Raw genomic sequence first — 144,179 nt, 5'->3', positions numbered from 1 at the left:
AGAGTTCTATAGGATTTTTTGTCAAATGATAGAGTGTAGAGTGGAATACCATTCACTTTACACACAAGGCTAGATAGACCGAAGAAATTAAAATCATGGGAGGATGCAGTCCAGGACCAAACGACACTGCCACTCTTCACAAAGGCCAAAGCAAGTTTTGACGGGATTTCCCCATTGATAAATGATGAATCGGTACAACTACGAGAGCCGGTTTCAATGTGACGTTGATTGGTGATCGTATGGGGGATAAGAAATTTAATGTTGTTGCCATTGGCTCTTAGCTTTTCCACTGCCAATGCAACAGAGATCATAACCTGTTGTTTTCGGACGTGGAGAATTGCCGATGTCATAATGATATTTTCATCGGGTGCTGCAGGAAGTGTTTTTCTCAAAATGAAATTCGATGGGGCCATTTGTAACTTTATGTCAATTTTTACATTGGGGGGTAACCATTGGGATATATTGAATATCTCGTGATTTAATTTTCCAACTAGATGATACTCCTGGGTCACTGCAGCAGTCAACTCACCCTCAGTATCAATCCCTGATCGATATTCATAGCCCAATGATTTTCTTCTCAATTCCTTATATGCCATTGGTGTCATCATCATAAGTTGTATATAGCTTGCATAGTTCGACAAGTTATTGCCATTACTCGCCAATGTCACATTAGTAAATATATTAATTTGTTTGAACATGTTGTGCAGAATACAGTTTTCATAAAGCAGGCCATCGGCAGCAGTTGGGGTTGTATTATCTGACTTTTTCTTCACCGCAACATTTAAATCAATAAATGTTGATGATAAATCAATGACATAGTCTTCATTGGAATATATTTGAAAGTGTATATTTTCCGAGAGGGGTTGCTGGGGATGAAATTGTTCATAGTAGCCATACTTGACACTGGCATCAACATTTTCAGCATTGAACAGATTCAATAAGGAACTGATTGATGGGTGTGATTCTTTGTGGGGGAGATAAGTCATCTTAAGAAAAGAAATCTTTCTTTGATCTAACAATCTTTTCTTTTTCTTTTCTTGGTCTTCGTCGTTTTATTCCTCATAGTCCTTGTTGATGTCCTTCGCTTCCCGCCTGGGTAGAGACTGATGAGTGAATGACGCGAACGCACCCTTTTCAATCCCTTCCCATTTTGCTGAGATTTTAATTGCTCACCAATGGCTCTTGCTGAGGATCTAATATTTTCCTTAAAACTCTCCTTGAAGTTCTTACCCGACCCCCAGTCCTGTAGTGTTGAGGCAGCAAAATTTGATGCAGCAGGTACAATATATTTTCTGGCAAGAGGTAGTGTAGAGCGAAATAGCCTAGGAAACCAGCTACCAAGACCATAGCCAGACATTGTAATATGCCCCTTGTAGTAGTCCAATCCATTGCCTATTTGACGTGGACTCAGAGCACCAACATAGCAATTGGTATCAGGACAGACAAATTGAATTCTTCTATTGTTCATTTTAGGAGGTGGTGTCGCCGACAATGGGTCGAAAATGACATGTAATCACGGCTAAACCTTTTATTATTGCTAAAGGATCACCCAATTCAATTCTTAGTGTTAACTGACAGAGTTCCAAATACGAAGTGTTTACAGGAACATCCTGAAGATACTTTATATTATAGTGGTGAACAAGTTCATGGGTTGTTTTTCATTCAAAAACACGGAGGAGGGGGACATTTGAATTACCAACTCTTGACGTTTCCAACAGAGATGCATAGAGAAATATGCAAGAGTCCGAGGCGAAACCAGGTGGATAATCAGCAAAAATAACTTGATTCATCCCGTAAACAGTGCCAGCGTTTTCCCATTGATCATATTCTGTTTAAAGCCTAGAACGTCTCTCAGATTATCATTGAGAATAATCATTTCAGTGTCAACAGGTGACGTAATGTAAATCCTATCAAGTTCCATTGAATAATTCAAATAGAATGTACCATTTCTACGATATGAGATTTTTCTATTGATTGTACAACGCAATTCTGCCATACCGTCATATTCTATATATTTCAATTTGACGTTTGGATATTCACTAGATTTAAGTGCTTCTACTCATTGAAACTCGACAAAGAGTGACCAATCGAATGGTATAACTTTTATACCACGCACTCGACCCTTTCTCAGGATATCAGGTATTTTCGAGAATAAACTCGACAAGAGCAACTTCATACTTTCCGTCATCGAATTTGATGGCGGGGGAGAGTTTTGTCCAAAAATCACTTGTTTTATTCTAATTATTGTAGAGAGGATCAGAAACGTTGAACATAAATGTTACATAAAAATCATTGGGCATTGTCAATATCTTCAACACCGATCCAAGAATTAAAATCAGAGTTGTATCCTAGCCACAGAACAAGTAACTGTTTCTTACCCCTGCGAGTACGAGTCTTTAATATCTTTTCAATTTGATAGATTCACTATTTTTTTTTAACTTTTTGTAGTTCATAGTCATAAAATCCGCCGAGAATTTCTTCATCTTTTGTATCTCGCAGACGATAAGTTATGGGTTTAGTGTCTAGGATTTTTGAGACTTTAAAAAGTTCTGTGGGCCACAAGTAATTATCCTTTTCAAAAACATTGATTGTTCTATTAATTCGAACAGTATCACCAACATTGAATTTTTTCTTCTCGACAATCATTTCATTGGAATATTGTTTAAGAAAGGTATCAATTGTATCTAGATCAGAAAAATGAACTTCCATTGGGGTTGAGTTGGACAATGATCGATGAGGTCGTTGATTATAAATCGACATGATTTTATCTAAATCCTGAATAAAAGCAGATGTATTTTTCAATGTACAATATCTTGAAATTAAAAGTCGAATAGTTCTTATCAATCGTTCGGCCAACGCAGCCTTTATAGGACTATGACTATGATAGAGTAGTGTATTACATTTTGCTAGTACTTTTGCAACATGGGGGTAAACAAATTCACTGCCGAGATCCGTTTGAATTTTTTTATACTAATCCTGTTCGAGAGTGCTTTCTATAAACTGAGCAACTTCAACACATCTCTTCGAGCGCAATGGAATGGCATATGAATAACGACTATAAACACTTATTGCAAGTAGAATGTACTTGTACGGTGTATTGTAACGTCTTTGAATCCCATCTAGAGTTAAGAGATCTGCTTGCATTATATGCAGGGGGAAAAGGCTCTAGTTTTTCGATAATGATTAGCACGAAGCCTATGATTTCTATGCAGAGTGTAACTTGATTCATTTTGTAGATAGTCTTGTACACTTTTAGTGAGAACACCAATGATTTTTGAAAGAGTGGTGGGGGAATTTAAACTTCCCACTTCACCAATATTTTCATAAACACGTTTCAGAACTTCAACCATTTTGAGCGTAAACACGTAGTGTAATGTCCGCTACCCTTTTGTATACTAGTGCTTGGTGGTGGTGGATATGGTGACGTTGACTTGATACGTCTTCGCTTTTGTCTAGCTATCAGTGATGTGCTGCTCCTCCTTATTGTCAAGTTTCCACTAGGTTTGCTAGTATTTTTCAGGATTGATTTAAAATCTTCTTCTTCTTCTTCGTGTTCATATTTTAATGACGATGACGAGGGGGCATGTTCATTTAATTTTTTTAGAATTTGTCTATGGCTAATAAGGCTTTTGGGGAGGTTTAATGTATTTAGAAAGTTGTATAGATGAGCGTCAAATAATAATAGTCCTTTACGATTTGTAACCATATCATAGATTAAATCAAGAAGATTATAGCTCTTGTCCTGAATTATAATCCCTTTCTCATTGCTATCAACTTGAATATGATCTTAACCACATTCCATGATATATGTTATGAGTCGTTTACTTTGTTCACGATATGAGTGCTGAATTAGATTTCCAATGCTTGACACTATTGAATCCCATTCCTCCTTCTTTAATTGTGTTTCAGCAGCAGCGATAGCAGAAGAATCCTGAGGAGATGGTTCTTTTTTGTGATCAATACCACTGGCCTTCGCACGATAGGGCTTATGTTTGTCCACTCGGCGAAGTGCATCTTTAAGTAAAAGCAGTTTTTTATCATCCTCAATATTCTCGTTGTCAATGAATTTACTCAGATTGTTCTCAAATTTTTCCGCGGGTGAGAGAGCGAGTTCTATTGGTGTCAATTTATAGGGTTTTGCCATTCTCTAGAGAAAACTGTTTACAGGTCCTGAAGTTACTAGCAGTAAAAGTGAGAAAAAGCTACAGCCCGCCTGAAGAAGACGTTTCCTTTTAAAATTCTTTCCTTTCTTTTTAGAGGCCAATGCACGTACAATGGAACAATGTTGCTTTGGCTGTTCCTTAACTACTTCTGGCAGTTGAACATTGCACTCGATCAAATTTAAACAAAGTTCAGATATTAGATTAATGAGATCATTGTCAAAACCATGCTTGAGTATGGCTTTTCTAAGTGGGGGTTTTGAAGTGCTTAGAGCTGAAAATAGATGTCTATTTTCGGGTAATTTCTTCAGTGTCATGATGGCAACTAATAGCCTTTTTTACTGTTCACGGGGAGGTATATTGTAATTTCATTGTCAAAAATATCTGTGACTACACGCGGATCTTCGGGTGTGTTTTGATTAAGATCCAATAGGATATAGCTGTAGGGTTTATTAGTTGCCTGATTGTATGCTGTAAGTAAGAATTTGGAAGTGCCGAAGTATATTAGCTTATTGAGAGTTGTGAGTGAGCTACAATCACTAATAACCGTATGGATGATATAGCAGATGAAGATTAAAGCAATCATTTGCAAACATTAGCTTTGGTGAAAAATGTCGTGTAAAACTAGAGTAACGAAAATCTGTTCATGATGAGAGCGAACTGTGAACAGCTGTAGCATTTCCTGGGACCATTGTTCAATAGATTCAGCCAGATCATCAATAATCAGCCAAGAGTTTGGTTCAATAATGCTGAAAACATCAAGTCCCTGTATGAATTGTATCTGCATCAGCCCCAATATGCCAATTGCTTTTATTTTATCGTATGACTCCTGCCAAATACTGTAACAATAGTAGATTTTTTTCGGCTTTCCCACAAACGTCTTATGACAATTTTTAATTATTTTAGTTAAGAGTGTTGTTTTGCCTGACATTGATCGCCCACACGGAAACGATCTGAATGGTGTTTTAAATTGATACATGTTTCCTTCAACAGTTCACCTACAACTAACTCTAGGCTATAGTTGTCTTATGAATAAATAATTTTCCTACTAGTCCGTTCAAGAATAATGAGAAAAAGAATAAAATCAATAAAGAATCATATTTCTTGTATTATTAACATAAAAAAACAGCACTTTACAAATAATACATTACAGAAAAAAAACAAGAAAAATACACTTAAGATTTTTTTTTGATTTATTTATAATAAAAAAATAAACATTTATTTTTTTAAAATTCACTAGAAAAATCACTTTAATAAATATACTTTATTTATTTATAAACAATACAACATTTATTAAAATATACACACTTAAAATAAGATCACACTTTTATTTACAACATTTTAAATTTGAAACAGGGTCCCCCCCCCCGCGGGCGGTTGCTAGGGCGGCCGAAGGCCGAGGGTGGCCGCTGCGGTGGCCGGGAAGCTTCACGTGCCGGGAAGCGCCGCGGGGGCCCGCTGCGACGGGCCGGAGGGGTACATTAAATAGTGGAATTCATAATGAAATTGCTCTGCCTTGCACACACACATTACAAATTGTTTGTGATAAAAAAAGAGAAAAAAGAATTTAAAAACACCCATCACCACCCTCCCATCCAATTTGTACTTTTAAAGAATTTAAGTTAATTTTTGTAGACCGAGTTGTTTTCTGTACTCTACACATTCAACTTGGTCTGAGATTAGATAGTGACCGTATGGTAGTAACTTCACACCAACCTCAAGTACATAGACTTTGTCCGATATGGCCGACATGGCGTTTTTCTCAACTCTAACTATGTAGTTTTTAAATTGTAAAGAGCGAATCGCCATGACTTTCGCTCTTGAAACTAAACTACGTTCCACACAGTTTCTATACACACTCATGTCGAAATTATTTTTTACAAAGTGTGTAGGTACCCCCTTGAAAACTTGTTAGATATCCCTGTTGTGCGTTTCCACACAGTATACCTTCGGCCCAGGAAACACACCACTGGATATCGGATCGTTACCCGTTTCAGATTTTAAAATTAACAATTGATTTGGGGCTTGGTGTTTCTCTAGCTCCTGGTAGCGGGATTCATCCCAGTTTCTGTAGTCCATTCGCGAGTTAATGTACATGCCATTTTCCGAAGCCTTCAATGGATCTTCTATTATAACTTTTAACGAAAGTGAATCAGTGTTTCAATACTACAATTGAACTTACCCCTCAATCGGTCATTGCAGCTTGGATGCAATATGATAAAATGACAACACGAATTTTTTGGATATTTCAGTTATTTCATTCGCGCCTGCAATATTTTTATTTAAAATAATGTTTCTTTTCTTACGGTGTAGGAGCACAATATCAGAGTCTATGATTGTGAACGATGTGAAGTTTGGATCCACAATTATTTGAGCACACTCTTTGGGATTGGTTATAATGTCACATGGACTTCTGTTTCGTACGCTTTTGCACATTTTACCGAAAGCTGAGTTCAAAATGAGTTTATAGACTTCTTTTTCAACTTTCGTTTTCGCTTGTGAACGCTTACTGACAAAGGTGTCAATAAACGTTTTCATGTAAGGCTTTTGATCAAATTGGAGGGCTCTATGAATCTTTGTGACCTTGAAACCATTGAACACCATCTATTTCAATAGCACGTGATGAACGACGATATTCTGTTTCGGGTTGAGATCGGCAATTAGTTTTTGCTTTGAAGGTACCCAGTGCATACTCCCATCCACTACTAAAGATAAATTGTAGGGGCTCAGAGAGTTCCTACCCACCGGTCTATTTATGCACGGAAAAAAGTCTTTTACCGAGTCATGAATTTCCATGGGTATTTCACCGTCAATTTCACAAAACTATCCCTGTGCCCCATTCTCCTCAACGCTAGCAATGTCGGGGAAATTCGAAGCACATGGATTGTTAAGCCATTTATAATTGCCACACGGCCAACAGTAGTGAGACATTGCCGATGGGTAAAGGGAATTCATATAAAAAAAACTGCGTCTGACTTTTATCGGTGTGCTGTCCGGGCGGATCAGTTTTCATGATACGGTTCCCATGAAAAACATACCCACCCCTCATTTATCTCTCTAAAAACAGATGCTGATCCACATCGGTGATCAGACCATATATGCCCCCAGAACAATATTTACAACGCCTTCCCGGGCCCAGGGGGGGGTGTTGACAAAGGGTTTTTCTTATCTGATCTCTGAACTATTTTAACGAAATGACCATACGTAAAGGTGTTTTTGTCATATGATCTTTCAATTTCCTATTTCCTCATTGCTGATTTTAAGTATCAAGTCCATCACCACATGAGGAGTGGAAAAATAATAACCTAAATCCAAACCAAATTCCCCATAGATTTTATCCGTTTTCTTGGACACAATGTCTAGAAGAGTGAGTACGTCACTAGCAAAGAATAGTTTACAATAATGTTACCCATTTTTACACCTCACCTTTGCCCTAACTCAAATAGGAAATTCGCAGGCACTTGTGGGGCACTCAATCTCAATAAGAAAATTGTAAAAACCTTCAATGGGCGGTAGTGACTCCTCCTCTAGCCTCGATGCAGAGTTGTAATAATCATATGCATATATACCCTTACACATTAATAAATCATACATTTCATCATCGGGGAAGCGCTGTTTAAGGAGGGGAAAGCTCTCAAAATTGTCTCTTTTCTGTACCTGAATCAATAGACTTAAGGATTTGGGGAAGAAGCTGAAAGAGTCTAAAAATAGATTTTATTCAGGCACGTGTTACCCTTGCCAACTGTTTTCCACATGAATTCTAGCAGCAGTAGCTTCTCCGATGATTTGGGTATGATATTATATGAAAAAGAACCATCTATCCTTGCGTTATCTACAACTCCACCCTTGGCAATGCGGGCCAACGCCGGTAAAACAAACTTTAAGTCGTAATTGGAATTGTTTATAAAAAACGGTACGAAATATTGCTGTTTAACGTTTAATTTGCACGACTGTTGTGCTAACCCGCTAAATTTACTACCCCCCCCCCCCCCCGATGTAATTTCCTGCCATAAATGATCATGATCGATCACCTTCCCCTTCCTTCCATTACGTACACCATCATCAAATTCCCCCTTGCAAACCCAACATATTTTACGATTTTTAATGGGCAATTTGTCATTTGGTGATAGGAGCATAGGATAGTTTGTGTAACGAAGGCGCAAAATTGCACTGTTTGCTGTTTTTATGTTTTGAATGTTATTAACCCAATCTAAAAACCCTCCTCATAATTTTATAAATGCGGGCGAATTGTTAACATCTCTGTGTGCAAGTATTATGAATACAGCTCACTCGCATTTTCATTTTTTTTTTAATATTGTTAGTGCTATTGATGCTTTTAAACTGATCCCCAGCCCCCACACCCCCATCTGTTGTTCAAGAAGGTCTCGAATCTTGTTAATATATAAATGGGTAATGTCCAGGGGATCTGTTAATATATCCCCTGACACTAGAGAGTTAAATGGGTCACCGAATTTGGCGCTGTAGACTTCTGTATGGTGCAAGCCAAAGTTGGAAAGAAAAAAATCTGGAAGTGGGGATACTTGTGATGATTTTATATCATTATTAGTACTAGTACTAGTATTATCCTTAACCAAAATGGTGGGGGGTGGCATAGAATCGTTAATAGCACCACCCCCAGTCTGTTCAATTGCATTGGTTGGACGTGGCATGAAATCCCCTAGGCTACTTAGTATATCTTCCGGGGTGTTTGGGGATAGCTGATCAAGCCAGCCTGTATTGTCTTTTGACCGAATTTCTTTATGAGGACCCGGTTTAGATGCACTAGCACTAGTACTACTAACATCACTTAAATATTCTTTCATCAATCTATCTTTCCGTTATGGGTCCTCCACAATGTCTATATCACAAGTTAAATAAAATAGGCTGGCCATATCCCCAAAACAATCATTCAGAAAACCTCTGTGCCACTCCCTTTTATCAAGAACAAGTTTAAAATCATTCCTAAACTCCATTGGTGGTGCGGCGATAGGTTCAGATCCACTAAAAATGGATGCTTCATGACCTGATGGTAGATGGCGCTGCTACTTCATTAATCTATAGAAAAAAAGGGTATAATTTCTATTTGAAATATCCATTATTTTATAAAGTTAAAAAACTATGTCAATTTTTTTTACCCCCTCAAATATTAATTTCCCCCTCCTAGCTTTATATTCACTAAATACTTGCCCCCACCCCCTCACTTCATATAAAGTAGCCAAAATAGAGATTAGTTAATTCTAAATTTAAACATTTTTTTTATGTTATTAATTACACTGTAAAAAAAATAAATGAACATCTAAAAAGCCCCGATAAATATTCACTAGGTTGGTGTGGCATACACAATGCAATGTTTTGACTAATAGCAATAAAGTAAAATAAAAAAAATATTTGTCAAGGAACTGCGATTAGTTAAGAAAGAAGCAATATCCTTATTTCTCCTGAAGCATTTTAAGTCAAATGTTTACCGGGGTATTAAATAAGTATCGTTTTTACACCCCCCTCAAAACTTACTTTCCCCCTCCTACCATTATATTAACTAAGTACTTGCCTCTATTGGGACTTGTTCATTGGCTTGGGTATTTTACGATTTCTCATAGGCTACTGGCCTAGTTTGGCTTTTGTGTGTGCCCCATTGTTTTTGTGCGGGTTCCATTGTAACTGAATCCCCGTGTAACTGAACCCCAAGCAACTGAACCCCCTTGCAACTTAACCCCCGTGTATCTGAACCCTCATGCAACTGAGCCCTCTTTAACTGAACCCTCATGCAACTCAATCCCCGTGCAACTCCAACCCATTTAACTAAACCCCGTGTAACTGAACCACCGTGCAAGTGAATCTACGTGCAACTGAACCCCCGTATAATCGAACCCCCTTATAACCAAACCCCCGTACAACTGAACCCTCTGTGCAACTGAACACTCGTGCTACTGAATCCCCTTTAACTGAACCCCCTTGCAACTGAACCCCCGTGTATCTGAACCCTCGTACAACTGAGCCCTCTTTAACTGAACCCTCATGCAACTCAACCCCCGTACAACTCCACCCCATGTAACTAAACCCCGTGTAACTGAACCATCAAGCAAGTGAACCTCCGTGAAACTGAACCCCCGTATAATCGAACCCCCGTATAACCAAACCCCCGTACAACTGAACCCCCTGTGCAACTGAACCCCCATATAATCGAACCCCCGTATAACCGAACCCCCGTACAACTGAACCCCCTGTGCAACTGAACCCTCGTGCAACTCACCCCCCCCCCCTCCAAGCTATCTGATAAATGGTGCTTACAATAGAAGTTACAGCTAGCTCGCTACATAGTGTTCGTGGGGCATAGTGAATCACGATTTCTCTCCTCAAATTCATGTCAGTGCTGCCAGTCTCATGATTGAGTATTGGTCGTTTTTGACTTGACGCTTGAATGTCAGAGTCCTGGAAATAAAAATCAATTTTTAGTTATTCACTAGGTAACTTGTAGCCTTATAGGCTTAAATCATCCTAAAACAAATAGAAAAAAAAAACATTTAGACTCAAATAGTCTATAACTGTATTGGAATGTCATAAAACACATTTTTAAATACGATACATGAAAAAAACAATTTCAACTATTATTTTATACAGAATATTAATAGGGGGCGCCCCTTCCCACCACCCCAAAGTCCACTCCAAATACATTAACCATATTGTTTGTATTTAAAGGAGTGATATTGTCCAATTATACTCTTAAAAACGTGATATTTCTGTAAGGTGCCTAAGAAACATTTAGAGCCGAATAGCCTATAAGTGTATTGGAATGCCATAAAACACATTTTTAAATACGATACATGAAATAAAAACAATTTCAACTATTATTTTATTCAGAATATTAATAGGGGGTGCCGCTTCCCACCACCCGAAATCCCACTCCAAATACATTAACCATATTGTTTGTATTTAAAGGAGTGATATTGTTCAATTATACTCTTAAAAACGTGATATTTCTGAAAGGTGCCTAAGAAACATTTAGAGCCGAATAGCCTATAATTGTATTAGAATGCCATAAAACACATTTTAAATACGATAACATGAAAAAAAATACAATTTAACTATTATTTTATTCAGAATATTAATAGGGGGCACCCCTTCCTCAAACTCCTCCTCTTTTTTTCCCTACAATAATTACCCTTGATTATTGGCTGAGTTCAACAATGATCCTCTCATTAAGTTTGCTTAATTGAGAGCGCAGTGAAATATAATCTCACGAGAAAGCACGTAGCCTTTCTAATCAAAACAGCTGTTATGAAAATGCAAATTTTATCATAGATGTATACTTTGAAAGCTTGCATAGTTACAGAAGTTCCCTTTCTGTATGAAACTCAAATAATAGATAGGAATAAAAAAAGGTTATGTTAGTCCACGAATAATGTATATTTACTTACCATTATAATTCTTTTATTGTCCATTAGAACGAGCCGATTGATTCTTATAGGTTTATTAGAACTTCTAGTAACCAACTGATCCAGAATGACCGATTTGCTCGATATATATAGCAAAAAAAACATGATTACAACTAGCTGTAAACCGGTATTTCTAGAATGAGACCAATCTTTCATTACACACTTTAACAATTTTTAGTTTTTAGTATAAATAAAGCACATTATGATGAGAGTGCCTCAAAAACCAGTCTGGTTGCGTTATACAATCTCAATTATACTTTCAAAAAGTGTTTGATCACTTTATAGGTATATAATATAAAAGGATTGGTTGCATTTTGCAATGTGCTCGTCAAACTACACTATATATTCATGCCTAGGGCGTAGGATTCCTTGTAGGGATGAAACTGTGTATACTATCACTACTTCTGTTATGATTACTTTGCAAATTCGGACTATTCTCAGTTAGGATTCCCAGTAGTAGAAGCAGTAGTACTATTACTAGTACTTTTAGCTGGTGTAGTAGTAGTAGCAGTGGGTTTCTTAGACCTTCATTGGTGTGTTAGCATACATTTATTGTTTGCTATGATTCATGCTTTGACCTATTAATGCTGTTTTAGGTTTGTGGTTTGACTTGTGTTAAATTTATGATTTTAGATGTTTAGAGTGACCCATTCTGAGCTAATTTCTTTAGCTTGTGTAGTTTTGTGGTGTCTGAACACTATGATTGGAATATTTATTCTGGTATTTTGTGGTTTGACTTGTATGAAGCTTGTTATTGGTATGTTAAGATTGCTAATTTTGATTTCTCGGAGGTGGATTTCTTAGAATTCTCTAGATGTGTTGAAAGAAAAATATAGTTTATTATGTTTCAGGCTTTGACTTGTTGATACTTTCTTAGGCGTCAGTGGTTGGGCTTATGTTGAATTTAGATTTGACATGTTTAGTTTACTATTTTGGCCTAATCTGAGCGAAGTTCGCTAGCCTTTATCGGTTTGGGACGTAAGAAACCTATTAATTGATATGTTTACTTTGGTTGTTCGTGGTTTGACTTGTGTTAATTTAGGATTTGAGATGTTCAGTTTTCTTTTTCGGTGTCCTAAAAATGAAGAAACATAACAACATAATGGAAAAGAAAATTTTAATAAAACAATGCCACATTCAGTATTAAATATTATTATTATTACTGAACAATTTTGGATGTTTAGAAGCTATTTCGTACAAAACACACCTATAAAGTCTAGGAAACCTAGCTCAGAATAAGCCAAAATAGCAAACAAAACATGTCAAATCCTAGATTTAACCCGAGTCAAACCACGAACGCCTAATAATGTATCAACAAGTCAAAGAATTAAACGCATTAAAATATAAATTTTTGTCAACACATCTACGAAAGTCCAAGAAACCAACCTCAGAAAAGTCAAAATTAGAAATTATAACATTCTGATAATAAGCTTCATACAAGTCAAACCACGAAATACCAGACTAAAATTCCAATCATAGACTTCAGACATTACACAACTACAAAGCCTAAGGAGCCTAGCACAGAATAGCTCAAAGAAGCAACCTAAATATCTAAAATTCTAAATTTAACACGAGTCAAACCACGGTTGCCTAAAAAAGCATCAACTTGTCAAAGCATGAAACATAGTAAACCATACATTTCTGTCAACAAACCTACGAAAGTCTAAGAAACCAACTACTTCTGCTACTACTCCTACTATAAGTACTACTGCTGCTACTGAAACCACTGCTAGTAGGCTACTACTAGTAGTACAACTGCTACCACTACACCATCAAATGAGACAAGGGCAAGAGGACGATCTGAGAAATGTAAATTCACAATGGGTGGAAATTTGGGGTGAGAATACTTTCGAAAACTTCACTTAAGAGTCGAAAACGAAGGTGAAGAAAATGGAAATATTCGGTTAATATATAAGCGGCAGCGAAAATTACAACGAGTATTAACGGGTTTTCTCAAACTTCTGACCTATCTAGATCGTTTTTGTAAGCCAAAATATCCAGGACACCAATTTTCCCGATTTGAATTTATTATAGGTATATATATATATATATATATATATATATATATATATATATATATATATATATATATATATATACAATTAACTAACAGTTAAAACAAAATGGTAAGCCCTAATATAAAATGAAACCAATAATGAACTTATAATTAACCTAAAATAAAACTGATGTTCAACTCAAACTAAAAACGAACAAAAATTACTCGATTTGTTGACAGGGGATATATATATATATATATATATATATATATATATATATATATATATATATATATATATATATCGAGTTGAATATCAACTCGAGGATATATACTCGAGTTGAATATCAACTAGGGATATATATATATATATATATATCCCTGTCAACATATCGAGTAATTTCTGTTCGTTTTGAGTTTGAGTTGAATATCAGTTTTAGTTTTGGTAAATTATAAGTTCATTATTGGTTTCATTTTATATTAGGGCTTACCATTTTCTTTTAACTGTTAGTTTATTGTTCATTATAATTTCTGTTTGTTTTTGTTTTTTGTTTTTTTTTGCTCTGCTAAAGACATAGTTTTGCTGTTTACTTTTATTAAAATAAAACTTGTCTTTCTTTTTTAATTCCTTAACAAAGCGAAAAAGATTGCCCCATTTCTCCATATACCTGAGCCATATAATGTTCAAATCAATCGATTAAAACCCAAATTTTATGAAAAACAAGCAGTTTTCTTCATTTTAACGTCAAAATGTATTCCAGTAGCAGAAAACTAAAATGGCTTGTATAAGCTTGTATAAGCACTGATTTTACCTTAAATATCTTAAACTAATATACAGTTTTCTCATACTCTGCCAGAATTCTATTACAGATAAAAATAAATAATGTCTTGAGGGCCCAATGATCCAATCTCTTCCAGTTTAATAAATTACGCTTAAACTTTCGGCTCTTATAGGTCAATAAAAAATTTTATAATTAAAAGCTGGACAATGTTCAACTTGAAAATTTATGAACGTCGTGCATAATTAGAACTGCAGTCAATCCTAATTTCGGTTTATCGATGAGTGAGACAACAATATCAGCCTAGTGTTAGTCACCCTAGGTTTCCACTGATGTGATTTAAAGGCAAAAATGGCCGTTTTACGTGATCGGTCATTGTTTCCTCTGAGTTTGCTCTAATAGTTAGTTCACACGAATGGGAAAACGATTAGGGAAAACTATCAAGGATCAACGGGAAAGTGTTCACACGCATGAGAATGTGTTTGAACGCAATAATCGTCATAAAGGGAAGCAAAAATTTTAAATCAATAGAGCATGAATGATTCAGACTCAGAATCCTTAGCCTTGGTAGCGTTTTCAGTAGCTTTAGCTAGCTCCAGTTTGCTAGAATCTGAGGAGTTAGTTAATTCAGAAAAAAACAAGAGGAGATGGCATGTCCGCCCAGCATGGCAGGTTGGTATTTGGCCCAAAATGAAATGTTTACATTTTGGTTAGGCCTACCATCAATTTGAAGCTTTCAAGGTAAAATTCTGCTTTAGCTATCTTGAAAAGAGGTGAGGCTAGGAAAATGAAACTTTCAGGGATGTGTCAACAGGCTAAAATATATCAGGGGAAAGTATTTTGAAGTACCTAGGCTACCTCCACTCTTCTACCTCTAGAGGGTCCTGAAATTTGCCTACATGACAGGTCCATACCTATTGATATTTTGGCAAAACAACATTTTACCTTAATTTTCAGTTATAAGTTTCTTTTTCTCTGGCTTTAGTTCTGAAAACCCAATCCCTGTTGTCTGAGTAGGATTTTAAGACATGTCAATGTTGTTTTTTTTTCAAAATTTAGGGGTAAAATTCTAGTTTTGTACCTAATTCCAGTGGAAGTACCTACTTCCACTCCTCCCTCTACAGGACAGTGACCTTTAAAAATTTTTGTCTTATGAAACTACAGAAAGACAAAATGATAACTGAAAATTAAGGTAATATATTGTTTTTCAAAATTTCAATACGTGTTGTGTCAAGTAGGAAATTTCTAAGACTTAGAAATCAGAAGAGGGTTAAGATGGAAGCTTAACAATACCTTCCCAGAGTATGTTTTTGGCCCTGGAATCATTACTGAATGTTTCCCTTTCCTAACCCCTTTCCAAGATAACAATAAGTAGCTAAACTAGGATTTTACTAACAAAAATAACCATTTGTAGTTGATTGAGGAATAGTAATTATTATTTTCTTTGGCTTTAATAGTAAAATGTGATTTTGAAGACAAATTTGCAGGGATTTTAAAAAGAGCCTAAAACCTTGAATATGACATCATGGAAAAACAGATGACTTTTTTGAGAGGTTTAAAAGATAAAATATTTATTTCAAAAAAAGTCTATCACAAACCCCAAAGGACCAAGTTTGCATTTTGGAGTCATAAAACCAAAAAATAAAGTATAAAAAATAGCACTACAACTAAAAAAAACTGGCAAACCAATGCCAAGCTGTTTTTCAAGAGGGTTTCAAGTTGTTTTTAGAAATACCTACAAAATTGTTTTCAAAATAACATTTTATTATTAAGACAAAGGAAAAAGAAGTCCTTAAAATAATCCTTAGAAGTAATTATTGGGTTACAAAAGAGCATGAAAAAAGGCATCAAGTCGTTGTAAATAAATTATGTTGTCAACTACAAATTTATCTATAACAACCCTGCTTGCATCATGCTTATCCTGTTTCCCAATTAAAATAAAGTTTCTTGCATCAATTCATGGCTAATTAGAGAAAAAGCCGAGACGTATAGTCTGAGTGGAGAGACACAGCTGGCATAAGCCTTTGTCAGGAATGTTTAAAAAATGATTTCACTTTCACTTTTTGATAGATAGTCTATCATCCATCCATCCAACTTGGGGCAGACAGAACCTTTCTGGGCTTCCAAACTTTAGGGATGATCAGCATTTCTGGGCTGACTCATGATAGACAAGGTTGACTGGACTTGTATGCAAAAGGGGGGAGGACTGAATTTGATTGGATTCACAGGTAAACAAGCATCCTAAGCCTAATAGGCTTGCCTGCCTAGAGTCTCAGGCATACTACCATGTGAGCAATTTTAGAACTGGACTGGGTTCCTAAGTTGAAGTTTTGAAGAAATCCCTGTTCCCAAAATGGTGACTTTCTTTCTTCAATAGATGAAAATCTTGAAAACCATTTCTGTAATTTCCTTCATAAAGTTTGTCAAGTTTATAATTAAAATGAGCCTCATTTAGTTTTTTTAAGAAGAATTAAAGCTAATTGTCATATTAGATTGATACTTCTCATGTTTTTTTTTTGGTGATCTGTATAAACTTTTTGTGATTAATGTCACTTGACTCTCAATCAATGCAGACATAATTGTGCTAGTTCTAATTTAATTCAGTAAAAGCTAACAAGAGCATACTAGACCACAGCTAAGCCAACCAATCCTTCTGATCAAAATAGTGAAATATCAGCTCAAATTAAAGTCAAGAAGGTTGCTATAGAATTATTTAAACATGGTTCTTGTACAAAAAACAGGTTATTTTTTGTGAACTTTATTCAACAGCTTTTATTCTTTCAAAAGTGATTATTTGTTTTAAGTTTTTAAGGCATATCTGCTAATTGATGGTTCTTTTATCTAGTAAAATAAGAACAAGACTGGTTTTCTCATAACCACTTACTTTTTTGATGCAACTAATATCACAGATTGGACATTTTTTGTGGTCTTTTATTGTTAATTCATTTTTGGAAGCATTAACCAGGCTAGATCTGAACTAACAAATTGTTACATTTCAGCTTAGGGATGTGCATGGTTTTTATGCAGCTTTGACCCAGGAAATGGAAAAAATAGATCCAGACCTCTTCTTTGACACTTACAGTATGACCTCAGAGCAAATTAACTTTGTGGCTTCCTCTATTGAAAAAAAAATAACTAAATAGGATACTGTGATGCGTCCAGCCATTCAGGTTAAAGCATGCCTGGCATTAACTCTAAGGCATACTTTTTATTTTTTGCATGTTTTTAACTCGAGCATTGATATTAGGTCATGTATCAACTTTCATGCTAGGATAAATTGAACACTGATCAATTGAATGTTGTTGAAGAAAAATACAAAACACACTAAAAAAAATAATAGGGGAATCTGGGTATATTCCCCCCTTCACCTTGTTTGAGACCTAGAATTTTATTCAATATCTTAGGTGCAACTAAAGAATCACAACTTTAGGTTTTAGACCAACCCCTAATGAGGGAACAAGAAGTCATGCCAGTTTAGAACTTGCATTGCTATATTTTGCAGACTAAGTAGATAATGTTCCTATTTTCCTCATTGCATTGTAAGTAAGGATTCAAATAAATAAAATTTTCATTGTTGGTGTTTAGGTTTCCTTAGTGGAAGAAACAGTGGTACTTAATAAGCCTATTAGAAAGTTGATATTTATAAGCCATGATGTAGCCATAGGAGGGGGAGGGCTACCAAACAGATGTAAAGAAATAACTTCCAGGAAATTTTATGCTGTATGCATTTGCATATATATGTTTGTGGAAAATTCCAAAAAAAAAATCACAAGTCTTTTTTAGAAATTTTCCAATGCATTATTGTTTTGTGAACTTTATTCAACACCTTTTATTCTTTCAAGAGTGATTATTTGTTTTAAGTTGTCAAACCATATCTGCCAATTGATTATTTTTTTATCTAGTATTTTTTTTAACAAGACTGGCATTCTCATAACCGCTTCCTTTGTTGATGCAAGTAACATCAGAAATGGCACATGTTTTGTGGTCTTTTATTGTGAATTCATTTTTGTAGGCATTGATCAGGCCAGCTCTGTTGAGATAAATTTGACCTGCTGTAAGACCTGCTATATACATTTGACAAGGGTAAGGACAACAATATCTGTTCTCCGAAACACTTGCTAGTTTGTAGTATGTATCAAACAATTTATGGCAATGAACTTTAAGTAAGAAGCAACTCTTGCTAATAGTAGCCAAATTTCTATTAAGGAGTTTTGATAACTGTTTGTACATTGAAAAGAATTGGCTTTTTATGGTAATAAACACATAAGATTTTTAAGTTTAAAGACAACCATCAGAAGTTTAAAGCCTGATAATTTCTTTCTTAAAGCTATGTAAAGTTTAATGAAAGCTTTGCAGAAGAAACAATTAAATATATGAATCTTTGATTACAATATGAGCAAGTGCAGAATCTTTTATTTATGCTTATTCAAAATATTAATTTTTTTTTCATTTTAAAGTTGATTATCAAAAGCCATTACAAATAAGTTTTGTAACTTTAGAAAACTGGATTAAACTTTCCCTAAAGGAGTGCCAAAGGGTTGGAAACATTTTTCACAGTCCCTTAATAATAAAAGAGCTTGCTGAATACACATTTGCTTTGAACAACATTATAAAAAAAAAAACATGGAAAGATTACGTTATTTACGATTAGAAATGCATAAAAAAGAGCACAACTTTTTATTTCTTGACCTAGCCTTCTCTCTGTCCTTATATACCTTTTCAACTTTTCTCAATACTTTGAAAACTTTTATTAAAAGTGGACTTTTACTCCCCTACTTTCCAAAATGCAATTCTAGTTATTCAGTAGCTTTTAGGCGGCTCTTTTAACATAAACTTTTATTTTTTTTTAGGTATCTTGCAAGTGGTGACAGTATAGCAAGCATTTCTTTGGCTTACAGAGTTGAATGATCAACAGTTTCTGGAATAATCAGAGAAACCTGCAAGGCAATTTGGAATCAGCTTCAGCCTTTGTACATGAAACCACCTGAGCTTGATGATTTTCAGGTCATAGCCAAAGAGTTTCAGGATCTGTGGCAGTTTCCTAATTGCATAGGGGCAGTAGATGGGAAGCATTGTGAAATCCAGTCTCCACCTAATAGTGGGTCGGACGTTTTCAATTTTCACAAGTTTTTCAGTATAGTTTTGCTAGCTGTTGCTGATGCCCGCTATCGGTTTATCTATATTGATGTTGGAGCAAAGGGCAAAGAAAATGACAGCACAGTTTTTTCTCGATCTGGATTTGGCAAGGCTCTAAATCATGGTAGATTGCCTATCCCACTTCCCAAAGCATGACCTTATTCTGACACCGAAGGTCCTCATGTGTTTGTTGGAGATGAAGCATTTCCGCTGAAGGAAAATTTTATGAGGCCTTTTCCACGCTATGGGGGCCTTTCATATGAACAAAAACTTTTCAATTATAGATTATCCAGAGCCAGACGCATTGTGGAGAATGCTTTTGGCATTTTAACAGCCAGATTCCGAATTTTAAGCCTCACTTAAAACTGTTGCCTCACGTATACAAGCCTCACTAACAACTGTTGATGAAATTGTGAAAGTTGTTTGTGTTTTGAACAATTACTTAATTACTTCAGACCTTAGCAGAAGATATGTCTGTCAAAGAACTATTGATCATGAGGTTAATGGCTGCATAATTCAGGAAACATGGCGGAACACTCCAACGCTTCCTAGTGTTGGAAGGCTTTCGAGTAACAATGCAACAGCAAGTGCAATAAGCATAAGAGACAAATTTAAAGACTACTTTGTTGGAAATGGCGAGTTGTCATGGCAAAGGACTTCTGTTGAAAATTGGCTTTTCTAGACTTGTTTTTTCTGGTGTTTTAATCTTATGAAAAATTAAAGGTATCTTTACAGTTCCAAAATTAAATATATGTAGAGAGATTCAAGGAAGAAGGAGAGACAGAAACAGCAATTTAAGAGGAAAATTTTAAGGAGCCTGTATAAGACAAATATATTCTTGTTTTTATGTAAACCAAAAAATTAAGTTAAAACATTCACAAGTAATTTTTACGTTCTAACATATTAGTTGTAGTTGCTTTAGAAGTTTCAATTACTACAGATTTTTTCAAAACAAATAACTTCCTTTAATATTGGATAAGATTAATAATATTATTTGGAGGCAATTGTGCTTTGTGGCTTAAGCCTTGACTCAGTTTGGTAAGTCTTGTGTCCCCACACGAAACTAAAAATACTATTAAGCAAGAAATAAAGCAGTGCTTTATGTACATATTTTTTAGGTATGTAAAAACAATTGCTGGATCTACTTTTCTTATAAGAAAGGTGTTGGCATATATATAGAGCGTGTTAATGACATCTCATCTTGAAAAAAAATAGTGATAGAGTTTCTGTAACACCTAAAAACTATCAATCAGTTTGGCATTTTAAGATTACCCTAAATACATGTTTTTTTTTTATGGTTACAATATAACTAGTTGATGGAGTAACAAATTTAAATTACCAAATAAAGACTACAAGAGAGGTATTTAAACAAGTCTGACAAGTGAAAAAAATAACGATTCAAAGAATTTTTGCAAATTTAAGACTGTTGTATGTAAAGTTTTACCCTTTCACTGGACCATCCTGATTAGGGATTATTCATATTGGTTTAACAAGACACATGACAAATATAGATATAATTTAACCTACACATGACTCATCAGAATGCTTATTTGGATTTTCAGTAGGTCAACAACAAAAATGATAATACAAACAAATGAAATATTACCTTTCTATCACTGTTTTAGTATATCAACAAATTTTAATAGGTAGGGTAAGACACCCAGTAGTCGGACACTTTAATCACTTTGAAAACTTTTTGACATTTAAACTACTCTAATTACTGTATTATACCACCTAGAAACTTAATTTTTTTATCAAAAAATTTCTGAAGAATTTCTGAACAAGTATGTTACTAATTCAAATAGTTTCACTTGTACAGAGCCTCCTAATTTTTGAATTTACTAACAAGTGACAATTCTGCCTAAACTCGGACATACAAACAGCTCATTGTAAATAGTGATTAAAATAGTATAAAAGATTATGTCCAAGAATAGGCAGGTGGCCGACTACTGGGTGTCTTACCCTATGTATAAAATTTTTATACCAAAAATAAGTCACATAAAAAATTAAATCATCACACTGCAAGACGTCAGAGGTCAATGGTAAAGAATCAAGGTCTTTGCACAAGGTCTCACAAAAACCGGCATTGTGGGAATCCCTACCTTTGGTGTTCTTTCCCTCTAGGATTTTATTCAGAGTACTGTTGGCTGTTTCCATCAGCTTAATTGCATTTTCTCTGGGCAATTGATCAGTAGTTCCCTTTCTTTTAAAACCTGAATTATTGGTTGACCTTGTAGGTGTAGGTGTCCTAATTATTGTAGATTCAATTGGGAAAACACTGTCAATCTGTCCTGTATGAAAATTTGGAGACAGACAAGTTGGCTGCACAGTAGCAGCTGTAGAAGTGCATGGTCCTTGAGCAAAGGTGGTGAAGTCAGGGTGAGTATTGCTGTCTTCAGCTATTAAATCTTTTTCCACTTCTATGTCAATCACATGTTCTTCTTCTAAATTTTCAGAAGTCCTATAAAAGAAATTTTATTGAAGAAAAGAAATGACCAATCAGTCAGATGGGTTTTCCAGACATAACTATTGACCACATCACTATCATGCATGAATTGGAAGAAATAGTAAGAGATTCTTGGACCATACGAAGGAGAAGAAAATACCTTCACATACGAAGGAGAAGAAAAGAAAATATAGATAAAATGAAAACTATAGAAAAAATAGAATAAATAAACTAATTTAATTAATTAGATTAAATAGACTAAAAACAATAAAAATAAACAAAAAAATCAAATAAAAGTATAAATAAAAATAACTTCTATGAAGCCAAAGAATTTTTAACAATGTTTTTAAACAAACCGAATGAGTGACACCCTCGAGCTGATTCAGGCAACTTATTCCAAACAATATGACACGCCATTAGAGGATTAAAATCTGACCTTATGCAAGAGTTAATGGAACTGGAACATGATTTGTCATATTACGAAGATTATAATTATTTTGATCAGAGGTAAAAGATAGCCGAACACTTAGGGGCCGGGGGAGGTCACCATGAAGCTGAGCAAAAGTAAAACTTGCACATTAAGGAATGTATAGTGACTCAAGATCAAGTAATGGTATAACTAATGAACGATTAGTCTCCTGAATGAGGTTTCTAGCTTTATTGTAAACCTTAGAAAGTGGTTATAACAGTGAAGTTGACATCCACACTATTGGACAGTACGAAACGTAAGATTGGATCAAGCAGTGAAAAAGGATTTTCAAAATTGATCCTGGAAAAGTATGTCTAAGTTTCCTTAAAATACCGAGACTCCTGCATATCTTCATTTTATTAAAATCAATGTGACGTTTGAAAGAACTGATGAGCTTTCAGCAATTAATATCATTATACATAAAATATTCAGTTTAATTTATTAGCTCTTTTTAAAGTTGTTAAAGACGAATATAGTTTCCCTACAGACAAGTGTTTGGATACTGCCTCCTTTCCTAACTGTAAATAAAAACCAAAAGCCTACTGCGTCATTGGCGCTTAACTGAAAACGGATTATATTACAAATATTTTCTTTTCCAGTTCTTACACTATTGAAAATAAAAATACAATTACAGTGAAATAAATTCTTTAATTGATGGATGTTTCAACAAATAATATCATTATTCATCAAATTTTCAATTTGATGTTGTTTATACTTTCCAATACTGTTCAAGACGCATATAGTTTTCAGTAAAGCGCCAATGACGCAGTAGGTTTCAGACTTTTACAGTGAGAGAAGGAAGTCATACCCAAACTCTTGTTTGTGGTGATTTTTGTTCATTTCAAGCTTGATTTGAATTTTTAATTTAAGTTTCACTCGTTTTAAGATTTATTTATTAATTTACATTAATATCTATTGTATATTTGTTTGCATTGATTATTTATCTAATTTCTGTTTGTTTTAAGTTTCGTTTATACTACAATAGGAAAATATTTTTTTTCATTTTAAGCTTGATATTCGTATTCAATCTAAGCATTACTCACTTTAAGATCTATTTATTCATTTATATATTGCTTGTTGTATGTTTTTGCTATGATTGTTTATTTAATTTCTGTTCGTTTTGGGTTTCATTTACTCTTGAATAGTAATTTCTGGTCATTTTGAGTTTGAATTTTAAAAGGTATTTGTATCTGCTGAGCTTCAGTTTAAAATGCTCTTTACTTTTCTTTGAAAAACTTATTTTTCGGAAAGTTTTTTTTAATCAGTTTTTGTTCATTTTTGATTTCACAAAAATTTAAAGTTTATACTTATTCTTTATTTTAAAGTCAAGCTATAAAAAAAAAATCAAATTTTCAGCAAAGTATCAGAACTTATTTCAAAGTAGCAATACCGAAATGAAATAATGGGTTTGTGTAAACCTCTAAATTCTTATTATCTGATGTTTGAACTCATTGTAACAAAATTACTATCTCACATTTTTTTATCGGATGGGTTTGGGAAAAAAGGGCTTCTGGGGGACTAGATTAAGCTTCGGCCTCTTTTGACTCTTTAAAATTGAAGTAGAACTTTCTATTTTCAATCAAATGAGCCCTCTCTGAAGTTTGTACGAGTATTCCTTATATAAGAACCATATATATCCCCAGAGTGTAACTTACAACGCCTATCCCTGGACCCTGGGGGTTGTATCGACCCTGGAGTTTTAATATCTGATGGTTTAACTAATTTTAACAAAATGGCCACCTGAAATTTTTATCGGATGGGTTTATACGCCCAAATGTGTTGAGGACAGGAGGGGATATTTGTCCTCTGATCTTTTTCACTGTGAAAAAATGAACTACAACTTTTAACTCCCATTCAAAACAACCTTCTCTGAATTTTATGAAGTTATTACAAGCCTACCTTCCATAAGTACTATATATACCCCCTGAGCAATCCTTACGATACCTTCCCCGGCCCTTGGGGGGGGTGTTGACAAAGGGTTTTTCTTATCTGATCTCTGAACTATTTTAACGAAATGATCATACGTAAAGGTGTTTTTGTCATATGATCTTTCAACTATTTTTAACAAAATGGCTACCTCAAATTTTTTATCAGACGTATATGGGGAAAATAGGCTTGGGGGCTAGTTGCCCTCTTATCACTTTTGACTCTTTAATAGGGCACTAGAACTCTGGATTTCCAACCGAATGAGCCCCCTTTGAAGTTTAAACAGCGACCCCTTCTATATGAAGTGCCCTGGGAAAAAAATAAATGGAGTGTGGGGGGGGGCGGCTAGCTGCCCTACAATCCCTTTTGACTCTCAAAAAGGGAATTACAACTTTCAATTTCCAATCAAATGAGCCCTCTAGGAATTTTATACGAGCATCCTTTCCATAACAACCATATGTGTCCCCAGGGCATAACTTAAAACGCCTACCCCCTGGCCCTGGGGGGCTGTGTCGACACCGGAGTTTTTGTTATTAGAATTTTGAACTATTTTTAACAAAATGTCTATATTAAAATTTTTATCTGATGCATTTAGGGTGTGGAGGAGGGGGGCTAGTCGCCCTCCGATCTATTTTGACTCTTAAAAAGGGAACAAGAACTTTCAAGTTCAAATCAAATGAGCCCTCTACAAAATTTATACGAGCATCCCTTCCATAAGAACTATATATACCCCTAGAGCATTACTCATAACGCCTGCCTCCGGGCCCTGGCGGGTTCCGTCGGCACAGGAATTTTTCTTATCTGACCTTTGAACTATTTTTTATGAAATGGCTATTATAAAAATTTTATCTGATGGGCTTAGGGAAAAAAGGGTGTATGGGGGGGGGGGTAGTTGCCCTCGGAAATCTTTTGACTATTAAAAATCGAACTATAACTTTCGATTTCCAATCAAATGAGCCCCCTCTGAAGTTTATACGAGCATCCCTTTCATAAGAACCATATAAACCCCCAGGACAACACTTACAACGCCTATCCCGCGGACTCTGGGGGGGGGGGAGTTTTTGTTATATAATTTTTGAACAATTTCCAAAACACTGGCTATCTCAAAATTTTTAGGGGATTGGTTTAGGGAAGAAAGAGCGTGGGGGGGGGCTAGTTCAACTCTCTTGATTCTTAAAAAGTAAACTAGAACTTTCAATTTCCAATCAAATGAGCCCTCTATGAAGTTTATACAAGCATCCCTTTCATAAAAATCATACATGCCCTTAGGGCATAACTTAGAACGCCTTCCCCTGTGCCCTGGGGGTTCTATTGACACCGGATTTTTTCTTACCCGACATTTGAACTATTTTTAACAAGATGTCTATCTCAAAATTTTCATCAGTTGGGTAAGGGGGATAGCTGCCCTTGGATCTCTTTTGACTATTAAAAAGTGAGCTCGAATTTTCAATATCCAATCAAATGAGCCCTCTCTGAAGTTTATACAAGCATCCCTTGCATACGAACAAAATATGGCCCAGGGCATAACTTACTACGCCTGCCCCGGACCCTGGGAGGCTGTGACGACACCTGAGTTTTGTTTCCTGACTTTTGAGAAATTTTAACTTAATACCTATCTCAAATTTTTATTGGATGCATTTGGGGAAAAGGGGCGGGGGGGGGGGGCTAGTTGCCCTCTAATATCTTTTGACTCAAAAAACCTTAACTAGTACTTTCAATTTCCAACAAAATGAGCCATCTTTGAAATTTTTGCGAGTATCCCTACCAAAAAAACCTTATATTCGCCCAGCCTAAACTTAGCCACACCTTTCATTAGATCTTAAGAGGTTGTGCTGACCCCTGAGCTGTCGTTAGAGGATCTGTAAACTATTTAAAAAAAAACTATCGCACAGTTCTTATTGGTTGATCTTGAGGAAAAAGGGCGTGGAGGAGGGGGGGGGCTAGGAGACCTCCAACCTCTTTTTACTCTTAAAAAGTGAACTAGAACTTTCAATTTCCAATCAAATGATCCCTCTCTGAAGTTTATACGAGCATCCCTTCCATTAGACCCATATATTCCTCCAGGGCATAACTTACAACGCCTGCCCCCAGGCCCTGGTGGGTTGTGTCGACACCGGAATTTTTGTTATATGATCTTTGAACTATTTTTAACAAAATAGCTATCTTAAAATTTCTATTGGATGCATCTGGGAAAATAGGGTTTAAGGGGGGAGAGCTGGTTACCCTCCAATATCTTTTTACGCTTAAAAAGCGAACTAGAACTTTCAATTTCCAATCAAATGCGCCCTCTCTGAAGTTTATACGACAATGTTGTCTATACAAAACCTTATATGCCCCCCTGTCATAACTTACAACCCTCGCCCTGAGGGGTGTGGGTGAGTTGTAATCCTCAAATACCTAATTTTAATAACTTAAAACGACGTTGAACAAAATGTCTGTATTAAAATTTTGATTAGATGTGGTTGGGGAAAAGGTGGGCATGAGAGGGAGGTTATTTGCCCTCCAACAACTTTTGACTGTTACATATAGCACTAGCCCTTTCATTTTTCTATCGAATAAGCCTTTTTTTGGAGATTCTACTACACAAATTTCTACAAAACCGTATAAGACCTCAGGGCATAACCTTCAATCCTCGCCCTGAGGGTTGTGGGGGAGTTTCCTCCTCAAAAATATATTTTCTATCTGATAATCAACTACGCTGAACAAAATGGGTATCTTAAAATTTTGATTGGGTGTGTTTGGGGGAATGCTGGGCGTGGGGAGGGGGCTAGTTGCCCTCCAATCGCTTTCGACTACTAAAAAGGGCACTAGCCCTTTGAATTTCCAATCGAATGAGCCTTTTCGTAGTTTCTACGACAACCTCTTATATAAAAACCTTATATGGCCCCAGGGCATAACTTAAAACCCTTGCCCTAAGGGTTATGGGGGAGTGTCCTCCCAAAAAACATATTTTCTATCTAGAAATCAACTACACTGAACAAAATGGCTATCTCAAAATTTTGATTGGATGTGTTTGGGGGAATGATGGGCGTGGGGGGGGCTAGTTGCCCTCCAATCACTTTCGACAATTAAAAGGGCACTAGCCCTTTGAATTTCCAATCGAATGAGCTTTTTTTTAAGTTTCTATGACACCGTCTTCTATAAAAAACTTATATGCCCCCAGGGCATAACTTACAAACCTTGCCCTGAGGGTTGTGGGGGAGTGTCCTCCTCAAAAAACATATTTTCTATCTGGAAATCAACTACGCTGTACAAAATGGCTATCTCAAAATTTCTACAGGCTGTGTTTATGGGAATTATGGGCGTGAGGGAGGGGGGGCTAGTTACCCTCCAATAACTTTTAACTATTAAAATGAGTAGTAGCTCTTTTAATTCCCAATCAACTGAGCCTTTTTTAAGGTTTATTCAGCAACGTCTTCTACAAAAACCTGGAATTACCACCAGGTAAAACTTAAAACACTTGCCCGGATGTTTGGGGGGGAGTCTCCTTCTCAAAAACATATTTTCTATCTGGAAATCAACTACGCTGAACAAAATGGCTATCTCAAACTTTTGATTGGATGTGTTTGGGGGACAGATGGGTGTGGGGGGGGGCTAGTTGCCCTCCAATCATTTTCATCTATTAAGGGCACTAGAACTCTCGATTTTCAATCGAATGAGCCACCTTTGAAGTATCTATGAAGACTCCATCCATATGAGTGCCTCTGGGAAAAGAAAATAATAATAATAAATAAATAATAAAACATTGGAGCCGTATGGCCTTTACTATAGGCAACGCTACAGCGTTGCCTCTGATTTCCCTGCATCTTCTATTTGCGAGTCACTTTGCTTTAAAAAAAAATTATGTCAGAGGGAACCAAGGAACCTTCTTAATAATGTAGTAAAGTGGTTGTTAATCTGGCCCTTGGAGGGGGTGTGTGGTACGTTATTAAGGGTGACTAATACTAGAGTAGTGTTTCCTTAGGGTTGGCCTGACTAATTGCACGAGGTGTGCCTACTGGGTATAGATGAGAAGCTTAAATAACGTTACTGAGAGGTTGAAAATAGAAATGATTACTTTTATTGGACTCAACAACGATGATACAAGGGTCTGGCTAGATATATATGCCACAGGGATCATTTGTCCCACAGAATATAAAAAACAACAAAGATGAAATTATAAGCAATAGAAAATTAAGACACTTACAATCATCCAAAGTCCTCCTTAGCAAAAGCTTAAAGACCAGAGGTCAAACAAGTATCCAGATATAATAAGTTGCTAATTACAACAAAGTGTAACTTTTATAGGCTAGTCTCAACCACCCTTTTCCGGGCCACAAACTTACATGAGCAAGGAAGTGGTTGCATCTCAAAATCCTTGAATGCCGACATTCAAGGATAGTTTTCTAAGATCTGTGGTACTTTTAATGGTTAATTTTTAAACTCTTATTTTATTAAAGTGGTACTTCAAAAACCCCATAATTTTATTTTTTGTCATAAATATTTTATTTCATATTAAATCAGTTTCTAACTTATCTAAAAAAACAAAGTTTTTCCAAGGGAAGTAAAGAGCGAAGTTAAAACTTAAAACGGACAAAAATTATTGCTTCACAGCCTATCTAATATATATCAATCAAACTAGTACAAATAAACCAATTAATTATGTTTCCCTGTGTTTCTAGGATTATAGAGAACTAGTGCTTTACTGAAAACACAAAAATCAAGTATTAAAAACAGGAACATTGATTTGGGAGTGAAAAGCGAGTATGAAGCCTGACAACAATAAACTAATCTATAAAGCTTTTCATAGTCTTACCCCAGTTGTGACATCAATAATTTTCCATATACAATGAAAATTATCTGAAAAACATAAGTGTAAAATTAAATACTTTTTTAATAACCGCAGTCATAGAACAGCATACAGATTATTGGATTGATTTATCAGGTAGAATTTTGGAATAATATTCAATAGTGCTTCAAGTTATAATATCAATAGTAATTAATAAACAATCTTCAAATGTAAGAAATATGCTTTAGTATTACTTAAAATAAAGATCAAATAAGATATAATATGAACTCTGAAAATATGGTTATTTGTCTCTATACAACAGCGAATTTCAAGCTATGATACAAATTCTAAAGCTAGTATATAGTCCTAATGCTATCAAGATGGCTTTACTTCGAACTTGTCTAAAAAGTAATCATGACATGTACTTTTTAAAACCAAAACGACAGCAAGGCCTTGAAATGAGCCATCGTGCAATGAAGTGATACCAAATTAAACGAGAAAAAAAAATAAAGCAACAATCCTAAAATGAATTGTTATTTATCTTAAAAGGGATTGATCCTAAAATGGATTGATAATAGTTTTATTCTGTAAAAAATGTGCTTAATTGGTTTGCTTTTACTGTACCAAAACTTCAATATTATTTTGTGTTTTCAGTAAGCGCTAGTTTTCTATAATCCTAGAAATACAGGGAAACATAATTAGTTGGGTTATTTGTACTAGTTTGATTGATATATATTAGATAGGCTGTGAAGCAATAATTTTTGTCCGTTTTTAGTTTCAACTTCGCTCTTTACTTCCCTTGGAAAAACTTTGTTTTTTTAGATTAATCTTTGCTCGTTTTTTATTCACATTTAATGTAGAAACAACCCTGCCATGATCTTTTTTATTTATACGGAATAATTTCTGTTCGTTTTAAGTTTTAATGTCATTCCTTAGTTTCAGTTGAAAACTTATGAAGCTGTTTAAGGGCGCATTTAGAATGTTGTATTTATACCTAGTCACTTTGTATAAATTTGACTTGATAGCACATTCCCAGAAAGTTTACTTTCCGTTTTTCCACCCATTTTTTTTTTCAAATGAAATAAGTGCCTTTTTCAATGAATAATCAAAAAAGGGTGTTTTTCAAAACCTAGGCAGGAACAAAAAATAAGGGGGCAAGGACGTCCCTCCCCCTCAACTACCACCTTTAGAACTAGCACACAGGCTTCATCGCAGAGTGAAGTTTGAAGGTTTAATTCAAAAGTGTTGATTGTTGTTGAAAGTGTTGAGTGTTGAAAAGTGAAGGCTAATTTTTGGTAGATTTCTAGTAATAAGTTTTTAGTTTTACTTAATTTGTTTTCTCAATAATCTTTCAATTTTAAGATGAGTACAAGATTTCTGAAACTTACACAGAGGGTTTGGAGGGGGGAGTATATGTGAGGGGTTCTTATAAGCGTGCAGTTAAGGGCTTTGGACCATAATTGTTGCAATTGTACCTTCTTATGCTTCCGAACTTCCACTTAAGAAGTGGCACCGAAAGTGCCGGTTTTAGTGCTATATGGCACCTATAGGTGGTAAAATTGATAAAAATCACGTAGATATTAGTAATAGCTTTAAAATGAGTCTTCTCGGGATATGCTTGAGAAAATGAGAGCATCACATTTGCAAAAATAGTGGATAAGTAATGATAAGAAGTAACAAACCATAATTGAAAAAAAAAAAATCCAAGGAGGAATCAAACGCATGATAATTGAATTTGAAGTCCAGCACTATACTAAGAGAACCACGCCTCTAATAATTTAATTTAATATATTTGTGTTTGTAGGACTTCAATTGCGTAGCTTTTTAAGGGGGCCTAGAGGAGGAACCTGCGGGAGATGTTCTTGCAAACCTCGAGTTAAGGGTTTAGGATCATAATTATTACAATTATACCGGTATATACTTTCAAGATTTTCCACTTAAGAAGTGGCACCAAAAGTGTTGTTTTCAGCGCTATATCTTACTTACGAATTGTAGAATTGATAAAATCCCGTAGATATGAGCAAAAGTTTTCAAATGAGCCATTAAACATCACTCTAAGAAGTTCTGGTAGCCACTAGCCCCAGCTTTTCCACTTCAGAAATGGCAAAAAAGTGCCATTTCTAGTACCATTTGAAACTTGCAAATGGCGGAATTTATAGGCAGAACGTAAATATGAGCAATATTTTTTATATGAGCTATCAAAAACCTATCTACGATGTTCTGGTTGCCCGATAGCCCCACCCCTTGAGAAATGGCATAAATTGCCCTCTTTTGTGCCACATGGCACTTGCGGATCTTGGAATTTATATAAGCAATGTACGTATGAGAAATAGCTTTTGAATGCGCTCTTAAGAATCTCTCGTATGATGTTCTAGTAATGCGTTAGGCCTGGAAAAAAAAGAAGAAAAAATACCTTTTTAAAGTTTTTTAGCTATTAGTTACTATGGGCTGTGGTTCGCTCTTTACTAGGTTGCAGCTACCGCTGCAACAATGATACCAAACAGTGGAGAAGTTTGCTGAATATACGTTCTGAGCAAACCGATTTCATAGCCACAAGGATAAATGACGAGCGACAGAATGCATTGGACTTGTATAATTTAGGTTATATATTTGTACATTAGGGGGGTGGGGTAAGGTTAGGTTGAATTAGGTTTTTAAACCCTTTCTGAGATTTATCCCCCCCCCGCTTAATGTGCAAATATTTACCCCAAATTATATTATTATATAAACTGAAGTATTATATTTTCATCATGTTATGGCATCTTTCATTATGATTAACCTAATAGCTCTTCTTGAGTGTATTTCTATAATACATAAGTACCAGTAATTTTTCTTTCAAGAGGGCATAGAATAATGCTACCAATTTTCTGTGTGTTTTTAAGTTAATCGCTGATGGTGGAATTTATAGGAAGGGCGTAGAAAGCAGTAGAGGTGACCCTAAAGCCCCCAATGCTCACCCCTGCTGCCACCTACAACTTTTTTAACACCATATATTGACACGAGAACCACGTGGTTTATGTTTTTTTTGTCAATGAGAATTTGAAAAACAGGAATTTTGTCAATTTTATGTATGTTTTCATGGATGGTTATGTGTGTGTTGGTCGATTTATTTTATGTTTTTAATGGATGTTTAATGGTTTTTGTCAGTGAGAATTTGAAAAACATGAATTTTGTCACATTTATGTATGTCAACAGCAATTCATGTCTGTTTTATGGTTTTCTCAGTGAGAATGAAAAAACAGGAACATTGTCACATTTATGGATGTCAACAGCAATTCATGTCTGTTTTATGGTTTTCTCACTGAGAATGGAAAAACAGGAATTTTGACACATTTATGGATGTCAACAGCAATTCATGTCTGTTTTATGGTTTTCTCACTGAGAATGAAAAAACAGGAATTTTCTCACTTGAAAAACCAGGAATTTTGATGTTTTTATGGTTTTTGTCAGTGAGACTGGAAAAACAGAAACTTTCTCTCTATCATGGATGTCAACAGAACTTTATTGATGTTTAATGGTTTTTGTCAGTGAGAATTGAAAAACAGAAAATTTGTAACATTTATGGATGTCAAAAGCACTTTATGTCTGTTTTATGGATTTTATCAGTGAGAATTTGAAAAACATGAACTTTGTCACATTTATGAATGTCAACAGCAATTCATGTCTGTTTTATGGTTTTCTCACTGAGAATGAAAAAACAGGAATTTTCTCACTTGGAAAAACAGGAATTTTGATGTTTTTATGGTTTTTGTCAGTGAGAATGGAAAAACAGAAACTTTCTCACTTTCATGGATGTCAACAGCAATTTATGTATGTTTTATGGTTTTTGTCAGTGAGAATGGAAAAACAGAAACTTTGTCACATTTATGGATGTCAACAGCAATTTATGTATGTTTTATGGATTTTGTCAGTGAGAATTTGAAAAACAGGAATTTTCTCACATTTTTTTATGGTTTTTGTCTGTGAGAATTTGAAAAAACAGGAACTTTCTCACTGAGAAAACCATAAACCAAGTGATGCTGTCACGAGTCAGAATACCTGTGCTGTCGACCTCAATTCACCTATCGTGAATCAATAATTCCACTTAGAAACAACAAATTAATTTTCCCTTTCTTGACAGATCAATCAATCAATGACATCATCTGTCAGACTTTAAAAATTTTCGCCTAGAAACATTTCTCCAGGAATAGATCCAAAATCATTAATGTCTTTGCCTCGGAAACAGTTCTACTGGTCGAACTCCAAAGGATATTAATAACCCAAGGCCATGGAAACAATTAGGCAAGAAACATCTTAGCGATGAATTGTTTTAGCGCGCGAAAAGGTTTCATATTAATTTGAAATGCATTAGTACAGAGATGCCAATAACAAAGGAACACGCTGAATTTGCGTTTAGTGATTATTTGGGCGAAACCGTTTTAGACAGGTTATGGAACTATTTCAGCGAAACAGATAGAGACATTTTAAAAGAAGATTTTGGAAGAGGTTTTGAGTGTGGTCGTTATAATACACAAGTTTCATTTGAACAGTGTTGTGAGGTCCTCTAACCCAACCCCAAAGGGTTCCAATCCTCCTACCCCAACCCCGAAGGAAGCCCCCGGTCCTCAAAAGCCCCCCCCACAAGCTCCCAAAGGCCCTCCACCGGTCCCCAAATGTCCCCCAGGTCCCCAACTGTCCCCCCGGACCCTCAAAGACCCACCAAGCTCGCAAAGGGCCACCGGCGCCCCAAAGGCCCACCCAGACCCCCAAAGACCAACTCCAGGCCCCCCAAAGGCCCATCGAGCTCCCAAAGGACCAACGGGGTCCCAAAGGCCCTCTACCGGCCCCCAGGCACTGCCCCAAAGGGCCTCCACCGGTCCTCCAAGGCCCATCGTGCGCCCAACGGCCCAACGGGGACCCAAAGGCCCTCCACCGGTCCCCACAGGCCCATCGAGCTCCCAAAGGACCAACGGGGTCCCCAAGACCCTCCCGCGGTCCACAAAAGTCCCCCCGGCCCCCCACGGCCCTCCCCTGGCCTCCACCTGCCCCCCACGCTTCCACCGGCTCACCCACGCCCCCCCACGCCCCCCCACACCCCCCAAGGCCCTCCCCCGGCCCCCCCAAGGAAATAATTACTGACCATAAGTTTTTGTTATTTTAAAAGTTATGCTTTTTTTTTCTAAAATCATAGCCTAAAATTTCTCAAACTGTTTCACCCAAAGAGACACATACACAGAAACACACACACAGAGACACAAACAGAGACAAACACACAGAGACACACACACAGAGACAAACACACAGAGACACACACACAGAGACACACACACAGAGACACACACACAGAGACACACACACAGAGACACACACACAGAGACACACACAGGTTGTGGTTTTACTTGTCACAGTTACATATTCATGATATTTCAAAGCTCATTTTGAATTTATTTCGTTGAAATGCAAGAGTTGGAATATTTCAGTAGTGTTTGGTTGTGGTTTAACTGTTCAAAGTTAAATTTTCTTGATATTTCAATGTTCATTTGAAATTATTAAGTTGAAATGAAAGGGCTGAAATATTTAAGTCTTGTTCGGTCTTTGTTTACATTGTAACAGTTACATTTTCTTGATTTTTCAAAGTTCATTTTGAATTTCTTTCGTTGAAATGCAATAGTTGGACTATTTCAGTGATGCTTGGTTATAGTTTACCTTGCCAAAGTTACATTTTATTGATTTTTCAAAGCTAATTTTGAATTTCTTTCGTTGAATTTCAAGAGTTGGAATATTTCATTAGTGTTTGGTTGTGGTTTACCTTGTCACAGTTACATTTTCTTGATTTTTCAAAGTTAGATATGAATTTCTTTGGTTGAAATGAAAGAGTTGGAATATTTCAGTAGTGTTTGGTTCTGGTTTACCTTGTCACAGTTACATTTTCTTGATTTTTCAAAGGTCATTTAGAATTTATGTCGTTGAAATGCAAGAGTTGGAATATTTCAGTGGTGTTTGGATTTGGTTTAGCTTGGCACAATTACATATTCATGATTTTTCAAAGTTCATTTTGAATTTTTTTCGTTGCATTGTAAGAGTTGGAATATTTCAGTAGTGTTTGGTTGTGGTTTACCTTGTGACAGTTACATTTTCTTAATTTTTCAAAGTTCATTTTGAATTTCTTTCGTTTAAATTCAAGAGTTGTAATATTTCATTAGTGTTTCGTTGTGGTTTACATTGTCAAAGTTAAATTTTCTTGATTTTTCAAAGTTCATTTTGAATTTCTTTCATTGAAATGCAAGAGTTGGAATATTTCAGTAGTGTTTGGTTCTGGTTTACCATTTCAAAGTTACATTTTCATTATTATTCAAATTTCATAATGAATTTATTTCTTTGAAATGAAATATTTTTACTATTTCAGTAGCGTTCGGTTTTTGTTTAACTTGTCAAATTTAAATTTTATTGATTTTTTCAAAGTTAATTTTGAGTTTCTAAAGTTGAAAAGCAAGAGTTTGAATATGTCAGTAGTGTTTGGTTGTTGTTTACCTTGTCACAGTTACATTTTCTTGATTTTTCAAAGTTAATTTTGAATTTATTTAGTTGAAATGAAAGAGTTGGAATATTTCAGTAGTTTTTGGTCGTGGATTACCTTGTCACAGTTACACTTTTTTGATTATTAAAAGTTCAATTTGAATTACCATTGTTTAAATTCAAGAGTTGAAATATTTCAGTAGAGTTCGGGTGTGATTTTAATTGTCAAAGATAAATTTTCAAATTTAATTTTGAATTTTTATTGATGAAATGCAAGAGTTGGAATATTTAAGTAGGATTTGGTTGTGGTTTAACTTGTCACAGTTAAATTTTCTTGATTTTTCAAAGTTCATTTTGATTTTCTTTCGTTGAAATGCAAGAGTTTGAATGTTTCCGTAGGTTTTTGATGTGTATTACCTTTTAAAAGTTAAATTTAATTTATTTTTCAATTTAAATTTGAATTTCTTTAATTTAAATGCAAGAGTTGTACTATTTAAGAAGTGTTTGTTTGTGGATTACCTTTTCACAGTTACATTTTCTTGATTATTAACAGTTCTTTTTTAATATCTTTTGTTGACATTAATTATTTGGAATATTTCGGTTGTGTTTGCTTTTGGTTTACCGTGTCACAATTAAATTTTATCTATTTTTAAAAGTTAATTTCTAATTTCTATCTTTGAAATGCAAGAGTTTGACTATTTCAGTAGTGTTTGGTTGTGGTTTACCTTGTCACAGTTATATGTTCATGATTTTTCAAATCTCATTTTGAATTTCTTTCGTTGAAAAGCAACAGTTGGAATATTTCAGTAGCGTTTGCTTATGGTTTACCTTGTCACAGTTAAATTTACTTTATTATTCAAAGTTTTGTTTGAATTTCTTACCTTGAAAAGCAAGAGTTGCACTATTTCAGTAGAGGTTGGTTGTGGTTTACCTTGTCACAGCTACATTTTCTTGATTTTTTAAAGTTCATTTTGAATTTCTTTCATTGAAATGCAAGAGTTGGAATATTTCAGTGGTGTTTGGTTATGGTTTAAATTGTCACAGTTAAATTTTCCTTATTTGTAAAAGTTCATTTTGAATTTCTTTCGTTGAAGGGCAATAGTTTGACTATTTCAGTAGTGTATGGTCGTTGTTTAACATGTAACAGTTAAATTTTCAAGATTGTTCAAAGTTAATTTTTAATTTATTTAATTTAAATTCAATAGTTGGAATATGTCAGTAGTGTTTGGTAGTCGTTTACCATGTCACAGTTAAATTTTCTTGATTTTTCAAAGTTCATTTTGAATTGCTTTTTTTGAAATGCAAGAGTTGGAATATTTCAGTAGTGTTTGGTTTTAGTTTACCTTGTCACAGTTACAGTTCCATGATTTATAAAAGTTCATTTTGAATTTCTTTATTTGAATTTAAAGAGCTGGAATATTTCAGTAGTGTATTGTAATGGTTTACCGTCTCACAGTTACATTTTCCTGATTTTTAAATGTTAACTTTGAATTTCTTTCATTGAAATGCAAGAGTTGGAATATTTCAGGAGAGTTTGGTTTTGGTTTACCTTGTCACACTTACATTCTCTTGATTTTTCAAAGGTCATTTTGAATTTAGTTTATTGAAATTCCAGAGTTGGTATATTTCACTAGCGTTCGTTTGTGGTTTACATTGTCACAGTAACATTGTCTTGATTTTTCAAAGTTTATTTTGAATTTATTTCTTTGAAATGCAACAGTTGGAATATTTAAGGAGTGTTTGGTGTTGGTTTACCTTGTCACAGTTACATTTTCTTGATTTTTCAATGTTCATTTTGAATTTATTTATTTGAAATTCAATAGTTGGAATATTTTACTAGTGTTTTGTTGTGGTTTACAGTGTTAAAATTAAATTTTATATAATTTTATATTTTAATTTATGATTATATTTATTTTAAATTAACTAGTTGTAATATTTAAGTAGTTTTTGCTTGTGGTTTACCTTGTCAAAGTTACATTTATTTATTTTTCAAAGTTAATTTGAGTTTATTTCGTTGAAATGTAAGAGTTGGAATATTTTAGCAGTGTTTTGTTGTGGTTTACCTTGTCACAGTTAAATTTTCTTGATTTTTCAAATTTCATTTTGAATTTCTTTCGTTTAAATGCATGAGTTGGAATATTTCAGTAGTTTTTGGTTATGGTTTTCCTTGTCAAAGTTACATTTTCTTGATTTTTCAAAGTTCATTTTGAATTTCCGTGGTTGAAATTAAAGAGTTGGAATATTTCAGTAGAGTTAGGTTGTGGTTTAACTTGTCACAGTTAAATTTTCATGATTTTTCAATGCTAATTTTGAATTTCTTTCGTTGAAAAGCAAGAGTTGGAATATTTCAGTACTGTTTGGTTGTGGTTTACCTTGTCAAAGTTAAATTTTCATTATTTTTAAAAGTTCATATTGAATTTATGTCGTTTAAAATAAAGATTAGGAATATTTCAGTATTGTTTGCGTGTGGTTTACCTTTTCAAAGTTAAATTTTCTTTATTTTTCAAATTTAATTTTGATTTATTTAATTTGAAAAGAAAGATTTTTAATATTTATGTAGAGTTTGTTTGTGTTTTACAATGTCAAATTTACAGTTAACTGATTTTAAAATTTTTATTTTAATTTATTTCTTTGTAATTCAAGAGTTGGTCTATTTAAGTAGTGTTTGTTCGTGGTTTAAATTCAATTGTACAATTTATTGATTTTTCAAATTTAATTTTTAATTTTTTAAATTTAAATGCCAGAGTTGGAATCTGTCAGTAGTGTTTGGGTTTGGTTTACCTTTTCAAAGTTAAATTTTAATTATTTTTCAAAGAACATTTTTAAGTTATTTAGTTGAAAATAAATAGTTGTACTATTTATGTAGTGTTTGCTTTTTTTTTACAGTGTAAAATTTAAATTTTAATGATTTTTAAATGTTCATTTTGTATTTATTTCGATGAAATTACATAGTTTGACTATATCAGGAGTGTTTTGTTTTGTTTTACATTGTCACAGTGACTTTTTCTTTATTTTTAATTTTTCAAATCAAATTTATTTCGTTGAAATGCAATAGTTGGAATATTTCAGTGGTGTTTGGTTATGGTTTAAATTTTCACAGTTAAATTTTATTGATTTTTAAATGTACAGTTTTATTTATTTCGTTTAAGTTCAAGAGTTGGAATATTTCTATAGTGTTTTGTTATTGTTTACAGTGTCAAAGTTAAATTTTACTTATTTTTCTAATTTAATTTAAAATGTCTTTCTATGTAATGCAATACTTGGAATGTTTAACTTGTGTTTTCTTATTGTGTAACTCATCACAGTGAAAGTTTATTGATTTTTAAATTCTCATGTGGAATTTCATTCATTTAAATGAACGAGTTGAAATATTTCAGTAGTGTTTGGTTTTGGTTTACCTTGTCAAGGTTGCATTTTCTTTATTTTTAAATGTTCATTTGAATTTATTTAGTTGAAATGCAAGAGTTGGACTATTTCACTAGTGTTTGGTTATGGTTTACCTTCCCACACTTACATTTTCTTGATTTTTCAAAGTTCATTTCGAATTTCTTTCGTTGAAATGCAAGAGTTGTAATATTTCAGTGGTGTTTGTTTATGTTTTACCTTATCACAGTTACATTTTATTGATTTTCAAATTCATTTTGAATTTCTTTCATTGAAATGCAAGAGTTGGAATATTTAACTAGTGTTTGGTTCTGGTTTACCTTGACACATTTACACACATGTATACACATATGTACACACATACACACACACACACAACACATACACACACACATACACACACACACACACACACACACACATACACACACTTTCGGTTAAGTGAGGTGAGGTTAGCCAATGTACGCTACACTTAGGTTAGCGTAGGTTTGGTGAGAGACAGGCAAAAAGTTAGGTGTATGATTAGGTTAGGTTATATTAGATTAAGTTAGGTTAGGTTAAGTTAGTTTAGGATAGGTTAGACTACGTACGTGAAGATATATGTGAGGTTAGGTTTGTTTATTTTAGGTTAAGTTAAGTTAGGTTAGATTAAGTTATGTTATTCTAAATTAGAAGAGGTTAGATTAAGTTAGGTTAGGCTAAGTTACGTTAGGCTATGTTAGCCGAAGTACTCCCGCGTTCTTCGGCTAACCACCCCTAACCTAACTAAGCCTAACCTAACTGAATCTAACCTATTCTAACTTAACCTCAACTAACTTAATCTAACCTAACCTAACTTAACATAACCTAACTTAATCCAACCTAACCTATCCCTTCACGTACGTAGTCTAACCTCTCCTAACCTAACATATCAAATAATATCCTCACCTAACCTAAACTAACCTAATCATACACCTAACTTTTTGCCTGTCTCTCACCTAACCAAAGCTCACCTAAGTGAAGCGTACAGTGGCTAACCTAACCTAACTTACCCTAACGTGTGTGTATGTGTGTGTGTGTGTGTGTGTGTGTGTATGTGGGTGTGTATGTGTGTGTGTGTGTGTATGTGTGTACATATGTGTATACATGTGTGTAAATGTGTAAAGTTAAAACATAACCAAACACTAGATAAATATTACAACTCTTGCATTTCAACGAGATAAATTCAAATGAATTTGAAAATAAAGAAAATGTAAAAGTGAGAAGGTAAATCATAACCAAAAACAACTGAAATATTCCAACTCTTGAATTTCAACGAAAGAAATTCTAAATGAACTTTTAAAAATCAAGAAAATGTAACTGTGGTAAGGTAAACCATATCCAAACACAACTGAAATATTCCAACTCTTGCATTTCAACGAAAGAAATTCAAATTAATTTTGAAAAATCAAGAAAATGTAACTGTGCCAATGTAAACCATAATTGAAAACACCACTTAAATATTCAAACTCTTTCATTTCAACGAATTAAAGTAAAAATGAGAATTTGAAAATCAGGCAAATGTAACTTTGATGATGTAAACCATAAGCACACACCACTGAAACAGGAAAAGTCTTGCATTTCAAATAAAGAAATTTGAAATGAAATTTGAAAAATAAAGAAAATGTAACTGTGAATATTTAAACCAAAACCAAACACTACTTAAAAATACAAACTATTTAACTTCAAAGAAATAAATTCAAATGAACTTTTTAAAATAAATAAAATTTAACTGTTAAAATGTAAACCATAACCAAACACCACTTAAAGAGTCCAACTCTTGCATTTCAAAGAAAGAAATTAGAATTGAACATTGAAAAATCAAGAAAATTTAACTTTGACACTGTAAACCAAACACAAACACTACTGAAATATTCAAACTCTTGCATTTCAACGAAATAAATACAAAATGAGCATTGAAAAATCATTAAAATGTAACTTTGACACGGTAAACCATGAGCAAACACTACAGAAATAGTAAAACTATTTCATTTAAACGAAAGACATTAAAAATTGTCTTTGAAAAATCATTAATATTTAATTTTGACAAGTTAAACCAAAATCAAACACTCCTGAAATATTACAAATCTTTTATTTCAATTAATTAAATACAAAATGAACTTTGAAATAACAAAAAAATGTACATTTTAATTTAAACAACGACAAAAAAAAGATTAAATATTCAAAATCTTTAATTTAAACGAAATAAATAAAAAAGAACATTGAAAAATAAGTAAACTGTAACATCTGTATGCTAAAACAAAACCAAACGAGACTGAAATATTAAAACTCTTTCATTTCAAAGGAAATAAATACAAATTAACTTTGAAAAATCAGGAAAATGTAACTGTGACAAGTTCAACCACATCCAAACACTACTGAAATATTCCAAATCTTGAATTTCAACTACATAAATTAAAAATTAACTTTGGAAAATCAATAAAATGTAACTTTTACAATGTAAACCACAACAAAACATTACTGAAATATTCCAACTCATGATTTTCAACGAAATAAATTCAAAATGAGCATTGGAAAATCAAGAAAATGTAACTGTGACAATTTAAACCACAACCCACCTCTACTAAAATATTCCAACTCTTGAATTTAAACAAAATAAATTCAAAATTAACTTTTAAAAATCAAGAAATGTAACTTTGACACGGAAAACCATAACCAAAAACTACTTAAACATTCCAAAACATGAATTTAAACTAAAGAAATTCAAAATAAAATTTGATAAATAGAGAAAATGTAATTGTGACAATTCAAACCACGACCAAACATAGCTGAAATATTCCAACTCTTACATTTCAACGAAAGAAACTCAAATTAACTTTTAAAAATAATTAAATGTAACTGTGACAAGGTAAACCACAAGCAAACACTAATGAAATAGTCAAACACTTAATTTAAAAATAAAGAAATTCAAAAATGAAATTATAAAAATATATAAATTGTAATTGTAACTAGGTAAACAATACAAAAACACTACCTAAAAATTAAAAATCGTGAATTTCAACGAAATAAATTCAAAATGAAATTTTAAAAATCTAGAAAATGTAACTGTGACAAGGTAAATCACAACCAAAAACTACTTAAATATTCCACCTCTTAAATTTCAACGAAAGAACTTTAAAATAAACTTTTAAAAATCAAGAAAATGTAAATGTAATAGGGTAAACCAAAAACGAACGCTAGTGAAATATACCAACTCCTGAATTCCAATTAACTAAATTCAAATAAACTTTGAAAAATAAAGAAAATATAACTGTGACACTGTAAACCACAACCAACCTCTATTGAAATATTCCAACTCTTGCATTTCAAAGAAATAAATTCAAAATGAACTTTGAAAAATCAAGAAAATTTAAATGTGACAAGGTAAACCAATATCATACACTACTTAAATATTCCATCTCTTGCATTTCAACTAAAGAAATTCAAATGAACTTTGAAAAATCAAGAAAATATAACTTTGACAAGGTAAACCAAAACCAAACACTACTGAAATATTCTAAATCTTGCATTTCAACGAAAGCAATTCAAAATGAACTTTGAAAAATCAATAAAATGTAACTGTGAAATGGTAAACCACAACCAAACACTACTTAAATATTCCAACTCTTGCATTTAAAAGAAGTACATTCAAAATGAACTTTTAAAAATCAAGAAAATGTCACTCTGACAAGGTAAACCCCTACCATACACTACAGAAATAGTCCAACTCTTGCCCTTCAACGACAGAAATTCAAATTTAACTTTGAAAAATAAGTAAAATGTAAATGTGACAAGCTAAATGATAACCAAACACCACTGAAATATTCCAACTCTTGCATTTCAATGAAAGAAATTCAAAATGAACTTTGAAAAATCAGTAAAATGTAACTGTGACAAGGTAAACCACAACCAAACACTACTGAAATAGTGCAACTATTGCTTTTCAAGGAAAGAAATTCAAAATGATCTTTGAAAAATCAAGAAAATGTAACTGTGACAAGGTAAACCATAAGCAAACGCTACTGAAATATTCAAACTCTTGCTTTTCAACGAAAGAAAATCAAAATGAGCTTTGAAAAATCATGAAAATGTAACTGTGACAAGTTAAAAAAAAATCAAACACTACTTAAATAGTCCAACTCTTGCATTTCAACGAAATAAATTCAAAATGAGCTATGAAAAATCGATAAAATTAAACTGTGACTAGGTAATCCATGACCAAACTATAATTAAATATTCCACCTATTGCATTTCAACTAAATAAATTCAAAATTAAATTTGGATAATCAATAAATTTAAACTGTGAAAATTTAAACCACAACAAAACCCTTCTGAAATATTACAACTGTTGAATTTCAATTAAATAAAATAAAATTAAAATTTAAAAATCAATAAAATTTAACATTTTCAAGGTAATCCACAACCAAACACTAAGGAAATAGTCCAACTCTTTCATTTAAAAGAAATAAATTCAAAATAAAATTTGAAAAATCAAGAAAATGTAACAGTGCCAGGTTAAACAACAACCAAATACTACTGAAATAGATTAACTCATTCATTTCAACTAATTAAATTCAAAATGAACTTTGAAAAATCAAGAAAATTTAACTGTGACAATATAAACAAAAACATAACTTTACTAAAATATTTCAACTCATGCATTATAATAAATGGAATTCAAAATAAACTTTTAATAATCAAAAAAATGTAACTGTGACAAGTTAATCCACGACCAAACACGACAGAAATATTCCAACTCTTGCATTTCAACTAAATAAATTCAAAAAGAAATTTTAAAAATCAAAGAAAATGTAACTGTGACAATTTAAACAACAACCAAACACTACTGACATAGTCCAACACTTTCTTTTAAAAGTTAGAAATTCAAAATGAACTTTTAAAAAAAAAAGAAATTGTAAAATTGAAACTTAAAAAAACAACCAAACTCTAATTAAAAATTAAATATAGTTAATTACAAAGAAATAAATTAAAACTTAACTTTTAATAATAAATAAAATTTATCTGTGACAAGGTAAACCACAACCAAACACTACTTAAATATTCAAACTCTTGCATTTCAACGAAATAAATTCATAATAAACTTTGAAAAATCAAGAAAATGTAACTGTGACAAGGTAAACCACAACCAAACACTACTGAAATATTCCAACTCTTGCATTTCAAAGAAATAAATTCAAAATGAACTTTGAAAAATTAAGATAATGTAACTGTCACATGGTAAACCACAACCAAACACTACTTAAATATTCCAACTCTTACAATTAAACGAATGAAATTAAAAATGAACTTTGAAAATTCAGGTATATTTAATTGTGACAAGGTAAACCCAAAACAAACACCACTGAAATATTCCAACTCTTGAATTACAACGAAATAAATTCTAAATGAACTTTGAAAAATCAAGAAAATGGAACTGTGACAAGGTAAACCAAAACCAAACACTACTGAAATATTCAAACTCTTTCACTTCAAGGAAATAAATCCTAAATGAACTTTGAAAAATCAAGAAAATTTAACTGTGACAATGTAAACCACAACCAAACACTATTGAAATATTCCAACTCTTGAAATTCAACTAAAGAAATTCAAAATGAGCTTTGAAATACCATGAAAATGTACCTTTGGCAATGTAAACTATAACCAAACACAACTGAAATATTCCAACTATTGCATTTCAAATAAATAAATTCAAAATGATATTTTAAAAATAATGAAAATTTAACTTTGAAAAGTTAAACAACGACCAAACACTACTTAAATATTTCAGCTCTTGAATTTCAACTTACTAAATTCAAATGAAATTTTAAAAATCAAGAAAATTGAACTGTTACCTGTTAAACCACCAACAAACACTACTGAAATATTCCAACTCTTGCATTTCAACGAAATAAATTCAGAATGAACTTTGAAAAATCAAGAAAATGTAACTGTGACAAGTAAAACCATAAACTGTGTGTGTCTCTGTGTGTGTGTCTCTGTGTGTGTGTGTCTCTGTGTGTGTGTCTCTGTGTGTGTGTCTCTGTGTGTGTGTCTCTGTGTGTTTGTCTCTGTGTGTGTGTCTCTGTGTGTTTGTCTCTGTGTGTGTCTCTGTGTGTGTGTTTCTGTGTATGTGTCTCTTTGGGTGAAACAGTTTGATGAATTTTAGGCGATGATTTTAGAAAACAAAAGCAGAACTTTTAAAATCACAACAACTTAAGGTCAGTAAATAATTCCTTTGTGGGGCCGGGGGAGGGTCTTTGGGGGGCTGGGTGGGCCGTTGGGGGCGCAGGTGATCCGGGGTGCGCTGGGGGGGCAGTGGAGGGCCGGGGGCGGGCCGGGGGGGCACGAGGGGCCTGTTGGGGACCGGTGGAGGGACTTTGGGTCCCCGTTGGTCCTGTGGGAGCTCACTGGACCTGTGGGGACCGGTGGAGGGCCTTTGGGACCCCGGTGGTCCTGTGGGAGCACGATGGGCCGGTGAGGACCAGGGGAGGCCAGTGGGGGCAGTTGGGGGCCGGTGGAGGGCCTTTGGGACCCCGTTGGGCCTGGGGGCGCTCGAGGGGCCTTGGGGGGGCCTGGAGCTGGTCTTTGGGGGTCGGGGTGGGCCTTTGGGGCGCCGGTGGCCCTTTGCGAGCTGGGTGGGTCTTTGAGGGTCCGGGGGGACAGTTGGGGACCTGGGGGACATTTGGGGATCGGTGGAGGGCCTTTGGGAGCTTGTGGGGGGGGCTTTTGAGGACCGGGGGCTTCCTTCGGGGTTGGGGTAGGAGGATTGGAACCCTTTGGGGTTGGGTTAGAGGACCTCACAACATTGTTCAAAAGAAACTTGTGTATTATAACGACCACACTCAAAACCTCTTCCAAAATATTCTTTTAAAATGTCTCTATCTGTTTCGCTGAAATAGTTCCATAGCCTGTCTAAAACGGTTTCGCCCAAATAATCCCTAAACGCAAATTCAGCGTGTTCCTTTGTTATTGGCATCTCTGTACTAATGCATTTCAAATTAATATGAAAACCTCTCGCACACTAGCACAAGTCATCGCTAAGATGTTTCTTGACTAAGTGTTTCCCGGTCCTTGGGTTATTAATATCATTTGGAATTCGACCAGTAGAACTGTTACCGAGGCAAAGACATTAATGATTTTGGATCTATTCCTGGAGAAATGTTTCTAGGCGAAAATTTTTAAAGTCTGACAGATGATGTCATTGATTGATTGATCTGTCAAGAAAGGGAAAATTAATTTGTTGTTTCTAAGGGGAATTATTGATTCACGATAGGTGAATTGAGGTCGACAGCACAGGTGTTCTGACTCGTGACAGCATCACTTGATTTATGGTTTTCTCAGTGAGAAAGTTCCTGTTTTTTCAAATTCTCACTGACAAAAACCATAAAAAAATGTGAGAAAATTACTGTTTTTCAAATTCTCACTGACAAAATCCATAAAACATACATAAATTGCTGTTGACATCCATAAATGTGACAAAAGTTTCTGTTTTTCCATTCTCACTGAGAAAAACCATAAAACATACATAAATTGCTGTTGACATCCATGAAAGTGAGAAAGTTTCTGTTTTTCCATTCTCACTGACAAAAACCATAAAAACATCAAAATTCCTGTTTTTCCAAGTGAGAAAGATCCTGTTTTTTCATTCTCAGTGAGAAAACCATAAAACAGACATGAATTGCTGTTGACATTCATAAATTTGACAAAGTTCATGTTTTTCAAATTCTCACTGACAAAATCCATAAAACATACATAAATTGCTGTTGACATACATAAATGTGACAAAGTTTCTGTTTTTCCATTCTCACTGACAAAAACCATTAAACATACATAAATTGCTGTTGACATCCATGAAAGTGAGAAAGTTTCTGTTTTTCCATTCTCACTGACAAAAACCATAAAAACATCAAAATTCCTGTTTTTCCAAGTGAGAAAAATTCTGTTTTTTCATTCTCAGTGAGAAAACCATAAAACAGACATGAATTGCTGTTGACATTCATAAATGTGACAAAGTTCATGTTTTTCAATTCTCAGTGAGAAAACCATAAAACAGACATGAATTGCTGTTGACATCCATAAATGTGACAATGTTCCTGTTTTTTCATTCTCACTGAGAAAACCATAAAACAGACATGAATTGCTGTTGACATACATAAATGTGACAAAATTCATGTTTTTCAAATTCTCACTGACAAAAACCATTAAACATCCATGAAAAACATCAAATAAATCGACCAACACACACATAACCATCCATGAAAACATACATAAAATTGACAAAATTCCTGTTTTTCAAATTCTCATTGACAAAAAAAACATAAACCACGTGGTTCTCGTGTCAATATATGGTGTTAAAAAAGTTGTAGGTGGCAGCAGGGGTGAGCATTGGGGGCTTTAGGGTCACCTCTACTGAAAGCGCGTAATTTGAAATGGGGCAGGGGGAGGCAACTGCCCCCCTTCAGACCCAAGTTTGCCCCCCAGACCTCATTCCCCCCCCCTTGCTAAAATTTCGTTTCTGAAAAAAAAAACTAAGATAAGCCTTCATAATTCAAGCATCCAGAGAAACAGGTCAGTTTTCTTTAGTATATCTTTGCCTCTATGGTCATATACGGCACATTTTTCTCTTTTCACTATCATTTTCATTTGATTTGGAAAAATTGGATCCAACTTTGCCCCCCCACCTCAGGATTTTGACGAAATTACGCCACTCACGTAGATATGAGCAATATCTATTATATGAGCTATTCAACATTTGTCTAGACACATGCGATACCAATAAGCCCAACAACAATACGCTCACGCCGATACGCGTGATATAAATGCGCCCGATACCGATAGAGTGTGTAGCTCTTTCTCCAGGGAGTATGGAGGGTCGTATCATCACCAAAACCAAAGATATTTGACCTTTGAACCATGTTGAACAAAATGGTTATTTCAAATTATGATCGGATGACTTTGGAGGAGGGGATCTTCAGGGAGGGGGGGATAGTTGCCCTCCAATATTTTTGGTCACTTGAAAAAGACACTAGAAAAATTAATTTCCGTTCGAATGAGCGATTATACATCTCTCTGTGATGTTCTGGTCACCCCCTAGCCCTGCTAGAAAAAAAGAAAAAAAAACGGGAGACGCGTCAGTGCTACGACAAGGAAAAGGTCATTTTCTTTGTTGTTCAAGGAGGGGGACTGTAATTTCTCTGTATAAAGGTTTCGACCATGGTGATTCCAATGGTACACTTTTCATTTGATCTGACGCCATTTTCGAGGGGTTTCAGGTTTTTTTTCGAAATTATCATAAATTTCTTTTCGCAATAAACTTTTACTTTTAAGACGAACCAAAATAATAGTCACCATTCATCAATGAGTGTCAGATGGCAATTTGTTTCCACCAGGCAGTTTTTTCCTAAACATGATTTTTGACTTTTGATTCTGACCGTGTTAAAGAGTATACAGTAATTTCTCCCAACAGAATAATGAGACTTACTACGGGGGCTAGTAGGGCGAGTATACGAGAAGGGTCCCTTTCAAGTCTCCAGCTAAAGGTGTTGGAACATAATTATTACAGAGGTACTGTTTTATACTTCAAAGCTTTTCAACTTAAGAAATGGCACAAAAGGTGCCGTTTTTTGGGCTATTTGGAAAGTACGAATGGCAAAACTGATTTAAATCACGTGGATATGAGCAATAGCTTTCAAATCATCCATTAAACTTCTCTCCAGAGATGTGGACTGCCAGAAGCTCTGGCAGTCCACTATCCCCTTGCTTTTCCACTTGGGACATGGCATCAATAGTGCCATTTTTAGTGCCATTCGGCAGTTGAAGTTGATGGAATTTATAAATAAAACGTAGATATGAGAAATAGCTTTAATGTGAGCTATTAAACATCTGTCCACGATGTTTTTGTAGCCCGCTAGCCCCACCCCTTGAGATATGAAACATAATGTGCCATTTTTGTGCCATATGACACTTGCAGATGGTGGAAATCAGCCATTAAACATCTCTCTAAGAAGCTCTGGCAGTCCACTAGCCCCTAGCTTTTCCACTTGGGATATGGTATCAATAGTGCCATTTTTATTGCCATTCGGCAGTTGAAGTTGATGGAATTTATAGATAAACCGTAGATATGAGAAAAAGCTTTAATGTGAGCTATTAAACATCTGTCCACGATGTTTTTGTAGCCCGCTAGCCCCACCCCTTGAGAAATGGCACACAATGTGCCATTTTTGTGCCATAAGACACTTGCAGATGGTGGAATTTATAAACAATACGTAGAAGTGAGACACAGCTTTCTAATGAGCCATTAAGCATATCTCTATGATGTTCTGGTAAACAGCTAGCCCTGAAAAAAAATGAAAAAAAGGGAGACAGATCAGTGCTACCCACACAAAAAAGTGATTTTTCTTGTTTTTGAAGGTTTGGGACTGTAATTTCCCTGAATAAGGTTTTCGACTATGCTGATTCCAATGGTTGTTTTTTCATTTTGATCTGACGCCTTTTTCGAGGGGTTTCGGGTTTTTTTCGAAATAATCATAAATTTCTTTTCCCAATAAACTTTTATTTTTAATACGAACTGAAACGATAGTTACCATTCCTGAATCAGTGTTAGATGGAATTTTTTTTTCAATAGGCAGTTTTTTTCTAAACCTGTTTTTTAACTTTAGGTTACTATAGGCCATGGTTCGCTCTTTAATAGGTTGCAGCTGCCGCTGCAACCATGATTGGTCAGATTGCCATAATTAAACATAGAAAGGTAAAAAATGAGTTGATATGATGTATCTTAATAAAACAGAATCGAATTATTCGCACCTCTTACCAGTGTTGCCAGATGGGTTTGTTTTCCATCCTGTGGGCTTGTTTTAGCCGTCAGGGGCGAGTAGAACTTTGGAGTGGGCGTGGGGCTTTAACGTGGGCTTATTTTGATGACTGAAAGTTGGGAACCGTACAAAAATTCCAAATTCACCATGGCTCAGCCTTGGCTATACATCAAAACGACAAGAGCCCTCTTTAACGCATGGAAAGCTATTCTGCATCGCTCTCCGCTTACGGAATTCATTTCCTCTTGGCTCTGCAAGTGCCCTCTGTGTTTAGGTGCAAGCGATGCAAACAGAATAGTGCTAATTTAAGTGAATTTAATTGTCAAGTTTCTTATTCCAATTGCGGCTCAAATTTAGGCAAGACTTGAATTATGTGCAGATTTATGCTTTTTTGAATATATTTGACAGATCTTCGTGAATATGTTTGGCTAATTTTAAAGTGTGGATGTTTTATGCAGGGGCGAATCTCCAGTATTTTTGGGGGGAGGGAGCAAGAGGAGTCCATATTTGGATAGTCAATGGGCATGGGATATATAATAATTTTTTTCTTCACATTATTGGGGGAGGCAACAGCCCCCCTCTTGCCCTCCTTCCCCCAAACAACGCCCCTGGTTTTATGTCCAAACTCTTGATCATTTTTCCTGTGGTTGCCTCTTTTATCAAGGTTCCTTCTCTGTTGTATACGCCTGGGTTTAGAATTGCACAGAGAAAAGAACGAATAGATTAAGTACAACTTAGCTTTCTCTTTCAGAACTTAGTTTAACCACAGAGAAACAGAGTTATAATTAAAAAACCAAGATTGTAGCTCAAAAACTTTTTTACGGGCTATATATTTTGTACTAAAGATCAATTAGGCTCTGTGTGTTTTTACAGGCTGAAAAGTTTGACATCTAGATCAATATCTAAATTTTACGCTCATTTCTACGGCTGAAAAACCTGTTTAAAAAACGAAAAAAAACCGTTTACTCATTAGCGGAAATTATAATTCTTTATAGCAATACTTTTTAGACAAGTATTTAAAACACTTATCTAAAATAAATAACAGTAGCTTTTAGACGGAAAAAATCTCTAGGAAGACGTTAAAAAATTTTGCTTTTAATCAAAATTACGAATAGGATTTCACTTGACAATGTTGCTTGTATGTTTTTGCTTCACTAGACTCACCTTTCTTTTTCAGGCATTGCTTTAATCAACGTTATTTTCTAAATAATATGCTGCAACTGTACCAAAAAATTTAATGTGATAATAAACCAAAGATATTTCATGTCTTCGGCTTAAGCCATAGGCCATAGGAATAAGCTATATTAAGTTCTAGAAGCTTCAAACTGTTCGTAGTAACAAAGTATAATTAGGGATCGACTATAATTAAGGATTCGGTTACTCAATAGTAACCGAAACTCTAAAAAACAGAATTTTGATACCATAGATACATCAAAAGAATTAAATTTTTAAGCTGATTTCTAATACATAAGTTTCATTAAGTTTAGTTTTACCCATCAAAAGTTACGATCCTGAAAATATTTGCCTTATTTTAGAAAAAAGTAAGAAACACCCCTAAAAGTCATAGAATCTTGGTGAAAATCACACCAGCAAATTCAGTATCAGAGAACCCTAAAGTAGAGGTTTCAAGTTCCAATCTGCAAAATATGGAATTTTGTATTTTTTGCCAAAAGAAAGATCACGGATGCGTCTATTTTTTTCCAGGGGTGATCGTACCGACCCAGTGGTCCTAAAATATATGGTCCCAAAGTCACCAGATCAATATTTTAAGATAGCCATTTTTGTTCAACATACTCGAAAAATCTAATAACTATGTCTTTGAGGATGACTTAATCCTCCACAGTCCCCGCGGGAAAGGCTATAAGTTATGAACTTTGCCCATTGTTTACATATAGTATTGGCTATTGGGAAGTATAAAGAGGTTTTCAGGGGTGATTTTTCTGGTGTGGGGGGGTGGGGGGGGGGGTCGGAGAGAGAAGGTTACCTGGGAGGAACTTTCCATGGGGGAAGGGAATTTTCGATAAAGGGGGTGCCGGATTTCCCAGCATTATTTAAAAAAAGATCCGAAGTTAAATAAAAAAAACTAATTTTTTCAACTGAAAGTAAGGAGCCACATTAAAACTTAAAACGAACAGAAATTATAACGTATATGATGGGATTCGTCCCATCGTCAATACCTTGCTGTTTAAGCTAAAGTATTTTTAATACTTTCATTAGAACTGTTTATTTTAATTAAACCCTTTGTGATTCAAGGGTCTTCTTCTTCTTTTTTCAAAAAACAGCATTGAAAAATTGGAACAAAATTCATTTCAAAAGAATTGGAACAAAATTCAAACTTTAGTGTAAAGAGCTAGGTATTGACAAAGGGGGAAACCCCCTCATATACGTAATAAAAATACACAAATATAGAAGTTTGTTATGTAAAGTAATTCGTAGGTTACGTATATTTATTACTAATAAAAACGTTCGTAAATAAAATTAAAAGTTCTAGTGCCCTTTTTAAGTAACCAATGAAACTGGAGGGCAAATTTTCCCCCTCCCCCACTCCTTTTTTCAAAATCGTCCGATCAAAATTTGATAAGGCCATTTAGCCAAAAAAAAGTAAAATTAATCTACAAATTTTATTTTAATTATTCAGGTAAGCTGAGCCAAATTCAGAACCAGCATTAATTCAAAAACGTTCAGAAATTAAATTAAAAAAAAATAATTTTTAACTGAAAGTAAGGAGTGACATTAAAACTTAAAACAAACAGAAATTATTCCGTATATGAAAGGGGCTGTCCCCTTCTCAACGCTTTGCTTTCTGCGCTAAATTTTTAAACTTTCTCACAGCTCTGATTTTTAAAACAATAAAAAACTTCAGTGTAAAGAGCGGGGCGCTGAGGAGGGTGCATCCCCTTTCATATACGGAATAATTTCTGTTTGTTTTAAATTTTAATGTCGCTCCTTACTTCCAGTTAAAAAAAACTTCTTTTTTTATTTAATTAATAAAAAGAGTTCACTGTTGTTTAACCATTATTACGCATAAACCTGCACCTAAAAACAGATGAAATTTGGCGGATCATGCAAAATTATTATTTTTCCGTGAAAGCGGAGAGGGGTAAACTAAGGGTAAGCAAGCAAGGTAAAAGTAAAGTTAGATTAGGCGCAAATTTTTGTCTAACTTTAGCACGAAAGAACTATTTTAGCACTATTTCATCATGTGTAGCACTTTAGCCTGTGCTATAATTTGTAGCACTTTCGTGATACAATTTTAACTTTTTGTCATGGACGAAGTGATGTAGATTTTTAAATCCACATGCTGAGGAATTGACATAAAGAGTGGACCGTATTTTTCCGTATTTGTTTCGAAACATTTTTGCGAAATTTTGATTTAACCAGGACCACTTCTTTGACGTGTTTTTTGTTTCGAAAAATTGCCGCAAATTTCGAAATAACCAGACACAAAAAAATTAAATCGTTCTAAAACTAATCCAACTACTCTTAGCGGGCCATGCGTGTTGCGACACGCAAATTTTTTTCTTTTTCTTTAGCACCGAAAATTGTTGTGAAACACACAAATTTTGGCAATCTTAGCGCTTTAGGAACTGACCATGATGGCAGTCTTGGTTTTCAATGGCTCGGGTATATTTTGGTGTTTTTAAAAGGGTTTGGTATGTTTTTTGTTTCACCTTCTGGCAACACTGGCTCTTACTGAAGAAATAGAGTCACTTTACATTCAAATTTTTTATTGATAAAGGAAAAGATGGGTTGTGAAGATGAAGTGATCAAGATACAGAAAAAACTTGAAAAGATAATATCTGGATCTGTAAGCTTAATTCTGAGTGACCAGACAATTCCAATTTCCTTAATTTTGAAGGGATGTTTCCGGTTTAATTGACCCACCTCTCCTAATGCCTGAATGTAGGCTTGTCAAGATTAAAGTTTACAATTTGTGGTAATGTCATAGATTATGGGCTACAGTAAATGATTATAGTAACAGATCATTCAGATATCCAAGAAACAAACTGGGGTATTGATTATTCCTAACATCAGCATTGCTGTAAAAGGAGGGCCTTCCCCAAGCACTAATGAAAATTATCTTCCTGGGAAAGTCAGCAGAATATCAGGACTACTCTTGAGGGTCAATATATACCAAATCATATTATTGAATTAGGACTAAAGTGAATACACCATTTGATACCTTTTTTATGCTGATTACTAATATAAAAAGCATTTCTAACGGAAATGAATTTCAGCCCCCCCCCCTATATCTGCCAGTTCAGGGTTAGGTTAGGTTTAGTCTATACGGGGGGGGGGGGGTGTAATTCATTTACGATAGAAATGCTTATTATATTAGTAAAAAGCATAAAAAAAGGCATCAAATTGTGTATTAAGTTTATTTTAAACTCAATAATATGATTTGGTATATATTGACCCTCTTGAGTTTACACAGAATTGCACACTGAATCCTAATTGAACATTCATTTGTATCAGAAATGAACTTCACTTCCCCCCCCCCTCCTAAAGTGCAAATATATAGGCTACCCTGAATGGTATAAATTTACAACCAGTCCTGGTCATAAGGAGACATGTTAAGAAAACAATTCTTACTTCTTAATATACAAAATAATCCTAATTAACATATTTTCCAAGGGGATCACCTTTATTCTCACTATTTTAACTGTTGTACATTTTTTTTACAAAATTGTGAAAAATAAACATATTTGACCATATTTATCCATTTTCAAATATTCTATATATGAAAGTTAAACACCATCACTGCCATCTACCAAGAAGATATTAATAGGCTAATATTAATAAATTTAGGTTAGGTTAGCTAGATGGCTCTTGGGTGTTTGTTTTATAAACAATTTTCAAGACTTGGGGAAAAGACAAAATATTGAAAAATTATTAAAAAACTAGAAAAACAAGGAAAATAGTGAGGATCTCCCCCTGGAAAATATGTCAACTAGGATGATTTTGTATATTATAAAGTAAGAATTGTTATATTAACATGTCTCCTTATGACCAGGAGTGGTTATAAATTTATACCCACTGAATTGGTATATAAAGGAGTGGGTTTAAAGTTCATTTCTAATGCAAATAAATGTTAAATTTGGATTCAGGATGCAATTCTGACTATAGAGATAGGTTTGTTTCTTAGCTATCTGAATAATCTGTTAGTATAAATATTTACTGTGCACTCCAGAGAAGAAAACATGGTAATTGGGCTATTGAGAAGGAATTGTGTCAAACAAACAATTCTTTGGCTAAACTACTTCACAATTTGAAGAACATTTGTAGCTAACAGATTTTGACTGCAGCTGCACTATCCTTTATCCCTGACCCCCCTCCCTCCCACTAGTGTGCAAATATAACCCTAATTGTATATTTCCCTTGCATTATGTCATGCATCTCTCTTGTTTCAACCTGTGTACTTGTAAACTGAATCAGCTGTGATGAAACAGGAACAACAAAAACAAGAGAAACAAAATTACTCTCATTAGACTCCTTGTTTTATGTTTTTTGAATAATATTTACATTTTGACACTGCAACCTTCCCCCTCCCCCTCTTTGTATAGCAAAATTGTATAGTACAGATGCAACATTACAGGGTGTTCATCCCAGTTAGTTTGCAATGTATTAGCAATAGAATATAATGTCTGACCATGGATAGCTATATTTTAACTAAATATTTAGTTTTTATTTTGGTTAAGTTAGGTTACATATTTAATATTTGCTATGCTTAATCTCCACCCCCTAATGTGCAAATTTATAGCCCAAATTTGTTTCTAAACTATTATGTTTTTATCTTACTTACATATATTTCATTACCATTAACCAAACTTTACTTCTTGAGTGTTCCTCATACAATACTTAAGTACTGGAATTGAGTAGTATGTTCAACTTGTCCCTATGCAGTGATAGGATTGTATTTAGATTCGTGTTTTGGAAATACATATTTAATGCTTTCCTTGTATGTCAAATACATATTGAAACATATTTCTTGTTGAGCACTTGAAATACATACTTAAGTACTTTTTTCTTGTATTTGAAATACAAAATACTTTAACAAACACCATCAAATACCACCCTGTCATAGCATAAAAAATTGAATTTGGCCAGTAGATGGCATCTCATTTTGGAACACTTTGTAAGGGATTTCTGCTTGTTATAATATTGAGCAAGTTTGGATCACAATAAAGCATAATGGAAAAAAAAATCAGTTACTACAATTCTTTACAGGAAACATTTTAAAATAAGATAGTCGGTATCCAAAGTACTCTTGTACTTCAAGGTAGTTTAGGATAGCATAAGAACTCTAGGTACAGGCTCTATAAGGATTATTATGCATCAAACAGTTCTTAGTAACCACCTATAAGTAGGGAATTAGAAGCTCTAAAAAAGAAGTTATAATAAGAATTAATCCATCAAGATGATTGGCTTTTGATGCTGGTTCAAAAAATATAAAATTTGTTATGTTTAAGGATCCCCATCAAAAGCTTCAAGCTTGGAAAAATTGGGCTGATTTTCAAAAAAGGAGGAAAGACCTGTAAAAATAATCAAACAGTCCTAATGAAAATCACACCTTCAGATCTAGTATGTCAGAGAGGCATGCAGTAGACTTCAAGTTTTTATCTACAAAACTGTTAAATTTTATATTTTTTCCTAGATGAAAGATTATGTGTTTTTTTCTTTGTGAATTGTTCATATGTGAAGTTCTTCCAGGAGGAATTTTTGTGGGGGAGAATTTTCCACAAGGGTGAGGGGGTTTTTCCAGCATAATTTGAAAAACAATCAAAATTAAAAAGAAAACTAATTTAGCTGATAGTAAGGAGCACCATTAAATCTTAAAACAAACAGTATATGAGAAGGGTTTGTCCATATATGAGGAGGGTTTGACCCCCCTCTACCCCTTGCTCATTACATATCCGTTTTAGCCCTTCAAAAAAGCTTCCTGTTCCAATTAAATGGCCCTTGTATTTCAGCTGTCATTCTTAAAGAATTCCCTTAACTATCTTAATTTGCACTTCCGAGCAAATTAAGATCCATTGTGATCTGTTACTTGTTCCATACTTGATGATGTGAATGATTAAACATCAAATACATCACACTGGTACTTTTCATCATTGGGTACTGAGAATGTTTTATTTGACAGACTATTCAAGTGGTTTACTACCCAGCAGCAGAAAAACTATTGTTGGTGTCGAGTTTTGACAGATGGTTTGAACAGCTTCTTTGAATGTCCCCTCCTGTCAGTGCCAATATTTTGGGAAATTGGCAAATTAATTGGGGGGGGGGGGGGTTCTTGTGGAATAAGCTTATGTGTCATAAGCATGTCAGCTCTTCATTGTCAGTAAACCAGTGTAGATAATTTAAGCTCCTTTAAACATTCATCATAAGGCTTGTCTCTCATCTTAGATACTGCCTTTGTGGCTCTCCTTTGTGCTCCTTCCAGAAGCTATACATCATCCCTGTATCCTGGTGATGCTATGCACATTCTAAAATCAAGTACTGGTCTGACAAGGGCCTTGTACAACCTGACGAAAAGACAGAGAGACCTACTGGATATTGTTTCCTTTAAGAGTGTTAGGACAGAGTTTGCATGAGACACAGTCTTTTTGCAGTTTGAATGGAATTTACACTGGTTGTCAACAATGATTCCAAGATTCCTTTCTTCATCAACACTGCAGCTCTTGAATGTTATTTACAGCTGGATTGACCATAGTATACTTGAAACCTGGGTTGGACTTGCCAAAATGAATAACACTACATTTGTCAATATTAAAGCTCATGTGCCATGTTGTTTCCCAGTTTTGAATATGGTCAAGATCTGCTTGTAGTGACTCATAATTGACTGCATCAAACACTTTTGAGTTGTCAGCATAGAGAGTTAGATTATTTGTGGTTAATTGAAAAATATCATTTGTGTAGATATTGAATAGAGTAGATCCTAAGACACTTCCCTGCAGGACACCACTGGTGACTCTACATCTCTTGGAGAGGACTGATTCTCCTTCATTAGTAAAAGGCCTCACTCTCTGTGTTCTATCTGTAAGAAAAGCTGAGATCCAGCCCACAAGATCTCCATTAATTCCACGTGAGATAAGTTCTTTGTTTAAGTGTGGATGTGGAACTTTGTCAAATGCTTTTGCAAGGTCAAGCAACAAGACATCCATGGGTAAGCCTTGATCAATCAGGTCTGTTATAGCATCATAAGTCTCAAGTAAATTTGTTTCTACAGACTTTCCTGGTTGAAAACCATTTTGGTTGGGCAATAATATCCCATTAAGTTTGAGATGCTTCATAAGAGAGTCATTTACCACTCTTTCTAGGATTTTAGCAACAACAGAAGTTATACTTATGGGGTGGTAGTTTTCTGCACTGGCTTTATTTCTCTTTTTGAACAAAGGGGTGACAAATGCTGTTTTCCAATCTGTTGGCACTTCCTTGGTACAAAGGGAGACTTTGAATAATTGGGAGAGTGGCTTGGTAATGTCATCAGCAACATCTTTTAAAAGATGTGGATGAAACCTATCTGGCCCAATTGATTTATTGGCATTTAGCAATTTAAGTTGGTTGAGGATATTTGAACTATCAATCTCAATGGGCTCCATTGAATTGGGAAAGAAGTCAAACTTTGGTGTAAATAACAACAGGTAAACTAAGGAGCAGCCCCCCTTAAAAAAACAGAATAATTTCTGTTCTTTTTTTAAATTTCAAGTTCATTATTAAAATTTTACCAGTTTCTTAATGCATAAGCTGCTTTCTGTGTTTATTTTGTGAGTTGAAAAGACTGATAGCAGTTTTGCAGTGCTTACTGCATTTCTTTATATCTACATTTTGCTAGTAAAACAATTTCAACCTAAGGTACACTAAGTCCTTGCTTTGTTTACACATTCTGTTTATTAATCATGTTGAAAGCAAAAAAGACAAAGTTCAAACATAATATTTTCAGTATCATAGATCAGGAAACAAGTTGAACAACCTACAAAAATATAGGCCTACCTACTGTCCACTTTATGAAGGAATGTATTTAGTGAAAGTTAGTTCATCTACTTTGAATTTATATCTAGCTATGTAGAAAGTTCTCTCTCATAAGAGGAGAGTTCTCTCTTAGGTGTAGAGACACACCTGCCTATATCTCCTTAGAGAATATCCCTTTCCATGGGAGATTGTCTTCCATACAGAGGAGGCTCCAGTAGTCAAAAACTCTACTCAAACTGATGTAGTAACTTTGACTGTAGGTAATTCTACCAAAATCCTGCAAGTCCTTTTTATATTATTTTTTTCCATGTTTTAGTTATTGTATATTTGGGTATATAAATATGTATTTAAGTATTTAAAAAAAAAATACATGTTTAGTTACATATTTGGAATACTATTTAAATTCATTTACAACTAATTATTTCGTGTTTGTACTTAGTTACTTTTTAAAAGTATTTTACCCATCACTGCCCTTCTGTGGGATGCAAATGTATTTGCAGTGGTTTTGTATTCGGAAAGACCACGGAATGGCATATCAAAGCTCTGAAAGAATTACTGATTGCCTCAAGAAAGTGTTTTCAAGCTCCTGTTTCCACTCTTTCCTTACATAAAACCTTAAAAAATAGCTTTGAAGACAAGTCTGATTTTCTTATCTAACAAAAAAGAATTCTAAATTTTTCATTAAGCTTACATTTCTTTGGCTCTAGTATTTGAAGACCAAATTTCAATGATTTGATTAGGACTTAAACCATATGATATGATACTTATTAACACTAAAAACCTTTCAGGGCCCATATTATGTTTTGTTTTCTGTAAATTTACAACATAATGGATTTTAACTGTATAAATCAGGATATAGTAAAGGTATGGGGCCTGAAACACTTGTCTTAAGTCTCATTTTAGCAGTTGATCTGTTTCTGCAAGTTTTACTTCTTTCTCTTTTTTATTTAATGGTTTTGACTTTAGGTTTAGATTGATTTCCAGTCCACTAAAGATTAATAATTTTTGTCCCAGAGTAGATGTCATCAGTGAGCAGCCTGCCAGTAAGAGTAACCCCAAAAATTACCTATAATTTTATCAGTAACTGATGATAAGATTCAAAAAATATGCTGGTAGTAAAATGGTATTTTTTTGGTAACACAAATATTATTTTAATTGATTTTTTTTTTGTCAGAAAAATTCATTTTATAAGAAATGACCACAAACTGAAGTTAAATCCAGTATAAGTTTTGAACACTAGCCTGCAAAAAAAGTATTTTCAGATAAAAGCCAAAGTCAGGCTTTTTAATCAACCATATCATACTTTTAAATGGAGCTAATATTTCATTTACTTTCGTGTTCTGGGCTCAAAAGGCCATTTTCTGAAAACAAAGAGGCAAAGGATTTTTTTTTTTCAACCTTACTCTGCAAGAGATTGATCTTATGAGTTGTATTGGGTATCTTTACAGCTTTGCTACATCAATGGTAGTGACATTGTTGATGTTAGAGATCTAAATGAGCTTATGTCTAATATTTGTCTTTGAATAAAGAACGTTTGTATTAGTAAAATGTACTATCCAAGTAAAACCTACAGTACCAGTTATTTTTTTGAATTTCAAAAGTTATAAGATAATGTCTAGTTTTAAAGCTCTCTTTTGGAGTTGTTTTTCTATTTTTGTTTTGGGAGAGGCTGTTTGGAGCAGTCTCTGTGAATTTCAGTAGTCCCCTTTATGCAGGTAAGCTTATCATCCTACCTTTGGCTGAGTCTTGTTGGTTGGAAAATCATGCATTACCATAATCAGTAGAAATTGAAAATTGTTTCAAGAGTTGGCAAAAAGAATTGGAAAGGAGTTTTGTCTATCAAGGAAAATGGTATACAGCGGTTTTTACCTTTGTTAAAGAGCTATTGAGATGCAAACATGATTTTAGGACAACTTTCCTCTCAAGTTTTTAAAAATATCCAATAATTTTCCAGATTTTTTTTTTAAGCCTGCTAGATAGTTTAATCTTGAAGTAAAGCAAGATTGTTTTAGCTCTAAAAATAAACTTCTAATGGGTTGCATAAGTCACAATTTTAATGAACATGGAATTTTTTTGTGATATTTTTTGATTGTTTAATTTGCAGGAATCTGTGTACAGATGAAGCTTGGACCAAAAAAATAAGTTGAAATAAGTTTAGTTTTGATCAAACCCATAGTTAGGGGTAATCTCAACCAGCCCTAAGTGTCTAAAGTTGTGTCTTTTGGGTGTCTGGACACTATGTGACCTTTGTTGTATGGAGGGGGAAGGGAATATCTAAGCTATTGCCATCAGGGCATTCACCAGAAGGTGTTGTTTGATCTTCATGAAACTTGGTGGGGAGTAAGAACTAAACTTCTAGTTCTGCATATTGGGGATCAGGTCCAGCCTTTCTAAGGGCAAGAATGAAAAGGGGCTATTGAATTAAAATTTTGGCAAACCATTTAGGGCTAAACAGAAAGCAGGTCGTCCTCGTCTGGGGTGGGAGGACGTCATAAAGAAAGATTTAAAGGAAATGGGACCTTCATGCGCGGGTGTAAAAAGGGAGGCTTTGAATAGATTGGGATGGAGGAGGAGCATGCATAGCTGTGTTGGCCTCAGGTGGCTTGGTGCTGCGGTGAGTTGTTAGTAGTAGTAGTATTGAATTATAGGTATCAGGATATCTGGCAAAAGTGATTATCTGATCTCCAAAAACTGTGTTAGTCATAAGATTAAGTGTCTTAATTTGGATTTTTGGGGTTTATGTACCCAATGTCACATATGTAGGGAGAGAGGTCTTTAAATGTTTGTCCTTACATCTACTATTGTGGGGGTTCTCAGATCTCACCCAAATTTTGCAGGAAATTAATACTTCCGTTTTGCCTTTTGTGGGACCTGTACCTAACCTGGTGTTTAGAGGAGTAGTAAGGAGGTGGCAAACCCTTGTCACTGTGACATTTACCACATATGAATGCCAAATTAAAATATGAGTGGTTCAGAAGCTCAAGATAGTGTCCTATGTGTTGGTTTTGGGGATCCATAGTTGAATCTATCCCTTATTATTACAAGGCAGTGGGGGTACAATCTTTAAACTAGCATTAACTAAATTGGGCTATTGGTTTTCAATGCAATATGGTGAAGAGTACGAACTGATTTCTTCTATGATTTGCCTAGTTGTAACTCAACTATAGGTAGATGGAGTCCCCAGATTATAGTCACCAGGACATATGCCAGAATAGGTTTTTTCAGTATCAATCAAACTTGTTGAGAGGTAACAGTTTATGTCCTAGTTTTGGTTCTTGTGGGTTTTGGTGAGGGGTTCTCACATTTGTTTCTATATTGGAATGACCCACCAACAATTAGGAGAAAGGGTTATTGGAACTTAAACCTTCAATCAACAAAGTCATAAAGTTACACCAAAGGCCAGACAATTTTGACTTTGCCTCGGCCTAGCATGTCTATGAAATGACAACCGCGTAACGCCCACGGTCTGTTTAAGTGTACTTAGATTGGTTTTAATATAGTTTTTTTTTAAATCTTTTTTAATGTAAAAGAATAAAAAAAATTATCTCGAGTTGACCAGAGACCTGAATGGTAAAATGCACATGCACAACCCATGTTTAAGTGTATTTGGATTATGGTCATGCATAAGAAATGTTCTAACAAATATTTTGATATATGTTCTAACAAATATTTTGATATATGTTCTAACAAATATTTTGATATAGGTAATTGTGTAATTGTGAGCACAGTGGTGACTGACTCTTCTTCTGCTTAACATCCTGTCACTTCCTGTATGATTTCTGCCTGATTCCTACAATTTCTTCCTAACTGCCTGAGATTCAAGTAGCTTCCTTGCAACACCATGTTCCTTTCTTTTATTATCCAGAGATTTTGAGTAGAATATATTATGCTGATTCCAAATATATAAAATGCGTTAAGTTTAGTGTTACCCATGAAGGGCTACGAGGCTAAGAAAATTTACCTAATTTACCTACTCTTCTCTATTTTCGCTAGATTATAGAACCAATGTGAATTCATTAATAGGCTCCTCCTCGTTCTTTTCAGCAGCTGGTACATTTTGTTCGATAGTATGAGATTTCAGTTCATATTTATATTCACTAGAATTTAGATCCAAGAATTATTTAAAGAAACGATACGAAATTGAATTAAAAAACAAGTCTTTTAAACTGAAAGTAGGGAGTACGGTAACATCATAACTTAAAACGAATAGAAACTATTATGTATATAAGGGGGATTGCCCCCTCCTTTGTTGTTTTTTTAGTATTTCCTTGATCTTTTTTTTTTCTCTGATCAATATCATCCTTTCAAAGAAATTGATAATCAAAATTCTCCTATTCAGTCCATAAGACTATGCTGCTAGAATCGTTGCAAAGCAATGCAACACCTGAAAGAATCACACTACCTCGTCCCTTATGCAGGGGCGTCCTGAGGCTCATTTTATTGGGGGGGGGGGGTGATCTTCGTAAAATTTTACCGAATCACTACCTAATTTATGCCGAATTTTCTGCAGAAATATAGAATTTTGCTAAATTTCCGCTTGTTTTGCAAAATTTCTGCAAAAATAACCCAACTGGATCGACAATAACCTTCAGATTCGCCACACCATAAAATAATGTCACTGAAAATTGTACACCGGTATAGAGAACAAGTAAAGCATGTCGGGTGCAAACTTGTCCCCAGTTGCCAAAAGGAGATTGAAGGCGTCTTTCAAAAACAGATCCCAGTTTGTCTCCACTGTCCATTCTATCGTCACTGTTAAAATTCAACTGAATAGAGAGTACAAGGTTAACCCTTTTGTGGGGCTCTATGACACCAGATTGACTATTCCAGGACTTTGATTCATCATCTGTCAGCCCAGAATGTGAAGTTCCAATTCCAAACACTCAAACATTGCTAAATTTCAGCTTATTTTGCAAAATTTCTGCAAAAAATTTTCGCCTTTGGGGAAAATTTTACCAAATGCCAAAAAAGTTGGGGGGGGGCCTCTCTGCCCCCCCCCCTCGGGACGCCCCTGCCCGTATGAACTGTTTTAATTTGTGTGATGTAATTATTTTGAATTTACTGAATTAATGAATAAATTCATTTCCCTGTTTTGTGTCAGAGATAGTGATATTCAGTTTAAATGAAACTTACATAAACAGAGAGTGTGAATATCGTTTTTCGATTCAATGGAGAAGAATTCAATTTTTTAAATTTAGGAATAGCATCCCCCTAAAATATTCTAGCGTACCTGCTCGGAAAACGCTAAACATTAATTCAACAGAATTATCATTTGATTAGTTTGGCCACTAGGGAAGTTCCATGTGGTGCCACCTCCTTTGATTGACAAACTTGACAAAAGGGAAGTAAAATTTCACTGTCTTTTCAGTCAGACCACCGATAATCGACAACTTTCGATGATAACTAGTTACATGGGAGAATTCACTAATGGGACCTTTGTTTTTGAGATGGTAAGCAGATGCTGAGGCTTGCAAAATTATTTTTTAGGTACCACATTGCATTAGAGGTGTCACTCCTTTGATACATTTAATAAATAATCAATTTCTGTTTACTTTTTCTTCCTTGGGGTTAATACAACAAGGATAGGCATGAACCATTTTTAATTTTAGGCTTGATCTAATTTTAGTTTTTTTCTGCTTGAGAATTGAAATGTTGGACTGGCATTTAAATGTTTGACAAAAATTGACTGTTAAATCAAAATGTTGGATTAGCAGCAGTTTACTGCAATAACTTTTTAATGACGTCTTTATTGTAGAATTTGAGTGGACGAGGAGGGTATTCATTATTTTCACGAATTAAAAACCTGTGTAAATTTTGCTTTTCTATATGGCTGAAGCCGTCGTGCCCCCCCCCCCCCCACTCTGTAGACACACTTGAATATGCACATATCCTAATCCACCATTTTATTAAAAGAATCTTTTACCCTATATTTTTTTTGTAACATTATGTTTAAAATAATGCATGTTGAAGTCATAAAAAAAAGTTCTTTTTTGTTGTCTTTAACAAAATCAGATGTAACTAGTCAGTTCAACCCAAGTTGCTTCTTAATTTCTTGTCTGAATTGAGGTTCTCTGGGTTATTTCGAGCCCTTACAAACTTCTATAAGGGATCATCTCTCCGCTTATTATGGTGCTTGTTTCATTTTTCAGCTTTTTTGGTGTTATTTTTCATGTATCTGAGGGGTCATATCTGGAATTATTTAGGGTTTTGGTACAAGTTTGATACATATGTCCTTCTTGTAAAGGGTTGTTAGCTCTTCTTAGAAACTGATCCATTGTTGATCCCCAAAAACAACAATTCCCTCTCTACGCCACCCAGCTCTGCTCTCATTGCTGTGTAGTCAGCATAAGACTAGTTTGCATAGCTTTTGACTATATGTGAGATACAAGAAGAAGAAGAAAAAAAAACTATAAGCCCAAACTTCAATCAGACTGTAAACGTGTCAAATAAATAGACACCACAAGTCAGAGCTGTTAATTCCTGCCAACTTTAATTTAGATCCAATAGGTAATTTTTATGAATATGGATGACAAGAATGTAGCGCTTCCTTTATAGCTGTCCAATGAAGATCATACACTCAAGACTATAAATATAGCTGCTGAACAGTTTCTGTTGAATTAATTCCCCTGAGTGTCTAGTAATTACCAGGCTTATTAATTATAATTAGACTGATAAAAAGAAATTTAGATACTCTAACCTCTGCCCTCATTCTAGAAAGGTTGGATTTTGGACATTGCCATACAAAAACTCCGACTATAAACCAAGCTTTTACTTCCAACCGAGTTTGGTAGGAATCCAGCATCCCCTTCTAGTAGATGTGGTAATGACAATCATTTAGAGCAACCCCTCCCTGCCGTCTTTGCCACTGAGGTTCAATTGATCTTGAAATCTGAGAAGGTTTAGCTATACACTACCCGTTACTTCTGAATAGTTTCTAAATACAACTTTCGGTAGATACCTTGGACTAGAATTTAGGTACCCCTCATCCCCTAAGAGAACTGAATAGCTCATAACCCCTCAGCATAACCCACAAGAACCAAAACTAGAACATAAACTGTTACCTCTCAACAAGTTTGATTGATACTAAAAAACCTATTCTGGCAAATGTCCTGATGACTATAATCTAGGGACTCCATCTCCCTATAATTGAATCATAACTAGGCAAAACAGAAGAAATCAGTTCCTACTCTTCACCATATTATATTGAAAACCAATAGCTCATCTTAGTAAATGCTAGTTTAAAGATTGTTGCCCCACTCCCTTGTAATAATAAAGGGTAGATTCAACTATGGATCCCCAAAACCCACATGTAGGACACTATCTTGAGCTTCCGAACAACTTTTATTTTAATTTGGCAGTCATATGTGGTAAATGTCACAGTGACGAGGGTTTGCCACCTCCTTGCTATCCTCTAAACACCAGGTTAGGTACAGGTCCCACAAAAGGCAAAAATAGAAGTATTAATTTTCTGCAAAATTTGGGTGAGATCTGAGAACCCCCACAATGGTAGATGTAAGGACAAACATTTAGAGATTCATCTCCAGAAAATTCACCCCCCCCCCTTGAAAAACGTTAGTATGCTTCCAATAATAAATACTATACTTAAACAATGGGTAAATTTCATGACTTACAGACCTTTCCCTAGGGGCTGTGGGGGGGGGGGTCATGTTATCCCCAAATGGATTGTTACTGAACTTTTTAACTATGCTGAACAAAATGGCTATCTCAAAATTTTGATCAGACGACTTTAGGGGAAAAGGGCGTGGGAGGGGGGCTAGTTTCCCTCTAATCCTTTGGTAGCTTAAAAAGGGCAATAGAACTTTTAATATTCATTTGAATTAGCTCTCTTCCGATATTGTAGGACTATTGGTTCAGTATGATCACCCCTGGGAAAAACAATAAGAAATAAACTTGCATCTGTGATCTTTCTTCTGGTAAAAAATAAAATCCCACATTTTGTAATTGGGAGCTTAAAACCTCTACAGTAGAGTCCTCTGATATGCTGAATCTGATGGTGTGATTTTTTTTTCAAATTCTTTGACTTTTAGGGGTTGTTTTCTCCCCTTTTCAAAAATAAGGCAAATTTTCTCAGCCTCGTAGCCCTTCATGGGTAACACTAAACTTAATGCATTTTATATATTTGGAATCAGCATAATATATTCTACTCAAAATCTCTGGATAATAAAAGAAAGAAACATGGTATTGCAAGGAAGCTACTTGGATCTCAGGCAGTCAGGAAGAAATCGTAGGAATCAGGCAGAAATCATACAGGAAGTGACAGGATGTTAAGCAGAAGAAGAGTCAGTCACCACTGTGCTCACAATTCCACAAATACATATATCAAAATATTTGTTAGAACATTTATGTATGTTAGATATGTTATATATGTTAGAATATATGTTAGATAGTTATATATGTTAGAACATATATCAAAATATATGTTAGAACATTTCTTATGCATGACCATAATCCAAATACACTTAAATATGGGTTGTGCATTTGCATTTTACCATTCAGGTCTCTGGTCAACTCGAGATATTTTTTTTTGGTCTTTTACATTAAAAAAGATTTTAAAAAAAAACTATATTAAAACCAATCTAAGTACGCTTAATGAGACCGTGGGTGTTAAAAGCATGCAAATTTGGGCAATTGCAGTGCTCTAGCAACTGACCATGGTGGCGAACCTAGTCTGACTTCAGTCTACCATAAAGTGTATTAAGGTACTGATAATCATATGTTTCAAATATTGAAATATTACCTGAAATAAAATTATGTAAGTGATTAGAGATAATCTACAGCGTTATTCTTATAAAGTTGAGGCTGTAAGCAAGAATTTTATTCTCTTTACAGCTATGATATATTCATAAGGTCCGTAAGCAAAAATTTGGGAAAAAACAAACTGAAAGAGAAGTTGTTTCTGAAGTAACAGTGAAAAGGTAACTCAATGAAATCTGGTTTTGAATTTTTTTTTTTTTTTTTTTTTTAAGGCTTTTCTGAACGCCAATCACTGCCTAGGTTTGATATTGTTGGAATTGTCATTAGGCTGCCAAGTATGATAATGTGAAAAATACAAAAGACCAGAATTATTAAGAACATTATAAGTGAGTCTGAGATAAGCTACCCCAGCATATCTGATAAGGGCAGCTTTTTGGTGGATTCATTTCTTTGTTTCAACTGCCTCCGTGGAATCTTTTAAAAAGGACAGTAATGGAGCTGTTATCAATCAAAGCAGAGCTCTTTGTCATTTCATAGACGTACTATGCTGAGACAAAGTCAAAATTGTCTGGCCTTTGGTGTAACTTTATGGCTTTGGTGATTGAAGGTCCAAGTTCCAATAACCCTTTCTTCTAATTGTTGGTGGGTCATTTCAATATAGAAACAACTGTAAGAACGAGAGATTGCTTAAACACAACTACCTAGAGTGGGTTACGTTTCATCCTTGCCCTTGTTGGAAAAAACTGCATGTTGCAAAGAGTGGGCAACTTATAAGATTAGAAATTGGCGTTAGTGTCGACAAAAAACCGTCAGTGTCATCTAGCACCTGGTGTCTTTGGCACTATAAGTTTGTAAATTTTTTTTGTCAGAAACTAACATTACACATTTATTACTGCACTAATAATACCAATTAAATTAACTTTGCTTATTATTACAGTAAAAAAAGTGAAGAAAGCTAAATGCTAGATGGCACTTATGGTATTTTTTTGCACTAGCGCCAGTTTTCACTCTTATAAGTTTCAATTCAGACTTCAGTTTTAGTTACAAGTTTCAGTTTTCAATTTGGAAAAGAATTCCCAAGTATAATCTACCCCAGCTGGTACTCATTTTCCCATCATGTGAAGAAATTCGAATACTTATGTATTCAAAGTGATATATTGACCCTGAGGAAAGAAGAATACTACTGGAAAAAAGAGAGGCCCCAAATTATAGATTTTGTTCCTTATTCCCTGAGACTTCACAACACCTCAGCTTTAGCTGCAATAGTATTACAAAGTCGGCAAATAAAACAAGAAATATTGTTTCAAGACTGGAAATAAAGCCTGACACAAATGAACTACTTAACATCAAGCTGTCAGGAAATGAAAAAAGAATATCATTCCTATTTTAAGATGGAAGGATATAGTTTAGTATGGCGGACATAACCCTGAAACCTGCTTCAGTTTGGTTTATTGGAAAGAGGAATATGAATATTTGAAGCTAATAAACCATCGGAAAATTTTTTTATGAAGCCAGAAGAAAACTGTTTTAGACTCAAATTACTTCTTTTTTTGAAGAAGAAAAAGTTATCCATACTCATTGGTGTTTTTCCCAATTTGTGAGGGGGTATTAATGTTGTTATTTGTTGTTGTCTCTCTTTTTGCTTATTTTTGGAATACCGAGTGAAGAGCGGGTAAAGAGTGAAGTTTTCCTTACACCCTCCAAAGGGAGATCCAGTATGGTTTAAGAAACTGTTTACATATTTTCTAGGTGATTAATGTAAGTTCGTTGCATCTTCTTGAGTATGACTCCCATTTGTGCACTGGGTAATAATAGGCTGGAAAGCATCGGTTGACAAACCATTACTGACTTTCTTCCGTTATAGTAAAACTCCTTCAAGTTGCATTTAATCAAGCGATGAGATGAAGGGTGACTGCTGGAGGGGGGGGGGTAACAATTTTAGTAACACAGGATTCCTCCAGGCTCCAACTCAGTCTGGATTGGATACCTTTTAATTCAAGGGATGTTCCCAAACATTGAAAGTAAGTGAAGCAAATTGCAGAATAGGACCTAAATATGAAGATCGGTAATTGAACCACTGGGCAGAAAAAAGTGGAACAAAAGAAATGAAGAGACTCCAACGATTTTTTTTTTTTTTTTTTTTGCAGTGAGCAAAAAGAAGACCACTGCAGATAGTTAGGAAAAGACCTTTGATAAGTTGTATTCATTGTGAGCAGGGGCGAATTTCCAGCATTTTTATTGGGGGGGGGCAAGAGGGGTCCATATCTGGATAATCAAAGGGCATGGTATGTATAATATTTTTTTCTCCACATTGTTGGGGGGGCAACTGCCCCCCCTCCCTTGCCACCCCCAAACGACGCCCCTGATTGTGAGTGCAAGAGCCATAAAGTAATAAAAAGAAAAAATATTAAAAGGAATAAAGCAGATATAGAAATAAAACCAATACGAAGGATTTAATCCAGCTACAGATATAAACAAACGAAAATGACTTTTAAGCCTAGACACAGTGAAAGAAGCTTTTTTTTATATAATAATTGAATCTTTAATGTTCTTTGTGTTTTAACAACTATTAACGGACCTTAGTTTTCCCCAATTGCCCTGTGACTAAGCAGAAAAATAATAATTAAATACCTGAGGATTGTCAGCCAGTGGAACAAAAAGAAGCGAAAATAAGCAGATATTTCGACAAGGATCTCTGTCAAGCCGCCTTTAAAAAGAAAGAAAGAAAACCAACCTTCAGAAGTAAACTCAGAGACGGCTTGGCGGAGGTCCTTGTCGAAATATCTGCTTATTTTCGCTTCTTTTCGTTCCATTGCTGACATTATCCTCGTTTTTCGGCTATTTTATTATTTTTTCTGCTTTGTCATACGTCATGTATAGCCAGTATGGTCTTAGAATTTTTTACCGCAATTGCCATTTAAGGTAATGATAATGTGAAATGTTTGTATCTTTAGATTACCTCCTATGCTGGTGATGTAGTCAGGAGGGGTCTTTAAAAATTACATTTTCTCTGTATCTGGATCCCTGCACAACAGTTGAATCCCTTTCGAGATACGTAATCTTAGCTACGGCCCTGTATCAGTGATATAATAGAGCTTAATTTAATGTATCTTCCAGGATGGATCTCAAGCCAAAGATCTCCTGCAGACACTGAAAGAGCTGCCAATCAATTTGGACGTTTTAACAACTACCCGAATTGGAATGACGGTAAATTCTTTAAGGAAAAGCGCTACTGAAGATGAGATTGTCTCTTTATCAAAGGCATTAATTAAAAGTTGGAAAAAATTCTTAGGTAAGTGCTCAATTCGTGTCTAAAACAATGGCATCCAATTCAGGTAACTTTTGCTTTTAACCTCAACGATAGAAACAAGTCATACTTCAGAATAATTTTGACGAGTAAGCTTATGAAAGTGGCGAAATCAGTGTTGCTTTTAACCTTTTGGCCAGTTGTTCAGCAAATATTATGCAAATGCCTCTCTAAATAATCTTCTTAATTTAGTAAATTTGATAAATTTTCTGTATAATTATCAGTTCTATTTTTGGAAGGGTCTTTCAAAAGAAATGTATATTTTTTTTTACTGCGCAGTAAAAAAAAAAAGTAAAAGTACCGGTCTCATGATTTGATGTCTTCGGTCGGGAGTGCAATGCGTGGTTTGGGGCAAATCATCCAGCGCTTCGTGTTTTTTCCCCCAGATTTCTCCAGGTACCCATTTAGAGCTGGGTCGACTCCGGTTGAGCTTACAGAATCACACCATTGACCTCCGTTCAAAACCTAATATCCAGTGACACAAGGACTCAAACTCATAACCTCGGGATGTCAAGTCCGGAGCGCTAATCACTCGGCTAGGACGGCTCGAAGAAATGTATGCCTGACTATTTAATTTTGTTGATTTTAGTACATATGATAAGGGCCATACTTCAGTTCTAATTTTGTTTTTACACCTTTTTTTATGAAAAATTGGATGTGTCTTAATGTGTTAACAAATATTTGAAGCAACGTCTAAAGCTTCAAAACAAACATAAAAATACCATACTAAACTAAAACCCAAAGTCGTCTAATATTGCTTATTTGAATTTCTCAATACCCTGGGGTGATGTCAGTTTTTGCACTCCCTTCCCCTTCTAAAATACAATGAGGTTGAAAAAAAAAAAAAAAATGTTTATCTAAATGACTTCCAAACAGCTGCTTTGACCAGAGACAAATGTATCCCCTTGCCTCTCTTAATTACGCCAATGAACGGTTAAGACCTGATAATCAAGTTATGCCGGTTTTACCTGCGTGTCTTTATGATAGTTTATTTGATATTGTCTTGGAAATTAATTAGCTGATTATAATTAGTTGGTCGCATAAATTTTAACATCCAGTTTTCAGATCTATGTCTCTACCACAGATTCAGACCTGAGGACAATAAGAGAACAAATAATCTTCAAAATAACCTTATTAACATAGAGTTTCAGTACGTCTCCAGCCATCAAGGCATCAAATGTAATGAGGTAGCAGAGCAACTAGCTCGGAGCTCCTTAAAATAACCCAATCAACGCCAGATTGAAAGCCTAGACCTTCAGGAGAAGAGCTCCTTCAGAAGCAAAATGCCCTTCCACTTCTTATTCTCTTCAAGGGTTTTCGTCCTTATTCTTTAATTTGGAATAAAAACAATTTTCTGATCTTGAGAAAAAAGGAGTTTGCTAGGCATAAACAAGCTGATCCATAGTGTAGATTTTGGAACTCTATTCTAGAATCCCTGAGCCACTTTTTTGATGTCAGTTCATCCGGCACGAAGTAGTAAATATTAGGAAGATCATCAAAGATGCAAAACTCAAGCCTGACATCAGCTCGTTGCTGCTCTTAAACCTACCAGCTAATTCTAAAAGACAGCTGTAAAGTAATATCTTCAATTTCTTGAGGTATAATACCATTTAAGTGTAGATTGGACAAATATTAGTAAGGCTTAGTGACCCTTTGAAAATCGTTCACTAAGTCCCTTTTTTGAAAATGAGGCAATTTTCTCAGGTTCTTAGCTTTTGATGAATAACTGTAAACTCGTTGAATTTTAAGTTTAAGGCCGAATGCTTGTACTCCTATGTTAAACGGACTCTTTTATATACTGCAATGGAAACCAGTCACGAAAAACCTGTTTTTGACGGGTTAATTCAAGACACGGCTATAGGGTAATACAATGTATAGCGTGGTTTTCATTGCTTATACGATATTTAAACTGTTGTTTTTGGGGTTTCGGGGGGGGGTACCTAGGTTAGGTTACATATTTAATATACGCTATGCTTTACCCCGCCCCCCCCCCCTAATTCGCAAATATATATCCCAAATTTGTTTCTAAACTATTATATATTCATCAGTAGCGTATCCAGGGGGGGGGGCGGAGCGGCTCGCCCCCCCCCTTGAAATTTCTTTTCTTCTTTTTTTTTAAGTGCCAATATAGTAAGTTCCGAAATATTCAAGCTTTTAAGTTATTTGCAACACCCGTTCCTTTTTCCATCTCTTGTTAAAGGGCTATCCATTCCTCCAGCAAGTTTATATCATTATTTTATCATAAAAAGTGCAATAGCCTCCTGTAATCAAACAAGATGTCAAGAAATTTTTCTCACTATTTAACCCCCGCAGCTATAAGCACTAGCTTCTCTGCAATGAATGAATTGCGATAAGGAATCGGACTAAGAAGTAATAGTTCATTCAAAGTTTTGAGCCTCCTGTAGAAATCTCGCTGGTGGTGTTTCAAGGTTATGATTTGACATCCCAGTTCAGCCTCCATTCAGCGTTGGCCGAGTCTTGATCAACTCCTTTCTTGAAGGCATCTAGAGTTTTAGATTGGACGGTGGCTTCGGATAGACTGTTCCAGAGTGGGACGGAACGGACTGAGAAGAACTGTTGGCGCTCTCGCTTGATGCAACGGGGGGCCTGCAGCTTCTTGGTGCGTCCTCTTGTGGTAGTTGAGAAGGACGAGGAAAAGACATGACTTAATAGGTCATTTTCTAGCAACTTACGAGTTGCTATTACGTCTCCTCTTTTCCTACGGTATACTAAGGTAGGGAGTTTGAGTAAGGTGAGACGTTCCTCGTAAGATTTGTCTTGGAATACAGAGATAAGCTTAGTTGCTCTTATTTGGACACTCTCAAGTACTTTCACATCCATCTTATAGTACGGAGAGGCTAGGGTCATGCCAAATTCCAGGTGAGGACAGACCATGGCTTGTACAGTTTCGTAATCACTCCCGACTTCCTGGTGGTAAATGTTCGCTTTATGAGGCCAAGGGATTGGTTTGCTTTTGCAAATTGAGCTCGTGTGTGGCAGTGAAACTTCAGCTCGTTGTCAACAATAACTCCCAGGTCCTTCTCCTCACTGACTGCCTCAAGCTGGGTGTCTTATATGTGATATGCGAGTTTTGGATTATTGTATCCAAGATGTAGAACTTTACATTTTAAGGCATTGAACTGTAGACACCAATCCGATGACCATCTAGATAATCTGTCCAGATCTTCTTACATAGTTGATAGATTTAGGTCGTTCTGGGCCAGTCCTAGGAGCCTGCAGTCATCAGCATATAGCGTCAAAGGATTCTTCAGGTTCGTTGTACAGTTATTGATATACATGCTGACAAGCTTAATTAGTTCTAGTTAGTTCATGTAGTCAGTTATAAATATGAAAATCTTGCCTTGTTTGAAGAGCGGTTTCTCAAGTTTTCTGTTTGCTGAAATCTCACCAGTTCTGCAGTTGCGAAACTCATCGGCCCATGCATTGCATTCGGCTTAAAAATGGAGAAAAAAATTTGTAGGGGTTGGTTTTGATGGGGCCAGCAACATGTCAGGCTGCTATTCTGGTGCACTGGCAGAAATTAGGAAAAATATCCGCATGTGATCTAAACCCACTGTGCATTGCACAGCTTAAATTTGGTTTTACATAAAATTAGAATGGTAGGACTTGTTAGGTCAACCTTTGTACTATACAGCAGATTATATCATTTTTAACATCCTCACCAAAAAGATCAAGTATGTTTGCAGAAGTGGTCACTGTCGGTTTTAACTATAGTCCTGTGAGGAAGCTTGTGAAGTCGTGCGAAACGAGATGGGTGGAGTGTCACGATTACATTTTAGTTTTTATGTCTTTGTATTGTGCGATTATTTTCGTACTTGAGGAAATAGTTGGTAGCATACGGTGCGATACGGAAGTTATTTCAAAAGCGAATGCGTTGGTTTCAGCAGCAACCGAATTTAGTTTTATGTTCACGATGGCTATGCTAGAGTTTGTAAGTGCCATAATGGCGCTGTAAGCTGAAGATTTACACTTAGTTGAGTGCTGTCGGCATGTTATGCTATGTTCTGATACTTTACTGCAGTCAAAACAAAATAATTTTAAAACAATTTTTCAGAAAGCCAATGAGCTTGCACAAGAGTTAAATGTGGCTCATTTAACAAGAGTTAAATGAGTCCATCAATGTTTTTTATCGCGAGTCATTGTTCAAACCTTACTTTGCTTCACTTATTGAAGAATTTGATCAAAGTTTTTTGCGCCATCAGGAGGCATCTTTCAAAATCGGAAGGCTTTTGCCAGCTAACAGCGAGTCATTAAAAATTAATGAATTTGTGAAGCTGTTGCTGTTTACGAGGGATTTCACGGGTGTAGACGTGCGCTCGAATGTGAGTTAGTCCTTTGGAAACAGAAGTGGCTCGGAATGTCTGAGAAACCATCAACTGTTGCTTCGACTCTTGCGTCATGCGATGCAAAAATTTTCCCATGCATTCGAAGGCTTTTGAAGACTTTTCAGACATTACTAGTGATTACCGCTTCTGCTGAGAGGAGCTTTAGCTGTCTTAAGCGATTAAAAACATATCTGGAGAGCTCAACAGGCAAGGAGCGTCTGAACGGACCAAATCACATGACCCTGAACCACGATATCCAGGTCGATGCTGACCAAGTTTTTGATCGATTTGCAGCCAAAAAAGACCGGCGGCCGTTACTGTGAGAGGTTAGGTCGTCTTTCGTTGCTCATTTTTCTAAGTGCAGTTGATTCTGTTTTTTAAACTTTAATTTTGCTTCATCCTCTGTAAACAATGTTAATATCAATACATTTCTTGCTTTCATGGCTGCTATATTAGGTAGACTGAGGCCCCCACCCCTCCGAAACCAAATTCTGGGCAATTGTCTTTGATTTAATATTATTTTTTATTTATTAATTCTGCCGCTTCGTGGCAGTTCCAAAACATATACTCGCCCAAAATAGAAACTCTCACTGCTTCTAACTTTTTTTTTAATTCTGACTTTGTTGGCAAAATTTTGTCATCCATTCTCAAACAAAAAAGTCTACAACTAGAAATACTCATGACAAGTGTGTACTTTTCATTTCTTTACCTAGCTAACCCCCCCCCCATATTCCCCGCCTGAAATCTTGCACTATGATAGATAATTTTCTTGCTCACATGACTGCTATAAAAAGGTAGACTGGCGCCCCCCCCCCCCGAAACAAAATCCTGGATACGCCACTGATATTCATCCTATTTCATTTTATTTCATTAGCATTAACCAAACTAGCAGTATATAAAAGAGTGCGTCTAACATAGGAGTACCCGAATGCTCAACCAGTTTTCGATTGGTAAATACGCTAGAAAGCAGAGAGGTCCTTAGAAAGTAGAGGAGTAGACCTACTCCTGTTTGTGGTATTCCAGTATCTGATGTGTATGTGGTATCTAGTAGGTTATATAGTACGTATCTGCATTATCTCAGGAACGGCTAACCTGAAAATGTCAGGGCATGTTGAGGAGGATGTTGAATTAAATCAAAAGATACTGTACATCGTCGTTGTCAATAGGATAGGTCTGCAATACCTCGTTAACGACTTGAGGAATTAAATGAAAACTTTCAGAGCATGTTGAGGGGTATGCGCTTTAGAAAGTATACGTTTTTGGTAGTAGTGGCCGCCAAATTGAAAAAAAAACATGGGTGACAAATCAGCAAAAATAAGCTGAAAATTTCGGAATCAAATAACTTTAGAATGTTGTTAGGTGGCTTTGAAGGTTGTTAGGTGGCTTTGAAACAGCTTTGAAGGTGTAGTTGTCTGTGGAAATCGACAGACTGTTGATGATTGAATTTTGCAATCAAATTTAGTGAATTAGTTTTGTTGTTTTATTTTCACGGTTCATTGTGGCAACACTGTGGAAAATGTGGTATTGCCTGAAAACTTCATAATTTTGAAATAACCAAAAGAAAAATATTATGAAATCGTAGCTTTCAAGTATGAATAAACCTAAGATAGGCCCAGGGGACAAACAATCTTGTTTTGATGTTTATAGGAACCAATAAATTGTTAATTGTTGAATTCCTGTGAACGAACAACGATGTCAGAGTTAACTAATTAGTTACTGCCCTAAAAATTTCGAAATTTTAACCTAACCAAAAATGTCAAAACACCGAAGGTTTAAGGTATAAATAAACCTAAGATGGGTCCAGGGGACTTCTCACGGGTCATGCTTCACAAAACATCACTAATATTTTGTTCTTCAGGGCTCAGTGACACGGCAGAATACTCATTAGTCTGACTTTAACAGACCTGACTTTTTTTGGCAAGTCGATTTGACTAACTGGAACCTTTAAAGTTCCTAAACTCTTCTTTGTGCTCAATATCATTAGCAAGGGACTTACAAAAGTGATTACAGGGAAAGAGTTAAAAATTAGACGGTCTTGTTAGTTATATAAAATCACCTCTGATAAGTCTTTAAGCAGAAGAACTGAAACGAATACCCTTCTACCCATTGGTATGGGTTGATGCTTAGCTTGGCCAATTATTGTCAGTGAATTTTTTGTTTACGGTACGATTTCAGATGTTTCAAGCTATTATTTTCAGATCCACCTGCCGCCTCGTCTGGAAAAGAGGTTAGCAATGATAAAAAGGAAAAGAAAGAGGCAGCAGTAGAAGAGGCTGCCAAGCCTGATGAAGACAGCTCAACAATTCAGCGTGCTTTTCCGGCCTTGCCCTCGTATACAAACGATGCTGTTCGATTGAAGTGTCGAGAGATGCTCCAAAATGTTCTCCGTGGAGACGGAGGTATAATAATTTTTTTTTTTTTTAACTAGATATTGTCTATGTTTTGTCACATGTTTAATATTTGTCGTTTTTTCTTTGAAAAATAGTCAAAATTGTTAGTAGAGTTATGGTATCCTAAGACCAAGACCGTATCCAGCGGGGGGGGGGACAGGTTTGAACCCCCCACCGCCTCCCGTAATTTTTATCTGACCTTTAAAATGTTTTACAGAAATGTATAGAAACAAATTTTTGATGCATTTTCTAAAGATTTTTTTTTTTAAACACCACCCGAAAAAAATACCCCCCCCCCCTTCTGGAAAAAAAAATCCTGGATACGCCCTTGCTTAAGACATTCGTTTTTTTTTACATTTTTCTACCAAGATTCTTGTCTAAGATGGATACCTACTTTCTGATGTTCTTTGTTGTTAATTAATTAAAAAAAAAAAAAATTTTAGTAGACGAGTATAAATAGACCCCGGTGCCGTGCCGATGAGGGAAGACGGGCGGCGACGGGGCCAAAACAGCGCGCCGCTGGTAAGATGTCGGCGGCGCGCCGCCGACGCGATCAATGTTGACCGCAAACATTAATGTTTTCATCAGTCTTTCTCAAATAACAGCTTGAATTTAAAACAGAGTCGAGCCTATTCATGAGTTCAAAAATTCACAAGTCGCTGACTGGAAACTGGTCTTCTTCGTTATTCATCAAGAGAAGTAGAAATCTGGTAGAAACGAAATGGCTGTGGCGTTTCAGAACCCTTGCATAATACGGGTAGTTGAAGTATCTATTAGCTATATAATCTTAACATAAATAATTATCAAAATTAGTAGTTTTTCATCGAACATTACAGCATACAAAACTTCAAATACCGTATCACAAAATTCGTCAGCTATCTGGGTAAAAACTTTGAATATAACTTTGACCTTAAAAGCTTAATTTTTTCATAATGCCCTTTGCCTATATCTGTTTTGTCACCTTTAAAAGAGTTGAAATGCGCGACTTTGATACTGATTTTTTTTTTCTCTCTTTTGGATTCCTAAAAAGCCTTCCTTGTATTAAAAATTGGTTTTTAATAACAATTTTAAAAAAAATACATTTTAAAGTTTTTTTTTGGTTTCTTTTTAGAATATATGTCATGTAGGCTAAGGCTGAACTGCTGCTTTTTTATTGCTTTTGGCTGCTCTTTTGGATATTATTCATTTTTTCTTTTGGGAATTCATTCCAAATTATAAACTCATAAATACCTAATATCAGTCAAATTATAAACTGCATCTAAAAGGAGTAAATTTATCGAATTGAAAAATACATGATGAACACTTCACATGAGAACACTTCAATTACAATGAAACAAAAACACTTAATGGTTTATTCGGTATGAAGAAAAATGAAGTACCAGCTATTTTCTTAGGAAAAAAAATGAAAAGCTCATCCGTTTTAAATGTAATTAAATGAAATAATATGCAGACTGAAGTAGCTCTAGGAAGATGTTGAGATTTTCTTCCTAATTCGTCACTTTTAATCCAAGCAGAATGTTAGGACACATAGTATCAGTTATTGAGTATAAGCTTTGATTTCCAAATGCTCACAAAAATTACCAAATTTAAGAAAGTCACAACAATAAGTCACCTGTTGTCAAAATAGGCTACTCAAAGACTCCTCTTTGATCCCCACCCAGGCTCAAAGCTTCTGCTATGGTAATATCCATGGAAATCTCCAAAGAGTTTGTTTTTAAAATAGCTTTCAAGCGTAGTTAGGGGTATTTAGCCTTTTTTGCTTTTCTTCAAGGCTTTGAAAAAAGTGTTATAATTTTCCAAATGTTACATTTGTTATATTTGTGCATATTTTTGGTAATCATTTGTGGGTTAATCGAATTTTTTAACCACTGTAGATACTTAGGAACGTTGCGAGATCTAGTACCCTGAGGTCATAAGACTGTCAAAGACTCCTCCTTCTACCTCCCAAATTGAAAGCTTTTATTATGACCTGGCCTTTTAATGTAACTTGGGCACTGGACCAAGGACGCCATTGTCACTCGAGCGCAACGTTAGGTGGGGATGTCGATATCGCTTTCGTCACACCAATTCGTTTTAGTGTGAATCTGCCTGGTACTTATGAATGAATGTTTTCAAAGTAAACCCGTTTCATCGATAAGAAAAAACGGGTTGGACGCATATGTCCCTTTCCCTTTGGACGATAAAACTATACAAGTGCTGTATCAAGTATAGCTTACGAAAATCTTGTTAATTTTGTCAACTTTTCAACTTTTTAGCGTCCCTGCTTTCAATAAAAAAAAATCAAGGTACTATCACTTAAATATAACAATCCCAATGCCCTCCCCCCCCCCCCCCCTCTGTATACCATCTTGATAGGATACCATCTTTGCTTTAAATAAAAAAAAATAATTAACTTATTGGCATCCCTACTTTCAAAAAAAAAATCGAGGTATTATCATTTAAATAGGATAGCTCACTACCCCCCCCCTCCGGATACCACCTTGATAGGATGCCGTCTCTGCTTTAAGTTAAAAATAAAAATTAACTTTTTGGCATCGCTGCTTTCAATAAAAAAAAATTCGAGATGTTATCATTTAAATGTAATACCTCCCTACCCCCCCCCCCCCCTCTCTCTCTCTGAATACCACCTTGATAGGATACCGTCTCAGCTTTACATTAGAAAAATAATTTACTTAATAATTAACTAGGTCACTATATGGTTCAAGCAAAGACGCAAAATAATTTTAAACAGCTTAGTGTTCCTTGAAAAAAAATTTGAGGGTATGAGTAAAGGGGTAGAAAGACAACAACAAAAATGTTGAAATTATTCAGATACACCTCAAATTATTGGAAAACTGAGTCATAGATTCGCCGTGGCATTCAATAAGATCCAAAGAATCTAATTAAAAGGGAGCATACACAAAAGCCAATTAGGCCAGAAGCCTATGAGAAATCGCAACATACGCAAGACCATGAATAAGTCCCAATGGGGGGTCCTGGGTCTATCAAAATATTTCAATGGTTTCCCAGGGAATTTGATATCATTTTCTTATGTCTCCACTTTAAATGAAAAATATAATTATCTTTTTGGCATCCCGCTTTCAATAAAAAAAAATGAGGTATTATCATTTAAGAATGATAGCCCCTTATCCCCCCCCCCTATAGGCAATAATTTACAATTTATTTATGAATCATATTTTTGGGGTAACTTCCGTTTCAATCTTTAATTTCCCAACCTTGTACATAGCTTAGTCTATAGCTAAATTTTTTCTCTATAGAATTTTTTTTTTGGGGGGGGGGGGTAAAAATGTTTCAGAAAGAAGATTGTATTTTCTATCAGGCGCTCAACAATTGAGTATTAAACATTAAGAGACTAAAAACAGCAAAAGAAAAGAAAAATTCTGCAAACTTACAATTCAGCTGTAGAAACAATCTGTCGGCTGTTAATTTCAAAATCCAACTGAAGGCTGAAGCTGTATAGTAGTAAATGCGTTCTATAATTCTATTCAACTTGAAAATAAAATTCTTGACTACGAATGATGTAAGAAATAGCGATTGGGAAACTGCATTCGAAATTATTTTAACTCTTTTCATAAAGACGATACTTTTTTTTTGTCAACATATGAAGAACTGTGTATATTGCAATATTTGCATTTGCATATTGCGTCTGTCTGGTTTTTGCAAAGTAACAAAAGAGACGTTAAAATTAACGAACAAGAGAGTAGTGAAGAATTATGGTATGCAAAGCAATATTTGGCAGGGAAAGTCACTGGTGATAAATTGCTAAGGGTGGCAACGTGATTGCGTGATTTTCGGGGATTCGGGGAACCAAATTCTTTTTTTGGGGTGACGCATAGATTTTCGGGGAAATACCCGAAAATTCGGGGATAGTGCACGCCCTGCTTGATTTCTAATTAGGAAAATCGGAATACTAAACCACACGAGAAGGAAGAGCTCCGACTTTGCGGTTGACGCAATAAAGAATTGCCGCAAAAATAATTTACAGTCGACCGAACGCCGCTGCCTCTGCCGGCGGCAGCGCACCGGCGGCGTTGCGACACTTCGGTGGCGGTCGACCGGGCCTCTCGTCGGTGGCATTCGGTCGATCCGCTGGCGCGGCGCCGGGGTCTAAGTATAAACTTAAGACCAGCAGAGATAAATTCTTGCAATAATTCAAGCTCAAAACGACCAAAATTACGATTCAACAATCAATGAAACCCAAAACGAGCAAAAAAATTTAAATAAACAATTGTAGAAAACACAGAGATACCAAGCACTAATAGAGATGAATAAATAAACCTTAAAAACAAGTAAAAATGAAAGTGAATGTTCAAGTCAAACTTAAAACGAACTAAAATTATTACGAACAGAAGTTTGGTTACTGCCCTTTCCCCCCTTTTCTAACCGTAATTCTAAAGCGTGCTGTGTCATGTGTGTTTTATTTAAAACTAAACAAGTAAGTAAGTGTGACAGCACTAAACCCTTAAGGTTCAAACCAGTGGTGCGGATCTCCGTTTTGTGACCCTTCAGACTGGAAGTGCACTGGGGGGGGGGCAGCCATCCTATGCTCTCGCACATCCTTCCTGAGTTATTGAAAACTATATGTATCTTGAACACTATAATTTTGTTTTTCAAAACATCGAAAAAATAAATATAAAATCACTTTATCACATAATCAAGACGACTGGAAAGAACTTAAAAAAATAAACTGAATATTTGATGTATAATCACAAATCTTAGTCACAATCACTATATCACAAATCACAATAATCAAGACGACTGGAAAGAACTTATGAAAATAAACTGAATATTTGATGTATAATACTAATTATTGGAAACTCGGCAATTGAAAAATTCTTTTCACAGCAATTTCTATTTTTATTTTCTAATGTTATAAATATAAATGCAAATATTTGTAATGTATTTCGTTTTCAGTATCAAAAGTATCTTTATCAAAATTTTAAAATAGCCATCTTGTTGAAAATAGTGTAAAGGCCAAATAATCATGCCTTTGGGAATGGCATGGCCCTCTATAGCTTTGGAGAGGAATGCCGAATACAATCAAAAGATACTATGTGCATACTGGTTGTCAAAAGGGCGTATCAGCAATATCTAAGAAACGACTAAGGATTTGAAGTTCAAACTTAGAAGTTATGTTGAAGGGGGGGGGATGTTAAAGTGTGATTGGAGGACTACAAGCCCCCCGTGCCTTTTTCAGATTCCCCTCCCCTCAACATCAATCAAAATTTAGAAAGTGATTTTGTTCCAAATATCTGAAAGATATAGTAACAATGCCTCTGGGGATGAAGTGCCTCCCAAAGCCCCCAGGACAAGGATAATTCCCCATTTTTTAATATTAGGTCTTGTCATTAAGGAAAGGGGGAATGTTTGATTCTGATTGTGTTCAAAAAGGTCATTTGTATTAAGGCGAGACCTTAGGGAATGTTGAGGGGCGTGTATAGCTAAATCAAAAGATACTATATGCATCCAGTTTTTCAAAAAGACGTATTTGCAATGTCTCGAGGACGGCTAAAGGTATTTAGTTTAAACTTTCAAGGGATGTTGAAAAATGTTGGTAGGGAACCCTCCCGTGCCCTTTTTACCTACGATGGCCCAAAGACATTTGATCCAAATTTTGGAATAGCCCTCTTGTGCAAAATAGTCCGAAAGTCAATTGACTGTGCTTCTAGGGATGACAAAACCTCCCACAGCAAGTCTTGTACGCTACATTTGTTGCCCCTTTTACTAATTATAAATCCCGCATGTAAACAATTTATAAATTGTACAATTTTGCATCCTCGGGCCGGGGCTATGGGGGGTATGGCATCCGTGGTGGTATAGCTATTGCACGATTTCACTAGTTTGATCAAAATCATAGTTGCGAAATTTCGACTGTTAATGAGGAGAGGGGTCACATTAAAAGGGCAAGGAGAAGGGGGCTGGTTTCCCTTCAATCTCTCTTCAACATCCCTCCGTATACCTTGAAAGGGTCAACCTATTACCTTCAGCCATTCCTTAGATATTGCTGATATTTCCTTTTCACGACCAGCAAGGACAGTGTGTTTTGATTTTGTTTGGTATCCCTCTCAAAATTTCCTTTAAATCTCACCATATTACTCTATGCTTTTTTGGAGGTCCAGGATCAAACATGCCATCTTTTGTTGATAAAGACCTTATATGTTAACTTGCATAACTTAGTCCTTGCACCAGAAGCTGAAAAAAAAACGGCCCTTGCACCAGAAGCTGGGGAGGGTCAAAAAAGGGGGGGGGGAAGGAAAAAAGGGAAGAAGGGCGGAAAAAATGAAGAGAAAAAGAGGGAAGGAAGGAAGAAAAAGAGGGTTGGAAATAAAGGAAAAATAAAGAGGGGGAAAAAAAGGAAAAATAATCTCCTTTGTTGAATATTGTTTTTGTAGTAGGTTTATTTATTTTTGTTGGTGAATTAGAATAATTGCTAAAAAAAAAAAAAAAAAAGATATGAAGAGAGAAAAAAATAAGGTATTGGTATTACCTGAAAAGGTAAAACAAAGAGAAAAGAATGACGCAACAACCAGGAGGGGTACCAGCAAGGTATGTACGAACAAACACTGCGTTACTGAGCTTTGTGGCTTTCCCGGATGGAGATGTACCTTTAGAGATAGAAGTACACAGATGGCTAAAACATTATGGAGTCGAAAAAGAGAACCTGATAGGTATAGACGGATCAGGGCTGCGATATAGAAAAACTATGTATGTGAAGTTCACCACTAGCAACGAGCTCCAAAAGTTCCTCGCTAAAACTGAAGACGGAATGTTATCATTTGATGAAAGAGTTGAGTCATTTGATGCGTCGAAAGTTCCGAAACAAAACTCACTTTTGTGAAAATAGAAAGAATGCCGCTAGAAATGGAGTTTTTAGATGTCCAAGAGACATTGGAAAATTATGGTAGGGTTTTCTCATGCAAACGTGAGTATTACTCTGATGACGGATGTGTCGAAACAGCCAAAACAAGAGCAATCGCAAGCATGAGAGTAGATAAGAACATCCCTTCTTTCATTTTCGTTAATAGAATGAGAATGCGGATATGGTAAGATGGCCAAATCAAAACTTGCATTGTTTGTGATGAAACAGGACATTTAGCAGCTCAGTGTCCTTTTTCCTCACAGAGGTTGCAAAGAAACATAAAATCCGAACCAAATGGCCCTAATACAGTTAGTAGCCAAAGCAATGTTCGGCCAGAAAAACAACCTGCAAACCAAACCAACTTGAGACCCAAAGAAAAAGAAACTGGACAGGAAAAGACAAATGCTTGTAAGAATCAGGAAGAAAAAATATATCGCGAAATGGAGAAAATGAAACAGGACTTCGAAAGATCGGAAAAGCGGAAAACGACCCGTGAATACAAGGACGAGCTAGAAAGAAAAAAGAAACTGGAGAAAAAAGGACAAGATACTGATAGCGAAGATGACGAGTTCCAAGAGGCCCGCAGCAGGAGTAACTCACTGCCGGGAGTACTCACTAAGGGTATGAAAAGGAAAAAAAGATCACAAAGAACAGAATCACAGACAGGGCAAGCTGAACTTTCGAGCCGACTTGAAAGCATCGAAAGTATGATCGATAGTGTGGAAGAAATCGTACAGAGCAGCAAAAGCCCTTCGGCAAACCAGGCATTGGAGCTAATCGATTACGCTGAGACGTCTTTCTCGTCAGTAGAAGGATTAGAAACCAAGAAAGCAAGAACTAGAGAAAATGCAGAAGACATGGTGATAGATCAGCAAGAGCTTCCAAAAAATTCGCAACTTTGAACGTAAATGAAATAAAGCAAAAAAGTAGACAATTAATACTAAAAGGATATCTACTAAAAGAAAGAATAGACTTAGCATTTATACAAGAGAACGACACGAGGGAATTAAAAGGTTTAGAACCTGAATATAAGTATTATACGAATTGCAATGCAGGTGGAGGAAGCGTGGCGATAATATATAAAGAAAAGCTCCATGTAAAAGACATTCGAACCGATACAGACGGGAGAATTATTAGGTGTGAGATAGGTGGGTGCAAATTTGTCAACATATATGCTCCATCTGGGTCGCAAAACAAAAAATTACGAGAAGTATTCTTCGAAGAAAAAATAGCCCCATATATACCGAAAGATTTTGAAAACACAGTTTTCCTTGGAGATTTTAACTGCATAACAGACAAGCAAGATGCTATAGCACAAAGTGACAATATTTGCTTGTCACTGAAACGATTCGTGCGTGATGCAGGCTTTCTAGACGTTTGGAAAGAAAACGTGAATACAAGGAGTTTCACTAGGATAAGCTGGACGGCGTACGGAGAAGGAGCTTGACTCGACCGCATATACACGTTAGGTGAGATCCTTCCACAAATAGACAAAATCGAGAACAAAATAGTACCGTTCTCCGACCATCAAGCTGTGTTTGCCACATTGAGAAACGACGAGAAAAAAATCTTCTTTCAGAAATTTGTCATGGAATATGAATACTGAAGTAATGAGAAACAAAGAATTCACAAACGCAACAGAAAAGATATTAGAGGTACTGAAAACTGTCGAGAAAAGTGGCCTTCCGAAACATTGGGAAAGTGTAGTTAAACCAGCGATTACAAAAGTGGCCCAACAAATCTCTCGTGATACAGCAAGGTTTGAAGAGAAACACGTCAGCTTTCTATATAAAGTAGTTTACCAGCTAAAAGAAGAAATAAACGCAGGGAAAAACTCAAACAAAGAATATTTTGAGGCTCTATCAGAGATAAGAGAGGTCGAGCATAAACGGGCAGAAGCAATAAAAATAAGAACTAAAATAGATGAACATATTCAAAACGAACAGCTAACAACAACTCTCATATGCGGGGAGAAGAAAAAAATAAGCCAACAAAAAATGAGAAGAAGAAGAAATCAGAAAGTAGAAGTCCTTGAAAACGAAAAAGATATATTAAACTAAGGAACAGATTATTACCAGAAAGTGTTCAAGAAAGAAAAAGAAGAAACCGAAGAAAAACAAAAAAAGGTACGAGAATTTATTGAGGAAATCCACATAACAAAAGTAACCGATGAACAGAATGAAATGCTAATAAGCGAAATCACTGCAGAAGAAATAAAAAAAAGTATTATCGGAAACGAAAAATAATAAATCACCGGGCAGAGACGGCATACCTTGCGAATTTTATAAGTATCATGCAAATGAAATAACCCCGATTCTGTCTGAAATGTTCAACGAGATGCTAAATAGCCCCGAAGAAAAAATTGGATGCATTGGAACAATGAAGCTCCTACCAAAGTCAGGAAATCTTGAAGAACTGAAGAACTGGAAACCTGTAAATTTAACAAACTGCGACTATCGGATCCTCACCAAAGTCCTTGCAAACCGACTAAAAAAGGTATTTGCTAATTTGCTAAGTAAGCGACAAAAAGGAGGATTAGATGGACGGAAAACAGCTGATGTTCTAAGAGCCATACGAAACGTAAAGTAATTTTGTATACGAAACGTAATACACGTGATGGAAAAAAAGAAGGAAAAAGGGAAATACAGAATCACAAGCTTTGACATTTGAAAAGCATTTGACAAAATAAGAAGAACAATCCTATTTATTATGCTAGTGGCATACGATTTCTGTAAAGAGTTTATCGAATGGATAAAGACGACCTTGGAGAAAATAGAACAGACAATTGTGACAGGTAATAAGGAACGCGATAGCTTTGAAGCAGAGATAGGAGTGAGACAGAGATACACATTTAGCTATTTATTGTTCGAAATATATATTGACCCTTTGTTGCGATATTTGGAGCAAGAGATACAAGGAATCGAGATAGGAGGAACCCAACAAAAGATAGAAGGATTTGTCGACGACCTCACGACTTTCACGGAAACAGACATGGATTATTTACGAGCTCTGCATTGTATAACTAAGTACTGCGATTTGTTCAAACTAGAGTTCGAACAAAGAAAAATGCGAAGTCCTGTGTTTAAGCGAAGAAGAACCTCAGTTTATTGGCGGGATAGAAAGGAAATATGAAATAAAGGTTTTAAGTATCCAATAGAGAAAAACATGGAAAGAAACGGAAAAAGTAAACTGGGCTGAAACATTGCAGAAGTTTCAGTCGGCACTTGCTTACGGCTATGGAAGAGCCTTCACAATATTTCAAAAAGCTCAGTACGTTAATATTTACTGTTGTCCAGTGATATGGTATTTCGCTTCAGTATCAAACCCCACAAAAGGCATCCAGAAGAAAATAAAATCAATGATATATCAGTTCGTCTGGTACAGAAAACCCCCTCCAAAGCTTAAACTTACAAATACGTTTCTAATGAAAAGCCAAGGAGGCCTACAAATAATTAACACAGAAGCCAAGATAAAAGAACTTCACATGAAAACAATTATCGAAGAAATCCCTTTTGAAGAAACAACCCCTATGAAAAATTGGTATAACGTATGGGTGATAAATGAAAGGAGTGACTGCCCGAATTCGGTACAAAAACATTTCGGAACTGTCAAAGAATTACTGGAAAAAAGGATCGCAGAACCTGATAGAAAAAAAAATCAACAAAACGGATATGAAACATTGGTTCATTTCGCAGGAAAACATACCTCCAGTGAAAATTCTAGAGACGAGTGATCTTGACGATGAAAAACTGAAGAAAATGTTCGACCTGATACACTCTAGTTTTTTACCGCCGAAGGTTAAAGAGCATGCGTTTTTCCAAGTTCACAAAATACTGCCAACTGAAGAGAGAAAACATAGGATAGACCCCACCAAGTCGACTGGAATGTGCGGAAGGTGTGGAAATAAAATTGAAACGCTTGAACATTTAATTCTTCAATGCACAAGTGTAAAAACAGAATCAGAAGAATTGAAACAACTGTTAGGTAGTGAAATACAAGAAAATGAGGAACTGGTCAGCGCAGAAAAGTTCGTAGAATTAAAATTATGCACGGAAATCAATCAAACTAAAAAACACGAGGATTTGGCACACATTTTCACACATTTCAGCTACAATGTTTGGAAAGCGAAAATGAAAGATACGAACCCAACAGAGGTAATGAAAAAGGTAAGCGTTCAGTGGGATAGGCTAGTAAATATAAGGAAAGGCAAACAGAAAGGAGAAAAGTGAAGGTAAAGGTAAAAGTGAGTTTTTTTGTTGCTTTTTTTTAGAAGAGAGTAAAAAAAAATGAAAGTTTTGTTAGAATTTATAGTCTGAATTTGAAATGTTGTTATTTAAAAAAGGAATAAAAATAATGATTAAGAAAGAAGTATTAAAAGTAGGATAAAGATAAAGTTTTAAAGAGAATCGAGAAGTATTGAAAGTAGAATAATGATAATGTTTTAATCAGGATTGAGCAGCCAAAGGGGAAATGAAAGATGAGTAATAAGGGTAAAGGAAATGAAGTAGGAAGGAAATGAAAGATTCTACCTGCTGGTATTTATTTGTAAAGGTGGAGTATTTCATTTCACTCTTACCTTTTTTTTCTTTTCTTCTTTTGTCTTTTTTATATTCGTATTTTGGGGGACGGGGGTAAAAGTGAATTATATGTCGGGGGAAAGAGGTTGATGAAAAAGGATATGAAAAGTGTAATTTAAGGTAACGATGGAAGGGGTGCCCTAAGGGGGAAGGGCAGCCTGATATATCGGATGAACCTAAAAGGTATAAGAAAATTGAAATGTAGTATACCTCTATTTTTATACCCTGGTATATTTCGGATTGCTCAATTTTTATATAATTTTAATAAATTGAATTTTTTGAAGAAGTTTTTTTATTAAGAAAAGAGTAGGTAACATTAGATAAATTATGAGATATTTTTAAATGAATTTTGAAGGTCACCGAAAGGAGAGGAGGTAGGATTTAAAAAAAAAAAAAAAAAAAAAAACAGCCCTTGCGCCAGAATCTGGGGAGGGTCGTCACCCCTGGAGGCATAGTTATTTGACCTATGGACTGTTTTGAACAAAATGACTCTAAAATGGAACTGGATGCATTTGGGAGGACGTGGGAGGGGGGGGGTTGCCCACTAATTACTTTTGGTTCCTATAAAACGAACTAGAACTTTTGATTTCCCATCGAATGAGCCTCCTCTGAAGCTTATATGACCACCTCTTCCATAAAAACCTTATATATTAACAATGGGCAACTTGCATAACTTACAGCCCTTGCCCCAGGGGCTGTGGGGTGGTTTAATCATCCTTGGAAGCATATTTTTTTTGTCTTTGGCCCGGGGTCTTAAATACAGGCGGATGAGGAAGGAGGGCCCACTGGTTTGTCCACAAGTCCCATGAGTTACAAACCTTCTTCCAGTAATGGGTTAAATTGCATTTTGATGCAGAACACCATCGCGGAGGAACCTCTATAGGAGGACAACTGCGGCGGGGTGTAAGATCCAGATCTATGGACAACGGCCTCTGCAAAGGGCTGCCTCGACCCTTTTGGGGTACCTACAAGAATGGGAACCTTGTGGTCAACTCTATTCCCATTTGAAGAGTGGTGCCCCTCGAGGAAATTACAGCCAAGTGAACAACACAGCATTCGCACGGGATTCTGACTAATGGATAATTCTTCTGGGCTTGGTATGTTCTGAAGGGTGTTTTTAAGCTGAAAACTTCTTCCTATCCAAGTTGTCTACTATGGACTGTTTCCCTGTGGTAACATAATGTTTTTAGACCTTACGATATACAGAGTCTTAGGTAATAGGTTTGATACTGTCTCTGCAGGATTTTGAATCTTGTTGACAGAAGAGCATTGCCAAGTGCTGAAAACCAGGTTGGGACCAAGATGGGCCCAGGATTGCACAAAGCCTCCATTCGTGGAGGTCCCATGGACTTCTCGCTGTCCGTTTCCAAGCCGTCTTAAGCACTTAGATGTAGACTTGAGAAGATATGGTATCCCCGTCCTGCACTGGTATCCAGAATCATTGCTTTTCCTGAGGTGAAAATAATTTCAATGATTTAAAGAACATAAAATTTGCAACTTGGAATATTACGACGCTAAAAAATGACTATCGTATCGACATTTTGACTGACGAATTCAGACGATTCGAACTGGATTTATTAGGAGTTTCAGAAACTCATATCCCAGGGGTAGGAAGCATGAAATTAGGTGATATAGAATTTGTTTAACCAGGCAGGAAGGATGGGGTGCATAGACAGGTAGTCGGGCTCATGATGAATAAGGAAGCTGCTAAGTCTTGTTTAGGCTGGGAAGGTATTAATAATAGAATACTAATTGCTCATTTTATGACTAAAAAGTTTTGGGTATCAGTTATAGTAGTATACGCCCCTGTAGAACCGACTGACGGAGATACTAGTGACTCAGATGAATTTTACTTACAGTTACAGGTGCAAATAGACAGGGTCCCAGTAGAAATATGATGTTATTACTGGGAGATTTTAACGCCCAGGTCGATAGAAACATGGATAGATGCTATCCTAGCCTAGGTAAACTTAGTGTAGGGAAAGAAAACAGTAATGGAAACAGACTGTTGCAACTGTGTAGGTATAATAATCTAGTTCCAACCAATACGGTGTTTGGTCATAAAATGGCTCATAAGTTAACATGGTATTCACGTGATGGTAAGACAGCAAACCTTATTGATAATGTTATAGTAAACCGAAGACTGGCAGGATCAATAGAAGATACTAGGGTATACAGGAGTGCCGTAATTGATGTTAAAAGTAACGATCACCATCTAGTAGTGTCAAGGGTTAATTTAAAGCTGAAATATCGGAAGGGTAACTACCGCCCGGGAAGTTATGATGTTGGTAGACTCCAGGATGAGAATTTGAGAGAAACTTTCCAGGAACAGCTGATTACTAAACTTGAGAGTTTAAAATTTGATAATGGGGAAAATGGTCGGAATAATTTTAGAAAAATTATTTGTGAAGTTGCTGAAGGTGTTTTAGGGAAGAAAGCTAGAACTGCAGCTAAGAATATTAGTGAAAAAGCTTTATGTTTAATAGAAAGGAGAAAGGACTTGTACAAGAATTATCTGAGTGGTAGATCATATAAAAACAAAAGGAATGGAAAGAAAGTGGAGCAAGCATTAAAATATGAACTAGGGAGGTGTGAAGTGGAGGCCATGGATAAAATTGCCGATGATCTGGAAGATGCAGTTAGACGGCATGATAGTAAAATATTGTACTGGCATGTTAATAAATTGAGAGGGAGTAGTCAACCCGGACTTGGCCCAGTTAAAGATAGGAATGGGGCCGCAATTAGCGATAAGGAAAAGGCTAAAGAGAGATGGGTCGAACATTTTGAGAATTTACTTAACCGAGATAGAGTTACAGGAAAGGATATAGAGGAAAATTAAAAAGTTTGTGATACCTTGGAGGTGAAGGAAGATTTGTTTTGTGAGGAGGAATTAGCGACAGTACTAGAAGGACAAAAAAATAATAAGGTTCCAGGTGGTGATAGGGTGGTAAATGAGTTTCTTAAATATAGTGGCTCTGAGGTTAGAAATAAGTTACTGAAGATAATGAATATGATTTTTGAAAAAGGAGAAGTACCTAGCGATTTTAGGAAAGCCTTAATTAAACCACTTTGTAAGGAAGGTGATAAAAGTGAGTGTGGTAATTATCAAGGCATTAATCTGGTCTCTGTAGGTGGCAAATTACTTAGTAATATGATACTTTTTAGACTGAGAGATGCTGCAGACAAAGTTTTAAGAGAAGAACAGGGGGGTTTTAGAAAAGGTAGAGGATGTGTCGACAAAATTTTCACTTTTAGGCTAATAATTGAGAAGTGCCTGAGTTTTCAAACACCTTTGGTCCTCAGTTTTATAGATTATCAGCAAGCGTTCGATTCTGTTGATAGAGGAGCTTTAGTAATCAAGGAGTTAAGCAGTGTTATGTTCTATCCCCCTTTATATTGATTATTTTGATGGACTTTGTCTTAAGGAGCACAGGAAAGGCAATGGGAGACCACGGAATCAAATGGGGAGGAAAGTCTCCTGGACTTAGATTATACTGATGACTTAAGCATCCTAGATGAAAGTGTGAGTAAAATGAATGAAGTTTTAGAGGTTTTGTGAGTTCAGGGTGCTAGAATAGGTTTGAAAATTAATGTTAAGATGACTAAGTCACTGAGGCTAGGAATAGGTGATGATGAATTGGTGACGTTGGGTAATGAAAAATTCGATCTGGTGGGCAGCTTCACTTACCTTGGTAGTATTATTAGTAAAGATGGTGGGAGCAGTGAAGATGTTAAAAGTAGAATAGCCAAGGCTCAGGCTGTTTTTTTCACAGTTAAAAAAAGTTTGAAAGAATAGGAAGATTAAGTCTGCAAACCAAGATTAGAATATTGGAAGCCACAGTGATGACAGTGGTCAAAAATGGTTCTGAAGCATGGGCGCTCCGAAAAGCGGAGAAAGATTTGCTAGATGTTTTCCAGAGAAATTGCCTACGGATTGTTCTGGGTACCCGGCTGACTGACCGTATTTCAAACAGTAGGCTGCACGAAAAGTGTGGTTCAATACCGCTTTCTAGGGCTATATTGAAAGAAACATTGAGGTGGCTAAGGCACGTTGTGCGGATGAAGGATGACAGATTGCCGAAGATTTTTCTTTTCGGCCAACCGTCTAAGGCTAAACGGAAAGCAGTTCGTCCTCGTCTGGGGTGGGAGGACGTCATAAAGAAAGATTTAAAGGAAATTCGAACTTCATGGGCGTGTGTAAAAAGGGAGTCTTTGAATAGATCGGGGTGGAGGAGGAGTGTATGTAGCTTTGTTGGCCTCAGGTGGCTTGGTGCTGTGGTGAGTTGTTAGTAGTAGTAGTAGTAGTAATTTGCTTTACTTTTACTTTACTTATGTTCCAGCATTATTTTGCTTTACTTTACTTTTACATTAGTTTTAGTTTGGTTCTAGCATTAGTTTGCTATACTTTGCTTTACTTTAGTTTGGTTCTAGCATTGTTCTTTGCTAGCATCACTTGCTAATAGCTCGGAAATCTAATTTAATATATGCTTTAATTTATTGTGTGGTAGAGTAAGTTAGCTGGCACCCTCCTAAGGGCTGCGTAGGGCTATGCGACAGCCAGGGACGTGCGCATAAGAGGGGAGCTCAGGGTCACCTCCGTCCCCACAAAAAATCGTAAATTTATGGACATTTCTTATTCAATTTATCAAATAAAGTTTTTTTGTGTTTCATTATCCCCCCCCCCCCCCCGAAAACCATTTACTATTGCCCTCCTCCGAAAAATCCCTGTTTACTTTCTGTTAGTAGTAGCTATGAGTAAAGGATAGAACACATCACTTATTTATATATATATATAGCAATGCTTTTGAGCGTGTTGTATTTTAAGTATCGGTAGTACTCTAAGGTCACAACCTGTATTTCCGTACAAATACGATTTTTTTTTAGATAGGTTTTCGTCGAAGTCTGTCGCTAATGCGTTTATCATATGCCGGATGATCGGCTGTGTAGAATTATGTTGACAAGCCGGTGAAAAATGCGCAAGTACCTTATAGGCTGTTAAAAACCGCATTTCAGAAAAATGGATTTTATTCGTGATAAAATCTTCCGTTATATCTGATAAATATAACTTGCTGCTACTACTACTAATACTGCTAAACAATTACTACTTTATACGCATTGAGGTAGCCTGATTATCTTAGAAAATATTTACGGCACATCCCTATTATTATGTGACATTGGCTCTTAGCATTGTTATTATTATCGGTTCTGTTCAAAGATTTCTAATAATAGTGGAGTATCACAACAATCCCAGGTTAGTCCATCTTTTTCTAGCGCAGCTTTGCTTTAAAAGAAGAAAAACAGCCTTATCTCAGCAAAGGTGAATGTGCCACAGAAAGGTCAGTGAAGTTGTTCACAACACCTTCCTATTATTGTTTGTGATTAGTTATGGCTTTATTATTATCAGGTTTGTTTAAAACTTCATGCTGAAGTTTTTTTGTTTATTTTACACCTGGCATTTGTTTGTTGTTTCAAAAAGGATATTTTACAGTTTAACTTCTGCAGAGACGGCTTTGCTTTAAAAGATGAAGAAAGGCCAATGACTCCTTTTATCAGCAAAAGTGGTGGTAACTGACAGAAGCTTTAAAGTGATACCCTATACCAAGCACAGGCTCTGAAGCTTGTACGAACCCATATTTAGCTAATGAATGCCAGCCAGGGTAAAAAAAAAAGGCAGTCCTAGCCGAGTGGATTGGTGCGCTGGATTCAGGATTCTTTGTCCGAGAGGGTGAAGGTTCGAATTCTAGTGAACCCATTTATTTGGTTTGGGACGAGGGTCAGTGGTGTGACTCTGTAAGCTCAGCCAGAGTCGACCCAGCTCTAAATGGCCGGCCAGGGTAGACATTTTTATTGACATACTCGACACAGAACTAAGAAGCGCTAAAACTGAGCTGTTTACAAGGTACATAAAAATCACACAAAAACAAACTAAATTACTTTATACTGTTAAAAAGAGCAGTGAAACGGGGAATAAAAGAATGCTGCTAAAAAGAGTAGTGAAACGGGGAATAAAAGAATGCTGATACCGCGTTCTGCGGCAATTAACTGGTTCCTTCTTGTTCTGTCTTTTGGTAAGTGGGTTAGGGGGTGCGTTCCGGGGGAGGATGCACCTGTAACACTGAACATAATAGTGTCCGTTTGTAAGTACCATTGTAGAAAAAAGACTTTGTTTTTTAGAAATGCCTGATGGAAGCAATGACCCTGGTTTAGTAGCAGAACAGATTGAAGACGCCATTCATGGTGATTTCAAGTGTACAAACGAGAAATATAAGAACAAAATACGAAGTCGGATTATGAACTTGAAAAGTAATAACATGCTTCGATTGAACGTTCTTACTGGAGCTGTCTCCGCTTCTAAGTTATCGAAAATGACTCCAGAGGTAACATCAACAATTTTTATTTACTATTTTTCACAAGTTGGAGTAATTGAAAAGCAAACTGAATTGACAAATCGGTGCATCCTGTGATTGGAAAATTCTTTGTTTTTTTTCTTCAAACGAAGTTTTGTCATGCTTAAGTAATATACGAACTGTTCCACGTAACACGTTAAGGTCAATCATTTTGACCAAAAGCTTCCGTCAATCGATTGATTAAAGCATGATTGACCGTCTAGGAACCGATTGAGTCATTCAAACTTTCTGTCAATTGACGTCAACCCTGGACTCAGGCTTCGAACAGGTACCTGACAGTCAACAAGGCTTTAGTAAATTGATTGACGGAAGCTTTTGATCAAAATGATTGACTTTCTAGGGTGTCCTTTACAGGTTAATATTATTAAAAACAAATCAATGGAGAAAGAAGCTTCTTTTTGCTTTAATCTGGCTTAAGGTGAAGTATACTTGCTTGAATGGTTGAAGTCCGATTTTTAGCGTTGTCCACTGAAGAGTTATCCCTTTTCAACGGGAGAGGGGGACGGAGTAGCTTTGAAATTAACGACCTAATAACAGTTACTTATCTAGGATCCGCTTAGCACAAATAAGCTTTTTGCTGGGGGAAAAAAAATTGGAAAATGCCTCAAGCAGTAGTTTCAACCCTCCTGTAAATCCCCAAGTAATCAAGGCCGTTTTCAGGGGGGGGGGGGGGTAAAAATTATACCCCCCCCCCCTTCAGAACAAAATTCCGGATACGGCTCTGCATGTAATTCACGATTTTTTTGGAGCTAGTATTGTGTAAATAGCCACTGTTGAGTTTTTTTACCAGAATAAAGTGCAAATTCTTCTTGATGCGGCAGGGGGGGGGGGGGGGGTAACATCCAAGTTACAGATGGCACCTGCTGTGAAACTTTCTTTATTTAAAACAGTGGTTCTCAAACTGTGGTATGTGTACCCCTTGGGGATACTCAAGAATTTTTAGTGGGTACGCGGGTAGCCAACAAAAAAATAAAACAACTTTTTCACTCTAGAACTGGCAATTTTATATATATTTTAGCTATAGTTTACTTAGTATCGGTAACTGAGAAGCGGTACCTAAAATGTTTTGTGGGTAAAAAGGGGTACAGTGTCTCAATAAGGTTGAGAACCACTGATTTAGAATATGCAAGGGACATGATGTGTCTTTGTAAGATATACTGGATATGTTCCATGTTCTGTTGAAATTCGAACAAGGACTATATTGTATGATTATGATGACCAGTGGTGTTCATTATTTAGCTTGATACAGTAGTTAACAATAACATTATAGATAATAAGTTTCGTTGAGGTAATAATAAGCATCAAAATTTGAGGGAGTGATTCCTATTCTATGTCCAACACTAAAACACCTTTGTTATTTTTCTGGGGATATTTTATTTTTCCTCATTTATTATTATCATCACTAGAAAATTTTAACAATATAATAGCGTATCAGTCAAATGTGTTTTTTTTATAATGTTAGACTCACTGCTTTTGAACAGAACAATTAAGGACAAAGCCGGGTAGCTAGTCAACTATTGCATCTAGTGAGATAACCTGCGGAGTACCGCAGGGGTCTATACTAGGTCGTCTTTACAACAGTGCTTCAGTGTCTCATTTCAAAACAATTGAGGACAAAGTCAGGTAGCTAGTCAACTTCTGAAATTAGGGAGGTAGCTTGTGGAGTACCACAGGGATATATACTAGGCCCTCTTTAGAACAGTTCCTCAGTGCTTTAGAACAAAACAATTAAGGACGAACTCGGTTAGTTAATCAACTTCTGCAGCTAATTTGGTAACCTGCGGGGTACCACATGGGTCTATACTAGGTCCTCTTTTAGTTTTAGTTTTTATTTATTAGATTAATTATTACTTGTCTTATGCTGGTATAATCCTTTTTTCAAGTGATATACTTTTAATTGTTGCTGTACCATCAGTTGATATAATTTTTTCTGAAATGATAAAAGGCATTAAACGAGTTTATTGAGTGGACAGGTTTCGACATCTTGACATGAAATTATACTAAAACTAATTGCATTTTTTTCTCTTGGATTTCCAGAATTGTAATCAATATAGATTTAACAGTGAATAGAAAAATAAAGAAAGTAAAGATGACGAAGTATCTTGGGTTTTTGGTAGCTGAAAGTCTATCATGAAAAGTATATTCAAATATTATTGCGTTGAAATTGCCAGAATCTCTGGGAGTGCTTCGCCTTGTGAAAAATCTGGTGTCAAAAACTTCAAAAACTCCTCCCTCTGGTCACAAAACTGTTCCATTGCTTTGTTTTGCTATTTTACCCATATACGATATACCCATATTTGTTACAGTTGCTCTAAATGGTTAAGTGGATTTTTGTCATGTTACAAGTAATATAAAGGGTTCAAATAAAGCCGTTAAACTTTATGTCTCTTAAAGTTTCGATTCTCCATGGTATTAATGAATTTCACATTGAAAATCAGCTTCTAGATATTTTAAAAACTTAGGAAAAATATTATGTAGCAAACTAAAAGAAAAAAATAGATAGCAGTTTTATATTTTCACACATAAGTATTTGAGTAATCTGCCCTCTTCTTTTGCAAACGTTTCTCCATTAATAGTGACCTTCGTACTCCTGACTTAGCAACTGGGACGTTTATTTTGCGCCATATGCACCAGCAATAGCTCTGTAGGATATATTTCTCCCTTTCTCTCTCCTAGTCTTGATGCACGAGGAGTCTAAAATCTTGTACACCCATTTACGAGTACAACTAGAACGTCTTTCATTACTAGAAATTTTGCCCCTTCTGTAGGGGTAATAATTCCAATCTAAAATAAGAATTTAAATAGTCTGTTACCCTTCAATTTTTCTAGGCGTTTAGGCCCTTCCCACCTGAAAATAACCCTCGCGCAGAAAATACTCCCCCCCCCCCCAGAAAATTCTCCCATTTTAGAAATTTAAGTGGCTTTTTAGTAATTTGTCCGTTGCTTACAGATAATTTTTGTTATTGGGAAACATACGGACTTTTTTCGCGGGGGTTTTCTGCAGGGGGGGGGGGATTCAGTTGGGATAACATTTTGGGGAATAATTTCCTTTCAGCAGAGATGTATTTTCCGGGGGACGGTAAACGCTGACCATCCCTTCAAGACTGAAGCGAAGGGATTAGTAATGATATTTGGAATGATACTGGTGTTTTGTCTTTTATGTAGCAATTATATGTAAGGATAATGGGCTTTATGTAACTAGAACGTCTATTATTTATATATTAATTTTGTAAAAAAGACGAGATGCTCTAATACTTTATTAGCAGTTGAGCAGAAAAGACTGGTGCCAACAAGCCCATTAGGGTTTTCGGGGTAGGTGCTGTATGATGTTTGTATATATGTATAAAATAAACTAATATAAATCCAAGAGATAGTATTGCTGAATGCATTTGACAATTCTCAAATATGTTGTCTGGCAAAGAGAATATGGATGTGTTAAAAGAATCAATGTGATATGTTTGTGTCCCCCTCCCAAAGTCTTTTTATTTCGACAAGACTTATATACCTGATGTCGTTGTTAACTGGTACATCACTTTAGTCATGGAAAACTATTAATTGTCATATAAAAAACCTTGTTTTAATTACTTTTTATCCTTGATTTCTCCGTGTTCTTCAATAGACTTATATTATATTTATAGGAAATGGCGTCAGTTGAGATGAAAGCTCTGCGCGACAAATTTGTCAAGGAAGGCATAGAAGACTCTCAATTGGCCGTTGTTGAAGGAACCAAAACAGATCTGCTCAAGTGTGGCAAATGTGGCAAACGCAATTGTACCTATAATCAGGTAAGATTATAGACATCATTTCCCCTTCTTTATACTTTTTTAAACCTAACTCCTCGTTTTATTGGCAGGGCCAGATTTAAAGTTTTGACGCTTCTAGGCCCAAGCGTTTTTGACGCTCCGTTTTTGCGAGATTTTTGGGGGAATCCCGAAAGTTCAGGGATAGTAGAAGCACTGAATAGAAGCTGAACTTACTTCTAAACTTTCGCCTACCCTTCTTGGGAAACATTTAACAGTTTATGAGTGGCAACGGAACTCCTGTGTTGTTTTAAAATCTCTTCTGTAAACAGGCAGTGCGGCAGTGGAGTGCACCTGGCACTTTGACGATAAATTACATCAGTCCAGTTTTTGTTAAGAAAAAAATCACTTAGTGATAATTTATTGCGCCCCAAGGCCCGGGCCTAGTTGATCTATGGGTAAATCTGAGCCTGTGTATTGGGGATTTGTTCTTCATAATTGAACGCTTGTACTTATAAAAATAAAGTGTTAGATACTTCTAGTCCTGTATTGTTATGCGTTCAGCCCTTTATAAGAGCAAGGAACCATCTAAAAAGCTTTAATGTGTGCCTAAACCTAGAATATTCGCCTAATTGCCATTCTATTTGCCTGTTTTAGCAATTTGCATTAACGCCTTGGCCGAATTCTTTCTCTTTACCGCTACCTCTGACACTTTTTGTCAGAGGTAGTCTTTCAAATCGAGGACAAAAAAAAAAGATATAAAATTTTTTTGCCGCATTTAGGAACTACTGATGGCAACCCGGATTTGACACTGGACTGGGAAGTAGGATTCAAGAGAAATTACTAGAAGAGTATAAAATATTGAGAGAAGTAAAGATGAGTAGGGACGAAATAAGTGTGTTTTGTACTCGTTACCCTAATGTACAATACAAAGTAGAAAAAGAGTTTGGCAATTTTTCCATCAAGCCAAGCCCTTTCAATCCGTATTTGTGATTACGAAATAGTCAGAATATAACCATGATTCTGAATAGTGGCTTGATCAGGTGTGAGTTTGACTCCCTGTAACATGGATAAGGCTTGCTCTGCAAGTTTGATGTGGCTCTGAACACATGGACTGAGGCTATTCCAATTCCTTTGCTCTTTTTCTGTTCTTCTAATGCTAGCCCTGCTACGCAACTATTAGCAACCTATATAAAAATCGAAAAAAAACTGATTCTGTCATTTGGATTCCAATATAGTGCTGCTGTTTAATCATGGGTCTGAAAATACAAGCTTGTTCTTAAGCTTGTGTAAGTCACTATTATTGAGTTGGTATTTTTGGCTTAACAGTAAATCATTTCATAGATTTTGTTCAGTATGAATGGAATAATTAAATAATTTCTGAGACCACACTGGCTAATCATGATAAAACAAAACAATAGTAAAAAAAAAGGAGAAAACGAGGATAATATAAGCCAGTGAAAAAATATTGACTAAAATGCAAATATTTCGGTCAATAACTCTGCTTTACCGTCCTCAGTGCAAGATAATTAAAATTATTTGCATTTTAAAATTATTTAACATTAAAATTATTAATACAAATCCAAGGATACTATAAAAAAATTTCAAATCTTAAAACAAGGCACAACTAAAATTTCAAGAACCTCTCCATGTAACGGTGAAAGGGTAACTGAATGAAAAAAATGCAATAGGAATACTGAATGGGAATTTCATTTCTTAATTTATACAGAGAATTTTGAAAACCTATACGGTTTCCAGTAAAAATATCATCACGGGTTAATTTAGGTTGGAAGATGTGAATTTTTTTTATTATTCAAGTAAAAACGATCAGAATTAATTATTTCATTATAAATGGGGCTTAAATAGGTTTCTCCCGTGTCTCTATTGAGAGCAACCTTTCGGTGAATGTACTTTTTTATGTCAACTGCCTCCCTGAAAACTTGGATGAGACCTTTAACAGGGGCAATAATGGAGGTGTTATCGATTAAAACGAAATGGTGTGGGTTGTCATACACATGCTGAGCCAAGGCGGAACCAAAAGTCTCAGGCCTTTAGCGTGTCTCCATAGCTTTTTTGACGGAGGGCCTGCGTTCAAATAATCTCTTCTCCAAGTTTTGGTTAGTTCTTTCACCATAGAAACACCAGCAAAATCATCAAATTCCATATACCCCACTGCACAAAAGGAAGTTTATGACATCTTTACCACTGTTAAGATAGTTCTGGATTTGATTAGAATTTTTGAAGGTGGCATTTAAGTTATGTTTTTTAAGAATTCTTTGAAATTTGTCACCTAATTTGGGAAAATAGGGCAATAAGTAAAAAATTTCTTATCACCCACCAAAGGGGTAATATCCGTTGGAGGTTGTGGAGATGATGAATCTTTTTCTGCCTTTTTTTTGTCTTTTTTCTATGATGGATTCCAGTAACTTGATCCATTGCAAAACAAAATGTCCTTCAGATAATTTAATTCTGGGATTATATGAGCCTTTGAACAAATTCTTATGACACAATCAACTAAAGATATAACTACTCCTCTTTTTACACAAGGAGGGTGGTTGGAAGAGAAATGCAAATACCTATCATTATGTGGAGGTTTTCTATAAATCGAATATTCAAGGCGGAGAGATTTATTGAAGATTAAGACGTCTAAGAAAGGGAGTTATTATGATTTATGACATAACAACAGAAACATTTTAAGAAATTTAAAAATAAATTTCTTGTGAATTATTGTCTCGATTTATCAGTAGTTGTACCGAACAATCGTGCTCAAAATCCTCCTCAGGGCCAAGCTGTGGTCTTTTCTTTTGTGGATGGTGAAGTTTTCTCCACAGTAGTGTGCAGATGGTCTTGTATCATATTATTATATTTTCCTGTTTAGCCTAAAGCTTTTTTAATTAGGCAATGCAAACAGCTCCCCCTAAAAAAAGTCCTCCGGATCCCACCCTAAATACTAATGAAATTGATCCATTTTTGCGCCATCTTGGCTGGTCAAGCTCTATCACAAAGCTCATATGAAAGCTCAAATTCTGAGAATAGGACAATGATCAGTGTTGGAGCTAATGTCACCATAGATGATAACGGATTTCAAGAGGTCCTTTCTAGGAGCTCCAAAAAAAAGGAAAAAAACGTCCCCAATCAAAAGTAAGTCCCCTCCCCCTGTCCAAGTTTCTCCTTCCCAAAACTTAGGCATTTACCTCAAAATTACTCCTAATACCCCCTTTGAAATAACAAAGATTACTACAATAAGGGTTGCAATTTTCAAAATGTTAAAATCAATGTTTTCTCTTAACATTCACCGTGATGGATCTTTGCTAATAGCTGTCCAAGATCAGAAATCAGCAGATATAATACTTAATCTAAAATCTCTTCTGAATACCCCAATTAATTCATCTGAATGGAACCCAAAACAATCCCCAACAGAAATAGTAGTATATAATGTTCCCCTAGAAATACCAATTCCGGAGTTAAAAGAAGGGCTCTCAGATAGGGCTGGTAGCACAATCCCTGTAGAAGATGTCACTCAACTGGGTAAACCCAACTCTAATGGATTAAAAACAGGTAGATCTTTCTTATTTACACTGAAGGAAAAAATTAATATCCCCGAAAAGATATTCCTATTTGGGCAAATCAAACCGCACAAGGAATACAAGCCAAAGCCTATCCAGTGTCAGAAGTGTCTGAAACTGGGACACACAACAAATAAATGCAATGAAATTCTCCTGGCCAGTAGTAATTATAAAGGCTCCCATCCTAAAAATTTTAGAGCTTGCAACAACACTCAGCCCACATATATCAATTGTATAGGCTCACATTAATTCACCAACAAATCACACTGCCCTGCATGTAAGAAACCACCACTAACACTCTAAAAAGCAACAGAAAAGGCCATTCCATACCCTTTAGCAGCTATTGAAGCAAATGTTGCCCAATCACACCAAATAAAACTTATATTGAAATCAAAGAGAACCCCCAAGTCAAACACCTCCAAAGCACCAAGTACCCCTTGCGAAACACCATCCTTTAATACTCCTAGCTCGCATCTCTATCAAAAAGAGTTACAAGGCCAACAAGCCTCCTTGCCTACTGAGATGAGGTCAGCCTGGTGCCCCCTCCCAACGAGAAAAAACCAGAAAAACTACCAGGAATTAATCCCTTAACTGACAAACTGGATGCACAACCAAACATGCAAACCCCAAATACATGCTTATTCATTCTAAACTGCAATGCAGTTCATGCAATGAATATACTACAACAACAGAAAACAAAACTCATTGCTGAATTGGTAAAAACCTACATCCCTAATCATATGCTCATTCAAGCAAAAAAAGATCTTGCTTTACTATTAACAAAGCTGAACATTGATACACAGTCATATGAAAAATAAATCAAGAACACAACACCTATCAATACTCAAGTGGAATGTAAGATCACTTACAGAAAATAAGTTAAATGAACTAATATATTTTTTGAATAATAATTCCATCAATATTGCTTGCCTCCAGGAAACTCATTTAACCCAAAATCAACAAATTCAGTCTCTGGGATACACTCCTGAGAAAGGATAGATCATCAGAGAGAAAAGGAGGTGGAGTAGCTTTAATAGTTAAAAATAATATAAAATTCTGTGGTATCAACTTTCCAGATTTTGTAAATGATGTAGATGCAATTGGTATCAGTGTTTGGCTGAATAATACAAAAACTTACATATTAAGCTTTTATAACCCTAATGGCCGAACTACGGATGCCAAGGATTTTTTCAGCTATATAAATGATTCTAATATGTTGAAAAATATCATTATTTGTGGAGACTTTAATACCCACAGCCTTTTGTGGGGGAATAAACCAGCAAATAAATCTAGTAAGTTCATTGAGCGCATGACTTCAAATAATAATGAATTAGCTGTTGCTACCCCTCTAAGCCTGAATACATATTCCACCCCAAAAAATGGCAGTTTCTCTACAATTGACCTACAAATTGTGTCATTAAATATTTTGAACAAAATTTTTATAAATAAAATTGATATTCTGTGTGCTGACCACTTTGCCATAGTTTACTCCCTAAACGAACCTGCTGAAACCTTTTCATGTACCTCCAAATATATCAACACTAAAGCAAATTGGCCTATGTTCCAAAATAAGCTAAATGATGAAATTACAAGTTTCACCCAAAATTCATGCATTTCAAACGCAACAGCTGACACACATGCTGAAGTTTTGGCATCTTTACTAATAAATACAGCTAATCATGCTATCCCCATGACCAGGAAAACATCCAGGAAAACCTTCCCTAAACATATTCCCAAAGCATGGTGGACAAATGAGTGCCAACATAAATGGAGAACAACAAAATTAGCTAGGAGAACATTCTTAAAAAAACCCATCACCTACTACATTTATAAAAAAATTACAAGCAGAATCTAATCTAAAAAGGACCATAATAAATGCTAAATATAACTACTGGAATAATTTTGCAAATAATCTCTCCAGAGAAAGACATGAGTCAATTATACATAAAGTGATAAGCCACATCTGTTGGAAAAAGACTTCCCCCAACCCACTCCTGTATGAGCTTATACATAATAATACCCATTATGACAATGATAATGAAAAAGCTTAGCTATTTGCCACTCTTTTTGTTAATAAGCTAACATCAAATAATTGTAGCAAAATGCCCCCAATTCCTATGAACCCAAGATACCAACCTCGCCCAGGATCCGAGTATATAACCAGTCCATTTTCAATCCAGGAAATGAATAATGCAATACATCATATTAGGACCAAGACTAGTGGCAGCTATGACAATATAAACCCTACATGGATAAAGAATCTCACCCCTTCATATAAACAGGAACTTCTAAATTGTTATAATCATGCTTGGGCTTCATCTATGTTCCCCAATATCTGGAAATGTTCGTCCCTCCTACCAATCCTAAAGAAAAATAAACCCAAAAATAACCCTGAGTCTTATAGGCCTCAGTCTTATAAGGTGAACTGAAGGTTGGAATCGAAACTATTAAGATGAAGTAAAAAATCGTTAAGTCCTATCTCTCCGTGATTCCACACAGAGATAACATCATCGACAAACCGGCCCCAGAACCGGTGTTTCAGAGGAAAAGTATTCAAAGCGGAGGTTTCAGTAAATTCCATGTAAAAAGTGGCCAAAAAAAGTGAAAGGCTTGTACCCATTGGGAGTCTATTTGTTTGGGTGAAAAATTGATTGTTGTACCGAAAATATAAGGAATATCTATTGCAAAGGCGAACAAGTTACATAATGGTTTCAATATATTATGTTTTGTAATCCATCCGGTCAATATTATCTTCTAGTTTCTTTTGAAGAGCAAATTCACATTTTTTTATATCACATGATGTATTCATCGAAATGGCATCAAAACTGGCCAAAATTGTGTCTTTTTTATATCAAGGTTTTTTAATTTTTCCACAAGGTGTACTGATTTTTAATGTAAGGAGCTTGCGTCGACATAAGAGGACGAAAAATTGTGGCTAACCATTTTCCAGAAGCTTGAAAACAGTCTGGAAGCTGGCGAACTATAAGAGGCCACAATTAGGCGCTGACGATCTCAATCTTTGCGAATTTTTAGTAGACTAAACAACTTAGGAGTGGAGAAACCTTCAGGATTAAATATTTTGTAAATTTGTAGAAAAATGAGTCTTTCTTTTTTTTAAACTTCAAAGTATTTTAGTAATTCATGGGTAAATTTGTCGGCGTGGTTTGAATCTATCGGTTTATAAGTGTGAGTGTCGGACAAAATATCCGTAACTTTTTCGTTATATGAGACTTTATCAAGGATAATTTTATTACCTTTGTCATCCCTGGTGATAATGATGTCTTGGTCTTTTGTTAAATTTCTCAGAATTTTTGTTTCCAAAGTTTTTGAATTAGAGGAATAAGAAGTGAAAATAAGAAGATTCTTAAAAACCTCCCCTTAAAGTGAGTCGTGGTTTTCCACAATACCTCTTGAGCCAAAAATACCCGCCTCCACACTGGATACGAAGAATTCTATGAAACCACCGACAAATTCACCCGTGAAGCACTAAAAGAGTTTGAAATTTTACAGTAAGAAAGACTCGTTACTCCCCAAATTTACAAAATGTTTAACCCTGAAGGTTTCTCCGTTCCTTAATTCTTTAGTCTACCAAAAATTCACAAAGATGGAGTTCCTCAGCGCCCAATTGTGGCTTCTTATAGTTCGCCAGCTTCCAGACTGGGAAAATGGTTATTCACAATTTTTCGTCCTCTTATGTCGACGCAAGCTCCTTACATTAAAGATTCAGTTCACCGTGTGGAAAAATTTAAAAACCTTGATATAAAAAAAGACACAATTTTGGCCAGTTTTGGTGCCATTTCGATGAATACGTCATGTGATACAAAAAAATGTGAATTTGCTCTTCAAAAGAAACTAGAAGATAAAATTGACCGGGTGGATTACAAAACATTAGATATTGAAACCATTATGCGACTTGTTCGCCTTTGCAATAGATATTCCTTATATTTTCGGTAAAACAATAAATTTTTCACCCAAACAAATGGCCTCCCAATGGGTACGAGCCTTTCACCTTTTTTGGCCACTTTTTACATGGAATTTATTGAAACCTCCGCTTTGAATACTTTTCCTCTGAAACACCGGTTCTGGGGCCGGTTTGTCGATGATGTTATCTCTGTTTGGAATCACGGAGAGATAGAACTTAACCCTTTTTTACTTCATCTTAATAGTTTAGATTCCAACCTTCAGTTCACCTAGGAACTGGAAGATAATAATAAACTGCCTTTTTTAGGCATCTTAATCTTCAACAAATCTCTCAGCCTTGAATTTTCGATTTATAGAAAACTTACACATAATGATAGGTATTTACATTCCTCTTCCAACCACCCTCCTTGTGTAAAAAGAGAAGTAGTTATATCTTTAGTTGATTGTGTCATAAGAATATGCTCAGAAGCTCATATAATCCCAGAATTAAATTATCTGAAGGACATTTTGTTTTGCAATGGATCAAGTTACTGGAATCCATCATAGAAAAAAGACAAAAAAAAGGCAGAAAAAGATTCATCAGTTCCACAACCTCCAACGGATATCATCCCTTTAGTGGGTGATAAGAAAGTTTTTACTGTTTTGCCCTATTTTCCGAAATTAGGTGACAAATTGCAAAGAATTCTTAAAAAACAGAACTTAAATGTCACGTTCAAAAATTCTAATAAAATCCAGAACTATTTTAACAGCGGTAAAGATAAAACGAGCCCTATTTTGGGCAGTGGTGTTTATAGAGTTCCATGTTCTTGCGGCTGTTTCTATGTTGGAAGAACCCATCAGTAATTGGGGGAGAGATTGTTGGAATTCAGGTCCTCAATCGACAAAGCTATGGAGCTACGTCAAAAGTCTGATATTATTGATTGCGCTTTGGCTCAAAGTCTGTATGACAATCAACGACGATTTGTTTTATTCTATAGCACCTCCATTAGTAACCCTTGTTAAATGTCTCTTAAGAGTCTTAAGAGGCAGTTGAGATAAAAAAAAAGTACAGTGACCAACAAGTAGCTCTCAATAGAGACACGGGAGAAACCTATTTAAGCCCCATTTATAATGAACTAAGTAATTCTGATCGTTTTTACTTAAATATTTTAAAAAATCACATTTTGCAACCTAACCTAATCTGTGATGATGTTTTACCTGGAAAGCGTTTAGCTTTTACTGATCGATCAGGGCTAGCTGTCTCTACAAATTAAGCAACCGTTTCCAAATCCCACCGTTGACGAACCAAACCCGGTATTTCAAGAAAGGGAAGGTGCAAGTTCTGTTTTGCTGTTTGTTGAATAGCCGTTCTGAGCCCCGTTTTATGAAAGCTTATACAATTGGACGCTCCTTTCTCTTAAGAAAAAAGTAAACGGGCTTATAGCTCATATTTGGGGTGTGCGGAATGTCAGGAAATTTGAAAAAGAAAAGCGTGTGTGTGTGTGGGAAATTTGAAACAAAACGAACGACTTTGACAAATACTTTGGTGTCATCTATAGTTTGTATATCATAAAATAGTGGTGTCATCTGTAACAGGCCTGTGTTTCTTATATTTTCGATAAATTTTTTCTTAAAATAGGGACTTCAGGATAATTCTAATAAAGTACTACTTTTTATTTTATTTTTGTATTCTTAAGAAAAACGTATTAAATCTTCAGCAGTATCTATGTAGGAACTTGAATTTGAAAAAGAATCACTATTCAAACTGAAATCAAGTGCCTCTTCCGCAGCCCCTGTGAATTAAATCTACGCAAGTATTTTAAACGAAAATAGAGGGCGGTGTTGAAACTTAAAAAGAACAGAAACTGTCTAATATGAGAGAGGGTTGCCCAGTACAACTTCCTGCTCTTTCATTTATCCAAATAAATGAAAGTACTAACCTGTCTAATTTGGATATCATAAGGAGAGACAGTTTCTCATTGCTGTGTGACGGTCTTTGCAAATAGCTCAGCGTAAAAAAAAACTATTTCATTCGGTATTAGCAACCTAATATCTAAAGGGTTAAATTTTAACTTGACAATAATGAATGCATTGCCAAAGCAGGAATTTGTTTTACGAGAGGCTGCCGAACAGCAAACAACTTGATTTGTATATATGTATATAAACATATTGAAAGAGAATAAAGAGAACTCCAACTGAAAGAGAATAATTATAAGTTGATTTAAGATAAGAGATAATTATTAAGAATATAACTCGACAGTGTAGTGAATATCTTGTGCAAAATACTTAATGAAAATTCTTAAGTGAAGTTCAACATTTTAGTATTCAATTAGTCATATTGGCCCCTAAAAATTGATATTTTTTTATCTAGTTCCAGAAACCTTCATTTTCCTTTGCACTATTTTCTATCATCCATTCATACATTTGCATAATTTTGGGTGTGCAATGCTAATTTATTTAAGACTATGAGCTGTTACCTTGTGATGATGACCACGCCTGTAAAGGAGGTGAACTTTTATCAGCTTTACTGTCTCCAAACTATGGAAAATGATCTGTTTTAATTCCCACTTTCTTCTCTTTTCTTATTTCTCTTTTACCTTCTCCTTCTTCAACTTTTATCAGTTTTACTGCTTCTTAGCCACGATATAAGCCTTGTTCTAATTCTCAGTTTCTTTTCTTTTTGTATCTCTCTTTTTCCCTTCTTCTTCAACTTTTAGCAGTTTGGCTGCTTCTTAGCTGCGATAAAAGCTCCGTTATAATTCTCACTTTCTTCTCTTTTTGTGTCTCTCTTTTTTCCTTCTCATTCATCTTTTATCAGTTTTGCTGCTTCTTAGCTGCGATAAAAGCTCCGTTATAATTCTCACTCTCTTCTCTTTTTGTGTCGCTCTTTTTCCTTTCTTGTTTTTCTTCAACTTTTATCGGTTTCGCTGCTTCTAAGCTACGATCAAAGCCCCGTTATAAATTTCAATTTCTTCTCTTTTTGTGTCTCTCTTTTTGTTTCTTCGTTCTTCAACTTTTATCAGTTTTGCTGCTTCTAATCTACGATAAAACCTCCGTTGTAATTCTCACTTTCTTCTCTTTTTCTGTCTCTTTTTGTCTTCATGTTCTTCAACGTTTATCAGTTTTGCTACTTCTTAACTCCGATAAAAGCTCAGGTATAATTCTCACTTTCTTCTCTTTTTGTGTCTGTCTTTTTGTCTTCTTGTTCTTCAGCGTTTATCAGTTTTGCTGCTTCTTACCTCCAATAAAATCTCCGTTGTAATTCTCACTTTCTTCTCTTTTTGTGTCTCTCTTTTTGTTTTCTCGTTCTTCAACATTTATGAGTTTTGCTGCTTCTTAGTAAAAGCTCCGGTATAATTCTCACTTTCTTCTCTTTTTTTTCTCGTTCTTCAACTTTTATCAGTTTTGCTGCTTCTAAGTTACGACAAAAGCTCCGTTGTAATTCTCATTTTCTTCTCTTTGTGTGTCTCTCTTTTTTCCTTCTTCTTCTAATTCAACTTTTATGGGTTTCGCTGGTTCTAAGCTACGATAAAAGCTCCGATATAAATTTCACTTTCTTCTCTTTTTGTGTCTCTCTTTTTGTCTTCTCGTTCTTCAACTTTTATCAGTTTTGCTGTTTCTTAGCTCCGATATAATTCTCACTTTCTTCTCTATTTGTTTTCTCGTATTTCAACTTTTATCAGTTTTGCTGTTTCTAGGCTACGATAAAAGCTCCGTTGTAATTCTCATTTTCTTCTCTTTTTGTGTCTCTCTTTTTGTCTTCTCGTTCTTCAAATTTTATCAGTTTTGCTGCTTCTAAGGTACGATAAAAGCTCCATTATAATCCTTACTTTTTTCTTTTTATGCCTCTCTTTTTTCCTTCTCCTTTAAGTTTTATCAGCTTTGCTACTTCTTAGCTCCGATAAAAGCTCCGTTATAATTCTCACTTTCATCTCTTTTTGTGTCTGTTTTTTGTCTTCTTGTTCTTCAGCGTATATCAGTTTTGCTGCTTCTTAGCTCCAATAAAATCTCTGTTGTAATTTTCACTTTCTTCTCTTTTTGTGTCTCTCTTTTTGTCTTCTCGTTCTTCAACATTTATGAAGTTTTGCTGCTTCTTAGCTCCGATAAAAGCTCCGGTATAATTCTCACTTTCTTCTCTTTTGTTTTCTCGTTCTTCAACTTTTATCAGTTTTGCTGCTTCTAAGTTACGGCAAAAGCTCCGTTGTAATTCTCATTTTCTTCTCTTTGTGTGTCTCTCTTTTTTCCTTCTTTTTCTTATTCAACTTTTATCGGTTTCGCTGCTTCTAAGCTACGATTAAAGCTCCGATATAAATTTCACTTTCTTCTCTTTTTGTGTCGCTCTTATTGTTTTCTCGTTCCTCAACTTTTATCAGTTTTGCTGCTTCTTAGCTCCGATAAAGGCTCCGATATAATTCTCACTTTCTTCTCTATTTGTTTTCTCGTATTTCAACTTTTATCAGTTTTGCTGTTTCTAGGCTACGATAAAAGTGTTTCTAGGCTACGATAAAAGCTCCGTTGTAATTCTCACTTTCTTCTCTTTTTTGTGTCTCTCTTTTTGTCTTCTCGTTCTTCAAATTTTATCAGTTTTGCTGCTTCTAAGCTACAATAAAAGCTCCATTATAATCCTTAATTTCTTCTTTTTATGCCTCTCTTTTTTCCTTCTCCTTCAACTTTTATAAGCTTTGCTGCTTCTTAGCTCCAATAAAAGTTTCGTTATAATTCTCAATTTCTTCTTTTTTTGTGTTTATTTTTTGTATTCTCGTTTTTCAACGTTTATTAGTTTTGCTGCTTCTTAGCTCCAATAAAAGCTCCGTTATAATTCTCGCTTTCTTCTCCAAAGAAAACAACAATGCAAGTGTAGCAGTTGCAAATACGCGTGTCGCATATTGTTGTTTTTTGTTGTTGTTTTGTTTTTTTTGGGGGGGGGGGTAATTCTGTCTTTGGTCATTATTTAAGGCTCTAAATTGATTGTTTACAAGCGTGTCGATGGATTTCTTCGAAGTTAAAATCCCCAAAAACTTGAAAAGAGTGTTTAATTACTTAAGTTTCTGTATGACTCAATTAATAGTAATCTATTACACATGAAAATGCTTTATTCGGGTTGTTTTAATAATTTGGGTCATTTTGGTTTGCTTAAAGCATTCAAATTTGCTAATCGATTTCTTCGACGTCAAAATCCCTGAAAACTTGAAGGGAGTAGTTCGTTGTTCAAGTTTCTAAATAGCTCAGTTGGTAGCTGTTAAGTATTTAATGCCTTTTTTCTAGCTATAATGTTTACAATATTTTTAAGAAAAGGGGTAGTGGACAACTCTAGTTGAAGCTTCAAAGAGGCATAATGCTTACTTACTTACTTACTTGTAGCAGGACTCAAGCATCTCCGCTCTGCCTGGCGTCCAGTAGCTTCGTCATTTTAGTAAGCCAATAGTCTCGGTCGTTTGCGAGTGGCTCAATCAAATCGTGCCAGGACTTTTCCCATTTTCGTACATTTTCGTCCATTCCATGAAAGAATCAGTTAATAGAATTATAGCATGGCTGAGGGTAAATAAATTAAGGATTAACATGGCTAAGTCTAACTTTATTATTTTCTCGCGATCATCAAATTTTTACCCATGGATCAAGGAATTAGATATGCCCAATGGCGTTCTAAAACGGACTGCGTCTTTTCAATACCTTGGGATTGTAATAGATGAGACCCTATCTTTTAAGGACCATGTAACTTTAACTAGCAAAATACTGGCAAGAAATCTAGGTATAATGAAGAAACTCCAACATTGTTTCCCCAAATCTGTCCTTCGCCATCTTTATTTTTCTTTAATATACCCGTATATACTTTATTGTTCGAGTATTTGGCTCTCTACTTTTTCTTCTATCCTAAAACCAATAAGAGTTCTACAAAATTATGCCGTAAGAATTTTAGCGGGTCTTCTTCTTCAAAAATAAGCACCTGGAATCCTAAACGGACTCCTTTCGGCTTCCAACTGCACTTTTCTTCTTCTTCGTTAGAAATCACTTGGGCTCCAACATTTGGTGTCTTTCTGGCCTCCAAGTTGGTGGATTCTCCTCCATATCATTAAATTTATATTCTTCCAAGGGGGGGGGGGAGAAAACTAAATTGGCTTGCTCATAAGGGCCAAACAAGGGATGCGTAGGGTCCTGCTACCATTTCCCCGCAATTTAAGAGAAAACTCGGCAGGTACCTCTACGGCTCTTGCGACAGGACCCTCCCCTTCATCTGCTTGTCTACCCCTTTTCATTAAAAGTTATAATACCTCGGAAGATATTATTCACTCAAAGAACATCTAAATTCATTAACACATCAATTGTCTCTCTGTAAAACTTCTTTTCAATGAAGGCTGGCAAGGGAGCACCACAATCAGGTTATTATCTGGTGGAAGTTTAAAATTTTGGGATAGGGTATGTAGTTTATAAATTTCAGGAGTACTTGCAGTGCATTCAAAGAAAAGGTGTTGCAAAGTTTCTTCAGTCAGTTTGCAGAGTCTACATTTTGGGTCACTACACTGCTTCCATCTGAATTCTTCTCTTCTCAGTATTACTGCTAAGCTTTTTATTTTAAAGTATGCCCAATTTATTTCAGGCTCTTTGAAAATTGGAGCCAAAGCAGGAGGAGGCTTTCTATAAGGATGGCGGTTTCTAATTGCATCTCTAAGTGCGATTGAATAATTTTGAGCAAGCTGTGGGTTGATCGACTTTGTAGTCTCTGCGGCAAGAATGTCCACTTTTTTGTTATAGTGGATCCTTACATGGCTAGGACTATGCTGGAAAGCCACTGCTATGTCAATCTTGTATAGAGAATCAAGCTGTTCTCTTATCTCCTGCAAATCAGTGTCCTTTGTGTTCCAGGTTAAGGTTTGGATTAGTTTAAGAGCAGTCTGAGAATCCGAGAAGATTGCTACTTTTCTGAAATGGAGAGGAATATTTTTGACCACCTCTAGTGATTCAACTATTGCTGCCAGTTCAGCCGTCAAAACTGAGGAGTTCAGTGGGAGAGGCTTTTGAATGGACAGAAAGGTCTGGGGAATTATTGCTGCTGCGGCAGATTTATTTCCTACTAGGGATTCATCAGTATAAATGTGCAGATGATCTTTAAACTCTGTAGCATTTTTTCTTAAAAATTCAGCCCTAATTAGTTGGTGTGGGGTATTCTCCTTTTTGTCTTGTATAAGCTTTAGGCTGACATTTGGTTGGCAAAACTTCCATGGAGGAGGGAATTTAAAAGAATCAACCTGAATTTTATCCAATGACCAGTTTGGACAGAGTGCTGAAAAAGCTTGCCATGATGCAATCCCGATTTTATTCTGCTGCCTAGCGCACCCAAGACAAAGAATGAAAATGGGGTGCCGCTCCCCGTAGGCTTGGATCCTGGTATAATATTTAACAGTGGCTTTGGCTATTCCCTCGCTTATAGGGACAACTCCTGCTGGTTTCCTAGTGCAATCAATAGAAGTGTGTGGGTGCAATCCAAGAGCCAGTCGGAGTGCCATGTTCTGGATAGTTTCCAGTTTCAACATGTTTTTTTTTTATTTGTATGGCCATAAGCAACGATCCCATACTCCATTTTTGGCCTTATATATTGTTAGTGAATAGTTCCTAATACAGTTGATGAGTGTCCCCATTTTGTAGAAGTAAGTCTTTTTAGAATTACAATCCTTTTCAGGCAGACCTCTTTCATCATCTCTACTTGTTTATTCCATGTCCATCGATAGTCTATTTTCAATCCCAATAATCTGCATTCTTTGACTAAATCAAGTCTCTGTCCTCCAATAATTATTTGACCCATTGGAGTGGAAATGTTTTTGTTATTCAACATTATTGCTTTTGTTTTTTGGGCTGATACACTCATTCCAAATGCTTTGGAGAATCGAACTTATTCGATCAGAGCAGTTTCTAACTTTCCAAGTGCTTCATTATTGCTGTACCCTACTTCTCAACTGGTGAGGTCATTTGCAAAGGCTGCTAGCCCTAAAGTCTCATTTGAACATTAGAGCTTGGATAGAAAGAGGTGGAAAATAAGTGGGCTAAGTGGCGATCCTTACAGTAAACCCTGATGTAGTCTACAAGTAGGGAATGTAGCTTCATTGATCTTTACTTTGAATGTTCGATTATTAAGAAAATCAGAGATGAAATATATGAATTTATTTGTGAAGTCCACTGTTTTTAAAATCTGACAAAATTTATTCTCTAATATTTTGTCAAAAGAAGGTTAGAAGTAAAAAAATAATGCTATGAGAACCTTCTTTTGACTTTTAGCATTTTTTTTAACATCCTCCTCCAGCATGAGTATACGATCAATTGTGTTGAAGCCTTTCCTTTAACCACACTGCTGTTGCTGAAAAAGGCCATTATATTCACAAATCCATTCAAGCCTTTTCTTTATCATCTTTTCCATAATTTTTCCAAGGACGGGTAAGAGTGATATAGGCCTGTAAGAAGACAGCCTTTCTGGTGGTTTTTTGGTTTATTCACAGAAGTAATTATTGACTTCTTCCAAATTTTGGGAAAGGTACTTTGCTTCCACGATTCGTTATATACATCGATTAGAGCTATTCTAAATCTCGGCTCTGAATTGGTTAACATCAAGTAACTTATTTCATCCTCTACAGATGCTGAGTCCGGTATATCTCCACGTATGTCTGTTCGAAAAATTTACCCAACTTTTAAAATTTTTCCGGCTGCAGGCCTTCGTGAGTTCTATGTATTGTGGTTTATTTTTGGACTGCAGCAGGATGTTCAGCCTCGTTGTTTTGATGATTTATTGTCCATTAGGTCTACTGTTCATTCTCATGATACAAGGGGTAGCGCGGACTTCTGTGTACCTATAGGTATATCTTCCCGTTCATGTTTTTCTGTTTTTATAGAGGTACACGGAAATGGAATAGTTTGAATAGTGATATTAAGACTATTGGTGACCCCAATATTTTTAGAAAAATCATTAAGGAACTGCTTTTTGCTGAATATGAGTTTTGATTGATTTATTGATTGCGGGGGTTTTGTTGATATGATGTTCCCAGAGGAAATATAATATATGATATTATTTTGTATATATTGTTTAGTGTGATGGTATTAGTGGGATCGGTGGACAAGTGTTCTTTGTTTTAAGGATCTTGTTTTCTCTACCTCCCCCACGGACAAGCTTTGCTTTTTAGGGGAGGAAGTAATAATTTATTGTTGATATGTTTTTTTATTTAAATAAATCTTTCGTTCTTCTTTCTTCATACTTCTTGAAGCCACCGATTGGGTATAGGTCAGCCTTGATGCAGGCGAGCCATGTTTTCTTTTATCCCCCATGTCGCTTTTTCCATCCCGAAAGAGGTGTACATCTGAGGGCTTTATTAACAAAGGTGTGGTGTGGGCGGTGAAGTGTATGGCCGAACCATCGGAGTCTTCTTTGTTTAAATATAGTGGCCAAATCAGAACGCAGATAACAGATTTTGCGGAGTTCGACATTCCTGACACGATCACGGGGCTTAATACCAATTATTCTCCTCAAACGTCAATTGTCAACTATGTTGAGGAATTGAATGTCGTATACTTTCATAGTACAAGTCTCACAGCCCTATAGAAAGGCAGACCGAAAAAGGGCCTGTTAAACCTTTATTCTAGTCTTCAGGCGAACGTTTTTCTGGTTCCAAAGAGAGTGATTTAGCTGGGTGAAGACTCCAGTTGAGGAAGCAATTCTTGACTCTATTTCTGATGTGCATCTTCCTATTGGGTCTAACAGAGAGTCTAGGTACTTAAATTCTTGTATCTCGTCTATGGGCGACTGTTCTAGTAAAATTGGGGGGTCTTGAGATGATATACCGGACGCCAAGACTTTTATCTTCAGGGAGCTTATTTTCAGGCCGACCAGAGAGGATTCTTTAGCCACCTTCGATAGCATAGATTGGGCTTCTGGACGAGATTCAGCTAACAAGCAAATATCGTCGGCGTAGTCCAGATCGGTGATCACAAAATTGGGAATTACTTCAACGCCTGAAAAGGTCGTCATTGCTCTGATCATAATCCAGTCAATCACGAAATTAAATAAGACGGGAGATAATATACATCCCTGTCGGACACCAAAATCAATTTGGAACATCGAGGAGAGTTCTCCACCGATCTGAATTTGGGCTCGCGTATGCTGGTAGTATGCTTGGATAAGTCTGACTTATCTTGCCTGGTACTCCATCCTCTGTCATGGCCTTCCAGACTCCATCGCTTAGAACCGAATCAAAAGCTGTAATAAAATCTATGAATAGAGACACTGTTGGTTTCTGGCGTTTTGCCCTGTGTTCAAGGGTTTGTCTTAAAACGAATAGTTGGTCAATTGTGTATATATCCTCGTTGAAAAAAAATTGAAAAATGGTCCCAAACAAATCTCAAAATATGATTTTGTTCTTACAAAAAATTACTGTCGGGTTTCGGATTCGAACCCACGACTCCATATGAAAACGTTAGATTTAATACAGTTTGGTTTTGGATACAACATTTAAACAAATTTGAACTTGAGTTATGGGAAGCTTTTGAGTCAACAAGTTATCAAACATAAACTTTTTGAGTCCATTAATAGCTGTCAATTATTGATTGTCTTTTTTTTAGTTACAAACAAGAAGTGCTGATGAACCTATGACAACATTTGTTCTGTGTAATGAATGCGGCAATCGCTGGAAGTTTTGCTAGATTAGTTTTTGACAGTGAAGTACGTGTTTAAGACTATTTTTTAATAGTGGAATTATCAAAGCGAATACTATCCCTGTCACTTTGATTTTGACGAATATTTTGATTATAAATAAAAATTGAAATATATCATACTATAATTCTGAATATTAAGCAGTTGGTTTAGTAGAACTTAGGCAGGTTAAGAGTGTGAATAGCAGCCCCCCCCCCCCAGTGATTTAACACTATTTCTAGTGATGTTTTATATTGCCTAAACAAAAAAATCACTAAATTTGCACATAAATCACTAGTTTATTGAAGAAAATCTCTAAATCAACCAGAAAATCACTAAAATCTAGTGATTTTTTTTGTCACTGGGTGGCAACCCTGGTTAGAAGTAGACTTTTAGTCGCTCACATGTAAACATAGAAGTTGCTTTCTTTAGTATAATTGATTCTTATTTAAACTTTTACGTGAAAACCCATAAGGAGCAAACATTTTTTACAGTATTACTTAAAAACCTCTTGCAAACCAACATTAGAATATTGGAAGCTACAGTGATGACAGTGGTCAAATATGGTTCTGAAGCATGGGCGCTCCGAAAAGCGGATGAAGGTTTGCTAGATGTTTTCCAGAGAAATTGCCTACGGATTGATCTGGTACCCTGCTGACTGACCGTTTTTCTAACAGTAGGCTTTACGAAAAATGCGGTTCTATCCCGCTTTCTAGAGCTATAATTAGAGAAAGGTTGAGATGGCTTGGGCACGTTCTGCGGATGAATGATGACAGATTGCCGTTTTTGCCAACCGTCAAGGATTAATCGGAAAGCAGGTCGTCCTCGGTTGGGGTGGGAGGATGTCGTAAAGAAAGATTTAAGGGAAACGGGAACTTCTGGGGAAGGTGTAAAGAGGGAGGCTTTGAACAGATTGGGATGGAGGAGAAGCGTTCGTAGCTGTGTTGGCCTCAGGCGGCTTGGTGCTGCGGTGAGTTGTTAGTATTAGTAGTGTATAAGTTAATGTCCTAAAGATCCAGTTTCCTAGCAATTAGCTAGCTTTGCTGGTTTTATTGCTTCTTACTACTACTCTTTAACAGCTCACTGCAGCACTAAGCCACCTGAGGCCAACACAGCGCACGTTCCTCGTCTGTCCTAATCTAATCAAAGCCTTACTTTGTAGCCCTTCCTTTACAGTTCAATTGCCATTAAATCCTTTCTTATAACATCTCCCTATCCTTATCGGGGACGACCTGCATTTCGTCAGACCCCAGATGAATGGCTACTAAACGCAGTCTTTGGTAATCAATGATCCTTCCTTTCTAAGACGTGACCTAGTCATCCAAACCATTCTTTCATTATAGCCCTAGAAAAGGGAATCGAACCACACTATTTGCACAGCTTACTGTTTGACCTACGGTCAGTCGAATGATTAGTTAAGACTGTCCGGTCTTCGATCGGCCAAGAATCTTCATCAGCCACATTTCAAAGCAAAACTTCCGCACTCTCATAACCATGGCTCCCCATATTCTAATATTAGTTCGCAGACTTATCTTCCTATTCTTCCAAGCTTTTTCCAGCCGAGGAAAAACACCCTGTGCCCTGGCTATTTTACTTTTACATCTTTACTACACCCACCATCTACTAATAATTCTACCCAGGTAGATAAAGCTATCCACTTGATGGATTCTAGGTAACGGGTACTTAGCATCACGGTCCTACTCATTGTCATCTGTTCCTTGTCCAAGCGACTTTGTCTTGTTAATGTTAATTTGTAAACCTATTCTTGCACCCTGAACTCTCAAATATTCTTTCAATTTGCTTACATTTATATCTAAGACATTTCAAATTATTTGTATAATCTAAGTCGAGGAGAGTTTTACCCTCCTATTTCATTCCATGTTTTCCCATAGCCTTTGTCGTCCCATAGCCTTTGTCGTGTGCAAAATCCATCAAAATAATCCAAACAACGGAGACAAGATGTAAAAGTACGAAAAATTAAGCAAGAAAAACGGGTTTTAATTTTCATAAAGCAGTGAACAAATACAACAAAATAAACACTTAATTAAATAAACACACTCCGAATATTTAGGCCCCACGTCCGCGAGAAAGAAAAAAGAAAAGAAATATAAATAAATAAGTAGGAACAAAAACTCACATTAAATGACACTTCCATGCACTGGCGTATTTTATACATTCACTGCACTGCACTGGCGTAGATTTTATACACTGTGAGGAGACGAGTGTATCATTATGGACATTCGATTTTGTTTATACGCCAGTGCATGGAAGTTTTATTTAATATATTTCCATTTATACATTGTTTTGTTCCTACTTATTTATTTATAATTTTTTCTTTTGTTTTTTCTTTCTCTTCGTGTGTTTAGTATGTTGTATTTCGATGTAAGTTAAGTTTTTTTAAAAAAGAATATTTTTTGTTTTATTTTCTCCCTTTTTCTCCCGTTGAGAAAGGCTCCCGGGCGTGGGACCGAAATATTCGGAGTGTGTTTGTTTAATTAAGTGTTTATTTTATTGTATTTATTCACTGCTTTATCAAGATTTACAAAAAAATTAAAAAACACCTAAATAATTTGGATATATGCATTTTTCTTACGTTTCTATGAGTCTGACAAAAAATTGGGGGGAAGGGGTCGAACCCGGTATCCCTCCCCCACCCCTGGATACGGCCTTGACTAAAAGTAATTATCCGTGATTTATATTGCTGCACAAAGATAGAACAATGAAAATGTCCTGATTCTCGCTAGTTTTTGCTATTTAGTCAGTTCTAAAAAAAAATCGTGTGGATCGAAAATAGTGTAAATTTGGTTATCGGCGAAACCTGACCACAAAATTTTGTAAAATCTTGCCTTTACTCTTAGTTATACTTCTATAAATTCTACCCTATGAATTTTATGTTGGACCATCTACTCTCTAAGCAGTGCTCTGCATGGGTGCCCATAAGGGGGGGGGGCTGGCTGAATGATGTTAGTAGTAAGGGTGTATGCACTTTAAAATACACATGTATTTACACAAGCCTGAGGCATGGATATGCGTGTAGTTTAACCGGTACATTGGCTTGTCAGGGTCGGTCACCTATTACTATGAACGATACTTGCCCTACCAAACGGGTTTTCTAATGTGACACTCATTTTTTTTTGTGTGTCACTCGGTTAGAGAAAGCTGGCGGTTAGTCCATATGATGACTTGATTAGTCGGTTTTTTAAAAAACTTGGCAAGCTATAATGTACTCAAGCAAAAACTCTATATAATGTTCATACACTGCATTCCAATTTTCATTATGTTTTAACACACTGTTTATAGTACACTACATATTATTAACTTTGAAAACTTTGAATGGATTCGTCAATTTTCGTACATATGGAATTTGGGTAGATTATGTTCCATCCTGTGTTATTTGTCCCACTTTACATTCCATGGCACCTTTCCCTGGCACCTTTCCACTAGACTGATCATTGCTATTGATGTCAATTGAATATGTAATTATACAAAACCTACCAGACAAGTTTTTTTTTTTACATAATTTACGTGGACTAGATTTCTTTTTCATGATATACATGTTTTTTTTTTTTAGGGTAAATCTATGCCAGAAAAACCGGTGCGTCTTTTTTAGCTGCCCAAATATTCAATTATTTTTGTACTTATGGATACCTTTCCAAGCAAGATGGTTAAACATGCTTTTTACGATGGGAAATGTTTTGATTAACTTTTGCAAAAAAAAGGGGTAATGGGATTTGTGAATTGGAGGAGATGGGGTGATTATATACTGTATAATACACACGTGATGTTTTGGAGAGTATTGTCAATTTAACAAGAAATGACCGAAAAGTGTTTTGGCTGAAAAGTGACTGAAAAGTGTTCAATATCCTGGTAAACATTATACCTCATTCTTTTATTCTAACTTAACTTGTAAGAATAGGACTTCATTCCATCGGCTAAATCAGTTTATTCATCTATAACGGTGAACAAAAAAGACTTAATTCCCCGTATTCTTCTTCTTCTTCTGATCATGCACCCTTTCCTCCTTCTCACTTCTTCTTCTGATCATGCGCCCACATCAGTCTATGAAAATGGCTTACGACGATAGAATGACATTGTGAGTTGACCTAGCTTTACCTCTCCGATGTCGTCTGTATAATACACAAGTGATGTTTGAGTTTTCCTAGCTTGTTTTTTTTCTGTATTTCACACCCCATTAATATGCTTTGAGGATTGTTAGCTAACAATTATTGTTTGCTTTCATTTTGTTTCAAGGGCTAACAGAAAATCGCTAGCTAATATGGTTAGTTAACAAGTTGGCGGTGGAAGACTGTTTACTCTTGTTTCTCTAAAGCTACTAGGCATACTAAAATCCAACTTTATTACTAAAATCGTATATTAGTTTATTTTAAACTAAAAATCTTTTGAAAAGAAAGCAAGGGTTTTCTACTGCAAGTGTTGAAACGAACTAAAATTATTACTTCGCAGCCTATGAGTGGGGATTTTCCTTCATGGACAACCCCTTTCTTCCATACAAAATCCCTCCATGGAGAGATATTCCCACGTAAATTCCTCCCCCCCCCAACCCCCTCCCCCATAAAAAATAGTCCGTCCTGAAAACATCTGTATACTTCCCAATACCGAAAACTATGTAAACAATGGGCAAAGTTCATAACTTGCAGCCCTCCCCCAGGAGACGGTGGGGGATTAAGTAATCCTCAATGACATAGTTATTGTATTTTCGACCATGCTGAAGAATACGGATATCTCAAAATTTTAATCGAGTGACTTCGGAAAAAAAAATGAGAGTGGGAGGGGGCCTAGTTGTCCTCCCCTTTTTTTGGTCCTTTGAAAAGCACACTAGAACTTTCAATTTCCATTTGAAGCAAAAAAAAAAAAAAAAAAAATTACAAAATTTTAAAGATAGGAAATTAAAAATTCTGCAGTAGGGTTCTCTGATATGCTGAATCTGATAGTGTGATTTTTATTAAAGTTTTACGAGTTTTAGAAGATATTTCCCACTTTTTTCGAAAATGTGGCAAATTTTCTCAGGCGCCTAACTTTTGACGGGTATAACTAAACTTGGTGCGACTTATATATTTGAAATCAACACGCAAATCTAATTCTTTTGCTGTATCCCTTGATATCAAAATTCCGTTTTTTTTTTTAGAGTTTCGGGTGCTATTGAGCTGGGTCGTTCCTTACTCTCTTTTGATAGTACTAAAGAACTTTCAACAGAGAAATTGCAAAAATTTAGATATCTAGTTTGAAAGTTCTAAAGAAATTTAGCGTAAAGAGTGAGGGTTTTCCTTCATGGACAATCCCTTTCTCCCATACAAAATTCCTCCATGGAGAGATATTCCCACGTAAATTCCTCCCCTGACCCCCATCTCCCATCAGAAATAGTCACCCCTGAAAACATCTGTATACTTCCCAATACAGAAAACTATATGTAAACAATGGGCAAAGTTCATAACTTGCAGTCCCTCCCCCTGGAGACTGTGGGGGATTAAGTCATCCTCAATGACATAGTTATTAGATATTTCGACTATGCTGAAAAAAAATGGCTTTCTAAAAATTTGGATTGAGTAACTCTGGGAAAATTGAGCATTGAATGGAGCATAGTTCCCCCTTCAGTTTTTTGGTCACTTAAACAGGGCACTAGAACTTTTAATTGTCATTCAAATGCACCCTACAGTAGGATGTCCGCTACTATCCTAAGCTTCAGCTGAAGCTAGCTTCAAACATTAAACCTAAAAGATTCATATTACCATAGTTACGAAGTGTTTATAGAATTGGTGGTCTTTAAAAAGACCGTTGGGTAGTCATGGGTGTGATGACTATTGTAAAAATTCATCATTGTTTGTCATCCACTCAGTGTGATTCCAATCTATATTACGGATTTGTTTGTTCTTCTTCTTCTTAGGATATATCACACACATAGTCTGAGATGGATTAACTATTCTTACCCGTTTACTGAAAAATTAAACCTCTTCCCCTGGGTAGTGTATCTTACTGTGAAAAATCTCACAACTAAAAGATTCCATGTTAAATAACGGTCTATCTGAATTACATTTCTCTCTTAAAAGTTTGTCAGTGGGCACATTCCTCTTTGTGTAAAGTGCTGTTACGCCAAAAAAACAGCATATCTCTCTAACCTCCTCCTGTATGTAGGATAAATCCTTTCCTTTGTTATAGGATGGAAGAATCATTCTATTATATAAACCTATTTTGTTTATAAAGTACAGCGTATTACGCCACCTCTCTTCATTGTACGCATACATATTATAGTTTATATACCAGTGGTAACAAGAGATCTCTTGATGATTAGTATTCAACAGTATAAATGCGCATTCAAAGATAACTCCAGACGCCAATTTCTTCACACCAATATATTCACAGTAGAAACCGCCATGCATCTTTGAAGTTATATTGATAGAACGGATATTCAAACTGTTTAAAGTTCCAAATTGAAACTACATTATATACTAAAGAAACTGAATATATTAACATCTAAAACAAGACACACTGGTTTATATTTAATAAAAATTATTTTTATTATTAAGACCTCAGAATATTTATCTTCACGAATGATAAGTAACAATTTTCCTTAAATTAGAATATTAAATAGATATCGCATGTAAACGAGAACTTCTTATCAGATTCAAACGCTTAATACCCAAGCATATGCGACTCAAATTTCACTCAAGAATGCTAACGTGTATCTGATGAAATAATTTAAGTCCAGTTTCCGAATTCCTATCAAGTCGAACAATAAAGCAAAAACGAAAACAACTACAAAAAAAACCCTAATTTTAAACAGTTTTTGGGAAACAAGGTGAAAGTAAAGTGCAACTCGTATAAATGAAACCCAAAACGAAAAAACTACAATAATTAACCGAGTCAAACTCAAAACGAGCAGAAATTAACATAAGTTGGGCGCAAAACCCCTATGCCTCCCCAAGACACGAACAAAATTTGCACTTTACTGAAAAAATACAAATGGTTTTACTTTTACACCTTTAATAAATAAAATGATATTAACATTTTGATTACTAAATATCAGTATATGTATATTAAAGTGACAATGCACATTCACTTGTATTTTTCAGTAAAGTGCAAATTTTGTTCTGGCCTTGGGGTTTCGCGCCCAACTTATGTTAATTTCTGCTCGTTTTGAGTTTGTTTCGGTTAATTAGTGTAATTTCTGTTCATTTTGGCTTTCATTTATTTATCGATGCTGATTTGTGGAAGTTTCACGATTGGTAGATTATTTGATGTTATTTTTGCTAATTTTTTGTTTAATGGAGTTCTTTACTTTTCTTTGAAAAACTTATTTTGTGGAAAAAGTGTGTTTTTGTTATTTTTTTCTAATTAATAACGAAAATCCTTTTGTGGGAACAACTTATGTTTTTGCGAGAAACGCAATTTTTGTAATGAGACCCAGAAAGCGTTTCAAAAAAAAATTCTTCCCTGGATTTGCCATAAATTCGCTGCTTACGCTGAATAACCAAGTAAGCAAATATATCGAAGAAAAGAAGCTTATGTTAATTTCTGCTCGTTTTGAGTTTGACTCGGTTAATTATTGTAATTTCTGTTCATTTTGGGTTTCATTTATTTATCGATGCTGATTTGTGACAGTTTCATGATTGGTAGATTATTTGATGTTATTTTTGCTAATTTTTTGTTTAGTGGAGTTCTTTACTTTTCTTTTAAAAACTTATTTGTGCAAAAAGTGTTTTTTTTTTTAATTTTTTCTAATTAAAGATGAAAATACTTTTGTTGGAACAACTTATGTTGTTGCGAGAACTATCACTTTTGTAATGAAACACAGTAAGTTTTTCAAAAAAAAAAATTCTTCCTTGGATGGTCTATAAATTTACCGCTTACTCTGAATTGCTATTCAATCACATACATCAAAGAAAAAAAAACGCGTCTGTGGGTAATTCAGTCCTTTACGTACACGTAAAGGAACCAAAAGCTTCCCCCAAAAAGATAATTTTCTAAAATAGTGCACATTTCAACTGGACTCAGAAATACTAAGCTTTAATAGTGTGAATCGTGCTTCCAAAACTCCGGTTTGCCACAGGATTAATTAAAAATAGGACGTTAACACAATAAGTTTTATCAAATAGTTCATAGTGTTAAATTGTAATGAAGGAGCGACTTAGCTCAATTGTAACCGAAACTCAAAAATGGAATTTTGATAACAATTGACAAGAATTGGATTTTTATGCAGATTGCAAATATATAAATTTCATTACGTTTAATATCTACCCACCAAATGCTCCAAGCCTCAGAAGAAAAAGGGATCTTGAAAACCGGGAGCCTGATTTTCGAAAAAGGGGGAAACACCAGTAGAAAGGGGGGTGCTACTCCCACGATGACCACGTGGTTTATGGTTTTCTCAGTGAGAATGAAAAAACAGGAATTTTCGCACTTGGAAAAACATTAATTTTATCACTTTGATGGATGTTTTCTTGGACGGTTATCTGTGCTTGTCAATATATTTGATGTTTTTAATTCATTTCAACAGCAATTTATGTCTGTCTTATGGTTTTTGTCAGTGAGAATGAAAAAACAGGAACTTTCTTCCTTTGAGGGATGTTAACAGCAGTTCATGTTTGTTTTATGGTTAATTGTCAGTGAGAGTGAAAAAACAGGAACTTTCTCTCATTTATGGATGTTAACAGCAATTTATGTCTGTTTTATGATTCGTTGTCAGTGAGAATGAAAAACAGGAACTCGACGCGACATGTTATGAGATTGTTTAGCAGCAACTCATAACCGTTTGATGGAATTTGATCTAGCGATAATCGGAAGCGGGAACTATTGCTCACGATATATGGATATCAAGAAGCAATTTATGTCTGTTTTATGTCTTTAGGCGAACCTAACCTGAGAAATTGATTTACATAATCGGCGGGGAAATTATTGATTCACGAAGAGGAATTAAGAAACAAACATAACTTATTTGATCTATAGGCGAACCTAACCTGAGAAATTGATTTAAATAGTTAGTTTGGTTATATATTGATTTACGAAGGGGGACTTAAGAAACATTAGGGCTTTCTTTAGTCTTAGGTTTGAGGTATCAACTGTTCTTAGGTCAGAGAGAAAAATTAATATTTTATTTTTAAATCGGGCTTCATTCATCTTTACTGTCAGGAGTTAGAAATGACATACCTTGTTATCTTAAAATTATATGGGGGGCTAAGGAGATATAAATTCTATTTTTATATACGGCTTCACTGAGCTTTAAGTCGGAGAGATAAATTGATATTCTAACAAAACCTTAATAGTTTAGCTATGAACATTTATGAGACGAAGAGATTAACGTATGAAAGGGTTTCCTAGAAATTTGAAATGTGAATGCACAGAAATGCCAAAAACAAAAAGAACACGCTGAGATTACTTTTAGGGGATTTTTCGGTGGAAAATGTTTTAGTCATTCTTGGGAATTATTTTGGCGAAACAATTAGAGACATTTTAAAAGAGGTTTTTAGAAAAGGTTTTAGAAGAGGTTTTGAGTGTGGTCGTTATAGTGAACAAGTTTTACTTGAACAGTGTCGTGAGGTCCTCTATCCCAACCCCCTAGGGCCCCAATCGCCCTACCCCGATCCAAAGCGCTCCAATACCCATAACCCACACCAAACGAAGCCCCCCCGTCCCCCAAGGTTACAACGGATACCCCCTCGCCCCCCACCACCCCAACGGGCCTCCCCCGGCCCCCGTGTTCGGTTAGTGTCGGTGTGTGAACCTGTGCGTTTGGAGGGAGGGGGTGCTATTTTGGCTTTTCTGAGTTTGATTTCGTAGTCATTCATAGGTATGTGTAGTCTGAAGACTAAGATTTAGGGTGGGTGGTTTGTTATTTTAAATTTTATGAGCTGGATTTCCTATCCTTTCATAACTGTGTGTTGTCAAAAAATTAGGATTTGGGATTTGTGGTTTGCTATTTGGACTTTTAAGAGCTAATATTCTTAGTATCTCATAGGTTTGTGTTGTCAGATACCTAGTTTGGGAATGATTAGTTAGATATTTCATGATTTTCTGAGCTAGGATTTTCTAGTATGTCGTAGGTGAATTTTGTCAGAAAATTATGATTTGGGATATGTAAATTGATATTTCAAGCTTTTCTGAGCTAGATTTCATAGTCCCTCAGAGGTGTTTGTTGACTGAAACATCTAGTTTGGGATGAGTAGTTTGCTCTTTAATACTCCTATGAACTAGGCTTTACTAGGATATCGTAGGTGAATGTTGTCAGAAAATTATGATTTGGGATATGTAAATTACTATTTTGGGCTTTTCTGAGCTAGATTTCTTAGTCCCTCATAGGTGTTAGGTGTCTGAAACCTATAGTTTGGGATGAGTAGTTTGCTATTGTTGACTTTTCTGAGCTAGGTTTTTTAGCCTTTCATAGGTGTGTGTTGTCAGAAACTTATGATTTGGGATATGTAAATTACTATTTTTCACTTTTCTGAGCTAGATTTCTTGGACTTTCATAGGTGTTTGCTGTCTGAAACCTATATTTTTGGATGAGTAGTTTGCTTTTTGACTTTTCAGATATGGATTTCTTAGACTTTCGTGGGTGTGTTTTGACTGAAACTTATGATTTGTGATATGTAAATTAATGTTTCGGGCTTTTCTAAGCTATATTTCTTAGTCTTTCGTTGGTATGTGTTGTCTGAAACCTATGATTTGAGATTTGTAGTTTTGCTTTTTGGACTTTTCAGAGCTAAGATTCCTAGTTCCTGACAGGTGTTCGTTGTCTGAAACCTATATTTTGGGATCAGTAGTATACTATTTCAAGCTTTTCTAAGCTAAGGTTTCTTAGTGTTTCATAGGTGTGCGGTATCTGAAATTTATGACTTGAGGTGTCTAATTTGTTCTTTCAGACCTGTCTGAGCTAAGGTTTTATTGTATTTCGTAGGTGAATGTTGTCTGAAACTCTTGATTTGCGATCTGTAAAGTACTATTTCGGGCTTTTCAAAGTTAGATTTCTTATTACGTTGTTAATGTGTTCTGACTGAAACCTATTATTTGGGATATAAGGCTCTTAATATTTCATTGGTGTGTGTTGTCTGAAACATATGATTTTGGATTTGGAGTTTGCTTTTTTGACTTTTCAGAGCTAGGATTCATAGTCCCTCATAGGTGTTTGTTGTCTGAAACCTATACTTTGAGATGAGTATTTTGCTATTTCAGTATTTTCTGAGCTAAGGTTTCCTAGTATTTCGTAGGCTTGCTTTGTCTGAAACGTATGATTTGTGGGGCATAATGTGCTATTTCAGGCTTTACTGAGTTACGGTTTCATAGTATTTCGTAGGTGAATGTTTTCTTAAGCTTATTATTTTGGATATGTAAATTACTATTGCGTATTTTTCTAAGCCAGATTTCATCGCAATTTTTTAATATATGTTCTCTGAATCCAATAATTTGGGATGGGTTGTATGTTAATTCTCACTTTTCTGAGCTGAATTTCTTAGACTTTCATATATATGTGTTGTTTAAAACCTATGATCTGGGATGGTTAATTTGTTATTTTTGACTTTTCTGAGCTAGGTTTCAGAGCCTTTCATAGGCGTGGGCTGTCAGCAAATTATGATTTCGGATTGTAATTGGCTTTTTTGACTTTTGAGACCTAGGATTATTAGTCTCTAATAGGCGTTTGTCGTCTGAAGCCTCTGGTTTGGGATGAATAGTTTGCTATTCCAAGCTTTTCTGACATATGGTTTCTTAGTACTTTATTGGTTAGTGTCGTCTGACACTTATGATTTGATGTCTGCAATTTTTTTTTTCCAACTTTTTATATCCAGAGTTCTTAGTGTTTCTTAGGTATTTGGTGTCTCAAATCTATGATTTGGGATGTGTGGGTTGTTCTTTTTTGACTTTTCTGAGCTGGATTTCTTACCCTTCCTTAGGTGTGCTTTGACTGAAACCTATGATTTGGGAATGACGGTTTTGCTATTTTTTACTATTTTGAGCGAGATTTATTAGCTTTTCATGGGTATGTGCTTTCAGAAAATTATGATTAGGGAGGTGTAGTTTGCTTTTCTGAATTCTAAGAGATAGGATTCTTAGTCCCTCATAGGTGTTTGTTGTATGAAACTTCTAGTTTGGAATGAGTAGGTCAATATTTCAAGCTTTTCGGAGCAAAGATTTCTTAATATATCGTAAGTAAAGTTTACACGTCAGTTTTGAGCTCAACAAGACATAGGAACTTTTAAATTAAGTTCTAATTTTTCCTTAAAAATTGTTAAAAGTTATATTATAACTGTGGTTATTTTCTGTGAAGATAGAAACTTTTACTTTAATTCTAAGTTGTCTTAAATTCACTTCCGACTTTTTTTAAATGGATAAACGAATTTAAACTTCAAGTTAATATATTCAAAAATTAGTCAAGGAAAGTTAAAGTTTTCTACTGAATTTTCTCAATGAATTATAAATTAGCCATCTATTATTTCTTTTTTTCCAAATAATATAAAAATTTTCCACTTTAGTACAGATCTGTCTCGAACAGATCAAAAATTTCAAATACTGTTCCAAATGTTTTCACAGAAGATAAAAAAGTTCAATTTCTCTTCAGAATTTTACCAAATAACACAATTCAATTCTAATTTCTCCAGAGAAAACAAAAATCTTCCACTTCAGTTCTTCATTTCAAAAAGACATACAGAAATTTAGAGTTCAATTCTAAATTTTTTCGGTGGAAGATAAAAAAAGTAATACCATACCTGTGAATATTTTCTCGGAAGATCAAAAGTTCTAGTTCAAATTTAAATTTTCTCAACGAAGTGAAGAAAATTTCAAGTTCTCTGCTCAATTTTACCAAAGAACACAATTCAAATCTAATTTATCCAGAGAAAATGAAAGTCTTCCACCTAAGTTCATTATTTCACAAAGACATAAAAAAATTTAAAGTTCAATCCTAAATTTTTCAGTGGAAAATAGGAAAATTAATACCATACTTGTGAATATTTTCCCGGAAGATAAAAAGTTCTAGTTCAATTTAAAATTTTCTCAACGAAGCGAAGAAGAATTCAAGTTCTCTTCTGAATTTTACCAAAGAACACAATTCAGTTCTAATTTCACCAGAGAAAATAAAAATCTTCCACTTCAGTTCTTTATTTCACAATGACATAAAGAAATTTGAAGTTCAATTCTAAATTTTTCTGGGAAAAATGGAAAAAGTAACACCATACTTGTGAATATTTTCATGGACGATAAAAGGATCTAGTTCAATTTAAAATTTTCTCAACGAATGGAAGAAAATTACAAGCTATCTTCTGAATTTCAGCAATGAAAAAGAAATTAGTCATTGATCATTTCTATTTTTCCAAATAATATGAAAATTTTCCCCCTTAGTTTAGATCTGTCTCAAAAAGATAAATAATTTTGAATTATGTTCCCAATTTTCGACCAAAGATAAAAAATGTCAAGTTCTATTTGGAATTTTATCAAAAAAAACAATTAAATTCTAATTTTTCCAACGAAAATAAAAATCTTCCGCTTCAGTTCCTTATTTCACAAAGATTTACAGAAATTTAAAGGTCAATTCTAAATTTTTAAGTGGAGAATAGAAAAAGTAATACCATACTTGTGAATATGTTCCTAGAAGAAAAAAATTTCTAGTTCAATTTAAAATTTTCTCAACAAGGTGAAGAAAAGTTCAAGTTCTCTTATGAACTCTACCAAAGAACACACTTCAATTCTAATTTCTCCAGAGAAAACAAAAATCTTCCACTTCATTTCTTTATTTAACAAAGACATAAAGAAATTTAAATTTCAATTCTAATTTTTCGGTGGAAGATAGAAAAAGAAATACCATATTTGTGAATATTTTTACGGAAGATAAAAAGTTCTAGTTCAATTAAAAATTTTCTCAACGAAGTCAAGTAAAGTTCAAGTTCTCTTCTGAACTTTACCAAAGAACACAATTCAATTCTAATTTCCACAGAGAACATAAAAATCTTACACGTCAGTTCTTTATTTCACAATGACATAAAGAAATTTAAAGTTCAATTCTAAATTTTTTGGTGGGAGATAGAAAAATAAATACCATACTTGTGATTATTTTCACGAAAGATCAAAAGTTCTAGTTCAATTTTAAATTGTCTCAATAAAGTGTAAAAAAGTTCATTTTATTTAGTTAATTTTACCAAAGAACAAAATTCAATTCTAATTTATACAGAGAAAATAAAAATTTCTTACTCAATTTCTATATTTCCCAAATACATAATCAAATTTAGAGTTCAATTATAAATTTGTTGGTGGAAGATAGAAAAAGTAATACCATACTTGCGAATATTTTCCCGGAAAATGAAAAGTTTTAGGTAAACTTAAAATTTTCTCAACAAAGTGAAGAAAAGTTCAAGTTCTCTTCTAAATTTTACTAAAGAACACACTTCAATTCTAATTTCACCAGAGAAAATAAAAATCTTCCACTGAAGTTCTTTATTTCACAAGGGACATAAATAAATTTAAAGTTCAATCCTAAATTTTTCTGTTGAAGATATAAAACGTAATATCCAACTTGGGACCATTTTCCTGGAGGATTGAAAGCTCTAGCTAAGTTAAAAATTTTACCAACAAAGTAAAGAAAAGCTCAAGTTCTCTTATGAACTTTATACCAAATAACACAATTCAATTCTAATTTATCCATAGAAAATAAAAATTTTACACTTTATTTTGAGGTTCCCGAAAGAAATAAAGAAATTTAGTTATGTTCAAAATGTTTATATGGAGAATAGGAAAAATAATGCTATGACTGTCATTGTTTTCCAGGAATATCAAAAGTTTCACTTTTTTTTATAATTTTTCTTAAATTCAGTTCTGATTTTTCTCAAAGATATGAAAAATTTAAAGTTCTGTTCCAATTATTTCATAGAACATAGAAAAAGTTATATATTGATTGTGAATATTCAACATGAAGATAAGGAACTCCACTTTAACTCTGAGTTTTCTCGAAGAAGTGAAAATTGTTCAAGTTCTCTTCTGAATTTTCTTAAAGAAGAGAAAAAATTAACTCAATTCTGAATTTTACCAATGAAAATGAAAAAACCTTCCACTTCAGTTCTTTATTTCTCAAAGACATAAAAAGTTTAAGTTCAGTTCAAATTTTTTCTGTAGAATATGGGAAAATTTATGCTGTGATTGTGATTATTTTTCAATGAATATAAAAAGTTACACTTTGATTCTAATTTTCATAAGTTCACTTCCGATTTTTTGCAGAGGAATTAAAAATTTTAATTTCTTCTCCAAATTTTTCATAGAAGATAGAAAAGTTTATATATTATTTTGAATATTCGACTTGAAGATAAGGAGCATCACTTCAATTCTGAGTTTTCTCGAAAAAGTGCAAAATGTTCAAGTTCTCTTCTGAATTTTATTAAAGAATTAAAAAAGTTAGCTCAATTCTGAATTTTACCAATCAAGATGAAAAAAGCTTCCACTTCAATTCTTAATTCCTCAAATAAATACAAAATTCGATGTTCTCTTCTAAATTTTCCAAGAAAATAAAAGGGCTACACTTCAGTTCTGGTTTTTTCTCAATGAGATGAAAAATTTAAAGTTCTATTCTAATTTTAAATTTAATTTTGGTTCCATTGTATTATAGACTTACCCATCAAATTTTTAAATTAGAAAATGAGTGAATCGTTCTATTATCGAAGGCAATTGTTCTAACACTTTCATGTAACCTCCAAAACAAAAGGTTAGGTTAAGTTTAAATAAGTATTAATAAATAAATACAAATAGTTCTACATGCTTAAGTTAGGTTTAGTTAGGTTAACTTATAATGAGTGCTCTTGATAAGTTAGCCTAACCTTTTCCTGAGAGTAGAGTTAGGTTAGGTTAGACTAGATTAAGTTAGGTTCGATCAGGCTAGGTTAAGTTAGGTTAAGTTAGCCTACGTACGCTTCACTTAGGTTAGCTTAGGTTAGGTGAGAGACAGGCAAAACGTTAGGTGTATGATTAGGTTAGGTTAGATTAAGTTAGGTTAAGTTAGGTTAGGATAGGTTACCCTGCGTACGCGCGCGTTCGCAGGCTAACCTAGTCGCACCTCACTTAACCTCAATTAATCTAACCTAACCTAATCATACACCTAACTTTTTGCCTGTCTCTCACCTAACCTAAGCTAACCTAAGTGAAGCGTCCGTAGGCTAACCTAACCTAACTAACCTAACCTGATCTAACCTAACTGAATCTAGCCTAATCTAACCGAACCCTACGCACCAGAAAAGGTTAGGTTAACTTATCAAGAGCACTCATGATAAGTTAACCTAACCTAACTTAAGCATATAGAAATATCTCAATTCAGTTATTCAAATTTATTTTTACTAAACCTTACCTATTGTTTGAAGGTTAGATGAAGAAGTTTGAACAATTTCCTTCAGTAATAGAAAAGTTTATTCATTATCTAAATTAAAAATTTGATGAGCAAGTCAACAAGACAATGGAATAAACATATAATATGATATTATATTAGAACTTTAAATTGTTCATATAGTTGAAGAAAAAAACGCGAGCTGAATGGGAGCTTTTTAATCTTCTTTGAAAGATTAGAAGAAAACTTCGAATTTTTTTATTTAGGTATGGACCTAAGAACTGAAGCGGAAGCTTTTTTCATTTTAATTGGTAAATTTCAGAATTGAGCTAACTTTTTTGCTTGTTTAAGAAAATTCAGAAGAGAACTTGAACATTTTGCACTTCTTCAAGAAAACTCAGAATTAAAGTGATGCTCCTTATCTTCATATCGAATATTCAAATCATTGCATAAATTTTTCTATATTATATGAGAAATTTGTAGAAAAACTTTAAATTTTTCAACCCTTTGCAAAAAATCGGAATTGAAATTATGAAAATTAGAATAAAAGTGTAACTTTTTATATTCATTGAAAAATAATCACACTCACAGTATAACTTTTCCCATATTCTACCGAAAAATTTAGAACTGAACTTTAAACTTTTTATTTTTTTGAGAAATAAAGAACTGAAGTGGAAGGTTTTTTCATTTTCATTGGTAAAATTCAGAATTGAGTTAACTTTTTCTCTTCTTTAAGAAAATTCAGAAGAGAACTTGAACAATTTGCACTTCTTCGAGAAAACTCAGAATTAAAGTGGAATTCCTTATCTTTATGTTGAATATTCACACTCAATGTATAACTTTTTCTATCTTCTATGAAAAATTTGGAACAGAACTTTAAATTTTTCATCTCTCTGAGAAAAGTCAGAGCTGAATTTAAGAGAAATTTTAAATTAAGTGAAATTTTTGATATTCTTAGAAAAAAATCACAGTCAAAGCTTTACTTCTTATATCCTCCATATAAAAATTTTGAACATAACTTTAGATTTTTTTATTCCTTTCGGGAACTTCAAAATAAAGTGGAAAATTTTTATATTTTCTGGATAAATTAGAAATGAATTGTGTTCTTTAGTATAAAGTTCAGCAGAGAACTTGAACTTTTCTTCACTTCGTTGGTAAAATTTTTAACTGAACTAGAACTTTCTATCTTCCGGGAAAATATTCACAAGTATGATATTACTTTTTCTATCTTCAACCAAAAAATTTAGAATTGAACTTAAAATTTCTTTATATCCTTTGTGAAATAAAGATCTGAAGTGGTATATTTTTATTTTCTCTTGTGAAATTTGAAATTAAGTATCTTGTGTAGTAAAAGTCCGAAGAGAACTTGAACTTTTATTCGCTTTCTTGAGAAAATTTGAATTTTAGCTAAAACTTTTTATCTTCCAGGAAAATATTCGCAAGTGTGCTATTACTTTTTTTATCTTCAAAAGAAAGATTTAGAATTTAACTTTAATTTTTATTATGTCTTTGTGAAATAAATAACTTAAGTGGGATATTGTTATTTTCTCTGTAGTAATTAGAATTGAATTGTGCTGTTTTATAAAGTTAATTAAATAACATGAATTTGTATTAACTTTATTGAAAAAATTTACAATTGAACAAGAACATTTTATCTTCCGTCAAAATAATCATAAGTATAGTATTAATTTTTCTATCTACCACCGAAAAATTTAGAATTGAAGTTTAAATTTCTGTATTTATTTCTGAAAAAAAGAACTGAAGTGGGAGATTTTTATTTTCACTGGAGAAATTAGAATTGAAGTGTGTTCTTTGGTAAAGCTCAGAAGATAACTTGAACTTTTCTTGACCTCGTTGAGAAAATTTTAAATTGAACTAGAACTTTTTATATTCCGTGAAAATATTCACAAATATGGTATTACTTTTTCTATCTTCCACCAAAAAATTAGAATTGAACTTTAAATTTCTTTATGTCTTTGTGAAATAAAGAACTGAAGTGGAAGATTGTTGTTTTCTCTGGAGAAATTAGAATTGAAGAGTCTTCTTTGGTAAAGTTCAAAAGAGAACTTGAACTTTTCTTCACTTCGTTTATAAAATTTTATATTGAACTAAAACTTTTTATCTTCTAGGAAAATATTTACAAGTATTGTATTACTTTTTCTATCCTCCGTCGAAAAACTTAGAATTGAACTTTAAATTTCTCTATGTCGTTGTGAAATAAGGAACAGACGCGGAAGATTTTTATCTTCTTTGGAAATAATATAATTGAATTGTGTTCTTCGATGGAATTCAAGAGAGACCTTAACCTTTTCTGTCTTTTTTCAAAATTTTAGATCAGTATTCAAAATTTTTCATCTCTTCGATACAGATCTGAACTAAAGTGGAAAATTTTTATATTATTTGGAAAAATAGAAATGATCAATGACTAATTTCTTTTTCATTGGTAAAATTCAGTAGAGAACTTGAACTTTTCTTCACTTCGTTGAGAAAATTTTAAATTGAACTAGAACTTTTTATCGTCCGTGAAAATATTCACAAGTATGGTATTACTTTTTCTATTTTCCCCCGAAAAATTTAGAATTGAACTCTAAATTTCTTTATGTCATTCTGAAATAAAGAACTGAAGTAGAATATTTTTATTTTCTCTGGTGAAATTAGAATTGAATTGTGATCTTTGGTAAAATTCAGAAGAGAATTTGAATTCTTATTCAATTCGTTGAGAAAAGTTTAAATTGAGCTAGAACTTTTTATCTTCCGGGAAAATATTCACAAGTATGGTATTACTTTTTCTATCTTCCACCGAAAAATTTAGAATTGAACTTTAAATTTCTTTATGTCTTTGTGAAATATAAAGAACTTGAGAGTGGAAAGATTTTTATTTTCTCTGGATGAAATTAGAATTGAAGTTAGTGATTCTTTATAGGTAAAATTCAGTAAGAGAAACTTGAACTTTCCTTCACTTCGTTGAGAAAATTTTAAATTGAACTAGAACTTTTTATCTTCCGTGAAAATATTCACAAGTATGGTATTACTTTTTTTATCTTCCACCGAAAAATTTAGAATTGAACTTTAAATTTCTTTATGTCCTTGTGAAATGAAGAACTGAAGTGGAAGATTTTTATTATCGCTTGATAAATTAGAATTGAAATGTCATCTTAGGTAAAATTCTGAAGAGAAATTGAACTTTTTTATCTTCTGTGAAAACATTTGGACCAATATTTTAAATTTTTCATCTGTCCGAGACAGATCTGTACTACAGTTGAAATATTTTATATTATTTGGAAAAAAAGAAATAATAGCTGGCTAATTTATTTTTCATTGAGAAAATTCAGTAGAAAACATTAACTGTCCTTTACTACGTTTTGACTATTTTAAATTGACCTTTAAAGTTTATCATCTATTTGAAAAAAATTAGAAATGAATTTAAGAAAACGTAGAATTAAAATGAAACTCTGAATCTTGATATACAATAATCAAAATAATAGCATAAATTTTCCTATCTTCTATGGAAAAATTAGAACTGAACTTTAAATTTTTATGTCTTGGTGAACTTAAAACTGACGTGGAAGCTTAAACTACGAAATACTAAGAAACCTTAGCTCAGAAAAGCCTGAAATATCCAACTACTCATCCCAAGACAACAAACACCTATGAGACTAGACATCTGTATGAGGCCAAGCTGCAGTTCCTCAGATGATGGAAAAATCTAGCACCTAGAATGAAATCAGTAAAACTACAATTAAAAAAGAAACTTTTTTAAATGTTTTTTTTCCATGTGAAATATTATTACAAATAATAATCATCAAAATCTCTTGTTGTTGAGAAAGTACTTGTAAATTTGACAACTATGTTTTTTTGTCAGAGGACTTTGACACCAATCTTGAATTTTGACACCAATTGTTTCTCATCTGTTTTATGTGTTCAGTGAAGTTTTGACAGGGTCACTTTTATTTTGACAGGGCCTGTTGCTGTCTGTCAAAAATTTTGACAAGGTTACTACAAGACATTCTCAAAACAAATAAATCTCATAATAGAAGCCAATATCTACATTTGAATTCAGCTGAAGGAAAATTTTTAGTCAGTCTAGTATTCCACTACATCAGACAAGAATTTTCGACACTTGGAACATAGTTTTGTCAATATAATATTAGCTGCCATTTTAACTTAATTGTCAGAGGCAATGCAGTAGCATTGCCTATAGTAAAGGCCATACGGCTCCAATGTTTTATTATTATTATTTTTTTTTTTTTCCCCCAGGGGCACTTCATATGGTAGGGGTTGTTGTAGAAGCTTAAAAGTGGGCACATTCGATTGGAAATCAGGAGTTCTCGTGCCCTTTTTAATATTCAAAAATGAGTGTAGGGCCCCTAGCCTCCCCCACGCCCATCATTTCCCCAAACAGGGCACAGGTTTTAAGTTATGCCCTGGGGGCATATAAGGTTTTTATAGAAGGCGTTGTTGTAGAAACTTCAAAACAGGCTCATTCAATTGGAAATTAAAGGGCTAGAGCCCGTTTTAGTAATCGAAAGTAATTTGAGTGCAACTAGCCCCCTCCCCCCCCACACCCATAATTTCCCCAAACATATCCAATCAAAATTGTCAGATAGCGATTTTGTTCAGCGTCGTTGATTACTAGATAGAAAATATGTTTTTGAGGAGGATACTCCCCCACAACCCTTAGGGCAAGGGTTTTAAGTTATGCCCTGGGGGCATATAAGGTTTTTATAGAAGGCGTTGTCATAAGGCGTTGTGTCCTTTTTAATAGTCGAAAGTGATTGGAGTGTAACTAGACCCCCTCTCCCCCCCTATGCCCATCATTTCCCCAAACACATCCAATCAAAATTTTCAGATAGCCATTTTGTTCAGCATAGTTGATTTCCAAATAGAAAATATATTTTTGAGGTAGACACTCCCCCACAACCCTCAGGGTAAGGGTTTTAAGTTATGCCCCGGGGGCATATAAGGTTTTTATAGAAGGCATTGTTGTAGAAACTTCAAAACAGACTCATTCGATTGGAAATTAAAGGGCTATTGCCCTTTTTATTAGTCCAAAATGATTGGAGGGCAACTAGCCCCCCCCCCACACCCATCATTCCCCCAAACACATCCAATCAAAATTTTGAGATAGCCATTTTGTTCAGCATAGTTGATTCCCAGATAGAAAATATATTTTTGAGGAGGATACTCCCCCACAACCCTCAGGGCAAGGGTTTTAAGTTATGCCCTGGGGACATATAAGGTTTTTTTTTATAGAAGGCATTGTTGTAGAAACTTCAAAACATGCTCATTTGACTGGAAATTAAAGGGCTAGTGCCCTTTTTAATAGTTGAAAGTGATTGGAGTGTAACTAGCCCCCTTCCGCCCACCCCCACGCCCATCATTTCCCCAAACACATCCAATCAAAATTTTAAGATAGCCATTTTGTTCAGTGTAGTTGATTTCCAGATAGAAAATACTTTTTTGAGGAGGACACTCCCCCACAACCCTCAGGGCAAGGGTTTTAAGTTATGCCCTGGGGGCATATAAGGTTTTTATAGATGGTGTTGTTGTAGAAAATTCAAAACAGGCTCATTCGATTGGAAATTAAAGGGATCTTGCCCTTTTTAATAGTCAAAAGTGATTGGAGTGCAACTAGCCCCCCCCCCCCACGCCCATCATTTCCTCAGACACATCCAATCAAAATTCTGAGATAGTCATTTTGTTCAGCATAGTTGATTTCCAGATAGAAAATATGTTTTTGAGGAGAGCACTCCCCCAGGACCTTCAGGGCAAGGTTTTAAGATATGCCCTGGGGGCATATAAGGTTCTATAGAAGGCGTTGTCGTAGAAACTTCAAAAAAGGTTCATTCGATTGGAAATTCAAAGGGACAATGCCCTTTTTAAAAGACAAAAGTGATTGGAGGGTAACTAGCCCCCTCCCTCCCTACGCCAATCAATACCCTAAAACCCTCCCATCAAAATTTTGAGATAGCCGTTTTTGTTCAGCGTAGTTGATTTCCAGATTGAAAATTAATTTTTGAGGAGGACAGTCCCCCACAACCCTCAGGGCAAAGGTTTTAAGTTATGCCCTGGGGGCATATAAGGTTTTTATAGAAGGCGTTGTAGAAACTTCAAAACATGCTCATTCGATTAGAAATTAAAGGGCCAGTGCCCTTTTTAATAGTCAAAAGTGATTGGAGGGCAACTAGCCCCCCCCCTCCCTATGCCCATCATTCCCCTAAACACATCCAATCAAAATTTTGAGATAGCCATTTTTGTTCAGCGTAGTTGATTTCCAGATTGAAAATATATTTTTGAGGAGGACAGTCCCCCACAACCCTCAGGGCAAAGGTTTTAAGTTATGCCCTGGGGGCATATAAGGTTTTTATAGAAGGCGTTGTAGAAACTTGAAACATGCTCATTCGATTAGAAATTAAAGGGCCAGTGCCCTTTTTAATAGTCGAAAGTGATTGGAGGGCATCTAGCCCCCCCCCCCCCCTACGCTTATCATTTCCCCAAACACATCCAATCAAACTTTTGAGATGCCAAAAAAAAACTTGAAACTTTTTGCAATCAAAAACGAACAAAAATTAATTAAAAAAAACTTTCCGACAAATAAGTTTTTCAAAGAAAAGTAAAGACCATTTTAAACTTAAGCTCCGCAGATATAAATACCTGTTAAAATTCAAACTCAAAACGACCAGAACTTACTATTAAAGAATAAATGAAACCCAAAACGAACAGAAATTAAATAAACAATCATAGCAAAAAACATACAACATGTAATAATATAAATGAATAAATAGATCTTAAAGCGAGTAATGCTTAGATTGAATATGAAAATCTAGCTTAAAACAAAAACAAATATTTTACTATTAAAGTATAAACGAAACTTAAAACGAACAGAAATTAAATAAACAATCAATGCAAACAAAACATACAATATATATTAATGTAAATGAATAAATAAATCTTAAAACGAGTGAAACCTAAATTGAATATGCAAATCAAGTTTGAATCGAATAAAAATAACTACAAACAAGAGTTTGGGTATAATCTCACTGCAGAAGCCTAACACCTACTGCGTCATTGGCGCTTTACTGAAAACGAATAATATTACAAATATTTGCTTTTGTATTTAATATTGAAAATAAATATTAAAATTACAGTAAAATTTTGAACTGATGAGCTTTTAGCAATTAATATCATTATGCATCAAATATTCAGTTTAATTTATTAGTTCTTTTCAAGATTGGTCAATACAAATAAAGTTTCGCTGCAAACAAAATTTGGATATTGCCCTCTTCTTTAACTGTAAAAACCTAAAGCTGTCTGCGTCATTGGTGCTTCACTGAAAACGAATTACTCGTATATTACAAATTTATTATTTTCCAGTTCTTACAGCATTGAAAATGAAAATAAAAATTACACTGAAAAAAAACTTGAAGTGATTGATCTTTCAACAATTAATATTATTATATATCTAATATTCAATTTGATTATGTTTATACTTTCCAAGACTGTTCAAGACTCATACAGTTTTGCCATTTTTTTTAAACTGTGCAATTTTTTTAACTAATCGTGTTAGTTTGTTATGAAATCATTCTATGGCTTCTAGGCATTTCTATTTGAGCGGAAAACTGCACCTCAAACTTTGTGGAACATGTATTTTCTTGCATGAAACACCAAAATATAATAAAATGTCAAGTTTCGGAGTGGTCCACCACTCGCAAGAAAGAGCCATTGGTATTTTTGAATCCGCATGGTCAATTTAGGGGGTGGAGGGTAGGCTAATTCTCGTAGCAGCCCCATTCCGTCGTGGTATGGTTCACATTTTCAACACCTGGCGTCCGGACTATCATATAATCTACCAAGCATACAACTACCCCAAATCAGTATCAATAAATAAATGAAAGCCAAAACGAACAAAAATTGAAATAAATATTAGAGTAACGAGCATAAATAATGTGAGTAGGGTTCAAAACTCCTATGCTTTCTAAAAGCCAGAATATAATTTGTACTTTACTGAAAAAAAATTCAAATGAGTTTATTGAAAAAAAATGTGCATTGTCAATTTAATATACATATGCTGATATTTATTCCCTAAAATCTTAATTAATTTTTGATTTCTTAAAGTTACAAAAGTCAAAATACTTCAAAGAATTGTTTTCAGTAAAGCGCCAATGACGCAGTAGGTGTTAGGCTTCTGCAGTGAGACGATACCCAAACTCTTGTTTGTAGTTGTTTTTATTCGATTCAAACTTGATTTGCATATTCAATTTAAGTCTCACTCGTTTTAAGATTTATTTATCCATTTATATTAATATATATTGTATGTTTTGTTCGCATTGATTGTTTATTTAATTTCTGTTTGTTTTAAGTTTCATTTATACTTTAATAGCAAAATATTTGTTTTCGTTTTAAATTAGATTTTAATATTCAATCTAAGCATTACTTGCTTTAAGATCTATTTATTCATTTATATTAATACTTGTTGTATGTTTGTTTGCTATGATTGTTAATTTAACTTCTGTTCGTTTTGAGTTTCATTTATTCTTTAATAGTAATTTCTGGTCGTTTTGAGTTTGAATTTTAACAGGTATTTGTATCTTCTGAGCTTAATTTTAAAATAGCCTTTACTTTTATTTGAAAAAATTATTTTTCGGAAATTTTTTTTAATTAATATCAAGAAAAAGCCAATGTGGCTACATTTTAGAGAAGATCAGATGTATCTTTATGCATTGGTGTGATCCCAACATTTTTTTTTGCAAAAAAAAAATAACCAAGTAATGTCAGCTCAAACATTACATAGCTAAAAATTGGCAGGAGCTCATTTTGTGTTGAAAACAGGAAATTGATTGAATTGAATATTCTTTTCTTATCTGGGTGTATTGGATATAATGTCCACCTGTCACTTGTCGAAATATAATGTTTTGAAGGAAAGTTTTGACAGTGTTCCAAAATTGCATGGTCACGTCTTTGGTACCTTTATCCTAATTGTTTCCCCTGCAAGTCCAATTTAAAGCCCTTTAAAGTGACACCTAATTTGTTATTTTCAGTACAACAAGTGGGTTAAGAAAAGTGGTTATAAAGTAACAAATTGTGGTGTAAGTCTAGGGTTGGTCCACTACATAAGGAAATATGTTAAGAAAACAATTCTTACTTCATGAAATGCAGAATAATCCTAGTTAACTTTTTTTTGCAGGGGGAGAATCTTTATTGTCACTTCTTTTATTGTATTTCCAATTTTTCTTTCACATTTTTCAATATTTATGTCTATTCTCAAAGTCTTGAATATCGTTTATAAGCAAATACCCAACTGCCTTCTAACTAATCCAATCTAACTTAACCTAATTTATAAGTAATTGTCTATTAATATGTTTTTGGTAGATGGCAATAATGGTGTTTAACTTTCATATATAGATGATTTGAAAATGGATAAATGCAGTCAAATCCATGTTTGTTTTTCAGAATTGTGTTAAAAAATTGTACAACCGTGAAAGAAGTGAAGATAAAGATTCTCCCCCAGCAAAATATGTTAACTAGGATTATTCTGCATATGAAGTAAGAATTGTTTTCATAACATGTTTCCATATGTAGTGGAACAACCCTAGACTTACACCTAAATTATTATAAATCAATTGTTTCCTAGTTAAATATTCAAGAGGCATTTATTAAAAACAATCAAATTTAATAAATTGACAATTAGCCTAATAAATCTTTTAATATCACCATTTTGGACAATATTTGATGATGCTTTATTTTCTTTGTGAATGGTTTTTTTGGCGTGTCAAAACGAATTAATCTGGATATTTCATTAAAAAAAACTTGAGATATGTTGGATACTGATTGGTTTGTTATTAAAAAATGATTTATGAATACAGATACCAATAAACATGATAATATGATAAGATTTATTGCAAAAAGCCTGTGGGCCATGGCAACACATAATATAGTCTACAAACAAAGCTCGGGAACAAAATACAACTTTGGATAATAAAAATAAAAAAGAACAACAAAATAACAAAAAATAACACTAAGGTTCAACATTTTAACCAACAAACACTAATCATAATAAAATTCAAATCCTAAAAACAGTAACAGGCTATCCCCTCAAACATGATTCCCTACGTTTAATCCCTGAACAAAGAAACTTACACAACTCTTTAATAGCATGTGCATTCCTTTCAGCCATCTGCTCAATTAACCAGCATTCACTCCCCAAAACACTCGTCCAGAACATTCATTCTGCAACTCAGACAGCTCTTCACACTCGGATACAAAATGAAATAAGTTCTCATTCACACGTCCACACATTGGGCAAAAATAAGGGCCAGCCGCCAGCCTAAACTTTCCCAAAAATTTCCTTCTCTCACCTTAATCCAAACTATCCCCTCTTACAAACAAGAAATTCTTCAAATCTCATTATTCAACCCAAATTTAAAATAAACCTCCTCCCCCCAACAGTCTTTGGATTGGGAGTAAAACCTCAGAGACATAAATTGACCCTTGTGAGCTTGCCACTCTTGGATTTCTTGGTCATTTAGGGTTTGCTGGACTTCCTTCTATACTGACACGGTTTCACCCATAGGGCCTTTTCCTTCATTCCACATCTCCGAAAGTCCACAAAGGTCCA

At 35.0% G+C, this 144,179-nt stretch overlaps 1 protein-coding gene across 1 annotated transcript; it reads left to right on the top strand.

Moving 5' to 3' along the window:
- Positions 1-53,504: 53,504 nt before the first annotated feature.
- Positions 53,505-117,412, top strand: TfIIS (RNA polymerase II elongation factor). Its single transcript, XM_089098525.1, has 6 exons — positions 53,505-53,629; positions 70,624-70,798; positions 77,358-77,558; positions 95,160-95,362; positions 99,031-99,177; positions 117,195-117,412. The coding sequence occupies exons 1-6, from the start codon at positions 53,567-53,569 to the stop codon at positions 117,273-117,275; spliced, it is 870 nt and encodes a 289-aa protein (XP_088954651.1). The 5' UTR covers positions 53,505-53,566; the 3' UTR covers positions 117,276-117,412.
- Positions 117,413-144,179: the final 26,767 nt, after the last annotated feature.

The sequence above is a fragment of the Artemia sp. Qi Xiang Cuo genome, chromosome 12, assembly GCF_049724085.1.
Source record: "Artemia sp. Qi Xiang Cuo chromosome 12, ASM4972408v1, whole genome shotgun sequence".
NCBI lineage: Eukaryota > Metazoa > Arthropoda > Branchiopoda > Anostraca > Artemiidae > Artemia > Artemia sp. Qi Xiang Cuo.
Note: the sequence above shows the minus strand (reverse complement) of the source record. Positions and strands in the feature narration are given on the sequence as shown.

Coding starts and splice junctions, on each gene's coding strand:
- TfIIS (XM_089098525.1), top strand. CDS start 53,567: ATGGGTTGTGAAGATGAAGTGATCAAGATACAGAAAAAACTTGAAAAG. Junction 53,630..70,623: donor AAAAGATAATATCTGGATCT/GTAAGCTTAATT, acceptor TGTATCTTCCAG/GATGGATCTCAAGCCAAAGA. Junction 95,363..99,030: donor TATCGAAAATGACTCCAGAG/GTAACATCAACA, acceptor TTATATTTATAG/GAAATGGCGTCAGTTGAGAT.